Raw genomic sequence first — 144,179 nt, 5'->3', positions numbered from 1 at the left:
GAAGATTTCCCCCTCATGATTCATAAAACAAATGCAATGAGGATATTAATTGATCTATGTTGCAGGCAATTTTTGCTTGTTTCCCCGACAGAAAAAATATATATTGTGCAGGTGAAGAAGCTGTGTATCTGCATGTAAAAAAATATATATTGTGCAGAAAAAATATATATTGTGCAGGTGAAGAAGCTGTGTATCTGCATGTATGAGCACAACATGATAATGGCTCAAGATAAAAGGTGGCTTTGACACTGTAGAATTTATACCCGCTTCTTATATTTATCCAATGTCTTCAGTAGCTATATTGTTTGAGAAAAGTCAAAGGAGGGACAATAACAACCTGTTATTAGCAGAATGACTGGAGGACTGTGTGTGCTTTGCTGGGTTCTCTCCATCTTCCCCTTTGAACTGGCATTACCTTCTAGAGGTGAAAGATCAGATGTGCCCTAAGGCCCATTCTTACTGGTTCTATCAAATGGAAATTATTATGAAATGGAAATTATGCATGTTGATGGCTAAACTCTTGGGCAGCCCATCTACTAAGAATATATAGGATGTCTATCAGCCTTCCCCAACCTGGTTCCCTCCAGATGTACTGGACTGCAAGTCTAATAATTCCCTGGGAATTCTAGGAGATGCAACATATATGGAGAGCACCAGGTTGGGGAAGGCTGATGTTCTGATGTTTGGCCTAACCAGGCCTCAGTGACACCTGTTCCCTCTCCTTCTGGCCCTTTGAACGGCCTATAGGATTTGGTGTGGTTTGATTTATTCGTTTTACCCTGCTTTTCTGTCTGTACCCACACAGCACAGTTTACAAGATTAAAAACAATAAAACATTGTTAAACATTAACAGTGAAACATTAAAAACAATAAGACATTAAAAACATCATCATAAAAACAAGCAGTTTAAGACAACAGCAGATAAAAACCAAACCTGGAACAGCAGCTTAAAGAGCCATGTACAGCAAGTGGTAAAAACATTTTTTTAAAGGCTTGCTGAAATAAAACACTTTTTATTAAATGCCTAAATACTAAAAGAAAAGGTGCCTGATGGATTTCCAATTAGAATAAATTGTATAAGCTTGGTGCCACCACTGAAAATGTCCTGTCATGATTACCTGCCCATCTGATCTCATGTAAGAGTGGGACCATGAATAGAAGTTGCCAATTTTAACTGGCGGGCAGACTCCTACAGGAGTGGATGATCCCAGAGGTAACCAAGCTGCAAGCCACTCAGGACTCAAAAGGTTAGAACCAGTTCTGTACATTGCGCCTAGAAACAAATAGGCAAATGCTATAAGACCAAAATAATATCTGGATCTCTTGAGTTCCATATGGTAATCTGGCCACTTCATTCTGATCCAGTTTCCCAAGAGTGCCACATAGACAGAATTGCAGTTATCCAGTCTGGAAGTGACATGGGCCTTTTCTACATGAGGCTTTTAACCCACCACTTTATCGAAGCTTCTGCTTCCAGATTCTTTGTGGGATTAAGATCGTCTCCTTTAAACATGTTTTTTTTTCCTCTGTGGGTTTCTTTCTCTGTCTTTCTATATATTCCATTACACAACCACTAGGTGGCACTGTGGTATAGCAGAATTGCATGAATACACCAGGGTTCCATGCCACCATTCACAGAAATACTAGACTTCCCTTGTTAGGAAACCCCCCCCCCCCCGCTGTAATGGTTGCAAAGCACAGGAGAGCCCCCCTGGCCTTTGTCTGCTGCTTCTGCTTCCCCAGCAAGCCTCGACCCCCAATGGAAGAGGATATTATGTTAGTAGATGCCATTTCTACTTAAATGGATTCTTGCAGACAGATTCGCCTGTTGCATATGCTTCTAGAGCACTGACATCTACCCAACTGACTTATGTTCATCTGTTTGATAGTGTTTGATTCTGTCTTCTTCTATGGAAAAACAATGGATTGTGGGAAAAGACCACAAACTATCGGGGGCAATTTTCAGAAAATCTCTGCCTGATGTACATCTAAAAAAATCTAAGATTGCTACTAGTACTACTATGTATAGTACATACACCAGACAAAGGCTTAACTGGGTATATGTGCCACAAGCAGGAAGAGCAATTTTTGAGGAATCTGATTTTGCTATATACCTACACACACTTCATGGTGTATGATTTGCCAAATATCAGAACCAAAACTGAAGTCATTTCAAACAGCTACGGCAAAAGACAGAGTTTTGCCAATTCTCAAAAATATTATTTGGGAGGAATGCCTTCACAGAATAAGTGACTTTCAAAGAGATAGCCATGCTTACTGGAACTATAGGGTAGGTTCCAACGGATCCCTTGTGCCAGCGGCCCCAGTAGCGGCGCCCATGATGTACTGCTTCCAGTGGGAAGCGCCAAAACGAGCAGAAATGCTCCTTTCTGGAAGAGGTGCAACCTGTCCCTTCCAGAAACTTCGGTTCCTGGATGTTTGGAGGCTTGCCCCTGGAAGCACAACATCGCGTCGCTGGCAGTAGGGGCTGCATGTGCACTGCCGCCGGCAGGGCCAGTCATGCGCACATCGAGAACAGGGGGTACTGGCCAACATCGTTGGATCCTACTCTGTGAGAGTACTTAAGTATACACCACAGGCTAATTATTCGTTAGAAGCCAGAAGCCAGAAAACATGCAATGCAACCCTATGCATTTCTACTCCAAAGTAAGTCCTATTAAGTTCCGTGGGTATGAAGATAACAGGGATAAAGATGATGACCATGGTCTTTGTGCTGATGGGTGTAGGTGTAGGCAAGCCTGTAGAATTTATCACCTACCAAGCTGAACACAGCCTGACAGCCACGTATTATAGTCCGCCGGATTCTTGCAGACCCCTCCCCTCCCCACCACACGCACACACACGCACGTTTTTGCAGTCCCAAGCAGGCAGCACTACCTGGAGGCCTATGGGACCCTTGGGTCACTCTACTGGCTGTGTTCAGCTGGGTGGGTGGGTCACAAGTTCCATAAGTACCTTAAACCTATGACAACCGGCATATACCGTAATGTTACGTGGAAGCTTCCCTTCCGCCACCTGTCTGGTGCTGACTTTGTGTTCCTGTTCCTGTAGGTTCTATTCAAAGGGTAGTCTCTCTTCTTCTTTTTAAACCTTTTTTCTGCAGGCACTCTTCTTTTGGATGGCCTTATTTGGTTCTGGCCAAGTGTGAAGATCCGATGTGTGTGTGGAGATCCAGCACACCTGCGAAATCATGCAGTAAAGGCACACCAGGCACTGCAGTGGATGAGGAGAGGTGACAGCCAACGTCAGCTGCATTTTGTCAGCTGTGTCTGCTGCCTGGAAGCCAACGGTGCGCAATGTGCACCTGTGCTTGTCCCAGGGCCTCTCTGGTATTAGCAGCCAGCAACAGAACCTGATGTCACCCTACTAACTGCTGTGATGGAGCAAGTAATAAATTAAACACTTTGCTGACAGTATGGAGCACTTCTTCTGCCCAAAGTGTTCTAAGGGCAAATGCTCCTGCAGGTCAAATTCAGGAACGCTGACTCTAGAATGAGAAATGGGCATGGCAGTGTGGGTTTGGTGGAAGAGAATTCCCTCTTCTTCCCTCTCTTCCACGGCACTCCTGCAGTCCGGGGATGGGACTGGCACCACCCAGAGCAGGCGTACACTCTGCTGGTTGCAGGCACTTGGACAGCGCAGATGAAGGACTGAAATAACCACACCTAGAGCTTCTCTGCATTAAGCAAAAAACCCACATCGTTACCGGGGGCTTCTGCCTTCAGTTTCTTTGCGGGATTACAGTGGGCTACTTCACATAGCAGACACATGGTTTGAATCGAGGAAAGTTCTTCCTTGGCAAGTTCTGTATGTTTCTTTGTGTTTCAATTTACAACCACGAGATGGTGCTGTCATCATAGCACTATGCCAGCATTTCATACAGCCAATACATCGGAATAACATCCCTTTTTACATTATCTCCAATCTTTTTGAAAGTGGAATAAACAGGGGAAAGTGTAGGAGACATCCTGGATGTTGATGATGTACGTAAAGGACCCACGTACTTCTGTGGGTGACCACTCACAAGCGTGCAATAAATTGCTCATGTAGCAAAGCTCCTACTCTAGGAGAGTCATTTTAGATTTCAGTTGGGGGTGGGAGGAGATTTGACAGCAACACTCTTGGGACTATTCAAGATGGAATTGCTGAAAAACTACGTGTTATTTTAAAAGTACTTGCTTTGGTTACTTCTTATACTGTAGAATTACTATGACAGCATTATCAACATCACCTTTTTCTAAGGAAAATAGGTTTGCAACTTTGGCACGCACAACTAGTTCTTAGATCCATGTAAATATATATAAATAATTGGCATTCCATGTGTTGCACGAGTAAGCTGGTCAGAGATACAGGAGTTCCTTCAGAGTAATCTTATGTAGTCTGAAACATGAATGAGTAACATAGCAGTAAAGCAGCGATTCAGGCTGATCTGGGGGAGGGGGGAGGTTGCAGTCTCTTCCCCACCCCAAAGATCCTGACCCGATTGCTGCCTCACCACTGCCATTAGCAGCACTAAAGCAGCAATCTAGTCTGATTGCTGCGGTACCACCATAGATCACACTGCAACACTGTGGGTTTTTGGCAGTGTCTGGGGGTCTTAGTGGATTGCCAAAAAGGGCTTGGGGGGCCGCCTGCAGTCCATGGGTCACAGATTGTGCACCCCTGCCTAAAAGTATAAAATCAACTCTGATAAAAAAAGAATCCCATGGTGCTCAAGAACCAAGTGCACAAGAAGCTGCTGTTAAATTGTGTCTATTATCTTTTTCAATTCTAGAATTACACATCAATTGCTAGTTTAAAAGCACAGAAAGGTATCTGGCCTATTACAGGATCTAACCCACCCCCACCCCCAGCAGAATTCATCTTTGATACTCAATAGCCTTTGTATGTGTACAAACATTAAACCATCGGCTTCCCAATCTAATGTAGGAAATCCTTTCATTTAAACGTAAAGGTCAAGCCTGATGCAGCCACCTCACTCTCACTGCAGATTGAATGTACATTGTAAGTAACGTAGCTTTTTTTTCCAGATGGGAGGTTTTGGTAGTGGCAGTGTGTATGTGTGTGTGTGTGAGAGAGGGAGAGAGAGAGAGAGAGCATGCAAGAGAGTGCGCTAACTCACCAAGCCCCAGAGTTTTCAGTATTGCTCTTCAGCCCTGGGATGTGGCGGGAGGGTAAGAGAAATCACACGTCTGAACACGTAGTACTGAGCAGAGTGGTTCTGTCACACCATTTCAGCAACAGGATCTCCAGCAGTCAACAATCCATTCCTCTACCAGATTTGTTTGGCCACTTGTGTATGCACACACACGCGCACTTTCTCCAGTGAAAAACTTACTGTGGTTCAAGGGTGTCCTCCCAAATCAACCAACACTACCAGCTCCAAGGAAGCTGCCTGAGCTCCGGAGCCAGCACCCTGGAGACCAGCAAGAGGCAATTCTGCCTCCTCAGCCCCTTGGCCAGCTGGAAGGGGTGAGCAGCTCCCCATCCTGCCTCAGTCCAAGCCAGTGGGGGCTCACTTACCCTCCAAGGTAGGCCAGCAGCCTACCTGGCTCTCCAATCACTTCCTCTCTCCAGGATCTGCAACTAAACACCTCCCTTGCTAGGAGGAGGTTGTGGCGACAGCAACCTTGCAACTGCCATCAGCCAGGATGGAGAGAGAATCCCACAGGGAGGGAGCAAAGGAGGGAGGTGAGAACCCAACCTGGCTATGGGCAGCTGGCTCTGAGGCTGCCTGTGAGTGTTGGGAGTGTAACAGCAAAGATAAAGACAATATCACTGATCTGGCAAAGCTTGTTGAACAATTAAGTTTTCAATAGGCACCAAAAATGTAGACGGGTGGTGCTTTTCTAATTTCCAGGTTCCAGAAAGTGGTTTCTATTATACTAAAGGCCTTATTCCGAGTCATCATGGACTGGACCTCTAATATCTTAGATGCCACCAGGAGGGGACTTCCATATGAGCGCCACAACCAAACAGGCAGCATCCTGGTCCTGAGTTGTTTAGGCCTTTGTAAACAAGTACCAAAACCTTAAACCTGGCCCAGGAGCATATAGTGATGAATTTGTTATTTCCTTGGAAAGCAACAAGTTCACCTGTTTAACCTCAGACAAGAGTTCTCCGTTAAGTCGAGATCCTGGTCTGTGTATATGAGGTTTTGCACATGCGCAATATCAAACTGCATCCTGGGAACTGTAGTCAGGAATTGCATAACGCATTATGACATAATGCATCACTGCATTATGTACCCCTTCCTGGTTGGTTGTTTCCACATGGCCTTTCTATGTAATGTTTTCTTGCCATCACCAATTGGTATATGGAGGTGTATATGGAAGTGTATACAACTTACATGACTGCTTCTTTGAACATGATGGGTTTATGGGAAGACTTCAGATGCCAACCTTTCCCTAGAGACTTAAACATGACATCATCAGATTTCCTCCTGAAAGAAAAGGATTAAACCAGCCAACTCAGCACATGCTCAGAAATCTGTAGGTTAGATGCAGACTGCACATGCTCTGAAGCTTGCAATCTGTTCCAAAATTAATAATGAATTTGTCAGACAGTGATCCAAGCTCGCGACAAAGGTGAGCATTATGAATGCACAAGTTTCATCCAACGAGCTGACTAATTACAAAGTCTGGCAGCATCACTAGTAGCATATAGGTGTAATACGCTGGTGGTAACTCAACATGGCTGTTGCATTCTGCACTAACTGCAGCTTCCAAACCAATCTTAAGGGCAGCCCCACATAAAGCACATTACAGTAATCTAATTTTGAGGTTGCCAATACATGGACCAGAGTGGTTAAGCCGATCCCTGTCCAGAAATGGCTGTAGCTGCCTTACCAGCCAAAGCTGGTCAAAGGTCCCCCTGTGCCTCCAATGATACTGCTGGATCAAGCAGCACCCCCATAGTACGCAACTGCTTCTCCAGGAGGAGTGCAACCCCAGCCCGAACAGGCAACTGAATCCATTCCCAGTCATCAGCACCACTCACCCACAGAGCCTCCATATTGCCAGTTTATTGAGCCTCATCCACCCCACCGCTGCATCCAGACCCCAGTCCAAGATTTGCACAGCCACCACTGATTCAGACGTTACAGACAAACAGAGCTGGGTGTCATCAGCGTACTGATGGCAACTCACTCTAAATCCCCTAATGACCACTCCAGTCATTTCATGTAGGTGTCAAATAGCACTGGAGGCAACAACAACAACAACAAAGTACCTGCAGCAACCCACAGCCTAAGCTGCTCTCTGAAACCAGCCCTGCAGATAATAACTACTTGCATGGTTTAGGGCTGGCAGTGAAGGAGGGCGGGCCTTTTGTGCCTTTAATAACTGTGTGGGAGGCAGAAATTCAGCAGGTTAAGCCTTGTCTAGTATGGAAACACCATTATGGGAAAAGCTTCACCTACTGATGTTCTGTTTGTCAGACTTCCTATTACTTGTGCGTGGCCCCTGATTGATTCCCCCCCCCCCCGTGAGTCAATGGCATAAAAAAGCATTTCCCACCTGTGCCTTATTCTTACCAAAGCAAAGAGATCCAAACAGGTATAAGGCATACTGCATTTCTGTTTAAATTATTGCAGTTTGCAATACATACATACATTGTTGTTGTTGTTGTTCAGTCGTTCAGTCGTGTCCGACTCTTCGTGACCCCATGGACCATAGCACGTCAGGCCTTCCTGTCCTGCGCTCTCTCCCGGAGTGTGCTCAAGTTCATATTCATTGCATCAGTGATGCAATCTAGCCATCTCATCCTCTGCCGTCCCCTTCTCCTTTTGCCTTCAGTCTTTCCCAGCATCAGGGTCTTTTCCAGAGAGTTTTCTCTTCGCATTAGGTGGCCAAAATATTGGAGCTTCAGCTTCAGTATCTGTCCTTCCAATGAGCACTCAGGGTTGATTTCCTTTAGGATGGACTGATTTGACCTCCTTGCAGTCCAGGGGACTCGTAAGAGTCTTCTCCAGCACCACAGTTCGAAAGCATCAATTCTTCAGTGCTCAGCCTTCCTTATAGTCCAGCTCTCACAGCCATACATTACTACTGGGAAAACCATAGCTTTGATTAGACGGACCTTTGTCGGCAAGGTGATGTCTCTGCTTCTTACTATGCTGTCTAGGTTGGCCATAACTTTCCTCCCAAGGAGCAAGCGTCTTTTAATTTCATGGCTGCAGTCACCGTGTGTGGTGATCTTGGAGCCCAAGAAAGTAAAATCTGTCACTGCTTCCATTTCTTCCCCTTCTATATGCCAGGAAGTGATGGGGCCAGATGCCATGATCTTCGTTTTTTTAATGTTGAGTTTCAAACCAGCTTTTGCACTCTCCTCTTTCACCCTCAACAAGAGGCTCTTGAGATCCTCTTCGCTTTCTGCCATTAGGGTGATATCATCTGCATATCGGAGGTTGTTGATAATTCTCCCAGCAATCTTAATTCCGACCTGTGATTCATCCAACCCGGCATTTCTCATGATGTACTCTGCATATAAGTTAAATAAGCAGGGTGACAATATGCAGCCTTGTCGTACTCCTTTCCCAATTTTGAACCACTCGGTTGTTCCATGTCTGGTTCTGACTGTTGCTTCTTGACCCTCGTACAGGTTTCTCAGGAGACAGGTAAGGTGGTCTGGTACTCCCATCACTTTAAGAATTTGCCAGAGTTTGTTGTGATCCACACAATCAAAGGCTTTAGCGTAGTCAATGAAGCAGAAATAGACGTTTTTCTGGAGTTCTCTTGCTTTCTCCATGATGCAGCGAATGTTGGCGATTTGATCTCTAGTTCCTCTGCCTCTTTGAAACCCAGCTTGTACTTCCGGTAGTTCTCGGTTCACATACTGCTGAAGCCTAGCTTGTAGGATTTTGAGCATCACCTTGCTGGCATGTGAAATGAGCGCAATTGTGCGGTAGTTTGAACACTCTTTGGCGTTGCCCTTCTTTGGAATTGGAATGTAAACTGACCTTTTCCAGTCTTGCGGCCATTGTTGAGTATTCCAAATTTGTTGGCATATTGAATGCAGCACTTTAACAGCATCATCTTTTAGGATTTTAAATAGCTCAGCTGGAATACTGTCATCTCCGCTAGCTTTGTTGTTACTAATGCTTCCTAAGGCCCACTTGACTTCACTGTCTAGGATGTCCGGCTCAAGTTCAGTGACGGCACTATCATGGCTATCAGAGACATAAAGATCTTTCCTGTATAGTTCTTCTGTGTATTCTTTCCACCTCTTCTTAATCTCATCTGCTTCTGTTAGGTCCCTGCCTTCTTTGTCCTTTATCATGCCCGTCTTTGCACAAAACGTTCCCTTGAGATCTCCGATTTTCTTGAAGAGATCTCTAGTCTTTCCCATTCTGTTGTTTTCCTCGATTTCTTTGCATTGTTCATTTAAGAAGGCCTTCTTGTCTCTCCTTGCTATTCTCTGGAGCTCTGCATTCAGTTGGATATATCTTCCCCTTTCTCCCTTGCTTTTCGCTTCCCTTCTTTCCTCAGCTACTTGTAAAGCCTCATCAGACAGCCACTTGGCTTTCTTGCATTTCTTTTTCTTTGGGATGGATTTCGTTGCTGCCTCCTGAACAATGTTACGGACCTCCGTCCATAGTTCCTCAGGCACTCTGTCTATCAGGTCTAATCCCTGAAATCTATTCCTCACCTCCACTGTGTATTCATAAGGGATATACATTAGCATATACAAATGTTATGCAAATCTGGGTTCTCTTTTGTGGATGGGGCAGTGGCCCCCTCCACATACAGCAAATCGTGTTGGCACCGCTGGGTCCAGGAGTGCATGCAACCTACGCAGCAGCATTGCTGAAGCTGTGGACTTGATCTGTAGTCTAGATCGGTAACCCCTGGGAGCCCCATGTAAGAGTTGATTAGAAGTATAGACGTTTAAATTGGTTTATGAAGCCAGGTGGTGTAGCTGCCTTTTTTTATTTATCTTCTGTCCTTTTTCATGTCATCTCTTACAGTTTTATTAGGGGAGATATATAACATTTTATAAACCACCCCGGTATCCTAAGACAAAGGGCAGTGTATAAATATTTTAAATAATGAAATACAATTTAAAAATACATACATATCCACGTATCCCTTATTTGAAATGCACATCCAGAGCTTCGCTTGTTGCTTGCTGCAGCAACGGCTACTGCCAACGGGGCGAGCCTCTTGACCCCCCGCATGTGTCTTCGGCAGCAAAAACGGGCACTGAAGTTCTCACTGGTGCGGAGACGAGCAGGAAAAGTACCTCCTGCCTCTTTCTAATAATTCCACTATTCACAGTATTTGCTTACTGTGCAATGTTTGCTTTCTAGTACTAGTTTGCTTGCTATGCAATGGCAGCTCTCGGATGATGCATATACAGTTTGTCATCAGATATGAGTCCCTCAGGTTCTTCTCCCGACTGCTACATGCCAAGCACGCACTCCCCAGCTTTCTTTGCATCCTGCTTGAAATTAACCTGCCTAATCTATGGCAATGTGCTGCTTTAAATGACAACTTCTGGATACTGATCTGTGGACTATGTCTCAGAGCTTTTCACCAGAAAGGAGCAGGCAACACTTGCTGCTTACAAGGTTGGCGAGATGTTGGCTCCTCTGTGATATATCTTTGGTGGGAAAAGGCTCATTTGTGACCTTATTTCACCAGCCATGCCCTGTTCCAAGTGAATTATTTTATAATCCTGCCTATACCTGCTTTCCAAGCCTCCAAATACCTTTAAAAACCACCAGTGAGAGACCACCAGCTTTCCATTATCCAGCAACTCTCGCTGTGCATTTTTATGGATATTAAGCGATGGCTAAAGGGCTTTTCCCAATGCAGGAAAATGCTTTTCATTCATAGTAGATGTGATCTTCTCTGATCCTTTCTATTTTAAATCTACTTTTTTTATATAGAAACAATACACATCTTATACATGCAAGCTGACAAATTATACATATACAAATATATATATATATATATATATATATATATATATATACACTTCATAATAGAACTGTCCCTGCAGAAATAAAATGTTGCTTCTCCCATGTGTATGATTTTCACTGCATGCATTTATACATACCTGCAAATTGGAAACAAGCACTTTGATATGCTTATGCTGGCACACGGTTAACACCTGTGTTGCACTATGTGGTGCCATAATTAAAAATGAATGGCTGAAATACAGGATAGACTCTCAGTCTCGTTTTCATGACCAAGCTACATGTTGATATACCCAGTGGGCCTGTTCAGTTGAATTTCTGTCTTTGCTCTCTAACACCAGCATTTAGGGTTTTGCTTTGTTTTTAAAAAACTTCCTAAAAAAGTTGATTGCAGATGGAAATGGCGGATTGAAGAGTGTAAGAGAAATATAAGCCAAGCGTTTTTCTTGTACCAAATAGAGTGGCGTTTCCCAAACTTCTGATAGCTGGGGCACACTTTTTTCTGACTTAACGTTGGAGACATGCTTCACACCTGCATCTGCTTCACACCTACATCTGAAAAGACTCACTTTGGGGATGAGTCTAAGCAACCACTGCCACTACTCTCACAGGAACCCACCCCCAAGGTCTCTGTGTAAGTCACCGTTCTCAGTCCAGGGCAGTGATGCTGCAGCAGGGGTGGAGAACCTGTGGCCCTCCAGAAGTTGTTGGACTCCCATCAGCTCCAGCCAGTATGGCCAATCATCAAGGATGATGGAAGTTGTAGTCTAATAACCTCTGGAGAGCCATGGGTTCCCCACCCCTACTCTGTAGGCAGCCTCCTCAAGGACAGGTAATCCTGCTGCATCTCTTCCTCAGGAATAAGTGAAGGGAGATGGTTGCAAGGAGGCCTATCGCCATTAGCCTCACAGGAGCATCTCATTCTTGGAGTGACTGGCTTCTTGCAACACACTGGCAGCTCCCTTGGGACACATTAGTTTGGCGACTGTCAAAGTGGAGAGTTCCAAATCCAAAGGGAGATTTGGAAAAGTGAATTGACAGCACAAGCATATATAAGCAAGATTACTTCCTGCCCCCATCCCCACCTAGGGTGGCCATATGTTGTATTTTACAGAGGACAGTCCTCTGTTTGAAAGTGTCCTCTATTTGAAGGGTTGTCCAGTCCAAGTCCAGTTTAAAGATAAAGAAGGGAGGGGAGCAGGGGCCTTGATGTTTATTATTTATTTATTTATTTATTTACAGTATCTGTATACCGCTCCACATCCAAAGACCTCAGAGGGTGAAAAGAAAACAAGATAAAGAGTAAAAACACCATGTTAAAATAACTTAATTTTTCTAAAAAAAAAAAGAAACAAGGTTCTGATAAAATCAAGCTTGATAAACTGTGGCCAGTCACTTGAGGAAGGCTTCCTGAAATAGTAATGTGTTTCAGGAGGTGCCAAAAGCAACACAGCATTGGCACCTGTCTGATCTCCAAAGGCAGGGAATTCCACATGAAGGGGGCCACCACACTGAAGGCTCTTTTCCTGGTGGACTCCAATCAGGCCATAGGTCCATGTGGAACCACCAGGGACATGCCCTATGATAACCTTTGTGACCGGGCAGGTTGGTAAAGAAGAAAGCGCTGTCTCAGTTCTTTGGGACTTCATACACTAGTACTAATAACTTAAACTTGGCCCAGTAGCAAATAGGCAGCTAGTGCAGTTCCCTCAGCAAAGGAGTTGCACACCGAAAAGGGGCAGCTTCTGACAACAGCTGAGCTGCTGCGTTCTGCACTAGCTCCAGCTTCTGGAGCAGCCTTAAGGGCAGCCCATATAGACCGCATTGCAATAATCCAGTCTTGAGGTTACTAGTGCCTGTACCGCCATGGCCAAGCCATCCCTGTCTAGGAAAGGCCGTAGCTGGCGAGCAAGCCGAATCTGGTAAAAGGCACTCCGAGCCACTGTGGCCACTTGTTTTCCATCAATAGATAGCACTTGGACAGCAGAATTAGCAGATACACAGGTCACCCAGTCTTGGTGACATGTACTGTATTTCTATTTAAGTTATGCTAATAATAAACATTTCTAAATTTTCATCGATGCACATAAATTAACACTTGCAAATCACTGTCCTCTTTTGTCCTCTTTTTTGGCACTGCATAAGTGGCCATCCTACCCCCAGCCCCATACATCTTATTATGCACCGGATGTTCTGCTTGTGAGGGCATAGCTATATGAGAACTTCATCTGCTCCATCATTAATTTTCATTAAAACCCCTCCTTTCCACATTTTTTTAGAAAATGTCCAAGGTGGTTGACAATACAATAAAGCAATTAAAAGAACAATTTAAAAACCAATAAAGCAAGTACAAAGTCTAAAACCAGCAGATAAAACAGATTCAAGATTTAAAATGCCAGGATAATAAGTCTAATACTACAGCAGATCGGATGCTTGCTGGGAAGGAAAGTCTCCACACTGAGATGGGAGGCCATCAAGGAAATCATCCTAGGAAAGGAGATCCACAGCCGAAGAGAAGCCCTCTCTCTCGGCCCAGATGAACAAAGCTTAGAGGTTGGTTGCAAAGGAAAGCGTCACCAGAAGATTTCAGTGAAAGTGCAGGCTTATATGGGAGAAGGTTTTCCTTTAAACATTCCAGTTCCAAGCCATTTATGGCTTTAAAGATCATCATAACTAGCACTTTGAATTGGGCCTAGAAATTAATAGGAAGCTTGTGTTGCCGTTGCAACATGCTCTCAATAGCTGGCTCTGGTCTGCAGTCTGGCCAGAGCATTCTGGACCAGTTAAAGTTTCTAGGCACTTTTCAAAGGCAGCCCCACATAGACACTGGGTTTGCACAACACATTAAACCACAATGGTTAATTTTTCTGAGTTAACCATGATGCCCTAGCATGTTGTCTGCATGCTGTTTTTCCCAACCACTGTGGTTTATTTAGCCAGAATAAGCCACTCTGGGAAGCCATGTTATGGCGTGAGGTTCCTTTTAACCATCATGGCTTAGCATGTCGTCTGGAGCTCCAGCGTGGTGTAAGCACATCGCCTACAGAGTCGCCTAGCAAAAGCAGTCAAAACCTCCGCTGCCACTCTGCTCCTCTTGGGCAATCTGTTTCCAAGATCTGCCTAGCAACAGATTGCACTGTAGTCTCTGCCCTCCCTCACCCCTCCCTCAGCATTGCACTCTGCAAATTTCCAAAGTGTCTCTCGGCCACAGTACAATCCTCACGTTTCCTATGGAGAGGCATAGCTGCGCAGGGTTTTAGTTGTGCATTGGGTGCCTCCCTATGTGGAGAACCTGTGTATGAAATTTTGTCCCAGTCATGCCAACTTTTAAGGGCTTAGAGCCACCAACCCCTGTTTGGTGCACATGGCCGGAGAGAAGGGAAGGGCTTGGAAATCCGGCTTGGGAAGCAGAGAGGCAGTGGGAGGGTGGGCAAGAGCTGGGCAGAAGGCCTTGAAAATCAGCATGACATGGGTTGGGTGGGATGGTGGAAACTGGAGGCAAGTGGCTAAGGATCAATGCCACGTAGAGAACAGCATGGAGCCAGCAGAGACAGGGGACAGCAGAAGATGCCCCTCGCACAAAGCTGGCCAGTCGGAGGGAGGCAGGCGATGTAGCAGTGGTGTAAGGGATGGTGGGATATGGTTTCCACTGTGAAGGAAGCTGGGCTACTTGCCCGGCCAGGTGGGAGGAGGGGCGGGGGGGGGGGAATAAGCTACACACAGTAGCCTAGTTATACAATCGTGTGACCAGCACAGTGGGCTATTTTTAAAATAAGCTCCTGTGAGTAGCTTATAAACCACCATGGCTTAAAGCGACATGTGACCCTGCCCATAGTGTATTGCAGTCATCCAGCTGTAAGGTAACTAAAGCGTGTGTCACCATGGCCAGATCCATCTTTTCTAGAAACGAACAATCTGGTGCATCAACCTAAATTAGATAAGGGCACTCCTGGCCACAGTTGCTATTTGGGCTTCCAGGATCAAGGGCCTCCCCAGTTTGTGAACCTGATGGGGAGTGCTACTTCATGGGCAGGGGTACACCATCTAGGACAGGCTGAATTCCTCTTCCCAGATCGGCGTTTTTACTAACTAAGAGCACCTCTTGTCTTTTCTGGATTTAGCTTCAATTTGTTCATCCCCATCCAGTCCACTGAGTCATAACCTTGACAGCCTCCCAAGAATGCAATGAAAAAGTGAGATTGAGCTGGATGTCAGCCTCGTACTAGTGACACCACACTCCAAATCCCCAGATGACCTCTCCCAACAGTTTCACATAGATGTTAAACAGCATGCAGACAGAATGAAACCCAATGAGACACCATAGGTCAGTGGCCAAGGTACCAAACAGGAGTCTTCCAGCACCACCTTCTGGAACTGCTCCTCCACGAAAGACTGGGCCCAGCACAAAACCATGCCCCCAAGTCCCAGCCTAGCCAGTCGTTCCGGAAGGATACCATGGCATTTAAAGCTGCTGAGAGTTCCAGCAGAACTAAGAGGGATGTACTCTCCCTGCCCAATTCCTGGTGTATATAGTCCACCAGAGTGAAGTCCTACACGAACAGTGAACTCACATGCTCAAGGTTAGAACATACCATATAAGCGCATGTGCACACAAACACACACATTCACGCACACTATGAAACAAGCATTGACCATTTGGCAGCACTACAGGGTATTTTTAAATACCCACCTGCCTATGCTAATTAGCTTTCCCTTCTTATATATCTGAATCATAAGCAGCACAGTGGTCTCTTGTGATAGGATAGGAAACTGCAGTTACTCCTAATAAAATGTATAAAACGAAATATAAACCAAAAATCTCTGAGCAGTCTGAACGAAATGCTCACATAAAAATTATCAGGAAAAATAACACAAACACATAAAATAATAGCACAGGAAATTAGGGGAGGTGGGGAATTGGGAGGGGTCCAAGACACACAGAGGCAATAATTACTGAGCCACACGAGCAGGTCTGTAGTTAAAATGAGTTTCATTTTAATGAGAAGGCACAAAAATTCTGTGGTTTATAACAGCTTTCTCCAACCTGCTGCCCTCCAAATCTGTTGGACTACAAATTCCATCCTTCCCAGAGGGGAAGGATGGAAGTTGTGGTCCAATATATTTCAAGGGCACCCAGTTGGGGAAGGCTGCTTTATAAAGTCGAGAAGATTTGCCCTGTTGCTGTGGAATTTGGTATAGAAGATACAAGCTGGGTTGCAAGATATCCACATTTTAGGGGGAAATGGATGAGTTGCAACAGTTTATAAAAACTAGAGGCAGACAGGGGTTCTGGGTGTTTCCCATCATTTTTCATTGACTGGGAGAACATAGTTTCAAATCATCTGTCTGACGGTGTAAATGTTTTTTAAAACATTTTTTTAAAAATTCAGCCGTGCCACAGAAATCTAAATTTTTGTTTACTTTTTGGAAATATTGTGTGTGTGGTTTTTAATGTTATGTTTTTCAGTTCCTGTGTTATTCAATAGAAAGAGTTTGAAATGGTATTTATATGCCACATAGGCACAGTGGAAGTTGCCACTAGGGTGTACAGTGGGTGGCACCCTATCTTTGCACATCCCTCTCTACATGTTCTGCAGCCAACACCCAATCTTCCTACCTGTGTGTGTAGTAACTTGTATGAATAAAGACAGTCAGGGGCTCTCTGCCTCCGCCGTGGTGGCCATTGCCAGTAGCACTTCCAGGCTGCGCGGGCCAACTTCCCCCTTTGTTTCACCAAACAGCCAGGGCTTAGGGACATCTTGCTTTGAGCAGAGGTGGCTCTGTAGTTAGGATGAATAGGGTGGCGACCCTCTGCCTCTCCCCCACCTACTTGTGGCAGAGAAATACTCCCACAATCAGGCATGTTTGTTCCAGTGCACGGCATGCAGCTGCCGAATGCCACACATGGCCTTCTCCTGCCCTCCTTCGACAATCTCAGTAGAATATGGAGTGCCTGCCCTGCCCCACCAGCCACAATGAGCACCAACCGCCACTAGCTTTGAGTACACTCAGTGTAGCACTGAACGGCAGTGGAGAGACCAGAGCACTGCCAATGGGTGGTGCAGGAGTGGTTGGCTCTCCCAGGCTCCCTTCTCCTATCTCCAGCAGTGGCTACTGGGCATGGCCAGGCAGGCAGGTCTAGTCTGGGCAGTCAGGCCTAGTCTGGGCAGCCTGTGTGAAGGAGGGGGCTTTCGATGAGGAGCAGGGAAAAAGCAGACTTTGCTTCTCTGCTCAATTCTCCTTCCCCACTGCTTCTTTGTATTCTTCAGATAGACGTTTACTACAGCTGCAGAAAACTGGGATTTTAAAGAAAAGCTTTTCCCCCCTGAGATTTCATATCTGACTGCCATACCTGGGAGTCCAAGAAGAATTTGTCTCAACTGAGCATTCTTTTTGTCCAACTTTCATTAGAGGGTTAGTACTATCGGTTCTGTTGTTATTTTGTTTTGTTTGCCTTCTGCTAAAGGACAATTTTTTGAAGACTTATAAAACGGTTAAATTTAGTTGGTAAGTTAATGTTATGTTTCATGTGTTGTCTCTCATTTTCCAGATTTCTCATTTTTGTGGCATGCATGATCAGTTAGAATGGGTTTTCAGGAAGGGTACGTTATGTTCAGATCCATAAATGATTAATCAACACAGTTAATAGGGGGAATAGATAATGCGATGCCTCTTGAGAGTGGCGGGGGCATGTGTTGGTACGTTGAATTTTAAAGATGTGAGAGAGTTGGGGCACATTCCACAGGATGTGTTCACATAGTTAATTAAGTTGTGCAAGAGGTACAACTCACGATCTGTGGTACTAATTAAAAAGACTGGGTCTCTAAAAAGGACCTTCAAAAAGGACAGATGTTGTCACAATCAATGTTCATTTCAGGATTTGCCAGATTTGTTGCTAGTTGTCACACAGCGACCCTGTAAAAATACACACAAAAACAAAGCTAGCCATGCTGGTTCGGGAGAAAAAACAACAACCCCAAAATCCATGGTTGGGCAATACTCTTATTAGGACCATCCAAAATGCTACAAAAAGTGTGCAAGATTTTGAGTTCTCCGGAAGTCTTCATCAGGCTAGATCAACGGTGCAAAAAGTGTGCCCCCCCCAGCTCTGTCTGGTAACCCCACCACCCCCAGAAAAAAAACAGAAAAAAGGAAAAACACTCTTGGAACGGAGTCTATGGTTCCTGGCATAGAAGCCTCATTCCTAGGGCAACCCTGGAGCATCCTAGGAAGCAGGGCTCAAAGGCTCCTGCCTGCTTCCGAGGATGCTTCAGGAACAGGGCATCTATGCCAGGAAACTTAGAGCCTGTTCCTAGAGCATTTTCAATCCCCCTACCCTATTTTTTCTGGAAAAGTTCAAGGTCACAGAGTGTGGAATGTCAGGATCCTTCAGTAAGCGAGTGGCTTAGAGGAGGGAAAAGGGCTGGGAGCCAGGATTCCTGGATGGCTGGGAGGTTTGAGAATGGAGGCTTCTGGGAGGAGTGTTGGTTTTGAGTGAGTGAGTGGCATACTGTATGTGACCTGTACGTGAATGTGATGTGTGGTCATGTGTGTGCATTTATACGCCCCTTGTCATCCCAGGAGACTCCCAATGCAGCCCACAGGGCCAAAAAAGTTATGTACTCCTAAGCTAGATGGTATAAAAAGGGAGGGGAAGAAGTACAAAGATTAGGTCAGATGTGGCCATGGGATCTACAGCTTAGAGCATTTCTACATGAGGCTTTTATTGCACACTTGTGATCGGTCACTCATGGAGGTTTGTGGGTCCTTTACACGATGTTGTCAACCTCCAGAGCATCTCCCGCAAATTCTGACCTTTATCCCAGTTTTTAAAAGAACAGGGATAATGTAATAATAAACATAAATCCACTTTAATGGCCATGTGAAATTGCACAGTTCCGCTATAGTACAGTGCTATCTAATGGTTGTATAATGAAACATGTAGAACTGGCAGACAAAGGAAGTTCTGGGGAAAAAGCCCATGTCAGCCCATGTAAGGAGCTGATTTAAAGAATCTGGAAGCAGAAGCCCCAGTAAATTGCAGGACAGAAAGCCTGGTGTGGAGAAGCCCTTAGACTCGGTCAAGATGGAGATTGCAGACTAAATGAATTAGTCACTGGTAGATGTTACAGGTGTCAGATTACACTTAGCATTCTTTGCACACTCTTTTGTAGCATGTTAGTTGGTCCTAATAAATTGTGGTCCTAATAAATTACAGAATCCAACTGTGGATTCTGTAAAAACAACAACATCAGTATGGATATTCAGTGGAAGCAAGGATAGATTTACAAAGAAAACTGTGTATCATTGTGTTGACTGCAAAACCTACTGCGAATTGGACACTTTTCTTCCTGCTATGTAGTTTGAAGCTCAGAGGTGAATCGTTTGGTGAGAAAGGTTGGTGAGAATAGGTGGGCTTCTAAATACTATGTTAACCTACTACATATTTAATTTCCTATAGTAAAGAGATTCGTATTCAGGTGTTAAAAGAAAACCATGGGAATGATAAAGTATAGCATAAAAATGCATGGCTGTATGGGAATTATATGAAGGTTGGTACTGCTACATGGGGTGTAAATCCACACAAAAATCCACCAGCCAACCAACATGAAAACTGTAGAATGAAAAAAAGGTATTGAGATGCTACAGCGGTATGTTTAATTGTAACAGAATGAGTCAGGTGATGCACACTCAGACTAGGTTTGCGAGAGATACAAGAACAGACTGACAGCAAACTTTGAGCATCTTCACATGGAGCTTTTGTTCTGCCATTGAGATTGCTCACTCTCCAGAGGTTTGCGGGTCCTTTAGATGATGTCATCAACTTCCAGGGCATCTCCTGCACTAAATGACCTTTCTTCCATTTTTAAATAGATCGGCGATAATGAGCTATCAAATTACAGCGCTTGAGTTTTGCTTGAGTTCCCTCATGAAAAGAGGAAAATGGGCATTAAGAGGAGCTAGACCAATGAAACATATGGAAGACTCAGATAAGGGGGGAAGGAAATGTGTGTAAAGGGAGTCCGTCGTGATCCTGCATTTAAAACGGAAGCAGAAATCCCCATTTTAAATGAGGTATTTTAGGGTGGTGTAGAGGTGCTCTCAGTGTAAGATGCTAATGTAAATGCTTTCTGCTGGGTTGGGGAAACTGGGGCATTCAAGAGCTGGGAGGGTATTTACAAAGGAAATAAGTTTAGTGAATATGGGTTATGTAATGACAGACCAGTCTTGGGGGGAACAAGGAGTGGGGAATAGTGTGTATATTTGGATAAAGGGCAACCAGATGCAAAGACAGTATGCATGTGGACAAGGCTCAGGAATCAGCTGGTGGGAGTAGTATGCTTATGGGGGAGGGGGCTACCTATGTAGTCATGGGTTATATATGGGGAAAGGGTTAGAGATGATGAGGGATTTAGGTTCACAAGATTTAGCTGTTCCCAGCTGAGAAAACAGATACAATAGAGGAGGCAGAATAGCAGATAGGGAAGAAATACAGAGTGGAACACAGTGGGATGCTGGGGAGGTAGGTTTGGGGACCATGTAAAAGGATAGGCCTGCTTCCTGTGATCTTCTCCCGCTCCTCCCCATAACATAATTCACACAAAGGCTAATCATTTTAGCTGTTTCTCAGGACATAAGCTTTGGTGAGCTGAAGACCAGGCAGTTCACCAGATGCGAAACTCAAAGCCAATCCCCAATGCTACCTTATTTTGCTCTGTACTGCATTGCTGGTCAGTTTAATCTTTTGAATGAGAGATTTTTTTAAAAAAAGGTTTTAAAACTGTCTAGCAATTAGGGCGTGTTGGATTGCATGTACACCAACATTTCACCTGCCTGCTGTGGATGTACCTTTGCCATTTTGATACCCCTGCCAGCAAGAGAGTGGGTCAATGAATAATGAGGCCCAAGCATCTTTTCCTGTGTGTAGCAGGACAGAATTGAAGATGAAAGAGATGCAGGAACAGATCAAGAAAAAGAAAAGATTGTTCACTTACTAAATCTTAATTCATCCATTGCCTTCCACCCCACCCTCTAATAAAATCATTCTTCTTGGCTTCGTTAAGGAGAATGCATTTCATTTAAGCCTTTCCTTAGAGAGAGTTCTCAGTTATCCCACTTGCACATGATAGTGGTAGAAAAGCAAAAAAATGTGCCCTCCAATGCAAGCCAATAAGTGGTGGGGTGAAAAGAGGGCATGAGAGGTAAATCAATCCTGGAAGTGCTCTTGTTCCACAGCAGCTGGTACTGAGAAGCATCCTGCCTCTGACACTGCAGGTAGCATATAGCTATCAGAACTAGTAGCCATAGATAGCGTTCTCCTCCACGAATTTGTCCAGTCCCCCTTTAAAGCCATCCAAAGTGATGCCCATCACTACATTGTGTGGTAGTGAACTCCATAGTTTAACTAGTTCTTCCTTTTATCTGTCCTGACTTTCCCTGGATTCGCCTCCATTGGATGACCCCCAGTTCTAGTATTGAGGTTGGGGGGACCACTTGTTCCACATCATGCATAATTCTATACACCTCTAACATGTCCTTTCTTATTCACCTTTATTCTAAGCTAAACAGCCCAAACATTATCAATTTCCCAGATAGGAGAGTTGCTCCAGCCCCTTGATCAATTTGATTGCTCTTTTCTGTACATTTTGCAAGCTCTACAGTATCCTTTTTGAGGCAGAGTGTACAGAAGTGTATACAGTATTCCAAGTATGGCCGCACCATAGATTTGTATAAGGACAGTATGATATTGGCACTTTTATTTTCAGTTCCTTTCCTAAGGACCTCCAAAATGGAATTTGTCTGCTGTATACACAGCAGCTGTATACTGGGTTAACGTTTTCATCACTTTACACTTCTGTAACCACATTTGCCATTTAAATACTCACCCACCCACCCACCCCAGTTTGAAGAGATCCTTTTGGAGTTCTTTGCTGTCTCCTTTTTTTTTTAACCACCCTAAATAATGTGGTGTCATCAGCAAAGTTGGCCACCTCACTGACCACCAGATGATTTTGAATTATGATGTTGTTCAGTTGTTAAGTTGTGTCCGACTCTTCGTGACCCCATGGACCATAGCACGCCAGGCCTTCCTGTCCTGCGCTCTCTCCCGGAGCGTGGTCAAGTTCATATTCATTGCATCGGTGATGCTATCTAGCCATCTCATCCTCTGCCGTCCCCTTCTCCTTTTGCCTTCAATCTTTCCCAGCATCGGGGTCTTTTCCAGTGACTTTTCTCTTCACATTAGGTGGCCAAAATATTTGAGCTTTGAATTATGATGACCGTTGTTCAGTTAGAAAAATCTTAGGTCAATTAATCGTATGAGCTTTGATCAATCTATTATATCATTATCAATTTGCATAGAAATAGAATAGATCTTTTAAAGAAGAAGATCCCATACTTGTTTTTAGATTCTCCACATGTGTGTGGTGGCAGAAAAAAGCTCGGAAGAGGCATTTCCTCTGTGCGTGTGAAAAGGCAGAATGCCTCTTCTAAGTAGCTGCCTGCCATACGCATTTTTTTATTATTATTTTTAAAAAGCAGTACTTATATCAGTGCTGTTTTAGAATGATTGCCCGATTAATCGGAACGAGTTTTTAGTCGGGGCGCCTGTGTGCGCGCGCGATTATAGATACGGATATATGAATGAAAGCCGAGGCTGCATACAAAGCGGGGGGGGGGGGGATTGGCGGCACAGCTGTTTCGGAAAACGCTTCCTGTTCCTTTAAAGACGCTCCAGCGCGCGGTTCGCACAAGCTGGAAAGTCTCCGGGCGGTGCGAGGCGGGCCGGCTCCTCGTAACAGGCAGGCGGCACTCCGACTGATCTCGCTAACAGGGGCTTCTGTGTAAACTGAGGCTAAGCAAACACAGATGGGTCTCTCCGCGTGCGTTCTCCAAAAATGCTGGCAATGCGGCAGGGCCCTCAGATGACATTCTGATCGGACTGCTCCCACACTGCCGCTCACCAGTCTGGGCTGGGAAGGGCAGCAGCTGCCGCTCCGCAGAGCCCGCCGCCAAGCAGCAGCAGCAGCGCCGCCGCCGCCGCCAGCGTGCGGGGAGGCTGGCGGAGGCGGCCGCGGCGGGTGGCGGTCCCGTGCGGCGGGCGAGCCTCGCCCGGCGCCTCCAGAGCGCGAGCGAGGGGGAGCGGCGCCCTTCGCGACGGGCGCGCACCATGAAGAGCATGCCGCTGGCGGGAGAGGAGGAGCGCTGGAAGCGCCTGTGCCTCAAGGAGCTGCGCGGCATCGCCAAGCTCCAGCGGGAGAGCGGGGAGCCCGCCAAGCCCCCGCTCGGCGGCTGCGGGAGTTTCCAAGCGGACCTGAAAGCGCGCGCGCGCGTGCGCGGCGGGATGCTGGGGGGCGAGGGGGGCTCGCGGCCAGAAGGCGAGGCGGCCGCCTCCAATGGGGCCGCGGCGGCGGCGGCGGCCCCCGAGCTCGTGGAAAGCAGGGGCGGCGGCGGCGAGGTCCTCGACATGAGGAGGCAGGCTTTCCCGGTGGGGCTCCTCGCAGCCCCCCAGCAGCCCCTGAGGAAAGACACGTGTCTCGTGTCGGTCGGTCTGAGCCGGGCAGAAGGCCAGGCTTTCCCGGCTCCGAGCCTGCAGTCCAGGATTATGGTGTGTCCGCAGCAGCAGCAGCAGCAGCAGCAGCGACAGCTGGAAAGTTCCTACTCTCCAGTTTCCCATGTAATTTACAACAGCAATCCTGATTCCTCTCTATCGCCTAGGAAACGGCCGGGGGAGCCTGCAGGAGCCTCCTCGGAGATCAAAGCCATTCAGCAGACGAGGCGGCTGCTTGCGAATGCCCGCGAGCGGACCAGGGTGCACACCATCAGCGCAGCCTTTGAGGCCCTGAGGAAGCAGGTAAGCCCGCCCACGAGGGAGGCACGCCCGAGCTGCGCCCATCGGTGGCAGTGGCTCTTTCCTGGAGATGCTGCACAGGAAAGGAGCCCCCCCCCCCGCTTCTTCCCATCCCAGGTGTCAGATTTCGGGATGGGAGAGGGGCCGTTTCTGGAATGGGGTGCCGGGGCTCCAGCCTGCCTGGAAATGGTCCACTCTGCTCTGGAAGCTCATCTGTCTCAGGCCCAGATGTGGGTGGTGGGCTCTTGTTATCCATGATGAGAAAATGCATATTCACAGAGGAACTGCCTTCTATAGTCTGCTTTTGCAAATTCCAAGGCTGAGCCTTCCCGTTCCTTAAAACAAGGGTCCAGGGAGGCCTGAAAGGAAAAATTAGAATGACATCCTGTCCCACTAATTCACATGGGACACTATGGGCTGGGCAGTCTTCCTGAGCTAGTCCCACTGAAATGAGCGTCATTGCTCGCTCATTTCAGTGGTTCCCAAGCAGAAGAACTTCCCGATAGACTGTGCCCAATGGATCAGAACTGTCCTCTCCAACTCTGCTGCCTTTATGGCACCCAGAACCTGCCACCTCTGTCAGGATCCATGGTTGAGTCCTGATAAACCCTGACTCAAATTATATCCTGCAGTGAGCACCAAGCTGTTCTCAAGTCAAGCCCCACTCCTAAACTTTTTTCTTTTTTTAAGAGAGAGAGTGAGAATGAAATGCTGATACTCAGCAGCATCAGTTGTCTGAGAAGTCAGCCATCAGTGACCTTTATGCCACGTAACTTCATTGAAAGGCCACTCAGTGTTTTGTGCACAAGATTTTGTTCTTAATTCCCAATCTGATTATCAGGTTACAGGGAAGGGGCTGCTTTGGTTGGGTAGAAAGGCTGAAGGAACATCGGGTTCCCTATAAGGATCATTAAACAATGAATGGTATGTGGCTAATTGCTTGACCCTATATGATTTTGGATGACCTATAATTGCCTTTCCTCACCCTACTGCCAAAAAACTAAACTTGGATGAAACACTGCTTATCAAAAGTTCACACGGGTCTCATGCCAGGTGTAAATTATATCTTCCTGTTAATCAGATACACCTTCCTGTCAGTTACTCAGCTCTTGCTCATAACATTTTTTTCCAAAAGTCATTTTCGTGTGTGTGTGAAGAAAGTTCTGAAATCCAAGTGTATTTGTTTAAAAGCCCCCACCCGCCCCACATGGCACACTGGATTCATGGGCTGTTAAATTCAGGACAAGAAGAGATTGTTTGAGAAGGCCGATTGGCAGACCAATTAATGATGATTGTACATTTTAGTAACCGTGTTTCTGCCTTGTGTAAAATATCATAGTTATTTAAGCTAGCAAAACATTTTTTTTTTCTTCCATCTTTGGCCAAAGCTGCAAGGTATGCCAGATTCAGGATTCAACAGTCTGGTGTTATTTTGAAAGGCTGGTACCACAATAATTTAACCTTTTCTCACAGAACTAAGGCTGCAATCCTAGGGACACTTCTTTAAAGCACATCCTACTGAAAGTAAAGTAAATAGATCTAATAAATAAACAAAACACTATTTCACAAAGTATAGTGGGGGGGCTGTAGCATACTGTTCTCAACAGGTATGTGGGTTAGAATAACTGGTGGAAATTAGGAACATCTCTGTTTTGACCATGTCCCATCAAAATATCTAAATATTTGGCAAACACTGAGCCCATGAGTGAGAATTCATGTCCCTTTCAAGAACAGAGCCTTTGATATTACACTATGGCAGCCTTTCCCAACCTGGTGTTCTCCAGATGAATTAGATGATAACTCTGATCATTGACCAGAGTGGCTGGAGATGATAGGGGTTGTAGTCCAGTACATATGTAGGGCACCAGGATGGGGAAGGCTTTAGTTGTTGTTGTTCAGTCGTTCAGTCGTGTCCGACTCTTCGTGACCCCATGGACCATAGCACGCCAGGTCTTCCTGTCCTGTGCTCTCTCCCGGAGCGTGCTCAAGTTCATATTCATTGCATTGGTGATGCTATCTAGCCATCTCATCCTCTGCCGTCCCCTTCTCCTTTTGCCTTCAATCTTTCCCAGCATCAGGGTCTTTTCCAGTGACTTTTCTCTTCACATTAGGTGGCCAAAATATTTGAGCTTCAGCTTCAGTATCTGTCCTTCCAATGAGCAGTCAGGGTTGATTTCCTTTATGATGGACTGATTTGACCTCCTTGCAGTCCAGGGGACTCATAAGAGTCTTCTCCAGCACCACAGTTTGAAAGCATCAATGCTTCGGCGCTCAGCCTTCCTTATAGTCCAGCTCTCACAGCCATGCATTAGTAAGGCATGCCTATTTATGAGCACCAGTGCTTTATTGTACACATAATTTATTTCTCGGCTCCCATAGGAAGAAGTAGCAGGAAAGTGGCTTGATTGTGTTCAACACTGGGACTTTGCTTAGGTTTTGGAGCACCTGATTCTGAACCACTGTTGAAGCTAAGTGGGCATGGTCCTGCTCTGTGCCTGGATGGGAGATGTCTGGAATGGAAGCTTCATGTAAGCCCTACTTGAGGTTCCACAGAAAGAGAAGGATATGAATAGAAACAATAAATACCTTACTTAAGACTAAACAAGAATTAATAGAACAATTTTACTCACATATAGAGTAAGTTTTTCTGAGGGGAGGAGCATGCCTGCCTGAGAGAGAAGCATGAACCAAAACTAGCATAGGAGGCCATAATGGCTACCAAGGTGTTTTCAAGTTTAACCTGCTCCCAGAACCATGCTTTACAAAAGGCACCCCACTTCCTGTGAGCCTCAAAGCAGAGCAAAGACTTGGGTTCTCGTTGTGTGTGTGTGTGTGTGTGTGTGTGTGAGTGATTCAACAGCATTTGTCTAAAGGCTTCTCCACACAGGGCTTTTATCCTGCGATTGAGATTGGTTACTCATGGAAATTTATGGGTCTTTTACACAATGTCGCCAACGACCAGGGCTTTTCCAGCGCTAAATGACCTTTATCCCATTTTTTAAAAGATCGGAGATAATGAGCTATCACATTACAGCATGTTGAGTTCCTTCATGAAAAGAGGAAATCCTGCAATAAGAGGCGCTAGACCACAGCAACATCTAGTGGCTGTATAATGAAACATATAGAACAATGTAGATAAGGGGGGGAAGTGGGGGGTGGGAGGGAAGTGTATATAAAGGGAGTCTGTCGTGATCCTGCATTTAAAATGGAAGCAGAAAGCCCCAGTAAACTTGCGGGATTTTAGCCTGGTGTAGAAATGCTCTGAAACCAGTGAGCCTTCGCAAAAGTACCTTCGGTTTGGTCATACATTATGCCTATCTCTTTGGCAAATGTGATGCTATATTGGAATGAAAAGAAAGAACTGCCAAGAAGAGTAAATAGTGGTTCATTCTGTCTGCATTCAGTATCTCCTAGAGCATATTGGCTTGACACAGCGGGTTCTTCTTTGGCAGCAACAACCCAGCTTCAGCCTGTTTGCAGTTTGTCTTATATATATTATGTACTTGCAGTTGAATATACAGACACCAACCTTGCCCCTGCCCCCATGTTTTATCTGCTTTTTCTTTATTCTTTCAGAGTTGGGGTCTAAATGTGCCCTCAGACACCTCTCTTGGGACCCACCAGGTTCTCTGCTCCTCCTGATTTTAATTTTATTTCTTCAGATGTTTTTATTTTATTATTTTTAGCTGGGAGGCTGCCATGCTGCAAAGCAAAATGCGCTTCTCCCATTACCATTTTTATGTCAGTTCAAAAAAGTACTTTTGTGTTTTGGAGCTCAGATCCCACCTCTGCCTTACTTTTGGGCAGCTTTCTTTTATTTTAGTCTCACCAGTTTGTCTTCTGGGAAATGAGTGTTTTTGTGACCAGCCATGCACACCATGGCAGCCATTTTATGAATGAGAGCACCCCCAACACTTTCTCAAAATTCCGAATGTGCCCACAAGCCCAAAAAGGTGGGAGGCCCCCTAGACTGATGTATATGCATTTAATTTTTATCTTCTTTAAAAAGTTAATATTTTAAACACATTTCGAATCCTGCTCCAGAATTTTGGTCATATCACTGGGACTAGGCCTTCAGTGCCAACCAGAGCTGGTTTTCCGCCAGTAAGACATTTAGAACTTTTTTCCTCCAGAGTTCACCCCCAGATTGAAAAAGGTACACTGGACTGAGTGCCCTTCCACTCTACAAATACTTCAGTCATCCTCCCCAGTACTGCTTGAAGCCTAACATTTTTTCTTAGGAACAATTGTTTTTTCCAGCAGAAAAATTGTATGTTGTAGATTTCCCATCCATCTTCCTCACCTTTTCAGGCAGTGTGTCAGCACTGGCTCATTAGGTCATCAACTGAGGACATCTCAAAAGTTTTTAAAATAGCAATATGAACCTTCTCTACTTGAGAAATTTTGCTAGTCTTATCAGAATTATTTAACGTCCCTAGAAATGTGTAGAAATGTTTTGCCTAAGCAAAAGCCTCCACCTCAAATGTTGCTTTAGGCAAATTTCAGCAAGAGACAATTACTTGCTCAGTTTTTTTATATGCCCTAAGTGGTTAGTTACTGGCAACCCAAAAATCCCTCTCACCATCTTGCTGCATCTATATTACTGGCTTTCAAAGCACGCTAATATTCATCAAAAGTTGTTGGAGAAATGATGGGGGTCTTTACAAAGCCATGAAGGGCCTCTGGGAGAGGTCTAGCCCACATATTTGTTTCTTTAAAGCCATGCATGGGCCTGTGGCTTTGTTGACGCACTCATGGACTGGGATGAACCATTCCATCTTAGAAAGTACCTGTTTAAACAGTTGCTTATTCGGTCAGTCGCTTCCGACTGTTCGTGACTGAATGGATCAGCCAACGCCAGAGCTTCCTGTCGGCTGTCGCCACCCCCAGCTCCCCCAAGGTCGAGTCTGTCACCTCCAGAATATCATCCATCCATCTTGCCCTTGGTCGGCCCCTCTTCCTTTTGCCTTCCACTTTCCCTAGCATCAGCATCTTCTCCAGGGTATCCTGTCTTCTCATTATGTGGCCAAAGTACTTCAGTTTTGCCTTTAATATCATTCCCTCAAGTGAGCAGTCTGGCTTTATTTCCTGGAGTGTGGACTGGTTTGATCTTCTTGCAGTCCAAGGCACTCTCAGAATTTTCCTCCAGCATCACAGTTCAAAAGCATCTATCTTCCTTCGCTCAGCCTTCCTTATGGTCCAGCTCTCACAGCCATAGGTTACTACAGGGAATACCATTGCTTTAACTATGCGGACCTTTGTTGTCAGTGTGATGTCTCTGCTCTTCACTATTTTATCAAGATTTGTCATTGCTGTCCTCCCAAGAAGTAAACGTGTTCTGATTTCCTGGCTGCAGTCAGCATCTGCAGTAATCTTTGCACCTAGAAAGACAAAGTCTGTCACTGCCTCCACGTTTTCTCCCTCTGTTTGCCAGTTATCAATCAAGCTGGTTGCCATAATCGTGGTTTTTTTGAGGTTTAACTGCAACCCAGCTTTTGCACTTTCTTCTTTCACCTTCGTTGTGAGGTTCCTCAGCTCCTCCTCGCTTTCAGCCATCAAAGTGGTATCATCTGCATATCTGAGATTGTTAATGTTTCTTCCAGCCATTTTAACTCCAGCCTTGGTTTCATCAAGCCCAGCATGTCGCATGATGTGTTCTGCGTACAGGTTGAATAGGTAGGGTGAGAGTATACAACCCTGCCGTACTCCTTTCCCAATCTTAAACCAGTCCGTTGTTCTTCCTTACTGTCTGTTCTTACCATTGCTACTTGGTTGTTATACAGATTCCTCAGGAGGCAGACAAGATGACTTGGTATCCCCATCCCACAGTCAAAGGCTTTAGAATAGTCAATAAAACAGAAATAGATGTTTTTCTGAAACTCCCTGGCTTTCTCCATTATCCAGCGGATATTGGCAATTTGGTCTCTAGTTCTTCTGCCTTTTCTAAACCCAGCTTGTACATCTGGCAATTCTCGTTCCATGAATTGCTGGAGTCTACCTTGCAAGATTTTGAGCATTACCTTACTGTTTCAACAGTAGCTATTAGCATTTCTATACATTTAAACTTGTTCTCCCTAGGTTAAGGGTGTTTCCAGGTGAGGCTTTTATTGTGCAATCACTCTGACTACGAGTTTTATGAGCGGTCCAGATGACATCTTCCATTTGTATCCCTCCAGTGTTTCCCTTCCACATCTTCCATCTTTTTCTCTTACCATAAAATATCCGTTAAATCTGTTAAATACAGGTGGATTAGCAGCACAATGCCTTTTGCTTGGTAGCGCTATAACTGTGCTGGCTTCCCCATGGGAACTGTAGTTTGGTGAGGATGTTGAGAATGCCATAAGAAATCCTAGCCTCCCCCATTCACAGAATTAAACTTCCCAGGACCCCCTGAAGAGAGAATGTTATTATTAAATTGCACTATAAGTCCATAGTGTATTTATGCCCAATACAGCAGAAAAACAAGCAAGCACCAAGAAATTAACACTGTGGTTGCACACATTCTCAGCACTGCTTGTCTGGACTGACTGTTCAACTAACACCTATCGAACTGACATGCAGATCTTCTCTAGAGCAGGAACCCCTCCTCATTCAAAGGACCAGATATTTAGTGAATTCAGTATTGCTTCCCTCTTCTCAGCTTGCATCATCTGAAGTCTTCGTCTACACTGAATTTTTGACTGTATATGTCAAAGGGAGTCTCATGTGTTCTGTCTTCAACAGCATTATTTGCATGGTACAGAAGCCGTCCAGCATACTGTCATGCAGCCATATCACAATGAAGTACCACAGCATCTCCTTGGTTTTTATTTTTTCAGTAAGTTTTTTGAGTAATTTATTTTAGAAAATTGATTAAATCATAATTGCAAGTCATGTGGGAAAGGCTTAAATAAGAGTGAAATCAATCCAATCACTTTGAGAGAGTCAGTTAGGTGAAATACTTTCAATTTGTCTCAATTTAGTAGGAGTCTTTTAAGGTCTCCAATGGGGTCAAAAGGGACTGGCACATCTTACCGCAGTTAATCCTTGTTATCTGCTAGAACTTATATACAGCCTCCAGTTTACTTGTTGGTCTTCTACCATTCCCTCTTTGTCATCATATAACAAGTCTCTTGAACAGCTGGGAGTCTTTCCCTGAAGCACTGAAACCAATAGCCTCCTTACAAGCCAGCTGGTCAGGAAGTAAAGGAGCATCACACTTGCAGTGCAGTCCTATGCATGTCTACTTAGAAGTTAGGCCTACTGAGCTCAGTGGCATTTACTCACAGGTAAGTGTGTATAGGGATTGCAGGCTTAGACACTGTACTCAAACATCCTCCTCCTCCTCAGGAAAGCAGCAGGAGAAACAGAATCAAAGATGAGACAGAGTTACCTAGAGTTGCTGCCTTTTGACCTGGGAAAATATGGGTGGTATGGCTGTTCATTGGAACAAAGCAACTACAGTATCCACAGCCCAATAATGCATATCTGACAAAATTATTTTATTTAATGCCAAGTTGGAAAATGGGTCATGGATGCCTTCCCTGACAGGGCTGACAAACAAAACAACAACACTATACATTATAATTCTGCGTAATGTAATGTTTGTCCTTGCTGCTGCTCTTTGCTGCCTGCTCAAGCCCTTCCTTGATATTAAAAAAAAAAAAAAAAAGCTGGAGTAGTCATGATTGAAATGTCTTCAGGCATATTATTTTGCTTTGCCATGAAATAAGGAAAAACATTGTGATAGATTTTCTACAGAGCTCCCAAATTATGAACAGAAATTCTAGTCATGAAGATTTGGGCTGCAATGAGATATAGAGCTAGCCACACTTTAAGACAATCCATTAATTTCAGTTAATTAGTTAGGCCTAATTGTTACATGATGTGTTGTTACATTAACACAATGTACTTGAGCCCTGGAGGTAGCCTAGGTCCTGGATATATACATATAAATAGTACGCAGTTTGCACATACTTTGTCCAAATAGCATATTTCTTACTGATATGACAGGTTACCCCTATAAACCAGAGAATGACATAATTCGCTTAGAATTTGTAGTTCCTTCCTTTTCTCCACCAGGTGAGCCTGATGGCCACCACTTTATTTTTTCATCTCCTGTGAGCTCACACAGCTTGCATGAGAAGTAAATTACCTTCTTGTGGTGGGGGCAGGATCCCGCAGAGTAAGGGTGCCACAGGAACTTGTGTCAGATCATGCATTGAGCAAAGCACCAGTACTGAAGTGCCTTAAAAGGGAATTCACTGGAAAAATGTTCCTCTTTTACATCTTAAGATGAAGAAACAATTCAAGGAGGCAGGACAAAGATAAAAATGTGTGAGTTAAACTGCTCTTGGATTGACTGGGCAAACTGATATTCATGTTTCCACAAAAATACAACATTTCTGGGTATGATAAGTGATTGTTCCTTAGACCAATTAGCCACGGAAAGTGACCATTTACTTAACACTGAGCACAGTGCCCAAGATCTGGTTAGAGAACACTGGCAAACAGTGACCACAAAACTATCAAATTAAACATATACATGGCTGGAAAACAGGCTGTAAACGCCAACACAGTCATATCTCATTTCAGAGCTTCGGCTATTGGGCGGTATAGAAATGAAATAAATAAAATAAATAAATAAAAGAAGAATGAATTTTGAAAAAATGAGAGGATTAGCTAAAAAGAAACTGAAATCCCTTCAGGAAGCTTGGAGATTATTAAAACCACTATAAACGAGACTTGGATAAAATGAATACCACAGACTAGAAAAGGTATGAACAATTCCAAGAGGATGCCAACATGGTTAAATAGCAGAGCTGAGGAAAGGCTTGTTTAAAAGCATAAGCATTTTGCATAAATAGGGAAAGCTCTAAAAATAGCACAAACTCTGGCAAGACAGATGTAATTTGATGATAACGTAAGTGAAGAAGGAATTTGAGGAGGGTTGAGGCAGCAGTAAGACCTTTACTGGGGGAAAAAAATCTCCCTTAACCCCATATGTTGGATAATTTCTAGTCAGTCTCCCGTATTCCATTCTTGGGTAAGGTACTCAAGTGTGCAGTAGCTTCTCAAGTCCAGGTTTAACTAGAATGAAGTGGATCTTGATAATTCACCTAATCAAGCTTCAGCCCAGCTATAGAATGGTCACTGTTTCCAATTGGTTCAACAACATTTATGTTTAATACTAGGTCTTGGAACACAGGATTAAATACAGGGTCACCTCCCCTCTGGTTGGTTCCATGACCAGTTGTTCTAGGATACAGCCATTTAGGGCATTGAGAAATTTAACCTCTTTGCCATGGCTGGAACATGCATTTATCCAGTCAATATAGGCATAATTGAAGTCACCCATTATTACAACACTTCCTCTTTTTGAGGCTTTCCTGATTTCGTTTTCCATCTCAAGGTCACCCTGAGCATTCTGATCTGGGGACGATAGCACGTTTCTAGCACTAGATTAGTTTTGGAGCCTGGTATTGTCACCCATAGCACTTCTGTGGAAGAGCCTGCCCCTTTCAGGTGGTTCTAGTCTGCTCAACACTATGCCCTCTTTGATGTACAGAGCAAAACCTCTCCCAGTACACCCTTCCCTGCCCTCCATATAGAGTTCATATCCAGAGATGACTGTATCCCACTGGTTCTACCAGGTTTCCATAATTCCCACTATATCCAGGTTCTCCTTTAAAACCAGGCACTCCAACTCTCACATTTTGGCTTGGAGGCTTCTGGCATTTGCATAGAAACACTTAGATACAGTGTCCCTCCCCAGATGTCTTTGGCATGTGCATCTTTTGCTATGGCACTTAAGCTTCTTTGATTGGCTATCATGCTCCACCATATACTCATGGCTTATTTCTTCCCCTTCTACATTAGGGCAATTGAAAACATTTTCATTTTCATCTCCTAGGGATGATTTAACCCGAACCGGATGCTTCTCAGCTCCTGTGGCTTTCCCCCAGCATTAGTTTAAAAGCAACTTTGGCACCTTTTTTATGTTAAGCGCCAACAGTCTGGTTCCATTTTGGTTCAAGCAGAGCCGATATCTGCAATCTTCTCACCAGGCGGGCAGTTTCCATGTAGTCTATATGCCTATCACAAACCCAACTGTCTATGTGTCTAATGATTGAATCTCCCACTACTACAAGCCCCCCTCCCCCTGGAGGCACATCCTCAGTGTGAGAGGATATTTGCTCATCTTCCAAGGAATGGGTCCATTCTAAGGGATCATTTCCCTCTTCCTCAGAATGATGGACTCCTTCCCCAAGAGCCCCCATTCTCTGTGACCGCAGAGGAGCTGTCATCCAGGGAGTGGGACACCAGTATTAGGCCCCTGAAGATCTCATCCACCACCCTCTGCCTCTCTTAGTTTTTCCAGGTCAGCCGCCTTGACTTCAAGGGAACGAACTTGCTCCCTGAGAGGCAGGGGTTCATTACACTGAGCACGCATCCACAACTTCTGTCCAGCAGGGAGATAGTCATACATGTGGCATTCAGTGCAATACACTGGATAGCCCCTGCCCCCCTTGCTGGCTTTCTACCTTCATAACATTTTTCCTGTTGTTGTTGTTGCTGCTGTTGTTGTTATTGGGTTTGTTTACCTGGAAAACTTAGTTGTTACTTGGAGAAGGTGGGGAATTTATAGTTATTTATTTACAGTTACTTACTGTGAGTAGGGAGGGAAGAGTTGACTGTCCTGGTTTCCTGACCCTGTTGCTAAACTCACACAGGTGCTTAACTTGCTTGTGTGCTGATGCTTTGTCACTGGGTCTGAGGCACTTTGTCACTGGGGCTCCTTACATTCGGCGAGCTGGCTCCCTCGCAAGCCTGCCTCCTTATGTAGATAGGCCCAACTGCTGCTGCAGCCAATCTGATTGGAGGGACCCCTTTGAAAAGCAAGGGAGGCTGTATGTGAACTACTGGTCTGCATAGGGATGTCAGAGAATTCCGCCACGGATCTTGGGGAGGCCGAATGCCAGCGCATTCAGCCCCCCGAAATCGTTGGCGGAACGGTCTGCCCCCTCACCCCCACCCCGGGACGGGACTTAACTTGGGCGGATCTTCCTGGCGGCGGCGGCGGTGCAGTGGCAGTGCGCCGCCGCCATTTCAAGTTAAAAAACAAACAAAACAAAACAAAAAAATGTGATAGGCTACGTAAAGATTTACGTAGCCTATCATGGCTAAATTTTAAAAAAACACCATGATAGGCTACATAAATGTTTACGTAGCCTATCACGGCTGATTTAAAAAAACAACAACAACGCGCGTATGCAAATGGCGGCGCCCATGGGCGCCGCCATTTGCATTCCTTATTTTGGCACGTCTTAGTCTACGTAAATGTTTACGTAGACTAAGACATGCCAAAATAAGGAACGCAAATAGTGGCGCCCATGGGCGCCGCCATTTGCATACGCGCGTTTTTTTTTTCTTTTAAATCAGCCGTGATAGGCTACGTAAATGTTTACGTAGCCTATCACGGCTGACTGCAGGGACGCAAACAGCGGCAGCTACGGCTGCCGCTTTTTGCGTCCCTGTTAGCCAGCGGCCGGATGTCCGGCCGCTGGCAGAGCCGGCCGGCGGCTCCGCAGAATCCCTGCGGAGTGGAGCCGGCCGGCCAGGATTCGGGGGGGGAGGGACGGAGCGCCTCCCCCCCCAGCCAGAATTTCAGGGGGAAGGACGGAGCGCCTCCTCCCCGGCCAGAATTTCGGGGGGAGGGAGCGCCTTCCCCCCCCCACGAATGTCACCCTTCAAAAAGGTAAGTGACTTTCGTACATCCCTAGTCTGCACTAGCTTCTAGTAGGTGGGAATGTAGGTCAGTTTTGGACTTCAGCTCCCATTAGCCCTTGCCATCATCGTCCGTTGTCAGGAATGTTGGGAGTTGTGATCCCAAACATCTGGAGGGCACTAGGTTAGATAAGGCTGCCTTAGCTTGTATTTACTAGCTATCTAGTTGGCTATAAGGCTTTAATTCTAAATTAATTTAATTTAATTTATAATTCAATTATAAGGCAAGGGTGACTCATCACATTGAGTGGATGCACTGAAAAAGAGAGCAGCTCGATCATCTTGTTCATACTTAATACACACATTAACACACACACCATCGACACATTCTCTTTTTTAATAAAAACTATATTTTCTACAATCATGTTACACCATAAAGACAGAGCAGCCAGTAATTCTCTTGTTAATTCTCTGTATTGTTCACCCGTCTCACAAATTATGACACATTTGTTAAGAACATCAGATGACCCATGCTGGATCAGACCAAGGGTTCATCTAGTCCAGCATTCTGTTCACACAGTAGCCAACCAGCTGCCCACAGAAAGGACATGAGCACAGAGCACCCTGCTTATTATTCCAAGCTGGGTAGTTTAACACCTATACCCAGGATATACAGTCAGGGCCAGAAATATTGGAACAAGGATAACGTTTTGGCAGTTGGCCTCTGTACACCAGCACATTGAAGTTGAAAGGAAACACACCCAGATGGGAGCGAAGTCAGGACTTCCAGCTGTAGTTCAAGGGGCTTGACAAAAGTGGGGCACTAACCATTCAGGAAGTACAGCCAGTGGCATACACACACACCCTTCGTTGGTGGCGCATAAGTAATGGAACGAATGGCTGACAAGCAGCTGCATGGCCAGGTGTGGCCTGTTTCCTGGGTACCCCATGACCAGTCAAGCAGATAAAAGGCCTGGAAGTGGTTCTGAGTGTTACATTTGCATTTGGTAGCTGTTCAGTGGAACTCCCAACACGAGGTCCAAAGAGGTGTCCATGCGAGTGAAGGAGGCCAACATTAGGCTGAGGAAACAAAATTAGCCCATCAGAGAGATAGCAAAAACAGTGGGAGTGGCCAACACAACAGTTTGGAACTTCCTGAAAAAGAAGGAATTAACTGGCAAGCTCAGCAACAGCAAAAGGCCTGGAAGACCACGGAAGACAACTCAAGTGGATGACCGCAGAATTCTGCTCATGGTGAAGAGGAACCCTTTCACAACATCTAGCCAGGTCAAGAACGCTCTTGCGGAGGTAGGCATGTCATTGTCAACATCTACAGTCAAGATATGGCTTTCTGAATGTAAATACAGGGGCTTCACAACAAGGTGCAAACCACTGGTAACGCTCAAGAACAGACAGGCCAGATTAGCCTTTGCCAGCAAACACCTAAAAAAGCCTGCCCAGTTCTGGAATAAGATTCTTTGGACTGATGAGACCAAGATTAACTTGTACCAGAATGATGGGAAGAGAAAAGTATGGAGAAGGAAAGGAACAGCTCATGATGCAAAGCATACCACATCATCTGTCAAACATGGTGGAGACAGTGTTATGGCATGGGCATGTATGGCTGCCAATGGAACCGGGTCACTGGAGTTTATTGATGACCTGACTGCTGATAAAAGCAGCAGGATGAATTCCGAAGCGTATAGGGCTATACTTTCTGGTCAGATTCAGCTGAATGCTGCCAAACTGATAGGATGCCGCTTCATGTTGCAGATGGATAATGACCCCAAACATACAGCAAAAGCTACCCAAGAGTTTCTCAAGGCAAAGAAGTGCGATCTTCTTCACTGGCCAAGTCAGTCACCTGATCTCAACCCAATAGAGCATGCTTTTCACTTACTGAAGACAAGACTGAAGGCAGAAAGACAAGCAAGCAGCAGCTGAAGGCAGCTGCAGTAAAGGCCTGGCAAAGTATCTCGAGGGAGGAAACTCAGCATTTGGTCATGTCCATGGGTTCCAGACTTCAGGCAGTCATTGACTGCAAAGGATTTTCATCCAGGTATTAAAGGCGATCCTTAAGTTTGAAATGACGTTGGTTTGTTCCATTACATATGAGCCACCAACGATGGGGGGGGGGGTGTGCCACTGGCTGCACTTCCTGTCCATCATCTGTTTTCTGCCTTTCTATTACACCTAGTTGTTTTAGCTACACATATCTATTCATCCCACTGTCTGGCTTATACAGACTAATAGATTTTATAGGATGGGGTGGCAGGGAGCAAGAACAGAAGTAGTGAATTTCTTTCCCTGAACTTACAAGGGACATACACATATCACTCACATCATGCGCCAAATACATCTTAATGAAATGGCACCAAATGTTTCCATAATCACTGCATGACTGACGCAAACGCTGGTTCAGAGATAATGCTAAACCATGGCTTAGCATTACGAGAACTTGCCTAGGCACACCTTGGGCTCCCACACTCCTCTCTCCCCTACTGCAGCACCAAGAAGTTCAGAAGTTTTTGTTTCTATTTTAATTAACCACTGTTTGTCAGATTCGGATAGCATGGCAAGCTAGTTTACTATGGTTTGTTGAAACAATACATCTTGAAACCATAGTCTAAGAAGATTAACCAGAGTTTAGGATTCAGACGTAATACTGAAGTGTGACTAATGTAAAACAGAAGTTGAGGCTTTCGCTCTCCCTCTTCTGGCTCTGCACACACAGCTCATCCTACCAGTGCTAGACCATAGTTTACCATTACATATGAATCCTCTTAGTGACTTGGCCTGCATGTCATAGTACGCCACTGTGGGTTACTACACCTGTGGGGCTCTGAGACATAAGCCGCTCTGAGACATAACCATTTTTAATATGCAAGCCATGGCAGGGAGGAGTGGGTATGCCCCCACCACAGCTTGCATATTCAAAATGGCAGCCTGTGCATGTCTCAGAGCCCCGTGGGTAAATTAAGTCATGGGTTAATTCACCCACGGGGGCTTACTGTGACTTGCAAACTGGCTCAGTGTCTCTGAGCTCCAGATGAACTTAAATATAACAATAGTAATGGACAATACAAAGGACCTAACTAGGTGTACACGTGGATGCACAGCTGGCACCCATGTTTTCCCCAGGCTATGATTAATAAAAAGCAATATATGACATGTCAACATCTCATCCAGTGTTTCCCTCTACACCACTCACTGACTGCTGCTTGCAGGGGAAAGGGACATTTTTGTATACAATGGCATCATGTAATGTATTTCTCGTATTAAACATAAAGTATACATATGGGGGAGATATGGGTTGGCTGCAGTCACACAGCTTCCATAATGTCTACTTGGACCTAAAATTAATCCTATTTTGTAAAAATTGAAATACATTTTATTCATTGCTGTGTGATACAACAGATTTGTGCACTCAGTCATAGCAAATATTGAGGCTTTATTGCATAAGCTGAAGAAAAGTTCAGCACAGCTATGCTATTTATTATGTATTATTTCACTCAGGCAAAGTGATGCTGTCATATTTTTAATCCCACCAAGGACTTTTTAACAATCTATTAATAAATTTGTGATATAATCAAGAACAATGAGATAAAGAGAGATCTTGGCTCATTAGAAGAATATCCTACTGGCTAAAGTACAGCATTTGATGTGCTAAATAGTATGTGGTTTGGCTATCATTTTTGAAGTGTTTGCACGTATAAATAGTTCTGTTGTATCTGCAGTTAAGCACAAGTAACCTTTCCTTACAGACTGATGAAGTGGCTTCTGCAGCTTGAAAGCTTGCACATTCTTTTAGCTGCACAAGTTGGTGTGATTAAATATGCCTTTTACTTATTTGGATCCTGCAAAAGCAATTAGGGATTGTTTGGAGCTAGAGAAATACTGCCGAAAGAGAAGGAGTGTCTCATAGGATTCTGCTGCTGTGGTTGATTTGAAACTGCGACAGTTTAGTGCTTTCTGTTTATCTTCATCTCATGCTTCAAATTTACTTCAAGTAGCACAAGGCTAAAAGATATGACACTGGAAGATGAGCCCCTCAGGTCGGAAGGTGTCCAATATACTACTGGGGAACAGTAGAGGGTATTTCCAAGTAGCGCCAGAAAGAGTGAAGCGGCTGGGCCAAAGCCGAAAGGACACTCAGCTGTGGATGTGTCTGGTGGTGAAAAGAAAATCCGATGCTGTAAAGAACAATATTGTTTAGGAACCTGGAATGTAAGATCAATGAATCAAGGTAAGCTGGAGGTGGTCAAACATGAGATGGCAAGATTGAACATCGACATCTTGGGAATCAGCGAACTAAAATGGACAAGCATGGGCGAATTTAATTCAGGTGACCATCATATCTACTACTGTGGGCAAGAATCCCTTAGAAGAAATGGAGTAGCACTCGTAGTCAACAAAAGGGTGGGAAAAGCAGTACTGGGGTACAATCTCAAAAATGACAGAATGTTCTCAGTACGAATCCAAGGCAAACCATTCAACATCACAGTAATTCAAGTCTGTGCCCCAACCACTGGTGCCGAAGAAGCTGAAGTTGATCGGTTCTATGAAGACCTACAACACCTTCTAGAACTAACACCAAAAAAAGATGTCCTCTTCATCATAGGGGATTGGAATGCTAAAGTAGGAAGTCAAGAAATCACCAGGATAACAGGCAAGCATGGCCTTGGTGTACAGAATGAAGCAGGACAAGGGCTAATAGAGTTTTGCCAAGAGAACACGCTAATCATAGCAAACATGCTTTTCCAGCAGCACAAGAAATGTGGCTCAGATCATGAGCTTCTTGTTGCAAAATTTCGGCTTAAATTGAAGAAAGTAGGGAAAACCACTAAACCTTTCAGGTATGACCTAAATCATATCCCTTATGAATATACAGTGGAGGTGAGGAATAGATTTAAGGGATTAGACCTGATAGACAGAGTGCCTGAGGAACTATGGACAGAGGTCCGTAACATTGTTCAGGAGGCAGCAACGAAATCCATCCCAAAGAAAAAGAAATGCAAGAAAGCAAAGTGGCTGTCTGGTGAGGCTTTACAAGTAGCTGAGGAAAGAAGGGAAGCGAAAAGCAAGGGAGAAAGGGGAAGATATATCCAACTGAATGCAGAGTTCCAGAGAATAGCAAGGAGAGACAAGAAGGCCTTCTTAATGAACAATGCAAAGAAATCGAGGAAAACAACAGAATGGGAAAGACTAGAGATCTTTTCAAGAAAATCGGAGATCTCAAGGGAACGTTTTGTGCAAAGATGAGCATGATAAAGGATAAAGAAGGCAGGGACCTAACAGAAGCAGATGAGATTAAGAAGAGGTGGAAAGAATACACAGAAGAACTATACAGGAAAGATCTGAATGTCCCTGATAGCCATGATAGTGCCGTCACTGAACTTGAGAGAACATCCTCGAGAGTGAAGTCAAGTGGGCCTTAGGAAGCATTACTAACAACAAAGCTAGCAGAGATGACAGTATTCCAGCTGAGCTATTTAAAATCCTAAAACATGATGCTACTAAAGTGCTGCACTCAATATGCCAATGAATTTGGAACACTCAACAGTGGCCACAAGACTGGAAAAGGTCAGTTTACATTCCAGTTCCAAAGAAGGGCAATGCCAAAGAGTGTTCAAACTACCGTACAATCGCGCTCATTTCACATGCCAGCAAGGTGATGCTCAAAATCCTACAAGCTAGGCTTCAGCAGTATGTGAACCGAGAACTACTGGAAGTACAAGCTGGGTTTTGAAGAGGCAGAGGAACTACAGATCAAATCACCAGCATTCGCTGGATCATGGAGAAAGCAAGAGAATTCCAGAAAAACGTCTATTTCTGCTTCATTGACTACGCTAAAGCCTTTGATTGTGTGGATCACAACAAACTCTGGCAAATTCTTAAAGAGATGGGAGTTCCAGACCACCTTACTTGTCTCCTGAGAAACCTGTACGAGGGTCAAGAAGCAACAGTAAGAACCAGACATGGAACAACCAAGTGGTTCAAAATTGGGAAAGGAGTACGACAAGGCTGCATATTGTTGCCCTGCTTATTTAACTTATATGCAGAGTACATCATGAGAAACGCGGGCTTGGATGAATCACAGGTCGGAATTAAGATTGCTAGGAGAATTATCAATAACCTCAGATACGCAGACGATACCACCCTAATGGCAGAAAGCGAAGAGGATCTAAAGAGCTTGTTGTTGAGGGTGACAGTGGAGAGTGCAAAAGCTGGTTTGAAACTCAACATTAAAAAAAACTAAGATCATGGCATCTGGCCCCATCACTTCCTGGCATATGGAAGGGGAAGAAATGGAAGCAGTGACAGATTTTACTTTCTTGGGCTCCAGGATCACCACGGACAGTGACTGTAGCCATGAAATTAAAAGACGCTTGCTCCTTGGGAGGAAAGCTGTGGCAAACCTAGACAGCACAGTAAGAAGCAGAGACATCACCTTGCCGACAAAGGTCCGTCTAATCAAAGCTATGTTTTTCCCAGTAGTAATGTGAGAGTTGGACTATACTGTGAGAGTTGGACTATAAGGAAGGCTGAGCGCCGAAGAATTGATGCTTTCGAACTGTGGTGCTGGAGAAGACTCTTACGAGTCCCCTGGACTGCAAGGAGGTCAAATCAGTCCATCCTAAAGGAAATCAACCCTGAGTGCTCATTGGAAGGACAGATACTGAAGCTGAAGCTGAAATATTTTGGCCACCTAATGCGAAGAGAAAACTCTCTGGAAAAGACCCTGATGCTGGGAAAGACTGAAGGCAAAAGGAGAAGGGGACGGCAGAGGATGAGATGGCTAGATAGCATCACCGATGTAATGCATATGGACTTGAGCACACTCCGAGAGAGAGCGGAGGACAGGAAGGCCTGGCGTGCTATGGTCCATGGGGTCACGAAGAGTCGGACACGACTTAATGACTGAACAACAACAAGTAGTAGTAGTAGTAGCAGCAGCAGCAGCAGCAGTAGCAGTTATGTTCTGTGGACTACAGACATACAGAATAAAAAGTATAAAATACATACTGAAAAATAAAGTACATAAAAATTTAAGAGTAGAATCATGAAAAAATCATAGAGGGTCTGCTCTGGATAGCGACATTAAAAAATGTGCCAACTTGCTCTGTAATTGAGATGTTAGAACCCTCAGGTAACATAATCAATGAGGACTCTAAGGATCATCCAGGACAGGATTGCATAATAGGGTAAATAAAAGTTTCTCTAGGCCCTTGATAAAAACTACAGTTGAAGAAGACGTGCTGAACAGACGCCACCTCTCCATTCTTGCAAGGGCAATGTCTGTTGTTAACTGAAATGTTATATATACCATCTAGAAGTTTAGAGGGTAGAACATTGCACTGAGCCAGAAAAAAATGCTCTCCTATATTTGGGAATAGATAACCAGTTTAAATAAGACATCCCATTTTAAAAAATTTGGGCCAGGCAAATGCAAAGACCAAGGAGAGCATGGACCCGGTGCCACTCTGTAGGGGTCTTGAAAATCAATATCCATTAGCCTCTGTCTAACAATACATTTGGATCTCACAAATAAAACAGATTCTTGTAACATTGCCACAAGACTCTCACCCTGCCTCCTCAGTCATACCTGCTGAGTTCTCTCTACAACCCTTAGCAGGAGAAGGAAAATTCTGTATAGTTTGAAAAGATCTTGAAGCTCTAGGCTGGAAAGATGCTGTGTTAGATTGTTGTTCTGTAAAGTATGACTATTTGTTATGAGCATATGCTTCTCTCTTCAGTTATTTTCAGTATACCTACCTCCTTGGCACCTTACAATTGCTTTAAACATGATGAATTTCCTACATAGATAGCACATCCATGTAGGGAAAAGGGTGCAAACCATGTGTTTTACATGGAAAATCTGACAGAGTAAGCTTCAAAGATTTAAACTTCTCTCCAAGGGAGGAAATTCTGATAGCTGAACTAGATGATATACATGCAGATGTGTAACTCAACCTAAAAGCACCTTTTCCACCTGAAAAAAGCCATTTGGGGGTAGGGGCACAATATGAAGCAGAGAAGCTGTGCAGGGAGGAGAGAGTTGATCCTTCCCTTCCCGGCCACTTTCCTGCTGCAAACGATCTTACCCAAGCCACTTCTTCCCCCACAAAGTTGTGCAAAATCTTTTGCCAATGAGAAATATCATCCCTCTTGCATTTTCTGGGATCAGCACGAACACAATTCTCTACATCAGACTGGATACTCAAGGAAGCCAGTAACAGTAAATATGAAGCAAAAGGAGTTTGTTTAACACAAAAGGCAAGAAAATAAATAGAAAAGTAGCTATTCTGTCATGACTGATATCTCTGAGACAGAGAAATGCACAGTCATACAGAAACAAATCAAAATAGATTTTCCCTGCTGGGAATATTTTAGAACAACACGTTCCTTGCAGTAAAACTTTCTGAAAATTGTAATATTTGGAATAAGTTCTTAAACTTGTCAAGGGTGTGGTCAAGGCTTAATTCAAGGCAGGGCTCACCAGACCTCAATCCATAATTTGATTTTGCTACCATAGCTCATAGCTCCCATGTTATTTATTGTCTGTATTTATTTTTCTACATTCTCAGCCTGGCTGGAAAAGCTTTGCAGAGTCTTCTATACTTTCTGCAAAGCAATTTTTCCTCCTAACTGAATAACCATAGCCAATTCCTCACACGTAGGATTAAATGGGCCTTTTAGGTAAGGGCAAAACTGTACATCTCTTTTGCTCTATGTGTTATTTATAATTACAGTAATAATAAGAAACAGTGTACAAAAAATGTTCAAACACAGAGCCATGCTCAAAGGATTACAATCTAGGTTACGTTTTATATTTATCTTTCCCTCTTTCCTCATGGGGTCATGTGCAAAAAAAGATTGCTTGACAGTAAGAACTTCAGATTTCTTTTAGTTCTATTAAGAATAATTAGTATTTATGTATATTGGTTTTCCCAAGTGCTTCATATATTATGTCTGTGACCACTGTAGAGGCCTACCTACACTTTATGTGGGATGAATGACGGCTCCTGCCCTGCATCGCCCCAGTAACATTTATTAAAACAAGAGTCCAGAGGCATTCTGGGGAAGGGAAAGGAAAGGATGATGCCGTGCAGTGCAGCTGGAGGCCAGTGCTTCACCTTGAAGCTGAAGGGGTGAGGGAAAGGGCCCCCTGTGTGTGTGAGTGTGCATGAGAGAGAGAGAGAGAGAGAGAGAGAGAGAGAGAGAATTGAGGAGGAGGATCCTGAAATATTTGATTTACTGAAATGTATATGGTTGCCCATCAACAAGTATTTTCTGTGCAGGTTACAGACCAAAGCAAAATAAAATGTTAAAAATACAAAATCCAATAATTAAAAATAATAATCAATAAAAATGCAGCATTAAAAACATTCCTTCTAATTGAAACAGCATAAAATGATTAGCAGCTGAGATTTAAAAACATACTAAAACTGATAGCCCAATGAATGTTTAAAAGTCTTGGGTGAATAAAAACGTCTTCTCCGTGTCGTCGTCGTCCCCTCCCCCCCGCACACACAAAAGAGCACAAAGCAGATGCCTGCTGAGTTCTCTAGAGAGGCTATTCAACAGCTGGAGTGTCACTACCGAGAAGACCTTCACCAAAGTAGCCACCCGCCACAATTCATTTGGCAGGTGTACATGGAGCAGGGCCTCCAAAGAGGATTTTAAGGTTTAGGTAGTTATATGTGAGAAGGTGCCCCTTCATGGATCACTACCTTGTTGTGGCGAAGGGGCTTGCATAACTGAGTGAAGCCATAAGCTATGCCGTGCAGGGCCACCCAAGACGGACAGGTCATGGTGGATAGTTCTGACAAAATGTGGTCCACTGGAGAAGGAAATGGCAACCCACTCCAGTATTCTTGCCAAGAAAACCCCATGGAACGTATCACAAGGCTAAAAGATATGACGCCGGAAGATGAGCCCCTCAGGTCAGAAGGTATCCAATATACTACTGGGGAAGAGCAGAGGGTATTTCCAAGTAGCGCCAGAAAGAGTGAAGCGGCTGGGCCAAAGCCGAAAGGACACTCAGCTGTGGATGTGTCTGGTGGTGAAAAGAAAATCCGATGCTGTAAAGAACAATATTGTTTAGGAACCTGGAATGTAAGATCAATGAATCAAGGTAAGCTGGAGGTGGTCAAACATGAGATGGCAAGATTGAACATCGACATCTTGGGAATCAGCGAACTAAAATGGACAAGCATGGGCGAATTTAATTCAGGTGACCATCATATCTACTACTGTGGGCAAGAATCCCTTAGAAGAAATGGAGTAGCACTCGCAGTCAATAAAAGGGTGGGAAAAGCAGTACTGGGGTACAATCCCAAAAACGATAGAATGATCTCAGTACGAATCCAAGGAAAACCATTCAACATCACAGTAATTCAAGTCTATGCCCCCTTCACTGAGGCCGAAGAAGCTGAGGTTGATCGGTTCTATGAAGACCTACAACACCTTCTAGAACTAACACCAAAAAAATATTTCCTCTTCATCATAGGGGATTGGAATGCTAAAGGAGGAAGTCAAGAAATCACCGGGATAACAGGCAAGCATGGCCTTGGTGTACAAAATGAAGCAGGACAAAGGCTAATAGAGTTTTGCCAAGAGAACACACTGATCATAGCAAACACTCGTTTCCAACAGCACAAGAGGTGACTCTACACATGGACATCACCAGATGGTCAATATCGAAATCAGATTGATTATGTCCTTTGCAGCCAAAGATGGAGAAGCCCTATACAGTCAGTAAAAACAAGACCTGTAGCTGACTGTGGTTCAGATTATGAGCTGCTGCTTGCAAAATTTCGGCTTAAATTGAAGAACGCAGGGAAAATCACTAAACCATTCAGGTATGACCTAAATCATATTCCTTATGAATATACAGTGGAGGTGAGGAATAGATTTAAGGGATTAGATCTGATAGACAGAGTGCCTGAGGAACTATGGACGGAGGTCCGTAACATTGTTCAGGAGGCAGCAAAGAAAAAGCTAGGCTTCAGCAGTATGTGAACCGAGAACTACCGGAAGTACAAGCTGGGTTTCGAAGAGGCAGAGGAACTAGAGATCAAACTGCCAACATTTGCTGGATCTTACGAGTCCCCTGGACTGCAAGGAGGTCAAATCAGTCCATCCTAAAGGAAATCAACCCTGAGTGCTCATTGGAAGGACAGATACTGAAGCTGAAGCTGAAATATTTTGGCCACCTAATGCGAAGAGAAAACTCTCTGGAAAAGACCCGGATGCTGGGAAAGACTGAAGGCAAAAGGAGAAGGGGACGGCAGAGGATGAGATGGCTAGATAGCATCACCGATGCAATGAATATGGACTTGAGCACACTCCGGGAGAGAGCGCAGGACAGGAAGGCCTGGCGTGCTATGGTCCATGGGGTCACGAAGAGTCGGACACGACTTAACGACTGAACAACAACAACATGCGAGAAGGTAACCTTTTCAGTAACCTGGTCCTTATCTGTTTCAGACTTTATAGATTAAAACCAACACTTTACGTTGGTCTCAGAAACAAACTGAGAGCCAATGCAGCTGGTAAAGCACTGGCATAATATGATCAAAATGCCCAATCCCTTTCTCAGTTAATAATTTTGCTCTGTTTTGAACCAACTGCCTTTTCTAGATTGCTTTTAAAAGCAGCCCCACATACAACACATTGCAACAATGTGAACAAAGGTTACCAGAGCATGGGTAACTGTGGCCAAGTTAGTTCCATTCAGAAAGAGAAAGAGAGGAGGAGGAGGAGGCAGCGGCGGCAAGAGTTTAGTGATCTGGTGGGTGGGCATGTGTGTGTGTGTGTTTGTGTACGGAGGTGAGAGAGGAACCTGGGAGAGGAGGGCCGTGAGTTTGCTGGCAGAGGGAAGAATGGACTGAGGCATAATTGAGCAGTTTGAGGAAAATGGATTTGGGTGTCATCTCTCTATTAATCTGGGGAAATAAATTAAATTTAGATAAGTTTATTTAGAGGTAATTTGGCAAAATTAATTGGTTTCCCATTTGTGAAATGAGTGTTCTTTTGGAACTAAGATGTGGCTCAGAACATGGCCAGATTAACCATTGGCCTAGGTGGGCTACAGGCCCTGGCCCACCATCTCAGGGGGCCCATCAGCTAGCCCAGATTCCCAGCTTTAAAATAAAAAATGTGATGTCTCCATCATTTTGTGACAAATGAGCCTGCTTTCAGTATGTTTAGCCAATGAATGAAGTCACATGACACTATGATTGGCACGTGACACAGAGATACATGTAGAGTGTCAACTTGTATGCAGAAAGGACTTCCTGGTTCATTTTGAACCCTTTGTTGTTGTTGGCTAACCTTGTGGAGTAGTGATAGCAGCCCTAGAAAACAACTGTGGAATCTGGTACATGTGGTTGTACAGCAGCATATCCAGCCCAAAGCAATAGGTAGCGGGAAAAACAGAAGTTCATGCTCTTTCTAGCTCAGGTCTTATCTTATTTCATGCCAATTTTTTTTAAATTGCATTTGTAAACATTTTAAAAATCACCCTGCAAATGCAAATAACATCTGCTATTATACTCATAGTGTGCATCTGTGTGTGTGTGTGGTACTGTGACTAAGAATAGGTTACTGAAGCCCTTCAAAGGCATTCATTGTTGTTATGCCCACATTGCTGGAAGGGGCAGTAATGTATGACATCACTGAATTGTAGTCCAGTGTTGTTATCTAGTCTGCTGTGGGTTGCAGGTTTTTTTAAGGGAAGCGCTGACAGGGCAGGGGGCTCTGAAGTTAAGGGTTAGGAGAATGTTTGCATAAGGTTTATTAACAGTGTAATCCTCTACATATCTACTCAAATAATTAAATCCTATTGAGCTAAATGGGCATTAGTCCCAGGTAAAAAGGTGCATGACATATCCTCTTATGACTTCTCTGAGGACATGAAGAAACTGGTCTCTTTTTACTGCCTTTTTGTTCCCTGTGAGCTTACCTCCTCCCATTACTGACAATATTGCTCTATTGACTTTAACAGAGGTAAAGAAAAGGATCCCCTGCCAACAAATGGCTGGAGGGAGGGAAGAAACCCACTCACCACTAAGGACTCTGGGACCCTATGGGTCCTTGGTGGAGGGGAGGGGGCTTTCACCCCTCAATCTGTTTCTCAGTAGGGCACCCTTTTCTCCACCAATGAAGCAATACCATTCCATTGACTTTAATAGAGGTGGGGCAAAGGGCATATCACACTGGGGGCTTTTGGTGGGTGCCAGCACATTTTTATCCTCACAGCAGTCCTGTGAGGTAGGTTAGGCTGAGAAGTAGTGGTCATGGTCATCCAGTAAGGAATGGAAGGCATTTGCTGATCCTCCTCAGGCATCAAAATATCCTGGACCAACCCTCTCTCTCTCTCTCCCTCTCCAGTCATGTTGGCTGTCCTGTCTGAATGAGGCAGTGTATCAGTCTGTTTCTCATTCTTGAGTGTGCGTGCGTGCATGTGTGCATATTTGTGAGATAATTTCTATGTGTTTTTATGTTTCCTGTGTGCTGTATGCTGTGAAAGGGGAAGCTTGTGTTTGAGTTCAGTACCACAGACATGGTAGTAATTTTTTGCTTTCAGGAAAGCATGGAACATTGTTTTCCACTAAAATACGCTGTTTAAAAGGTTTTGCATTGCTGTACATAAAATAGCTGTCTTTGACTGTGTATGTGTTTGCATGGACAAATGGCATGCATGGGTTCAATATTGAGGGCAGAGTAGGGGCCCCGCTACAGTACAGACTGTACACCTGAGAGCCCATCATTGCCTTGATCCAGCCTTACCTCAGATGCAAGTTCTGGCTGTATGCGGGTTCTTGGGCAAGCTTGCCTTCTGTGAAATGGGTGTCTTGTAACAGCCATGTTGGAAATAGGCGTGCACTCCCCATGGCAACCATTTTGTGATGGCACCCATAACAATATGTTGTCAAAATTCCAAATATGCCCACCAGCCCCCAAAAGAGCACCTCCTCCCATATCATCCTGCCTGCATATTAAGACTTTCAGAGAAAGCCCTTCTCTGAGTACCATCAGTGAGAGAAATACATTTTGCGCTTACAAACGGTTTCCAGTGCCCTAACTTTGAAAAGCCTTCCTGAGGGTGATACAATTTGTACCAGCCTTGAGTGCCAAATCAAAACATTCCATTTTGCCCAGGCAGTTACAATGTTTTTAAATTCACTGATTTGTTAGTTGAATCATTTTTATGCCTCATATTTTTACATTTTAGTTTTATAAAATTATAAATATGGTATTTGTACTTTTATAACACTGTGTTCACCATGCTAGGATACCTTGTGGATGAAAGGCTGTTTATACATACATACATACATACATACATACATACGAAAGAAAGAAAGAAAGAAAGAGAGAGAGAGAGAGAGAGAGAGAGAGAGAGAAAGAAAGAAAGAAAGAAAGAAAGAAAGAAAGAAAGATTGATTGGGGACTCCTGTCCTAACATTTTTATCCCTTGTAAATTTCCAGAGGGGTAGCCAGACCATGATAAATTTGATGATCTTTAATGTGCCACAAGACACTTATTTTTATTCTTCCACCCAAAGAATTCACAGTAGACCAGTGACAGAGATGGGCAACCTTTTTTGCCCCTCAGGGGTGCAGGTAGCAGTGGATGGCAGGTTAGGGCTGCATGCTAGCAATGGGTGAGGCCTGGGCTCCCCCTCCTCATCTTCTGCAGCTAGAGAGAAAGAGAGAGACTCCCCCCCCCCCACTGCCAACTCAATGCCTCATATACAGACGCCTCCCCTGCCTGTCACTGTCACTCTCTCACTTTTTCTGTTTCACTCACACACAGAGACTCCGCCCACCCAAGTTCCTTCTCACCTCCCCCTGCCGGGGTGTGTGTGGACTTCATCAGGATCTTGGAGGATAAGGGTCCCACTCCTTCGCTTTCCTCTCCCTACTCAAAGAGTAGAGGTGGCTGCTCTAGCCCACCTTACTCCATGGTTTCTCTCTCAAGAAAGATTTTTGCCGGAGAAACCACAGAGTGGAGAGGGCTAGAGCATCTTTTGCCACTCTAGATGGTAGTATTCCATGGTTTCTCTCTCATGAATAACATGGAGTACAGCAGCTTAGAGCAGCAGAAGATGCTGTAGCCCTCCATGGTTTAACTCCCTACTCAGCCACGAAACTCACTAAGTGACATGTTCAAATTGCTGTCTCTCAACTTAACCCCATGTAGTTCCTCACAGAAAGGGTGGGATACAAATGTGGTACCCAAAATAAAGTTCCCAAATAACTGCCTTAAGTGCCATTTTTTGATGGAAAAGCAGGGATAGTATTTGTATGGTGGAGAACTATGCTCATTAGCAGTAATAGAGAAGTACTAATCAATAACTCCAGAAAATGAAGTAACGACAGGAGTAGGATGCACACACTTCCCATAAAATATTTGCATTAACCCTCAAATAGATACCTGAAAGTTGGGGTGGCAGGAGGGAAGAGTAAGACTTGTCTCATCAGTTCAGCTATTACAAAACCAAAAGCTTTAAACTCTGTATATTTACCCACATCTTCTGGAATTGTTTTGGCACACATTACAGTACAAAACAATGAGATATTTAAGTTTCAATGTTTGTTCTAAAAAGACTCATTGGCATGCCAGCCAACTAATTTCCCAGTGGGGCTTTAAAATACTTTAAACTTCCAGCACAAAAAATAAATCAGGTTCCTTAGAAGATAGGGAAATTGAGCAGTGTATTCAGGCCCATTGCAAAGGTGGTCTTGTTCTGCCTTTCAAATTCTACCAATAAGTTCTAATTTAATTCACATCAAATATTCAGGACAGGACATAAAACACTTAACACATGAAATGCTGATGGAGTGTTGTTGTCAGTGTCAAAAAGAGCATATTTTGGTAAGCTGCGGTTTATTACATATTCATACTGCTAAACTAGCAGTAAAGAGTCAGGCAAGAAGTTTAGCCAGGCATGGTAGAAGTCAGCAGATCAACATAGAGCCTATCTTTAAAATGTATGTTTCAAATTCTGGGATTCCTCAGAGCTGTCTTATACAAAAACAGACCATTGCTTATTTCCTCTCTTTAAATCATTTGTTATATTGAGGCATCATTCATATCACTACAACTATTATCTGTAATATTGTAAGTGTCTTATACACATCCACACATAACCTGTGTTCAGAAATAGGACACAAAGGTTTGGAAGTGGCCAACATGCCATCAAAGGCTCCTTCACACTGAGCTTTTATCCTGCAATTGAGATTGCTCCTTCACGGAAGTTTGTAGGCTGTTTACATGATGCAGTGATCATTCAGGGCATCTCCTGCACTAAATGCCCTTTGTTCCATTTTTAAATAGATCGCAGATAATGAGCTATCAAATTACCCCATTGTGTTCTGCTTCAGTTTCCTCCATGAAAAAAGTAAAAGCGGCAAGAAGAGGAGCGAGATCAATGAAAGATAATGGAAGACTCAGATATGGGAAGAAGGAGGGGGAGGGGTGGGGGGGATTGGAAGCACGTGAAAAAGGGAGGAGTCGTGATCCTGCATTTAAAACGGACGCAGAAAGCCCCATTTTAAATGCAGGATTTTAGGCTGGTGCCCCAAGTCAACTCCAGTCAGGAGAGTTCACATTATTTACCTTCTCTGACCACATGAAATACAGCACAACCTATTCAGAAGTAAGTTCCACTGCATTTACTTAACTCCCAACCAGTTAAGTGTACATAGAATTGCAGCGTTAGACCACAATTTACCACAAGCAGAAAACAAGCATATCACATGTGTGATCACGTTAATTCAAGACCAAACTCCAAGCCTCTAAAGGTGCGATACATATGCACTAGCTCATTTTTAGGTCTCTCTCTCTCTCTCTCTCTCTCTCTCTCTCTCTCTCATTGGCAAGGGTTAATTAACTTTTTGCCATTTTCATACTTCTTATTTAAATTGTTTAATCAATAGGCCAGTTTCAACGTTCCCAGCCTAAAAAAGCATGAATTCAAATTTGAACTAAGAGGCCTTGGATGCCTCTCTTAATAAACTGGAGAGTTTTCACTTTCAGTTTCCCATTTTTTATTAAAACGGAAGCAGTAAAATGGCAGGAACTCAGCCAAGATGGGAGGCATTCTTGGGAAACAGTAACTAGAACTATGAATTAAAGAACAACCACCAAACAACAACAACCTTACCTCATCATTATCCCATTACTGTTGTCCTTGAGAAACTGAAATTTACCTGTGTGAATTTCAAGAGTATCTTTTGTTCCCAGGATGTTGTTTCCTTTTGCATTAACAGAATTTGCACATAAACTACACCATGTGATGATTTGTTGGTTTTGAAGTTGCAGGTTTACTGGCCTGGATCCAAACAACTGTGAAAGTTGTTCCATGAGTCCAAGTGTGTTTTAGAGTTGTTTTTCCTCCAACAAACAACAGTTCCACCCACCATTCTGTGCTGTATGTAAAGAGTTTCAGAAACAGTTCAGAAGCAGTTTTAACACTAGATCCCCATGCCATATCAAAAAGAAAAAGAGGGGAAAAACAACAGTTGGTTAGTGTAATGTTTCTCAAGTTAGAAGCAACAACCTATTCAAGAGTACACAAGAACATAAGAAGAGCCATGCTGGATCAGACCAAGGGTCCATCTAGTCCAGCATTTTGTTCACACAGTGGCCGACCAGCTGTCAACTAGGAAACCACAAGCAGGACGTGACTGCAACAGCATCCTTCCTCCATGTTCCCCAGCAACTGATGTACATAGGCATACCACCTCTGGTACTGGAGGCAGCACATAGCCCTCAAGCCTAGTAACCATTGATAGACTTCTCCTCCAGGAATTTGGCCCCCTTTTAGAGCTATCCAAATTGGTGGCCATCACTACATCTTGTGGTAGTGAATTTCATACTTTAACTAGGTGCTGTGTGAAGAAGTACCTCCTTTTATCTGTCCTGAATCTCCCACCAATCAGCTTCATGGGATGACTCCAGGTTCTAGTATTTTGAGAGAGGGAGAAAAAATTCTGTGAGTGAGTGGCTCTGTCAGACTAAGCATCTTAAATATTTGTTTTTAAAACATTACTGAAACAATTACAAACAGGGAAGTAACAGCACAATCCTATACATGTCTTCTCAGATGTAAGTCTCATTGGGCTTTTCTATACTTTATCGAGGCTTCTGCTTCCGGATTCTTTGCAGGATTAAGATCTGCTCTTTTACACATGTTTTTTTTCAGGATGTTTTCTTTCTCTGCCTTTCTATATGTTCCATTACACAGCCACTAGGTGGTGCTGTGGTGTAGCAGAATTACACAAATACATGAGTGTCTCATGCCGCCATTCACATAAATACCAGATTTTCCTCATTAGGAAATCACACACACACACTCTGATGGTTGCAAAGTATGGGAGAGGCCCTGGAGGATGATAACGTTGTGTAAAGCACCCACAAACTACTGTGATTGAGGACTCATGAGTGTACAATAAATGCCTTGTGTAGAAAAGCTCTCTGAATTCAGTGGTGTTTACTCCCAGGTAAGTGTGTATAGGATTTCTGCCTAGGGGAAGAAAAAAGAGATCTTGTTCACTGCATTAAGAGCTCATCTAGAGATTTGATTTTCTGGCTTTATCATGGAGGTATCTCTTCTGTGAGCTGCTGATGTGCATGGAAAAGATTGTTCACAGTCTCATCTCTGAGCAAGATGCATGAGTAACATACTCCAATAAGAAATTTCACATAACATGCACCACTGGAATCAGTCCAAAGGCCACCCAGCAGATGCACCCACAATTCACATTTGAATTAGTTCATAGAATCATAGAATAGTAGGGTTGGAAGGGGCCTACAAGGCCGTCAACTCCTTTCAAGTACTTGAAGAGCACTATCATATCTCCCCTCAGTCTTCTCAAGGCTAAACATGCCCAGGTCTTTCAGTCTCTCTTCATAGGGCTTTGTTTCCAGTCCCCGATCATCTTTTTTGCCCTCCTCTGAACCCTCGCCAGTTTGTCTGCATCCTTCTTCAAGTGTGGTGCCCAGAACTGGACACAGTACTCCAGATGAGGCCTAACCAGTGCTGAGTAGAGGGGAACTAGTACTTCCTGGGATTTGGAAGCTATGCTTCTATTAATGCAGCCCAAAATAGCATTTGCCTTTTTTGCAGCCATATCACATTGTTGGCTCATCTTCAGCTTGTGATCGACAACAATTCCAAGATCCTTCTCACTTGTAGTGCTGTTGAGCCACGTATCCCCCATCTTGTAACTGTGCATTTGGTTTCTTTTTCCTAGGTGCAGAACTTGCCATTTATCCCTATTAAATGTCATTCTGTTGTTTTCTGCCCAGCGCTCTAGTCTATCAAGATCCTTTTGAATTTTGTTTCTGTCTTCCAAAGTATTAGCTATCCTGCCCAGTTTTGTGTCATCTGCAAATCTGATCAGCATTCCCTGATCAAATTTGCAGATGACACAAAAAAAAGTTATTTGTAGTGTAAAATAGTTTAATCGTTGAGAAATCCTTCATTCTACTTGTTGTAGACCCCCCCTCTTTGCACTGCTGTTGGGCAATCAGTACAACTATGTAGGTAAATCCATTACATTGCACTTAACAACATAAAAATCATACAACGACACATTTGCAGAAATATTTTAAAAACATACAGATGCAGGCTCCTTCCCCAAGTACAGAGTATTCAAACTTCCTACAAGTGTATCATATAGTTGCCACTAATGTAGCTGTTTAATGGCTTTTCTCAGCTGACAGTCTAAATGAACAGTGGGCAAAATTCAGGCTTGCGGGATGTATTTTGTTTTTTAACTGGAACCCTGAGATCCACCAACTGGAGCCTCGTGCCAAGACATACGCTTGGAATTAAAGATTTCTGAGCCCAGGAATTTGTTTTGAGGACCGGAAATGAACAGAGATCACAGTCCTTCCACTAAAAAATCCACTTCTGGTTACCCCAAGTGTTCTTAATTTAAGCAGTAAAATGGGGGGGGGGGATTTATTTATTTATTTATTTATTTCTATACCGCCCAATAGCTGAAGCTCTCTGGGCGGTTCACAAAAACTTTTTTTTTTTTGTAATTTTGTTGCTGCTATTTTGTAATTTTGTTGCTGCTATTGTTAAACAATTGAGAGTCAGAAATCCTACTTGCAAATCTCCCAGAGATCTACCAGTCGATCCAGATCAACTTCTGCCCACCCCTGAATCCAACAGAACTTGTAATCCTTGATTATTTATCCCTAAGCAACCCCTGCCCCCACCCCAGTTTACAAAGAATTGACTCATGGGTAATCCTATCAAGCATTGACTTCAGGAATGTTAAGCACAACTCCGCAAGTAAAGGAGAGAACACAATGCAATCAATAAGATATTGGAACAGATTCGACTGTACATATACAAATAGATGTATTGGTGCATAAAGAAAAATAGGCTAGACACAAACAGTTTTTAAGAGAGCTGAAAGTGGTTTGAGAGAGGTTTTGCTTCCCACACATTTTTTTGTCTCATCATCCCCTTTGGTCAAACAGGTTGTGTTTCAGACTTCTGAAACACCATAAGAACTTGCAAAACTAGTTTATTGGAGGTGAAAGTAGAATGAATGTAGGCACCATGAGCAGTGATCCCTCTTTCACTGCCTTCAGTGACCATATGGTTGAAGGCTTCTGCCGCCTTTATTCTCACAATGGTATCAACTCATCTAGAGATGTGGTGGCTTCTGCAGCAGTCAGCAGATGTATGCAGCTGCAGGCTAGGAGTGAAGGTCAGTCTGTGGTTTCTGCAGCAGGCTGCCTTGAGCTTTAAACAACATAGACAATAGCTAGAGTTCATAAACTGGGCAGGATATGCAGAGCCTCTGACTATTCATATATCGAGCATTTATCCTACATACTCAGTGATAGTTTTTGATCATCTCTTAAGCAAAATAAAAGCAGCAGGATTGTTGTCTTTTTGCCAATAAAACAACTGAGACATTTGGATCTTTACCATCAGGTTTATGTTGTGTAGGTAAGAGCACATCCAAGTTATCGTAACTGTGATCTTTGGGAAAGCTACAAGTTTCACCTGCAGTTAATACTCCCCAGCATTTCACAAGTTAAAACAGGGACACTTTTGTGTACTTGTGACACCCTTCTTCTCTACAGAGGATCGCTGCTTCAGCACCACCACTATGCCACTTGGCCATACACCACTTGCTGCTCTAGGTTGTATTAATTTGCTCTGCAATAGCTTTTCCTGCACTGATTTTGAAGTGAAGAGGGTTCTTGAAATTAAAAGTGCATTTAGAAATATATAATTACCCTAAGTTATGAACAGTTCAAAATAAAGGCTCACCACCTTCTTCTTAAGAGATGGCAGGCTGTACTCTATAGGGTGTTCTAGCATTCAGGTGCATGAATTTATATACATGTGCTCTATAGACGAGACAAACCTCCTCTTCCACCTCAGGGACCTAACTTCTAGGGAAGAGGCAGAAGCCTAAAGTACAGGACCTCTAGATACTCACATTAACACAGTTTTAAGTGTTTGTCCGGACCAAATAGGGCCCCATTTGAGCAAATGTTATTTATTAGTGAAAAAATGAAAATGTGACAGGGGATGTTAGAAGGTGTCTCACAGGTCCAACTGAGCTCCTTACTTCAGGCTGGGCAGCTCACTACAGGCCCTGCCCATAGCCCCAGCCACAGGGCCTCTAAGGGCAATGTTCTAGCTCCAGCCTCTGAATAAACCCACACCTGTCTCTCTGAGCAGCCAGTACAGATGCAGCGGTGTCTACTGCTCATGTCTGGTGTCTCTAGAGAAGCCATTGCTAGGAATGGGACTGAACCTCGAGACTGAATCCTTAAGGAACATCTCCTCCCATACCAACCTGCCCAAAGTGCCTGTGCATTAAGATAATTGGATGAGGCATTGGTAAGAGAAGGGCATTATGAAGGCATGACAGGGCCTTTTCTGCAGTGACACCCTGACTCTGGATTGCCCTCCCAAAGGATATTCACCTGGCACCAATTTTGTATTTTTTTAAGCAACAATTTAAAATGTTTTTTATCTGCCTGAGCATTTTAATGGTGTGTGTTTTTTAAAACACTGTAGGACGGTTTTAGTTGACTGATGATTTGTTGTTTTTATCCCTCTCATTTTTTGAGTGATTGTTTGTTTTACTTTAATGTGCTATCTTATCTTTGTACACTGCTCTTTGTACACTCACTTTTATGGGTGAAGAATGGTATAGGAAAATTTAAAAATAAATAAACAAACAAACAAACATAGATCCTCCCCAGGAAAGCTGAAGTTACTATAGAGAAGAATGAAGATGGAAAATACACACAGAGGGAAAATGAGAAGGGAAGGCAGGAATATGAGGGAAGGAATGGCATTGAAAAACAGACGCGCAATGCCAAGGTTTCACCACATATTCTGAGTGTTGAAGACTTTTACCAAAAGATTCATGAATGGGGTTACTCATAGATGAATTATTGTTGCAGCACATGCATTCCCTATGAAGTCCCATTGCTGCTGGGACTTTCAATATGGAAAGGGGTTCATGTGACTTTCAGGCCAGTTCATTCTTATGGAAGAAACTATTAAGCAAATCTGTTCACTGTTAGATTTTAGTTGCCCTTTCGAGGACTAAGGTTTTACTCTTATTGCCCTTTCTAGGTTCCCTGCTATTCCTATGGACAGAAGTTATCCAAACTGGCCATCCTGAGGATAGCATGTAACTATATCCTCTCCTTGGCTAGACTAGCTGACCTGGATTACAGCGCTGACCACAGTAACATGAGCTTCTCGGAATGTGTGGAGCAGTGCACTAGGACCTTGCAAGCTGAAGGAAGGTCTAAAAAAAGGAAGGTATGTTTCAGATGAGAGGGGAAAACAGTCAGTTATAAATTAATGGGCAACTCCTTTAGTTCCTCACTTTATGAAGATCCGCTGTTTCTTTTTGTTGTTTGTTTCTTATGTTCAGGGCATTCTATAGTCTAAGGCTTTATTTCTTTCACATTTTCTTTAGTTTCACACAGAGGTTTGTTTTCTTTCCTTGTTTTAATTCCATTCCTTTTTATGTTTAAGTATAAGAATAATCTTGATGCAGTTATGCTGTAGTTAAAATTTAAAACAACCATATCTAGGCCATTTTACATATCATAAAACACTGTCACTCAATTATATTTTCTGTTTTGTTTAATTGCTCATCTCGGAGCGGGGGGGGGACAGCATAAAACACAAGACGGGCACCCCATATCTCAACTACTTCTCACTACCAGTGGTGATATCTGGAGCTGGTGGAGCTGCAATTTTTAACACCACCCCATTCTCCATACTGGTACTTGTACACATGTCTGGCTCCAGAGAGTGGCAAGGGTGGGCATTTGCCAGGGTGCCAAGACCATCAAAGAGATCACCACTCCAGCAGCACCGCTGCTCTCATTTTACATGGGGCACCTAAGTAAGCTAGAGGCAATGAAAGGGATGTCTTAGTTGGTGTGTTCTGCCTCTTGTAGATTAAGGGGCTCCATTGTGGATGCCTTCTCCTCTATCCTCAGGATGGCCAGTTTGGATAACTTCTGCCTGTAGGAATTGCAGGGAACTAGAAAGGGCAATTAGAGTACATTAGCCTGGAATCACCAAGACTCTGTGCTTGTACGACAAAACTAAAGTTTTATGGTGACTGAAGCTGGCACTGCTTGTAGGGCACTAATAGAGGAAAGAGCACCTTTAGCCAGGGTCAGTGGGCTCAGATACCTCTGTTGAGAAACATCAACTGTTTTCTTCACATCCATGGTCAGAAGGAATGAGTTCCATGCATGAGAACATGAGCATGACTTCCGCATCCACACTAGGTGTTTACTTTGGAAATAGCCACATTGTGTTCACTGACTTTTTTATGGGGCACCTCCATGGCCTAGTCTTCAGATTGTTGCCCTCCTATGTTTTCCCCAGAGTTCTTCCACCCTTGCTCAGACTACAGGAAAACCATTTTACGCCAAGAGCAATTAGAAGAGCAGCACAAAACTGTCTAGTGTTTTGTGCTGCTCTTCTAATTGCTCTTGACATAAAATGGTTTTCCTGTAGTCTGAGAAAGGGTGGGAGAACTCTGGGGTTCTTCGATGGCCTTGTAGGCCCCTTCCAACCCTACTATTCTATACTATTCTATGACTAGTGTGGACACCGAGGCACAGTGGAGGCTTGTCAGGGTACTTCCTCTTTAACTAGTGGCTTGCCTCCCAGCACTGACATGTTGGCCTTTTAATTAATGAACTGAAACCTTCCACTAGCAAGGGTCCCCCTACTTCTTTCAGCAATACTCAAAAGGCTGAGCACTCTTCACCCCCAACATTTTATACCTCCCTAGCATTGGGCAGTATCTCTTGCCCAATGCCAGGGTATGTCTTGTGGGTGGGGGGAGAATGGAAAGAATCCCTCTCCCATTTTTGCCTCTCCACCCACCAGAGTCTGCCCTTCCCACTTTCCAAACCCCTGGAAACACTGAATGGGCTGGGTTTGCCTGAGGTAGGGCTGCAGCTGGCACTGCTGCATGTTAGACCTTCACCCTCACCTGCTGGTTAGCCCATCTTAAAGCCACTGCAGGCAAAAAATCCCATCCCCTAACACCAGGGCCCAGTCTACATGGAAACAGAATGAGAAGCACTTTCTGGTTATATCCAGATTTTCATGAAATCGCTTTGGTCCATCGGCGGAACACAAAGCAAGAAAAGCAGGGTACACACCACCTAAAACCCTGTTTTCACGGGTCACACAACACTTGAAACCCCCATACTTTGGGGTTGGGCAGGCGGAGTAGAACTGAATATCATCAGCCCTGTAGGTGCTGCTCAGTTAATGAGAGAGGCTTGTTCCCCATTCCTGTCCATGCTCCCCTGCTCAGGGGAAGTTTACTGGAAGCGCTGAATTAAGCCCCTGTAGTTTACCCCACACTTCTCCCCTCTCATCCACCACTGGATATTCTGGAAGATTAAAAGATACTGCTCTACTGTGAATGGGAAAAACAGGCTGCATACTGTGAGTGGGTAAAGCAGCTACTGTGCTAGGCTACATATTGTGAACAGGAAAACAGCACTGCTGCGATATAGTGAAAAGATGAAACAGCGCAAAGTAGTGCCAAGTAGGAAAGAAAGCCTGTGTCCAAAAGCACCCTACTGCAAACGGGGGAAAAGCAGGAATGGGGAGGAGAGGTAGCCCCACCCCTTGGCCACATCACTGCCAGGTCACAGCCAGGTTACAGAGGCATGCCCATGATTTAATGTAGGGGGACGGAACCACGTGGGAGCCACTTTTAAGGAAAAAAGATGCACTAAAAGGACTTTGCGAAAATGTGCCTTTTCCAGAGGGAAGCTGCAGGGTTGCTGCAGATTGGTGACACCGTCATCTGTTCTGAACGACCCTGATGTGCTCTCGCTCCACACTAAATTGGCCATGTAGATTGGGGCCAGGCAGCCTACAGCTACAGTTCCCCACCTGCCAACAGCTTTCTTTCCAATCTAGTAGCTGAGAACAACGAGATGATCTGATGAACCAAGGGGGATCTCAAAGACACAGCAGTCAAATTAATAATGCACTGCATTCCTTTAGGTTACTTAAACCTACAGGCAATTAGCTGAAATCATCACCAAGCTGTGCTAAAGAGGAAACCAAGCATTCTGCCAGTTTTCCTCCAGGAAAGTGACATGGGTAAATTAGAAGAGAGATTGATGCCTGTGCTCAGAGTTTTATGACAAAAAGAGATCTGTAAACTTCAAGTGAACTTCCCGTCTGCAGTCAGGACCCAGCTGTCATGCAGGGTAATAAATCAGCTGGATTATAATGGACAACTGGATAGCTAAACCAAGGAATACCTATGTCTTCACTCTACCAAGAATGACCTGTTCTGCCCAACAATGTTCGTTCTCTTTATTCCAGAAAATAATTTTTAGTAAAATCTGGTTTATTTACAAATAACAAATTACAAATACGCTCCCCTTCTTCTCTGTCAGGAGCTCACTGGTAGATAAGTGGTGTAACTGGATCAGGGCACTGAGGAAGCGAATTTGTATAGGATCAGGACCAGAAAATCAGTTCTGTCCACTTGCAGCAGAAGCAAGCTGTGTGCACTGGCTAATTGGCTAACCCCTGTGACATCAAGGAGCAGTGTCCTAGTGTTAAAAAACTGAATAATAACAACAGTAACAATAATAATACTGATAATAATGGAACAGAAGTTCCCTTAGTTGAATAAATGTACATACTTAAGAACATTAAAAGTCAGGCAGCATACCTGAAACATAGAGTGATGAGCAACGCTGATGGTAGTATCAGCATTAGATTTGCTTTTCCCAGCAAGATCAGGAGGAAGATGGGTTTACCCCATGGAAAAAAAAGTCCCATGATGAGCCCTGTCTTAAGATACGTTTGTACATGCCCTTAGATAAGATACATTTTTTAAATGAAAGGGTGGGAAGGGGTGTGTAACAGCCAGTGTATAATTCAAAGCAGTTTTCTTTGCTTCATATCCTGTTATATCTGTTTCAATATTAAATGTAAAGCCTTGTAAATTAAAGAGACGGGATGTGTATCCATTTTATCTTTGCACACGACGCAACAGCATGTCTGTACCAGGAGGGAGATTTAGAATGAGAGTTTGAATATTTGAACAAAACCATAATCTCCCACCTTGTAACTGACAAGTTTTCTGTGTTTTGTGTTTTGAAACTGCTGTTCGCTAATGTCGTCCCAGGAAATTATCGGCTGAGGGTTTTTCTTCTGTACTCTTGAAAGATTCAGTGAACCAAGATAATCAGTCACCACCAAGCCAACCCGACTTCAGAATGTAGCCCAGCAGTCTCTACTCCTCCCCCTCCCTTCCTCTGTCTCTTTCAAACTTGTTCTAGTTTTCCATGGCATGGCAAGTTTTTCACACTTCCCAAAAGTAGCTGGTTAGAGCTTGTTCTGGCAGGCAGAGGCTCCAGATGTTACTTTTACTGGCTTGTGCATAACCTTTGGTTTTGTTTTTGATGCTCAGCTATCTGCTATTCCTGACATGGGAAGACTTTTTTCCATTTTGCTATTACAATAGGAAAACATGGAGAAGCGTTGTGCTCCCCTCCCCTGTTTCTTCCAATGCCAAAGTGCTGAATTGTATCACAATCTGAGTGGATGTTTGACAGAGTGCCAGAGGTAGTCAGGGAATGATAAATGAAATACAATAAAGAGTTAATAAGCCACAAAAAATGAACTATGTCTATTTTTAAAATGCTTTTCATTGTTAGTGGGCCACCTTTTAGCCAGCTTTGATGAGCGTGGTTCTGTCTGAATAGAAAAAATGGTGCTGCCCTCCCCCAACCCACAACAAAATGAACATTATGAAAGCAACATTAGCCAACACACCCTATGTTCCTGAACTAAAATCTGAGGCACACCTCATCCTTGTGATCAGAAAAAAAAAACACCTTTGCATGTGTAAAAGTGAGAATTGCCTGCTCTTAGAGAAAAGATACTGTTCTTGGTAGGTCTCCTGACTGGAAGGAGGCAAGCCCAGGTCAATTACTTATGCAGATGCATGACACCTGAGGTCAGGGAAATTCTGCTGCTTCTCTATTAAATAATTCACTCATACCTCAGGCAAAGATGTGGCAGAATTACCCACTCCCAGTAGAGGCTGATTGGAAGGAGATAAGGCAAGGCAAGGCAAGGCAAGGCAAGGCAAGGCAAGGCAAGGCAAGGCTGGGGCAGTGAGTCATGCAGAGATGCAATGGGCTGTCTCCTCTGTGGGTAGGCTCTTTGGGCTTATGGTAGCCTTTGGTTTTTCACTGAGTTTGTTTCTCATGACACACATGAGTAGTTCTCTTGCAGCAGTTGTTTCAGGGATGATTGTGTTAAGAGACGGCCCCAGAAGATACAGAACATTGGTACAGTAGATAAACAAGAGACCGGTTAAATATATAAGTAAATTTAGCATTGACACAGCAAGCTGCTTATACTGAGCCAGACCCTTGGTCCATTTAGCTCAGGATTGTCTGCACTGACTGACAGTGGCTCTCCAAGGTCTGAGACGGAAGTCTTTCCCACCTCTACCTGGTGATGTCAGAAAGTGAACCTGGGGCCATCTGCATGCAGATCAGGTGCTCTTCCACTCTGCTACTTCCACACCTCCTGACTAACAGCACAACTACATTTTCTGGAATTATTCATTAACAACAATTTTCCTCACACCTCTCATTCCCTTGGGAACCTCAGGGCAGCTTACAATTCAGGTATAAAACAATAAAAAGGCTAAAAACAATTAAAACAACTTGGTCACCAGCAGCAATAACCAGAAAGCCCAAAACACCAGCCAGAGCAATAAACCCAGGCAGTCAAAGTTTGTCTGTCTCTTTATTCCATCGGCCCAATCCATTTAGACTGCAATCCTATGCAGGTTTAGACAGAAAAAAATCCTTGCAGTCAGCTAGCATGGCTGACTGGGGAATGCTGGGAGTTGTAGGACTTTTTCTGTCTAAACATGCATAGGATTGCACCATTAGGACTTTAAAATGTAGGTCCCCTCCGACCATACTATTCCACTATTCTATGAAATGGAAGAAACGGTACCTTCTATTGAGGTTGGAAACAAAATGGGATACAATACAATGGGTGTGATAGTGGTGTGATCTGTGCTGAGACAACTGGGCTCCTGTCAACAGTCTAGCTGCTGCAGTTGCACCAACTGCAGTTTCCACTCACGTTTCAAGGGCAGCCCCATGCAGAGCACATCACAGTAGCCCAGACTGGAAGTAACCAGAGCACACGTAACTGTAGCAAGATTAACCAGAGAATTAACCCTTAGGGTGATGAGTGCTCGGCCTAAGTATTTTAGAACAATATTATTTGAACCCTGGAGTTGCACTCGGGGAGGAGGTGGTTTATGGAAGCAAGGAGAATACTTAATTTGCATAAGGTTATGGACTTCTGGTTATAATCTTGTCTCACCCAAACCTTTTAGATAATTTAGGCTAGTTAACAAACTAAATTATGGCCCCGCTGCATAAAACATAGGATGTTAGTTTTATATATTCACCTCCAGCAGTACAGCTGGAAGCACAGATATAACTTCAGGAAAAACTCTGTACTTGCAGCTGCCGCCCTCCAATGGATAACTGTAGTTCTAAAACGCTGCCCACAAAGCCGTCTCTTCTCCTTGCAGCACTGGGGTAAAGGACCTGATGCCCCTAAACTGGTTGGAATATTTCTGGGGGGCCCATCCTGCTTTGATTGCTTACTCTGCCTGAGTGTATGTACTTTCAAGTACATACACAGAATTTTTCACAGTTTAATGCAGGGACAGGGACATGCCTTCAGGATGTTACACATAAGGATCCTGCAAGAAATACTGATGTTACTCTGATGTTTTCCACAGCAAACATGTAACATGTGAATAGAATAAATTCATATACATCGCTACCCATTTTAGAGAGGTCTGGGAATCTTAACTGGACCAGGGTATCCAGGGGTGTGTTTCCACACTATTGGCTTCACCTGGCTTGCAACTTTGTTGTGATGTTTCCCCAATCGCATCTGCTCCTTTTCCAGTTTCCACAGTGCTTAAAGTCCCAGCTTATCATCACAGCAGCCTGGGGCTCTGTGCTGTTTCCACTGAGCTCTAATTGAATTATTTTCTTGATGGCTGGGTGGAGTCTGGGTTGGGTCTGATTACCTCATCTGTGTTCCTGCCTCCTCCTCTTGTTGAGTCCCCCCTCCCTCTCCCCCTTCGCTGACGGAAACATACTACTGGGTGAGGGGACTGAAAGTGAATGTCATCAGACTGGCAGGGGCTGCTGAACCAATCAGAGAGGCTCCCCCCTCCAGGCTCTACTCCGCTTAATGGCAATCTCGGGAACAAGCCTCATTGAGCACTACAGGAGTTACTTCTGAATAGACTTCCCAGACGTATGCCCGATTCTGCCCATTTTTTTCCTTTCCCTCTAAATAGCAGGCTACCACATTAGGAAGCACCCCTAAGGCTACCACATTAGAAGGCACATGCTAAGTCGCTATCTCAGTATCACACTATTGTGCAAGTCTTCCATCAATATGCATACCCTCCACATCAGTATGTTGCTATGACTCTATCACTCAATTGCGAAATAGCACTAAGATGCATTTACGTTATCGCATGATCACGCTATTGCACAATAGCTAGGGATGTACGAAAGTCACTTACCTTTTCGAAGGGTGACATTAGTGGGGGGGAGGCGCTCCGCCCCCCCCCCGAAATTCTGTCTGGCCGGCTCCGCGCCGCGGAGATTCCACGGAGCCGCCGGCCAGGGCCGCCCACAGCCGGACATCCAGCCACTGGGCAGCCTGCAGGGACGCAAATGGTGGCTGCCGTAACCGCCGCCATTTGCGTTCCCTTTTTTTTCCGCCGCAATAGCCTACGTAAATATTTACGTAGGCTAAAATGGCAAAAAAAAGGGGACGCAAATGGTGGCCGCTGTAGCCACTGCCATTTGCGTCCGCTGTTTGTTTGTTTTTTGCCTCCTCCTCCTCCGCAAATGGCGTCCCTGCGTTAGCCATGATAGGCTATGTAATTATTTACGTAGCCTATTACGGCTATAATGAGGAAGCGAATGGCAGCTGCAGACGCGGCCGCCATTCGCAAGTCAGCGCGGACGGCAGCAGGTAAGTGCTCCATTTTGCGCGCCTTTCGTGGGGTGGGGTGGTGGGGGGCTTCCTTCCGCCACGGATTTCGGGGGGCCGAATGCAGTGGCATTCGGCCTCACCGAGATCCATGGCAGAATTCTCTGACATCCCTAACAATAGCACATTAGTCCAGTGGTGCCTGCTGACACCTGTTGAGGTCAAGGATTGTTCTGGAAAATGAACTATCGTGTGATAGCACAAATGCATGTTAGTGCTATTTCATGATTGAGTGATAGAGTCACAGGAAGATACTGACATAGAGGGTGTGCGTATTGATCAAAGACCTGCGCAATACTGTGATAATGAGATAGCGACTTAGCGTGTAATATGAAAACTGGACTATGATGCTTGCGGCATTGTTTCCTGGTCCAAACAACACAAAGAAATATTAGCCGTGGATCGTCCCCACGTGTAGTTCTGGGGAAGCCACCTGAGATAAACCTTATTTTCAGGCTGTACTGACAGTACTTCCTTGCCCGCGATAGCAGGCTTCATAGAATCATAGAACAGTAGGGTTGGAAGGGGCCTATAAGACCATCAAGTCCAACCCCCTGCTCAATGCAGGAATCCAAGTCAGAGCATCCCTGACAGATGGCTGTCCAGCCTCATCTTGAATGCCTCCAGTGTGGGAGCCCACTGCCTCCCTAGGTCATTGGTTCCATTGTTGTATTGCTCTAACAGTCAGGAAGTTTTTCCTGATGTTCAGCTGGACTCTGGCTTCCTGTAACTTGAGCCCATTATTCCGTGTCCTGCACTCTGGGATGATCGAGAAGAGATCCTGGCCTTCCTCTCTGTGGCAACCTTTCAAGTACTCAAAGAGCGCTATCATATCTCCCCTCAGTCTTCTCTTCTCAAGGCTAAACATGCCCAGGTCTTTCAGTCTCTCTTAATAGGGCTTTGTTTCCAGTCCCCTGATCATCTTCGTTGCCCTCCTCTGAACCCTCTCCAGCTTGTCTACATCCTTCTTAAAGTGCGGTGCCCAGAACTGGACACAGTACTCCAGATGAGGCCTAAGCAGTGCTGAGTAGAGGGGAACTAGTACTTCCCGGGAGTTGGAAGTTACGCTTCTATTAATGCAGCCCAAAATAGCATTTACCTTTTTTGCAGCCACATCACATTGTTGGCTCATCTTCAGCTTGTGATCGACAACAATTCCAAGATCCTTCTCGCTTGTAGTGTTGTTGAGCCAAGTATCCCGCATCTTGTAACTGTGCATTTGGTTTCTTTTTCCTAGGTGCAGAACTTGGCATTTATCCCTATTAAATTTCATTCTGTTGTTTTCTGCCCAGCGCTTCAGTCTATCAAGATCACTTTGAATTTTGTTTCTGTCTTCCAAGGTGTTAGCTATCCCGCCCAGTTTTGTGTCATCTGCAAATGTGATAAGCATTCCCTGCACCTCCTCCTCCAAGTCATTAATAAAAATGTTGAAGAGCACTGGGGCCAGGACTGAGCCCTGTGGTACCCCGCTCGTTACCTCTCCCCAGTTGGAGAAGATCCCATTGATAAGCACTCTTTGAGTCCGATTCTGTAGCTAACTGTGGATCCACCTCATGGTTGTTTCGTCTAACCCACTTTGAGCTAGTTTGCTCATCAGGATATCATGGGGCACTTTGTCAAAAACTTTCCTGAGGTCGTGGTATATTATGTCCACAGCATTCCCACAGTCCACAAGGGAGGTTACCTGATCAATAAATGAGATCAGATTCATCTGGCAGGATTTGTTCTTGACAAATCCATGTTGGCTTCAAGTAATCATTGCATTGTTTTCAAAGTGCTTACAGATGGATTGCTGTATCATCTGCTCCAGAATTTTCCCAGGGATTGATGTCAGACTGACTGGCCTGTAGTTCCCAGGTTTCTCCTTTTTACCCTTTTTGAAGATAGGGACAACATTAGCTTATACACACTAGTGTTCTGGCACTTATTTTCAATGATGTTTTAAACATTCGTCCCTTGGCATCCTGCTCCAAAACAGTGATGAAACTTCTGGAAAACAGGGAGGGAAAGGGTTGGGTCACTGAGGTCACGAGTGGCACACCCATAAAGGTCAGGCTACATGCCCCAGACTATAATACCAAACCCAGTGCAGTTGTGGAAACAGGTCAGTAGGGGAGTCGAAATAAGCAGGAGAAGTTGGATTATAAGCAGTCTCAGAAGAAGCGGTTTTTCTGCGATAAAATGCAGGGCTGGTGCTGAATGGCCATGATGTCATAGAAACACAGAGACCTCACTGCGCAGCCAGGTTGGAGTAAATAGCTGGTGGAAACACCGCCCTGATGTGTGTACATAGATGTTTAAAAATGCATGGACAGATACTTTAATGTCCACACGTCTTGTGCTTGCTTCAGGGAACACCGTTTCCTATCGCAGTCATGATGTGTGAAGCCTACTGCTCAGATATTTACCCTAGAGCAAGGGCTATAATCTTTCTCTGTGGTACTTTCAGAATATGTTCATCCTTCCCTGATTCTCAGACATTTGCCCTATAAGGGGCCAGGGGCTTTCTCTGAGACTTAGGTGACATGATTGCTAATCTAGCTTTGACTCGTTGTTTCAAGCCTTTCATCGGACCATCAGGAGTGTCACAGCTTAACTTACACACAACAAAGCACAGATCATAACAGCTACTAGGATAGTTTCACCTTGAAACTGTACGGTTGAGCACTGTATGGTTTATATCACCTTTGAAGCACCAGGAGCATAATAGGTATTGCCTTGGCCTTCCTTTAAAAAAACTGTGCAATATAGGAGCAGAATGTGACCCTTAGAAAGTATCCCATGTAAGTTACAATCATTCATCCATCTGCTGGGAAAATACCTTTAGAAGCACACAGAGAACTGGAGTTTTCTTGGCTGTCCTTCTCTTCCTCCACACCACCCAGCCACTCTGACTCCAGTATTTGAAAGATAATATTGCTTGCTTCATTAGTTTTCTGAACATAACAGGGACTAGCAGTTGGGGGAGGCTGCTGACCTGCAGCTGGTTAGCTTGCAAGGTTCTGTGTGTGTGTGTGTGTGTGTGTGTGTGTACACACATGCACATGAGCGTTCCTTTTTGGTTTTGATTAGTTGTTCTGCTAGTGAGTAACATTGTTGAGTAGATGGAAGCCGAGTTGAAGCAGGGAGGGTTTTCCTCCCCCCAAGCCCTCCCCCCGCCTCTCTTGCTCTCCTGGCAGTCGCAGACTCCAGATGTTCAGAGTGCTAGTTGGGAAGTCCTGCTGGCGCCACTCAGGGCAGAGGGCAGGGGAAAGGCACGCGAGCTGGAACCCAAAGCACTCAGTCACTGCAGGATTTGGCACATCCCCAGCTTTCTGCTGGCACATTCCCCAGCACTCTCCTAGCCATCTGTTCCAAAAAAACACTTTCAGAACCTCATCATCACTCAGGATACAACATTGAGAGCAGCTGTTAGGGAGGCAGGAGGGGGAAAACCCTGCAAAAGGTCCCTTTGTGAGAGAGGAAGCTGGCTTATAAATAACAGCAGAGCAGTTGCGGCTCAATAAAAGGTTTCTGCTAGAATTTGTGTCTGTTTTTTAATTATGCACACACACATTTGTAGAGAATTAGAAATAAAAGGATTCGACTGCAAAATAATGGTTGTTATTCAACATTGGTAAATCATTACTTTCTTGCTCTTCTTGAGAAATCAGATTGAAAGAAAATAAAGCATAAAGAATACAATTATTGTAAATGTTTCAATCAGAGTTTCCACAGTGCTCTCTTTTAAGGATGCAAACATGTATTTTGATAATGCAAAAGGAGGGCATGAGCAACACGAAATAACTGTTTTATGGCAATGGAATTGTCTGTACAGAGATGCATATTCTAAATTCTGTTGTGGTTGGTTGAACTTACGATTTTATCATTGTTTTCACAAAGCCCAGAAATAGCCCCCCAACCCTCATGTGTTGAAGCAATGGTCATGCAGCCTGCCCATGTGCATATTTACTTGGAAGTAAGTCCCAGTGAGGCCAGATCTACATCTCATGTCATACTGATACGATTCCATCGTGGTAACCATATATCCCTCTTGTGCATTTATACCTCATAGCACACACAATGACATCTGTTGCGGTATCTTGGATAATACAGAACAAGAAGCAGGAAATAACACTAGAAAAGTGATATGTACAATGTGCCCCAACAGCTATCAGTGCATTTCAATACCAATAAAAGCACTAGTGTACATCTAGCCTGAGTTTAATGGGGTTTATCCCCAAATTACTTTGTGTAAGACTGCAGCCTTAAGTGCTAAGGAAGGTTTGGGAGACTTTAGAATTGAATAGTACAATCCTATACATGCCTACTCAGAAGCAAGCCCTATTGACTTCAGTGGGACTTATTCCTAAATAGGTGTGTATACTATACTATACACTGCATATAAATTCTCAAGTCTATGAGCACTTTTTTTTTGTTAAATTACAACTAATAACCACTGCCTTGTCTGTACACTGCAGGCTTTGGAATTACAGCTTGTTTGTGTAGGTTGGTTGTTTAGGTATGTGACAGTGCCACAAGAACCACACAATTAACTGTTAGATCAGGGATAGGAAACCTTTTCAGACCTGTGGGCACACTTGTCTTTTTTTTCAGGGCACATTTGTCCCACGGTTATTCCAGCCAACACACACTTATTTTCGGATTCGCTTTTCTTCCCCCTTCCAGGATTCCCTCTTTTCTTGAGCCTTTCTTCTTCCTTCCCCTCCCCCTGGCTCGAGGTTCCCTTCCTCCACTACCCAAGTCGTTCCACCATCCTTACCTCCACCTTTGCCACTTATGTCTCCTGCTGCACTCACCTCAGCAGCCAGGAAGCAGGAAGTTGGCAGGTTGGGAGAGAAGTGTTGGTAACTGCGTTAGATACCATGTGATAATCACTATGTCCATAGCATATTTACACGTGGATCCCAAAAATGTAGAATGATAATTTTCAGTGGGTGCTATTTATACATAATGTGAACAATCCAGCAAACATTCGTTGGGAATAGTTCCCACCAAAATCAATGGAGTATGCAGCATAATCCTTTGCATGTTTACTCAGAAGTATGCCCCAATTTGTTCAATAGGGTTTACTCCCAAGTAAGTATGCACAGGGTTGTAGCCTTACAGCATAATCTCTATGTGTCTACTAAGTAGGGATGGTGGAGAATTCCACCACGGATTTCAATGAGGCCAAATGCACTGGCATTTGGCCCCCCGAAGTCCGTGGCAGAACGGCCTGCCACCCCACCCCCTGCGGATTCCCCCCAGGACGAGACTTACCTGGGGCGGATGTTCCGGATGGTGGTGGCTCCAGCGGTGGCTTTGGCGGCGGTGGCTGATCTTTCGACTGGCTGCCGCAGCCTCCATTTGCATTCTGGTCTTTGCCGTGATAGGCTACGTAAGTCTTTACATAGCCTATCACGGCATGCCCCCCCCAAAAAACGGCATACGCAAATGGCGGCGGCTATGGCGGCCGCCATTTGCGTTCCCTATTTTTCGCCGTTCTAGCCTACGTAAATATTTACGTAGGCAATTACGGTGAAAAAAAGGGGACCGCAAATTCTTTTTTTTCCGCCGTTTTATCTTACGTAAATATTTACGTAGGCTTTTACGGTGAAAAAAAAAGAAACACAAATAGCGCCCACTACGCTATTTGCGGTCCCCTTTTTTTCGCCGTAATTGCCTACGTAAATATTTAAAATAATATTTTAAAATAATTAAAATATTTACGTAGGCTAGAACGGTGAAAAATAGGGAACGCAAATGGCGGCCGCTGTAGCCACCGCCATTTGCGTACGTCGTTTTTGGGGGGGCATGCCGTGATAGGCTACGTAAAGACTTACGTAGCCTATCACGGCAGCCTGAAAGGACGCAAATGGCAGCTGCTACGGCAGCCACCATTTGCGTCCACAGCATCCCATCCGCGGCCGGAAGTCCGGCTGCGGACAGCCCTGACCGGCTGCTCCGCAGAGCCGCTGCAGAGCAGAGCTGGCCAGGCAGGATTCCAGGGTTAAGTCCTGCCCTGTACTTCTGCACTCCAAATTACTTCATCCCAAAGTAAAGTTTTAAAAGATTTTCTCTTTTAAAATGATGTTGGGAGTCTCCATAGGATTGGGCTGATCATATTTCCTTGAGACAAAAACGGGATATTGGGATGACAAAAATGGGACGGGGTTATGTAATATTCCATATTCATGAAAAAGTAAGACAATAACAAAAATTGTATTACATGAACATATTGAGCTAACAATTATTCTTCAGTGACAGAACTCATACAAAAATTTAGGTAGACATAGAGGGGGGCTGTATTTCACCACCATCGTACCATGAATATTTCTCCGATGAAGTAATCTTACGCAGCAAATTTTGGTCTTTCAACACCTTATCATAGACTTTAAGCTTTAAAAAATAAGACTTAACAATGATATGAGTAGAATGTGGGACTCCAATCGTAGTAAGCAGCGAGAACGCGTTTGCTCCATCTCTTACTAGTGATGTTTTCTCTCTGGGCAAGAAGCCTGACCCTACAATATATAAAGGAAACTGCGCTAAGGTAAAAAAATAAATAAAACCACAATATAACAAAACAACTGCAGCTCCCTTTGTGGTCTCACAGGCTATAAGAGACCTAAAAAAAAACCTAAACTCACTGCAAAAGAACATGGAAAGGGGCGCAAATGAATAACACTAATTTATTGCATATACACACAAAAAACACTCATAAATATACATATATAAAATACTTATAAAATATCACATGGGCAGTAAACAAATCTGTATGGCATACCACACTGAACACTCTAATGCAGGATTGCAGTGGCCAGACTGCAAAAAATCATAAACATACACCAAAAAGAAAAAAGAAAAGGAATGAACACCCCGACTGCTATCACAAGCCGGTATATGCTAATGTCCCACCAGAGAGTTCCGCTGTAATAAAAAAAATAGCTAACAGCCTGTTGAACTGAAATATGAGTCTGAAAAGTCCGAATCAAACTGAATGTAGGGCAGAAAGAATCTCTATGGGCGGAATGATGGTAGAAATAACAGTAAGACTCACCCTCCTGGCTCCCACACGCTGAATGGGGCTTAGTGACAGCCTCTTGAGTTCCGCGCCACTGCAGACAAGCCAGGGGGTGGCGTCTGATCATCGCTAGCTCAAGAAGCCTGGCCTGGCCGGATAAAGGAAATGGAACATCCTCTTTCGTCACACTAGTAGTTTTACTGCACGCATTGATTAGCATAGAGCCTTATGATAAACGCGTTCAGTTTTTTTACAAAAAATTAAAAACGGGCCAAAATTGACATTTATATTAAAACGACGGGACAGTCAGGAAAAACGTTCCCCTTATTTTCGCCGTCTTAGTCTACGTAAATGTTTACGTAGACTAAGACGTGCCAAAATAAGGAACGCAAATGGCGGCGGCCATGGGCAACGCCATTTGCATATGCGCGTTTGTTTTTTAAGTCAGCCGTGATAGGCTACGTAAACATTTACATAGCCTATCACGGTGTTTTTTTAAAATCTAGCCGTGATAGGCTACGTAAATCTTTACGTAGCCTATCACGTTTTTTTGTTTTTGTTTAAACCTGGAAATGACGCAGCCGCCGCCGCCGAACCGCCGCCGCAGCTGCCGCCGCCAGAAAGATCCGCCCCAGGTAAGTCCCGTCCCGGGGGGGGCAGGGGGGGCGGGCCTCCCCGAGATCCGTGGCAGAACTTTCGTACATCCCTAATCATTAATGAGACAGAGAATTCAGGAAATAGACAGAACCAGTTGGCAAAAGCTAACCATGTTTGTTCACCTTTAGTTCACTAGCTGACATTTTCTAATATGTTTCAAAGCACTCGGTATTTACAGAATTTGACTATCTTAAAGTACCATATGGCTTTCACATTAGCTAAGTTTAGTGAGATGTGATCCCAATTGTTAGAAGATTCATATGGAGGAATACCCAGCGCATTAACACTCTGCCCTTGAGATTCTGGGGATACTGAAACATTGATATATACATGGTTTTACTGTAATTTTTATCAGGCACCCAGAGTAAAATTGATTCAGCCAATTTTGCCATCCTATCCTAGTCATTCATATGTGGTGCTACTTCTATTATGTCTGGAGGGCATAAGGTCAACGTAATCCAGAAGGCTGCAATGTTTTTAAATACAGTTTTAAAAATTATACCTAAGATGCTTGCAAATGCTGATCCTTGATTCTGCTCATTTAACATTAAGTGTATGCAATTGCTGTCCCTATACTGTTACTAACAGTATTTTTGTTTGCATGTGCATTTTCCTTTTATTTGTAAAAAAACAAAAAATATAAATGGTCTGTGGACTAATTTTAAATAAATGTATAAATACACAAAGGGGTGGTGATCCAGCTGAATTCCACAAGAGCTTTGGCTTAGTGAAGCATTTCATGTGAAGCCCTCCCTGCTGTTGCCAATTCGCCAAGTTTATTAGAGCAGCTGTCAACTTCAGAAATTATACATTTCACCAATATTTTATAAAATCTCTGCTATCTGAAAGAAAATCAATGCCAGGGCTGGCCCAATGCATATTGCTGCCTGAGGCAAAAGACAAGATGGCACCTACCTCCATTCCACATACGGAAGCCGAACTGGCTGGCACTTGAATCTTATTTCAACACTGGTGACAGGACAGTGCCCTCCACTGTACCTGAGAGCATCAAGGTAGTTGGGAAGGGGGATGCAGCGCAGGTTATGTAGCACACACATACCCTATCCATTTCCTGCCCCTCAGCATCTGAAGCGGCCACCTCTCTGTCAAATGGTCAGGGAAGGCCTGGTAAGCACTCGGTAGCAGCAAGAACAGGAAAGAAGGAATGAAACAACAACAACATACGAATGAACCTATCTCCTTCTCGCAATCTCACATTCACTTGAGCAGGCCTACATAACTTGTGACCCACAAAACCAAATACAGTCCAACGGCAGCCGTGTATAGTGGCCCAACACATACAATGAGATGTGATCCTGAGGGCAAGGGATTTCCTTCTTTCATTTTAAAACTCCAAATGAACTTTTTCATGTAACAAAATCACACAATCTGGATAACTTCACTGTTTTGCTGTACAGGATTCATGTCAGAAACCTGAGGGGACATTCTAGCAGGATAGTCTCTTGCTGCACTATTTATTTAAGCAAACTTGGGAGAGAAAATGCTGGACCCTGCTAGACCCCAACTCCCAGGAAGAAGTCAAGAAGCATTCTGGGGAATGAGGGGAGATGCCCCTCCTCCTCTAGTTTAAATTTGGAAACTGCCTTCCTGGCCCTGGAGGTGGGACCTTGGCCAATTTCACCTGCCCACCTCTCCTTGAGGGAAGGAATGTCACAGACCTACATTTTATGACCTTGTGGGACCCACTGTTTACAATTTTGTTTTTGTTTACAAGTTCCCCACTTGCATCTGATGAGGTAGGCTCCAGTCAAAGAAAGGTAGGCTCAATTATGAGGTAGGCTCCTGCCGCAATAAATCTGTTAGTCTTTGAAGTGCCTCAAGACTCCTTGCTGTTTCTGATGGGAAATACTTTATTACTCAAGAAGTTGTGAATTTCAGAAAATATAAGACACAACATCCATGGGTAACACAGAACAGATGATGGTGATAATTGATGATGGGAAAATTAGTGGACTCTCCTCCTGGGGGTTCCAGTTACCCATAGCTCAGAGAGCTGCTTGGCTTCCAGGACCATCTGTGTGTAAGAGCCAAAACATGAAGCCTGATTCTGCCACAATCAACTTCTTTTTTTAATCTCTCTTGGGACAATGTAAAAAGCAGTTTGGTTAGGATTTTGTCTCCCCTTTCCAGTGGCAATCTCTTGTGCCTCTCATACAGCGGTCCCCCTTAAGGTGCAAGCATCTGCTGTCACCAAGAAAAATAGGCCCCACAGTCTCGTGCAAGTGTGAAGCATTCTGCTTATACCTCCAGGTCTTGCTGGATCTCAGCCAATTATTCCAAACTGGGAACAGACCTCACTGGGTGAAACTGTGACACACTAAAGTAGGAAACAAACAAAGAATTTTACAGCCTCTCTTTTCTACTCTGTATTGGCTGAATTTGTGTTGAAATGTATACATATTTGTTTCTTATTTATATCAAGTCATCATAATCTTGTGGCTGCAAGTTTGTTAGTACATGGCTGTTTCTGGGGCAGTTCATGAGGTAATGATAGGATCATACCAGGGTTGGACAACTTGCTGGCTAGGGCTGATGGGAGTTGTAGACCCAAACATCTGGAGGGCTACAAGTTGCCCACTCCTGGATTAGAGGCTCAGCCAGTTGCATATAGCAATGAATATGGACTTGAGCACGCTCCGAGAGAGAGCGCAGGACAGGAAGGCCTGGCGTGCTATGGTCCATGGGGTCACGAAGAGTCGGACATGACTGAACGACTGAACAACAGTTGCATATAACTGTCACAATCCAAAAGACCATTTACTGCTGGGTAAATTGGAGGCAACCATCTGTGGGACTAAGCAAGCCCCTGAAGGTCTAGTCTAGAAGATAACCAAGTACCTTAACAAATTAACAGCACACACATTAATTTGCTAGCAACGTTCATCACATTATAATGAATGAGGTATGTGCAAAGGGATAGTATGACTATTGCATGGGTCCCTAAGTGCATCAGTCCCATGCATGGTTCCTGAGGGCTGGGCCACCCACTGTTAGGGGGAAAGCAGGATTGTGCCTCCATTGTGGCATTGTTCCTAAGTACAGCACTTACATTTACTGATAGAAAAGAATGGCGCCAGTTCACTTATATGGTGTACCATTGGGTTGAAAACAATTTATTGATTTATTTACTGTACTTTTAAACCACTCTCCTATCTCTTTAAATGTTGACAGCATCTTCAGGGGAAGATCATGATTGGGGCTGTAGCACTTGAGGTGGGGGGTTAAACCTTTCCCCCTTGTCATTTTTCCACTTAAAATTACACAATATACACACCTGCTGTTTGCCCCATTAGGGAAAACATACACGTACACAGACAGTTTCCCTAATAAGGCAAATACCAGCTTGAGAGGGGGTGATTTTCATCAGGAAAATGGGAGGGAAGGATTAAAGCCCCTTCCCCAGCACTGTGGTCCCAATCTGTATCGCCTGCCACCTCCATCCCATGGCTATCATTTACCAAAATGTAAAGAGACAGAAGATCTTATCACAGCTTTCTTGCCTAGCTTGGTACCTAGATTGTAGAACTTGCCCTTGAGAGACATTCCTCTGGCCTACACAGACAGCATCTTAAAACGTTTATTTTTGGTAAGGATTTTGGAGAGGTAAGTGGATAACTGATATTCTTGCTTCTTCTTACTAGTTTTACTATTTTGTTGTTATTCTGTGTTGTGTGTTATGCTAGTTTTAAGGTAGATTTTATTTTGGTAAAACACACCATATAGATCATTTGATGGAAAGGTGACATACAAATCTCTGAAATCCTCCATCCTAGATAACTGTTTCTGGCATGTTTCCAAATTTTCTTTTTAGGTGGGAAAGTTGCTCAGGCAGAGGCATGTGATGGTGGCTCAACTCCAGATTTTCTTTTCTTAAAAAAAAGAAAAAAAGAAAAAGCAAAAAACAAATACAAATACATTACAGTATAATACAATACAGAAGAAAATAGAAAAAACATTATCATTGTTTTTTATCATTATCATTAAAAGTGTGTGGGTAGAAATGCATTATTAAATAGAAATGTTTACCATAAAACAATACTAAAAGGTTTTCTTCACGAAGCCGTTAATTGTTGCAGTTTTGCACTTTCGGTTTTGTCGCAGAATTAAAATCGGAGTTCTACCCAAAGAGCATTGCCTTTCCTGATTTTCTGCTACATTATCTCTTGGTGACTATAGATATAACAGAATATAACTATAACAGACTGTCACAATTACATGTGTAGGAAAATACCTTTTCTTTCACTTTCAGAAATAATACTGACATTTTCAGCACTGTAAATAAACTGGGAAAGTGCCCTTAAAAAACAGAAGCAAAACTGGAGGATCACAATGTTGTCTAAAGAACCTGTAAACAACCATGGGTAAGGAATCACAGGTGCGCAGTAAATGCCTTGTGTAGAAAAAGTTCTAAGCTTGCAACCCTATACCTACTTCTCTGGGAGTAAACGCCACTGAACTCAATGCAGCTTACTTTTGAGTAGACACATTGAGTTCAGTGACATGTGTTCCCAGGTAAGTGGATATAGGCTGCAATCCCATATAGACTGACCCGGGTGTAAGTCTCATTGAATTCCATTTGGATTTGCATCCCACTAGCTATGCATGGGATTGCATTCTATAATACATTTACAATGGAGTTCAACAGTTCCATTTTGTCTCCCATGCTATTTAAGACCTACACGAAATTGCCAAGAGAGGTTGTCCAGAGATTTAGAGCATGGTGTCATCAATGTGGTGATGACATCCAGCTCGATTTCTCTTTTCCATCAGATTCCAAGAGGCCGTGATGGGTGGTATGTAGGCTAGCAAGCTGAGAGTTCATCGAGAAAAGGAAGAAGTGATTTTGTTCGGTAGGAAATCCAATCCAGGTTTGGGTATTCAGCTTGTCTTGAATGGGGCTGCACAATCCCTGAAATATCAGGTACTCTGCTTGGGTGTGCTTCTGGATCTGGCTTTGTTCCTGGATCACTAGCTTGTGGTTGCAACAGGAGCACCTTTGGTTATGCACTGGCTGTGATTTTTTTCTGGAGAAGACAGCTCCGGTTACTATCACGCCTGCCTTAGTCTCATCCAGGTTAGACTATTGCAATACATTCTACTTGTGGCTGCCTGTGAAAGTGTTCAGAAACTGCAGTTGGTTCAGGATGCTGCTGGCAGAGGGGGCCTTATTTGGAACAAGCTACTACTTATTATTCATTCTGCAATGGCTGTTGGGTTTTTTCCAAGTCCAAGTCACAGATTGCTAGTTACCATGTTTAAAGCCCTAAATGATTTGGGACCAGGGCATATAAAGGCAAATGCAAGTCTTTCCAGATTTTAGTACTCAAATTAACATAATATTTTTTTTTAGGAAACTTTGAATTAATTGGGACATTCACAAAGTATATGTTCAAGTTCTGAGAGAGAGAGAAATGAGCACTTGCTTTGTTATTTCATTCGGGGGGCTCTACATTAATTCCAGTCCAGAAATCTTGGGGATGGAGAATGGAGAGGCCTGGGAAATTATTTACTTTAAGTATTGATGTCAGTATTTTGTCTGTACAAGGACAATGTTTTGACTGCATGAATTCTCCTGACTCCTCATATTTGCATTGTAGGGATATATCATTGGTTTTCTTTTCGAGGAAAGTATATGTGTGTATTGACAAGAACTGAAATAATTTATCTGATGGCTGAATGTAGGCAGAACTGAACTAAAATATTTCTTGTCATTATGAATTAACACACATATTTCCTATGACCAGTCACAATTATTGGACTATTGAGATGATAAAGGGACACAGAACTCTATTGCCAGTTCCAGATTCCCCTCAGAGCTCTAACATAAGTTAAAGTAAAGGCATCCTGGCCTTTTTATAGTTTTCCACCACAAATTATTAATCGCATTAATTGTAGTTCAATTGAGTGTACCTACTTTACTTTATTTCCCATAGCTCTTACACACTTCCCTACCCTCTACTACACATCATTAGCTGACAGTGACAAAGAAATGCTTACCACAACAGCCCTATTTGGGCATTTGGTTCCCCCCACATGATTAAAATTGTGGGACATACCAGCTGGCACCACCCTCTTCCTTACATTCCCATACCTGGCCCTGCTGTCCACCACACACTGCAGGGAGAAGCTCTATAGCAGGGAGCCTGCTGGACCTGTGTAGGCTCCCCAGACAATTTAGTGGGATGTGATGAGCACAGGGCTGTGTTTCCACCAGCGAATTACTCCAGCCTGGCTGCGCAGTGATGTCTCTGTGTTTCCATGACATCGTGGCCATTCAGCACCAGCCCCTCATTTTATCGTGGAAAAACCGCTTCTTCTGCGACCGGTTATAGTCCAACTTTTCCAGCTTGCTTCGGCTCCATTACTGACCTGTTTCCACAAGCGCACTGGGTTCGGTATCATAGTCTTGCCCATGGGGCATGTAGCCCGGCCCTTGTGGGTGTGTCGCTCACCTGCCCGTGACCTCACCAGAAGCAGCGTGTGAAGCAGAGGGGGAGATGATCCTGGAGGGAGCAGTCAGGCAGAGATGAAGAGATGCACACAGAAGCACCCCTGGCATACCAGTGCAGTGTCCGCCCACCCTGTTAAGTCATTAAGTCGTTAAGGTGCCTTCCCGGTTTAGGGGAAGAAAGGGTTTAAAGGGGGGAGCAAGCTGGGTCTAATGAAGAAGGTGTCTCTGTGAAGCGGTTGCCTGGGGGGGGGCTAGGGATGGGGATGCTGCACACACGACTTTGCTTTTTCGCTCCTTCATTAAAGTGAAATTGTGCTCTAAGTTCCGTTTTAATAGGGGACGGGTTTAAAAGGGGGGGGATGCTGCACATGACTTTGCTTAAAGGAAAAAACAAAAGGGCTCAGAAGGCAAGGAGGAGACTGGACAGAGTGGGAAAATGGAGCAGAGCAGAACCAAGCAAGGGAGAGGGTAATTGGCAAGAGGAGGAGGCGGGAACACTGGTGAGGTAATCAGGCCCAACCCAGACTCCACTCAGACTCCACCCAGCCATCAAGAAAATAATTCGATTAGAGCTCAGTGGAAACAGCACAGAGCCCCAGGCTGCAGCAATGATAAGCCAGGTCTTTCAGGGCTGTGGAAACTGGAAAAGGAGAAGATGCGGTTGGGGAAAGATCACAACAAAGTTGCAAACAAAGTGAAGAAAAGAGCATGGAAACACACCCCAGGACTAGTGATTGCATCTCTGTTCCCCCCTCACACAATTCTAATTGCATGGGGGGATTTGAACACCTAAATAGGGCTAAATGGGATAAGTTGTGGTACACATTACAGAGAGGAAGGACTCACATGGGACAGCAATTTTCTGCAAAAACCCTCTGCTGCTTATAATTTGTTCTTCTACCCTAAGTCTCATTGATTACAAGTAAGTATGCAAAAAGTGTGACAGTAATAATTTTTACTTTTCTTCCTGAGTCACTATAATGCTCATGTTCCTTGGATACCTGGCCAGAAACCATTAAAGATTTTGGAGTGCTGACTTTGATTACTGTATATGCAGGCACACTTTCTACTTAGAAAATATAATCCTTCCAGTCACTAGAAGAAACAGAATGATTCTTATCAAAGATTCTAATAAAATGTCATTTATTTCCAGGAGTGATAACCAAACAGGATGGATTCAGCGGCAGCCCTGTCCCAGTGTTCCATCCCATGTTGTCAAAGTCTGTATTGTCCAGTTGAAATCAGTAAGCAGCTTTTGGAAGACATCTTTCTCTAAATTTGAGACTGGCAATGGGAACTTTCTGGATGTGAGAAATCCCTCTGAGAAGATGAAGATGTTTTCTTCTTATATTGTTTTCTTTTTACGCCAACCACACTTTAGTATGTGCAATGTATTGAGCACTTTTCCCCTTTGCTTCCATAGGAAATATTACCCTCAGCTCATAGTATACTACAGTGTCATTGTTAATGCCAAAGATCTGACAGAGTTTCTACACTGTCACCCAGTCTAGAGAATATGATCTACATGTATCAGGAGCCGCCAGCATTAATCAGATGTGCACATTTGCAAATACACTTTTCAGTGTGGACATCATGGGTTACTTTCAGTAGGATACACATTAAAATGTGCGTGCGTTCTATAGTTGAAGGAGAATGGAGATGCACATTCCATTGAAAGTAATACAGTGTGGTTAAATTACTGAATTTGGATCCACATTTGAGTTATATTTGTGGTTCCTAATACTTGTGCAGAGACTTGCTTTGGATGAGGGCATCAGTGTCTTATTTTTGCCTTAAATGTCACCATTCTAGAGTAGAGAATCCCACAATATTCTTTTAAACTTAGTACGGCTAACAGTCAGAAATCAGAACTTCTGATCTTTCTGTAAATCTTTTTCTAATAGTTTTTCCCATTTCTACGGATCTGCCTGAAGCACCAAAACCAGGACTCAAAGGAGGACTTTGCCAAGACATACCAACATTTGTTCCACAATTACTTACTTTTTTTACCTTCAGCGAGTCTGTTGTTCTGCTTCTTTTCACACACACAGGACCAGATTTTTCACACACACAGGGTAAAAATAGTGAGAAAAAGTGGGAACTGCTACAGCATAAGCTTTTCCCCATCTTTAGCATACCATTTAATCCGATTAATTAAACTTGAGCTCAAAAAAAGGAAATAAAGAACAAATAGACAGAGCGTAAAGTAGCAGAACTATTCCAAAACTGTTTGTAAAATCACATTTTGGAATTTAGACATGCTAAGAACCCACATAATGCAAAGGCATTTGAATTCTATGTTGTATCTTTCACTTCAAATTGAAGTTAAAAAAGGTATGGAAAGACTCACTTGGAGTAAGCAGGCTTTATAAATAATGTGTGTCATATGTAAGACATCTGCTAGTAATGAAGAATATAATTCAGTGTTACAGTAAAGTAATATGGCCTTTTGAAGAAAAGAGATTACCATATTTCAGTCAAACGGCAAGTATAATGGCTATACACTGTAGTTAAATTTGGCTCTGTTTCAATATAAATTAGATATATTCATGCTTGATTTACATAAGTGTAATAGATTTGAATCCAGCCCTTTGTGCCTCTCTAGTTGGGAGACATCACAAATCTGTAAGTCTTATCATATGTTTTGGGACAGCAAAACCACATCCTTCTAAATTTTAAGCTGAAGCCTATATACAGAATTCTGGACTCTTCAGTTAACATCCACTGCTTTTGCTGCACTGAAGGGCTCCTACATGGCTTTACGTTTCCCTCTAGCATAATAATGGTAGGTTAGTAACATAACATCCTTCCTAAAGAACTTCCAAATAAATGAGAGGTAATTAACAATTTCCATTTCTGAAATGAAATAAAATTGAACTCTAAACACACATGATGGTTTGGAGGCATTGTCCAATGGTAGTTAAACAGCCAATGCCAATCCCTTTTCCCAAGAAAACATAAATTTTTCAGGCAGAAGTTTAAAAAGGTGGGGAATCGCCCCCCAAATACTTTAGCATTCTGTGTATAACAGCACCTTCTGGAGACAACCATAAACATTTGTGTACTTTTTGGTCCATGTCAGGAAGAAAGTTCCAAATGCATGATTCTCTTCACAACACACCAAATATGAAATGGAGAAATGGAGAGAGAAAACCTACTCACGTGTTCAGAGTTATGGATATTTTATCACTGTGAACTAAATAAAAGCCTTAAATTTGCAGGTTGTAAATAGGGAAGAATTCAGCCTGTTCTGCTGTGCCATTAGATTGAACCTACTTACCATAGTAGCTGGTCTTGTGCAAGCTTTTTGCAAAGAAGTCACATGATCAGTCGTGTATCAAAAGCTGGCTCATGCTGCATTCAGCATTAGGTGTCAGCTTCATGCAACCAGGTCTCTGGCACAGAGATTTTCCTGCAGCAGCTACCACACACACAGAGCTGGTTCATGGATATATATTCATCACTTCATGACTGCAACATCAAATGATGACTTGTGTGAATGGTCCAACACAGATATTTATCTCATTTTGCCCCAAAACATGCTTCTCAATGAAGGCAGTTCACACATTCAGCGGCCAGTCGTTAAGGATTGAGTATGTGTGAACCAGCCTGGTGCATCAATTCAGAGCGCGGGTACTCCACTGAAGTTCAGCACACCTTTCCTAATAGGAAAGAGGCTCATCCCAATCCAGGGCAAAAATATGTTGGATCTGGGGGCAAGAACCATATCTCATTAAAATTCATCTCCTGAGTATTTTGTACATGGGTGGATGTAGCACAAGAAATGAGAGGTAACTAAGAGAGGTAACAAAACAACCCCTTGTCTTTTCTAAGAGCTAGAGAGAGAAGGAACCAGGGACTAAACTCTAACTGCCCTCAACTTGTTACTACATAGCTACTGGAAGCAAAGTTAGAGACAAGCAGTTTAACTTTTTATTCCTCTGCTCCCCGGGTTCTTGGTTAGCACTATTTTTCAACTGTTTGTGCACATTGACAGAAAATAGCAGCAAAGGACTAAAGTGAAGGGAAGCTTGGCAAGTCACAGGGTGGTTTATAGAATGGCCAGTAACATGTACACCCATAAGACAAGTCAACAGGAGAGGAATTTAAGTGTCAGGAACAAAGCATTCTGTCTTAGGCTGCACAGTGCAATTAGGAGGTGAGGGAAAGTCTTTGTATTATCATACAGATAACTTTTTTAAAGGGAGAAGATGTATTTTGTATACACCCTCAGCACACCTATCTTGGCTCACAACTTTGCACTATATTCAGACAAGCAGATAAATTCTAACCACCATCTGTAGATGATCTAGGTCAAAGAGAGGGGTTTGGGGACCCCAAAACCTTATAAAACAAACTTAAACAGTTGCTACCACATTGAACATTAACTCAGTCTCAGATGAAAACCTCATTGAAAGAGCCCTCCAAAAATTATGAGGGACCCCAAGCTTCTTATAAAAGGATTTCCCGATTTAGCATCTACCAAGATGTGGCATGGGTGGGTAAGTAAAAATGAACCTCAGGATTATAAAAATTAAAAGTAAAACTGAGTTTACATGGCATTAAAAGGATAAAAGGTGTAAAAATGAATAAAGGTTGTTCTGTTTCAGTCTTTCTGCAAGATGGAAAATTCCTTTAATAATTGGTTGGACAGAATGGGTTCTAGTCGGTGAGTATCGACAAACTGTCCCAATGGGGAGAGAAAATTAAATTACCAATCACAGATGGGCATGCAAATATTTTTGCTAATATATGATCTCATGTGTGGACATGCTTGTGAATCCACATTGAGCTCACTGGAAGGAGACAATTTATCTCAAAGACTACAAAATGTCATTAGCACCACAAGATAAGAAGAGGGAAAAGTGGTGGGTAGTCTGCTGCTATTACGCAGGCTGGCCTCAGGTACGGATGGAGCTGGACAAATTAGTTGACCAAACTTTAAAAATTCAAACAATGTCCTTCACACCATACTGAGCCACTTACTGAACTCATGCTACTGTAGGAAGACCAGTTCACACAAACCTTTTCTTGTGCCAACCTTGAATTGGTCTCTACAGAAGCTAGCCATGATGGAGCAAAGGTTGTCTCATTACCAATTCTCCATAAGGCTGGATCAAGGCATGTTGGCATGATTGCAACAGGATTCTCAGAAAGAAATGGGAAAGAGACAGGATAGTCGATTCATATGTTCCCTTCCTCCTTAGCACTAACAGTTTGTCTCAGCTCTGTGTGGCCAACGTGTACTAATGTTGCCTTCTCAGGTTCCATCTCTCCATCTGTTTTGCCTGCTGCTGTATCGTGCTGTGCACATTCCTTCCTTCTCACAAACGGCACATTATGATATCTCCATGATGAAAAGGCATGCACAAACATGGTAGTTTGGAATTAGTAGTACGAAAGCAAATACTTTGGTCGCTGACAGTTTGTCTACAGGGATTCAGAGGGAAAAGATTTTGCACATCTACTCATGTAAGCTGTGGTTTTACAAAGAGCAGCAGGAAAGATTCCTCGCTTTCTGCTAGCCACTCAGTCCTAGCCCAAAGATGCCAGCACCGAGCAAACTACAAGCATCCCATCTAAAGGCAATTCCACTGCAACAGACGGTAAAACCTCTGCTGGCAGGGGCCTTTTCCAATACGATATTTTGGCATTATTTCTGTGCAATCAAAAGGCTTAATATGGAATTGGCCATCCAACTGGATCAGCAAGAACGCACAACAATCTGGTATCCTTTTCATGAACCTCTCTTGAAAAGTCCACCTGGACTGCATTAGAATATGTTGAACATGTGCAATGGTTATCATGCAATTACATTGAAATACACATAAAATCTAGTTTCACTGGAATTATTGATCAGACAAGAAGTGGGTTAGTCAAGGGTGTGCCATCTAGAAACACAGTTTGGTAGATTGTGTGAGGGCATGTGACATTTTGAAAATGTAATGTGCGCTATTGGTCTCCTCCAGTACCATTGAGACTGCAGTAAGGATAGTCTAATTTAGAGGTAGCTGAAATCACTGCCCCTTCACACTACACCCAACCATCAGGAACTATGGATCATTTCTTACATTTCAACACTGTAATGGGAAGTTTCAAAATGAAAAGACCTTCCAGTTCTGCTTCTGTGTCTAATTAGCACTTTCTGCGAGTTTTTTTAGAGCAGGGAAAATGCCGCATTTAATTGTGAAAGCGAAAGAAACCACTTTTTCACTTGTGTATTTGCATTATTACACTGTACCACAGTGCCACCTAGAGGTTGCGTAGTGGAAATACAGGAAAAGAAATGCTCTTAGTGTAGTGCTTGGATCTCAATTCTGTGACAAAACCAAAAGTAGATTCAGAGGATTAACAGCCTCTTGCAGAAAAGCTCCTAGAACAGTATTTCTGATTGACTAGGAGTAAGGAAGCTGCCTGCCCTGCCATTTCTTACCTAGAAAGGAGTAAGAATTTAATGGGTGGTCCCTTACTGAGACCATGGCCTTCATCAACATCTGAAACGATGAAAAAGTGCAAAAGGGACTTGGGTAGCAGTATACAAATATGAAACTGTCATCAGACAGAATGTGTAAGCATAGGACATAGAGGAATGCCACACATGCCAAGGATTTCAAAAGGGGACATAAAGTTGGCAATATCAAATCTAGTCAAGCCCCCTCAAATATTCCCACATTGTGAAGTGCTTGGCCAGTTCTTATCCATATCTGTTTGGGGGAATTTTCTTTGGCAAGTGGCTCATGTGTCACAAAAAGAATGCACAAGGGGGAGGGAAATAAGTGAAAAGAAACTTCCTGTGGGATAATCCAATTCAGCGTACAGTCCCTGCCATCGTTGGAGCTAGCTGCAGCTTTACCTGGATGGAGATAGCTTGGCCAATCACTCTGGTAACCTCCTGTGTAAACTGCTGCAATACGTTGCACACAGAGCTTGCCTTTAAAAATGGTGTGGCACTTCAGTTAGTTCAAAACTGAGCATTAAAATTATTAATTGAGAGTAGACATTTCAGTCATATTGCGCCAGTGCTTTACTAGGTACCTGTCTCTGTCAGTCTGTCTCTGGGCCCAATTTAAAGTGCTGGTCTTAACCTATAAAGCCCTTAATGGCTTGGAATTAGGTTACCTGAAATATTGCACTCCACTAATACACCTACCCAAATGGTAAGAACCTCTTTGGAGGCAAATGTGCCCCTGCCGAGTGAAGTGAGGTGAGTGGCTACTAAGGAGGGGGACTTCTTGGTGATGGTATCCTAGTTATGGAATATCGTCCCCAACCTCAACTGTGTCACAAACACAAAGTATTATGTATTAAAGGTACATAACTCAAGCAGGTGTACCCTGCCACAGACTACATGTCCAGTCATCCAAATAGTACACATACTGCAATATGTGTATAAGGAGCTAAGCATTTGGAAAGACATTCCAAAGCCATTCATCCATTTTACATATGGGAAACTTTGACTGAGTTCACACATAATGACAAAATATGGTTTAATTAACCATGGTGTTGAATCATGGATTTGTATTGCACACAAACTCAGAACTATGAGTTAAGTATGAGATGTTAGCCATGAACAATCGATGAGGAGTACCCGTTGTTTGTGGTGTTGTGAACTGTGGGTTGTTTAAGCCATGTGTTGTCGTTACATGCAAACAGAATTGTGGGTTGTTCATGGGTTGTTTTTCCAGGCTACAGATGCAGCAAGCAAGAGCGATCAAAACCTCCAGCCTCTTTATATGCTGGTATCGCAGTGTCACAAAGCCATTTGTGATACAGGGAGGAAGTGGGTGATGGAAGAGAGAAACAAACAACCCAGAGAATGAGAAAACGAACCAAGGTTTGTTCGATCATCTGCCAGACAAAACCTTGGTAGGACAACAAACCATGCTTTTAAATGAACCATGGATTACTGCTACATGTGAACTCATGGAAGTAAGGCAATAGCGACAGATTATAGTTGTTTCCTTCATCCAGATGTACATATGAGTCACACATAAATATCTTTTTATGAAAGCTCAAAGAGCCACTTCTGGAGTCTGATAGCAGACACAGAGCAAAGGGGTTAGGGTGGGCAGGGGGCCAGGCTTCTTCTGTCATCCTTGACACAAACAGCCCTATGAGCAGCTGGTCTAATCTGATCCAAGTTGAAAGTGATCCATCTTCTGCTGCCTCCTCCTCCGCCTCCTCCTCCCAGTCCTTACCACCACTAACTGGAACATGACAGCATCATCAGAGCCAGCCAGCTAACCAGACTTCCCCAGTTGCTGCCTGCCACTATGCCTGAGACCAGGAAGAAGGTGCAGCAGAGGTGGCCATTTTAAATTGCATACATACCGTGTCCAAGCCTCTTGCCTGCCCACAGTGCCTAGTATAGTGCATTACACATGCATCTACAAACCAATAAAAAGTTAAATATTGTAAATAAGTAATAAATGGGAAAAAGAAAGCTGCCCACCCTTTTTCGGATGCCCCCAAACTGGCAAGGCTGGAATCGTTTCCAGCTAGTTGACAGCTTTAAGTCCCAGTAGAGACCAGCCTCTGCTGACAGAAATCCATTGGCAGGAAGGTGGCAAGGAGTAGGCATTTCCACTTCTTCCCCTCCAGAGAGTCATGGCTACCACTTGCCAACCAAAGGCTGGTTTCTCAGGAGAGCTTTTCATCTGTTTTCAGAAAGGAAGCTACTCTGTATTTTTTATAGGTCTTCCCAAACAAAAATTCACATTTTGGAGCCTAATGGGAAAGACTTTTGATAGGGGGTGTTTTGTCAATCCAATTAATCACAAGGCATATGGCAACATTCAGCTTTAATTCTGATGTAACTATTCCCAGTCCAGTTCTGTGCCAGCTCCTGGGCCTGGCCTTCTGTGCCCTAGAAGCCTCCACATAAGGCCCAGCCCCTAGCTGGTGCTGGACACGTTAAGCTTATTTTCTAGGAGGATGGGCAAACTATACTATACTCACATACATAGGGTCACCAGTTTCCACGGAACACTAAATGGTTCTCTTTCTTGGAAAATACAATATTTTGAAACTACAGTTCAGTCCTGTGAGTGTGCAAAGAAAGGAAACACTCATCTTGAAGATTTACTGCATGCCTGTTACTGTGCGGCCTGCTTTGACTCTGTTGTATAGCAGAGGCCAGCAAACCGCGCACTACTGGAATCCAGTCAAAGTTTTACAGTCCTTCAAATTGAGGTTGGAGCCGGAGAGGAAATACTAAAACCCTGTATATACAACTTCTGTCTGTGAGAGGGAGAGAAATTCCATGAAAATTAAGAAGTCAGTGGTGGAGAAAGTTATAGCCCATTTAAAGGCTGGGGGATTGTTTCATCCTTGGTGGAAGAAACAACTGAACTCTTATGCAAGAAAATTTGGGACCATGAAATAATATAGAAGCCTGAGCTAGATACAGGGTTTCTTTAAAGACAAATATTTAATAGGCACATAAACCATTGTTTATGAAGGCCACTCAAATGAGGGGGTGGAGTTTGCTCACAAGGATAAAATTCACCCACTTTTAGATGACACATGCTATACATGTTCAGTTAAAATTTTGAAACCGACATCCAGGCTATTACCTTACTTTTATTTTTAAAAATCACATGTACTCCAGCTGTTGGGAAAAACTGTCATATCTAAAAATTACTCCAATTGGTTCAGAGGTGCAGAAAAGAGCCGTAGAAGAGCAATTTGTATGGACAGTGGGTTGAATGGGAAGCCATTACCAGAGGTTTTATTATGCCAGTTTCTGTAGACATATATCCTAAAGTTCTCTGGAGAGACAGCTAGAGGGTGCTCAGTTTCACCAGCAGAACCCCAAACAGAGATAGTAGATGATATTTGATTCCCCATGTGAGGGCACATTATAATGTTTGGGTGATGCTAAGTGAATAGAAGCTGGATGCAGCTGAAAAAATTATCCAATTTCCCTGACTGTCAGAACACTCATTCCCATAACACACTTGCTGCTGTATGATGTGCTAATGTCAGTGTTAGCAATGCTCATAGCTAGGGCTGGTTCACATATGCATTTTTTAAAAATTCTCATCATTTGATCACTTCTAGCCAAATTAGCTGTCTCCATTAAAACGTATTTTGTGCAGCATCATGCAATATGAATGTTTTATCTGGTACTGATTAATCTGTGACGCCTCCTTCACACACACAAGGCAACAAGTGATGGTGTATTTGTGAAATGGCCCTTAGCTGTTTTTCTCCACCACTGTTAAATGAAATGCAAGATTACTACAGTGCGGACTTGTTCTTTACCAGAAAGTACTATTTCTGTATAATTTCCAGAGCAGTAGTTGTTGTGTTAGTCTGTTGAGCAAAACTAAGAAAGAGTCTTGTGGCACCTGAAAGACCAACAAACGTACTGCTACGCAAGCTTTCATGGACTAATTTCATCAGATGCATGACGTGTTATCCTCAGTCGGCAGGTATAAAGTAGACTCTTGTCCACAAAAGTTTATGTCATTTGCTAGACATTAAGGGGCCACAAGACTTTATTATTTCTGCACAGATTTTCCAAACCTAAAGTATTAGATCACTTCTTTCTTAACAAACTCAGGGCTCATCTACATTTTATGACTGGCATTCTGGAATCCATTTGAAGCAGCCTCAATGAAGCAGCTACTTCATATGGGACTGGAACAGAGAGATCCATGTTGCCAATTGTTCCACATATTATGTCCTTTGTAGGGATCCATGCAGAAGCTGTTTCAAGCTCTTGCCAAGGAAGCTCAGGTGGAACACCTGAAGCACAATGATAAAAGGTTCCTTTTCGGTAACTTGTGCTAAAACTTCACACTGTTTTCAGTTATGAGGCATTAAAATCTCAACTTCTACTTGTCTTCCATGGAAAATCTGTATTCCTCCAAATTAATATACTGTAACTGGAGTGATGGTTGAAGACATATGATGACATGAGTAGCTGCACTGATGTTACAACATTAGCAGCACCTGTATATTCCTTTTGCTCTTCTGATTAGTGTAGCTCCATTACAAAGACCTTTACGTGAAAGAGGCTTATGGACTGGCTCCCCATATAGTATTTGAAGCTGAAGCACTGCAGTCATTTCAGCAGCTGTGGGACCTGAGCTAGTAGAGAGAGTGGATTCTCAGCTGGATCATTGACACCTTTCAAGAACTGGCAGTTTCATCTAGTAAAATAAGTTCTTATATTAAAACTAAATACACATTGTGGATTATTGATCCACATGTCACCATGTTTGTAGTCCATACAGTTTCTACCATGTTTTTGCATACATGTTATACATATATGTATATACATATTTGTTGCCACTTCTTATCAATGTCATTCAGGATTTCTGTCGTCTTAAACATTTGTTAAAGCAAGGGTGTGCAGAAGGTGGATCAGGATCTACTAATAGATCTCCAAATGATCTGCTGTAGATCAGCAAAAGTTTCTGACTCCCAATTGTCCAACAAAAGCAACAACTAAAAGGCTTTTCCCGCCTAAATTAAGTTGCTGAAAAAGAATACCTGGGAAAACCACGAGTGGATTTCTGTGTGACAGTACTTGCAAGCTGGGTTCTAGTACTGCCTACAAATTCCTGGGCTGAGCGTGTGCTCAGTGGTGCCCTGTCTCTTAATTCTTAGTGTATGTTCATCCGCCTGAGACACTGTTTTACATCAGGAAAGATCTGTTTGCTTATATGATGTATTACAGTGCCACCTTGTGGTCGCTGCTAAATATAACTAAACCTGCTCTTGAAAAATGGAATCTTCATTTGAATTTGAAAGAACTCAACAAGCAACGTGAGACTCTAGGGCATTCGTGAGTAATCCTAGAATCAATTTATGGCTGCCTCACACATTAGTGCCAATTTATTGCCATAAATTAAGATAACCCCAGTGTAGGAAAAATTGTAATTCCATCTATTCTTCATGCCACCATTTAGGGCACAATCCTATGCATGTTTAGACAGAAAAAGTCCTTCAACTCCCAGAATTCCCCAGCCAGCCATTATATTTGTGCCATTATATTCATTCTCTGCAGCAGTGACAACTATGATGGTCCCAGAGCATGGTCTGAAGACACATGACCCAATTGTGTTGAAATTGAGCAGGTGTACATCTGGTAGGTACCTGGATGGGAGATTGTCAGGGAAGCGTATGTATGCTGCCTTGAGTTTCATGATGGAAGAAAGGCAGTTCCAAAATAAATATTGTAATATAAAGCTTAAATGAAGGTTTTCCCCCTTAACTGTGGCTACTGTGCCAACACATCCTCTCAAGTTGTCAATGTGCAGCAGAAAGAGAAGTAAAATTTCTGCCAGGCTCCTGATTTGTTCTTTAAATGTAGAGGAGCCCTTTTTTGCCACTGCAATTCCCCTCCCACCCTGCATCTGACTCCAGAGACTCTGGAAAAAATGTTGATCCAGACGATCTGCCCTTCAGGGAGGTTGAACCTTTTGAGGCCTTCCTCATTGATGCTGTCTTGAAACATGATCATTCTGATGGGGTACAGGAATTCTGCTAGAAAATCATTGACAACCCAGAAGCTAGGTGTCAAAGAGTAGATTAGACTGTCCCTAAAATAATAACCGAGGGTGAGAGAAATAGTAGCAGTTTCAGAGAGCTGAAGGCAATTTCAAATAAGGATCATTGTTTATGGCATGTACTTAATCCATTTTCACCTTTTGCAGGTTTTGAACACCTTGTGCAATCAGTTTGACTAAAGACACCAGTGGCACAAAATAAAAAGCCTCTCTCAAACCACTTCAAACTCACTTAAAACTATTCTCAGTCTCCAGCGTAATTCCATCCTATCTAGTAATCCCCAAACATGAAGGGCCGCCCCCATACCTTTCTAGTATTAAATATGCTCGTTTTAGCTAGATGTATTTATAATCTATACATTCTCTAAATTGTACATTTGTGGCTCATTTATTATTACATTTTTAAATTCCATGGATCTTTTTTCTAGACAAACTCACCATGGTGGAAGAGGAGAGACATAGAAGCTTAATTTGTGAGGACAGTGCAGATCCAATATATAACTTGAGGTATATTTGTCTGCCCCTCCCCAATCCATTTTATCACCATTTGTCTGCTCCTAATATGTAGAAAACATCCCCCCTTTCTGAGGTTCTTTAACAATATCTTTGTTCAGAAAGCCAAAAGCCCGAGTAGAGGGTATGATACCTGGAGTGCAGCATGTCTCAGTTTCTTCCACCTCAGAGGATGAACTCCTCTGGGGGAACTGTGTGGTTACTAAAAATCCAGGTGTAATGATGGTTTTATAGCAACACAGAGAAATGGCAGGATTACACTTCAACAAAGGTGGCTGGGGGGAAAGGGAAGGGGTCCATAATTTGGACTATTGGAACTTTCTGCACTAGTCTTGCTTGCCATTGCATTTATCCAGATGGGGGTTTTATTTATTCAGTTACTTGGTTACAAAAGGTGAGATATGACCCAGCAGCGTTGGCCCTGAAGGTTGCCTAACTTTTTAATTGCACTCACTGGAGAAAAGCTAATGGATAACAATACATGTATTAGAACTACAACACAATTTTTTTAAAAGCTGCTTTGGAGAGGGAGACTGGGAGCAGAGAGGTGGTAGGAAGAGGAGGGGTGCCAGCTTGTCCCTGGTCATCATTTCCCTGCTCCAACTACACAATGGTACTTTCCCTGCAGGATTTTAAATGTATGTTTATGCATAACATGTAGTTTGCCTCTTGTAGATGTCAGTCTTTGGGACAGAGACAAGGGAGATAGATTTGAAGAGAGAAGGTTGTGGCTTTTTATTTTATTTTATTTTATTTTATTACATTTATATCCCACCTTTCGTCCATCATGGAACTCAAGGTGGCTCCATGTGGGTCCCAGGTGGTCTCCCCTCCAAGCACTGACCAGACCCAAACCTGCTTAGCTTCAACAAGGTGGCTGTCTCAAGTGCCTTCAGACTATTCCCTGGCTTCCTGAGTACTAACCAGTGGGTCAACTATTTCCTGAGTAAGAAAAGTAACAGCCTTGCCATTGTCATCTTCAGACAAGGATAATTAAGGGTGTGATCCTATGGAGGTCATTGGCAGGCTCTGAAGTTGGAGGCTGCCCAGTATCCAAAGCAGAGCAGCCGGAGCACAGAGCTGATGCTTGCCTCTGTGCTCCAGCTGCTCAGCACTTTTGCTAGATGGGAGATTTTGCCCGTCTAGTTGCAGGGTTTCCAAGCAGGAGGGAAGGAGGCTGGAGCAAGCATAGGAAGCTGCATAATGCAGCTTCCCCAGTCTCCTTCCCACCCCACACCCAAGAACGCCCCCTTTTCCTGTTTCCGTGCTCCATTTCCAAGCTCAGATATGTAGCCAGAACCACTCTGGCTACAAGGGGGAGGGGAGAGTGCAGAGAGCGCTGGGCTCCAACCTCAGATCCCAGAAACCGAACAATCCTATGTCCCCCAGACATCCTATGTCGCCTAGGGGGCATAGGATTGCTCTCTCCAGGTGGGGTGTTACATGGGAGGTGATCAAAGGGGCTTCCCCACGTCTTCTGAGGTGCCTTCTTAGGAGGCATCATGCCTCTATCTAGTATGTGAGATATACTGTATGCCCTATCCTTTGCCTAGTTTGTCTTTTACATTTTTTAAATCACTTTAATGCTGCTTTTATTACAACTTTATTATTGTTGGTATCTTTTTTTGAGAGAGAGAGGGAGAGAGAGAATGTGTGTGTGTGTATATATTCCCCAGTGATCCAAGCTGGGGGGGGAGATGTACTACTCATTTCCTTATTATACCCAAGGGACCCACCCTGACAGCCTTGATCTCACAAGTCAGTTAAAGGCCATAGATCTGACTGACCAGCCACACCACCACCTTCAGTATTTATGGCTTTACAGTCTCACCACCTTCACTCTTCATGGTGTGTTTTCCAAACCACCTGCTAAATGGCTGTGAGAGGCATCCCCTTTGCCTGTTGCCCCATGCCACTTCCTATAAACCGCATGTACCCAGTCTGAGAGCCAGTGTGCCTATCCCCCAACCTGCTTCCTGGCTTTGCCTTGCACTGAGTTATCGCAGGAAAAGCAGACACTTAAATGAGCGCTATTTATTTATTTATTTCTATACTGCCCAATAGCCAAAGCTTTCGGGGCAGTTCATGCCTTCTGCATTCATCCCTAGCTGGTTTCCATAGTTTCATTGGCACAGCCCCATTCACCTGCCCAGTCTTCCCTATAAGACTGGGGCAAAGTCACCAACCCATCACATGTGGGGGAGTGATATTTCCTGTCCATGGTTAATGGTCTTTCCTCGCAATGTGAAGCTATAAGAGAGTGTTGGGGTTGACTCTCACTTCATACAGGTTAATGGTGAGGCCCAGCAGAAGCGGCTGCCACCCCAAATACACCCTAGGGATCTTAGCAACATGCAGGGGTTCTATGACATATATGCAGGTGTTCAACATAGACAATGTGTTGCAGAAAGGGTTCCCTGAAAATAAATAATAGGAAAATCAGAGCTTTAGACTGTCAAACTTGTCACTATAAAACTAGGGTAGCTTAGTGGCTATGAAGATGTGCTGTAATCTCCCTGGTTCAAATCTTACCTCAGCCATGAACTCACTAGGCAGGCTTAGGCAAGCTGCTACCCCCTATCTTAGTTCCCTACCCCACCCTGTCCTAACAGGGCCATCATTCATTCATTAATTCCTTCTATTTCCATACTGCCTAATAGCCAAAGCTTTTGGGGCAGTTTACAAAACAAAACAGGGTGGGAGCCTGTGGTGGCCAGAAGTGGATTTCCCTCTGTGTGAGAGACAGGGGGGAAGTGTTTGTAACACTCCAGGTGAGACACTGAGTGTGTATGAACCAGCAGAAGTAGCTGTGAATGGCTGGGAGATAGCTTATTTTCTATGCTGCTGGTGGCTTGACAAGCCTGATGATTGACCAGCAGCTGGTTATACCACAAGTTATCATCTGTGATTGTGTCAGGTTGGTTGAGGGTGATTAATTGGATGAATGGAGTATGTGAGTTTTCAATGGTTGAGGGTATGTTTGAGTTGTGAATAGGCGTTGAGAGTGTTTGGGAAGTTCTGGTGTGGTAAAGATGTGCTTAGAAAATACAGGGATCCATGGAGATGGTGCCTCTATCCCAGTGATTTGGGGCAGAAGGAGATATGGTAGGAGGAGGGAGTCAGAACATTAGAGTAGAATGGGTCATAGATGTTTATACATCTGTGACCCATTATACTGTTTCCTTTCTACCCCCCTCCTCTAGCTCTCATGTACCTGGTAGCTCATCCATTGAGCCCTCCTGTTTTGTGGCGCAGTTATTTAATGCCAGGTCGGTCTGCAATAAGACTGTAGTCATCCACGACCTAATCATGGATGAGAAGGCTGATCAGTGTGTATTACTGAGACTTGGGAGGGTGAGCTGGGTGGGATTGACCTGATCCAGCTCTGCCCAATTAGGTACTTGGTGCAGCACCAACATAGGCAGGAGGGCTTGGGGAGGGGGAGTTGCAGTGGTTTACAGAACTTCCATCTTTCTCATCAGGAAACCACTCCACCTTGGAGCAGGCCTTGAGGGGCTGCACCTGGTGTTGGACCATAGAGACCGATTGGGGATGCTGCTGGTGTACCGCTCACCCTGATGCCCAGCATCCTCCCTGACCGAGCTGGTAGAGGTGGTCTCAAGTGTGATGTTGGGAGGAACCTACGATGGTGGTTCTGGGTGACTTCAACTTCCATGCTGAGGCTTCCTCTGGAGTTCCAATTCGGGACTTAATGTCTTCCATGACAACCATCCATGGGTTAGGCACTGGGGGCACTGTGTTACAGTGGTTCCGGTTTTACCTGCAGGGCCGATTTCAGAAAGTAACATTGGATTACCATTCCTTAGCCCCTTGGCAATTGGGGTTCCACAGGGTTCCATCCTGTCCCCAGTGTTATTTAACATCTATATGAAGCCACTGGGAGCGGTCATTAAGGGATTTGGAGCCAAGTGCCATCAGTATGTTGATGACACACAGCTCTATCTCCCTATGTCATCTGAATCAGGAGAGGCTGTGCAAGTCCTGGATCAGTGCCTAGACCCAGTGATGGGCTGGATGAGGGCCAATAAACAGAAGCTGAATCCTGGCAAGACGGAAGCCCTGTGGGTGGGTGGTTTCCAGGTCTGGGAGATAGTGTTAGTGCCTGTTCTGGATGGGGTTGCACTCCCTCTGAAAAGGTTCATAGCCTGGGGGTACTCTAGATCCCAGGCTGGAGGTCCAAGTGGCCATAGCAGCTCAGAGTGCCTTTTACCAGCTTTGGCTGGTTCATCAGCTATGGCCTCTCCTGGACAGGGATAGCTTGGCCACAGTGGTACAGGCATTAGTAACCTCAAGGCTGGATTACTGCATGCATTCTATGTGGGGCTGCCCGTCATGCTGCTCCAGAAGCTGGAGCTAGCACAGAACTGAGGTCCTCAGTGGTTCCACATGGACCTATAGCCTGACTGGAGTCCACCTGGAGAAGAGCCTTCGGTGTGGTGGCCCCCATCCTATGGAACTCCCTGCCTCTGGAGGTCAGGCAGGTGCCAACATTGTGTTGTTTTCAGCGCCTTCTGAAAATATCTCTTTTCCACAAAGCCTTCCTTGGTTGACCAGCCACAATTTTATTGGCACTGTGTTTTTTTAAAAAAGAATAATGTTAATATTGTGTTCCATTCTTTTTATCTTTTTATCATTTTATCTCTCGTTGTTCACTGCTTTGGAATCTGTTTACATGTGGAGCGGTATACAAGTGTTGCAAATAAATAACATTTAAAACCATAAAATGCAATAGCACAATAAAACATAATATAAAAACCTTAAATTTAAAACAGAATAAAACCAAAGTAAAAACCAGAGGAAAAGCCAGTAGCAAAGATCTAAAAATGCACTACCACAATATTAAAAATCGAAGGACTAAATAGCCTGGGAAAATAAAGAAGATATTCACCTGGTACTGAAAAGATCATAATATAGGGGCCAGGCAAGCCTCTCTATGGAGAGAATTCCACAACCGGGGTGCCACCACTGAAAAGGCCCACTCTTTAGTAGCCACCCACCTCACCTCATTCAGCAGGGGCACCTGGAGGAGCATCTCTTAGTCCCCTATCTTACTGTAAAGTAGTATATAAATATTTAGGATTACAGAATATGAACCTTGAAAAAGCTCATATGATGTTATGCAAAATGTGCTTACAGAGAACTTGCATTACTGGAAAAAAATTGCACAGGATATCTTTGACAGTACCATTCAGCAGGTTTCAACTAAGTGTCTTTTCTTTGTTTAAAACAACAACCAAGAGGAGTCCTACATAACTTTTACTTTAAAACAGGATACACCAAGGGAAGTTAATATCAACATCTTTCATCAACAGTTTTTGTCAAATGAAAGCCTCCTTGGTTGAGTGCTGTGGGATGGGAAATGCAATGGTGAAAATCGACAGACATGTGTTTGTAGACCAGTAGTAGTTCTGACTATTTCCAGTTAAATCCAGTTCTCTGTGGTTTACCCATGTGCCCAGTGTGGTCAAACACATGATCTATTCAAGGACATATGACAAGAGAGTGAATTACATTTGTGCTGTAAGTATATACAGTACAGCTGCTTAAAGTAAAGCAAAAATTAAAAACAAATTCTGTGACAGAATTACTAATTTCAGGACTAAAATGATTTCACACTATCTGGTATAACAGGAGCTCAGCATTTGGGGATGGTGCATATTGGCCAATTACATTTATACTGTTCTCATTTTGGCTGAATTTAAAGGTATTTGGACTATGACAATAGGTATAGATCTGGAAGGTTCCCTTGGTGCCTATATAGAAACAAAATGCTCTTTGGGGCGAAAGCTGTACTTACCTGTATTCTTCTGCATACTTTTAATTTTCTGCAAAATGTTTTTGAAGCTTTTACTGATAGACACTGGAAGGATAAGATATGAGGCTATTTAAAGGGCATGCAGTGCTGTGGTTTGGGCTTTGAGCAAATAAAACAGACGTAACAGTTGCCTAAAACATCCCAGCCAATACTTATGAAAATAATCTCTATTTTATTTTAACATGGGGCAACATCGTTTAGGCTAGGATAACAAATATTGTTTTGGCTGATTCTCTCATTGGATGTCAGGAAATTGTAATTATTGATGGCTTCCACAAATATAATTATACATTTCCAGATTTAATAAGGTCCCCCATAAAACTGCTGGGCCCCATCTCACAACTGCTGAGGGCAATGATGCTGGAGACCTGGCAACTCTGAAGATGTTTTGGATTGTGATGAACCAAACACAGGGTGCATATTTTGTGAGCATTTTTCCAAGTGCAAAACATGCCTTAGGCCTTAGCCGTTTTTTGCAACCCTTAAAAAAAATGTACAAAACTGTTCACAAGAACAGGGTGAGCATCAGGAGAAAAATGGAACTCATCCCTATTACTGAGGCAATCAGACGGACCCTTCCTCCAATCCAGTCACGCTGATGAGGGTTGCTCTTCCCTGTTGGCCCTGTTCTCTGGAATCACCACGCCTGGTTCACTCACTTTTTACAGAGAAACCAGACTATGTTGTTGTCGGATTGTTGCCCCTATGTTTTTTCAGACATAATTTGTGATTTTATTTTTGCCCATAAAATGCCAGTGTAGCACCAGCCTGTCCAGTAGCCCAGATAAACTGCTGTTGAGGGTATTTTCAGGGCTCTTGCCCCTGTATTTAAGTGTCCTGTACAGGTCCTGCTTATTTGATTGCTTCCTATTGGGTGCAGCTGAGGGATTAGGGATGAACAGCCAACTAATTGTCCCTTTAATAGTTTCTTTTAATCGTCTCATTGTCAGTTTCTGTTCCAGCAGGGGCTTAAATTTCTTGATTCCTTGCATTATTTTTTCCCCCATTTTTAAATGGTGAAATAGCCACCCAGCAAACACTTTTACCTGTTTGCAGTCCACCACCCCCAACCCCTACCCCCAAATTGTCAAGACTGGAGGTGATTTTCACACAGAATCAAAATGTTAATGAAAAGCCTCGGTTCCCTTGTTTTGCTCAGCCTTAGTTTTCCCCTGCTATTTCAGGAACACCTTTTCCCATGGTTTTAAAGTCCCATCTCTTTTTGCTACAATTTTTCTCAGGGGTTGTAGAACCTGATCTCTCTAGCAGGCCTAAACACATTTTTAAATAATCTCTTACTATCTTGACTTGTCGTCTTTCCTACAGAGTAGGATCCTATTTCCCAAGCCTTTGATGGCTGCTGCAGTTTATTTCTTGATTAAATTTGTGGGCACAGTCACTCTAAAGAGCTATATAGGTGTTTCTTGAGCAGCTTTCAAAACAGGAAGACATCCTCTTTGAAAACATGGGGTATTCCTCCCAACTTTCCCTTTGATCAGCATTCAGGGATGGCATTGTGCTCTCTGGGCAACGGTGGTGCTTCTGGGGTTCATCCACACCTGTTAGGCAAAGCTGTGTCAGGAAATCCTGGCACCTCTTGGCTCCCTCCGTCAGGGTGATATTGCTGCCAATATATTGGCAGGGGAGGTGTCAGTGCCACATGCAGGGTGAGGTGTCTCTACTCTGAGGGGCGTAGAGTGGTGGATGCATCTAACATGACTTAGTTTGTCAAGACACACTTCAAGCCTTCTCATGGCAGAGTTTGGGAATTTGTGTGTGAAGGGAGCAAGGGAGCAAGGAAGTGCTCCCTTCACACAGAATCCCTCAAAGCACATAGCCCTAATCCTACACATGTGGCGGGTAGGGTGCCCTAACCTCCCCCTTAGGAGGAGGGGGGATCCTCAGCAGCTTGGAGCTGTTCTTCATGGTGCCATTTAAAATTATCTCCTGGGCTGCAGGGGGTGGGGGAACGCCTCAGGCGGTTCAGGCTGGTCCTCCAGGCCGCTGCCACTACTATGGTCAATGTGGATGAGGAGCTACAAGTGACAATTTCTCCAAGCTCTTCCTGCCCCAACCTCTTCTTTTCAGTGCTCCCTGCTCTGACAGGAGCCTTTTGGCCTCTCTCTTTCAAAGGGGGGAAAGAGTTTGGGCAACCTGCACATAGATACCTGCAACCACAAGGCCTTTCTGGCCACCTATGTAAATAGCTCCCTGGGTGAACTGGGCTGCAGGGAAGCTCAACATGGCATTCTTAAATAAGATGAATAAATTTCCTAAGGTAGTGATCATTTCAGGGCCTTGGTGGTGCTCTTAACCCACTTTTGCTCCGAACTCTGTCTTAACAGCAGTTTTTTGTACAAACAGTAGCTGTGCAAAAGAGTTGACCTGTGGTGTTTCAGGGGGGTGTATCTAATCTCTGTCATGTCTGCTTTAAGCAAACTGGTCTCTAAAACCACTTGACACACCTCAATTTGGCACGATTGTATGTTTCATTCCTCTGGTTGGAATGGAAGCAGCAGAAAATAAATAGCAAAGCCTTTTCCATTTGAGCCCAACTTAGCAGGAAATGGAAACAGGAGCCCTCCTATAGTAGCACCATGGCTTTGCGTGTGACTTTCAAAACTACACATTGGGATGCACACCCCCCTCCCTTTCTCCATTCTACTTACAATAAGCTAGGGATGGGCAACTTGTGCCCCTCCTGATGCTGTTGGACTGCAACTCCCTTCCTAGCAGATGGGAGTTGTAGTCTAAGAATATCTGGAGGGCCACAGGTGGCCTGGCCTTGCAATGAGCCATAGATAGAAGGTTCTGGATCACTCTTCTGTATTCACTAAGTTGATCTAAAGAGGTTTCAAATACCACTAACTAGAGATCATTGTTTTCTCCTTGTGTGAGACAGTTTGCTATATTCTGTCCTCAACTGCAAATTGTGAGCACCACTTCGCGGGTCTCAGAAATTCGTGGAATTCATTTTGGTTCAGCATATTAAACTCTAGATAAAGATGTTAGAATTTGGTTTAACATTAATATATCTTAACTGTTCTTTTCATATTGCTGTTTCATGTTGGCTTTTCATTCTTGGGTTTTTTTTAGTTGTTTACATCAGGAATTCCCAACCTTTTGGGACCCTTGGGCACATTTGGGAATTTGAGAAACTGCTGTGAGCACCACCACAAAATGGCTCCCATGGAAGATGTAGCTAGTCATATGATGGCTGCCATGGGGGCCTGGCTAGTTGAAAGAAGTGGGGAGGACAGAAATAGTGAGGCTAGAGGCTGGGAGAGAGGGAAAAATAGCATGGCAAAGAGCTAGAGGAGAAAATGTGAGGCTAGGAGTGGGGAGAAACAGCAAGATAAAGGGGTGAGTGGGAGAGAAAGAACAAGGCTGGGGGGGCTAGGAATAGAGAAAAAGAAGGGTAGGGATGAGGAAAGGAGAGAAATAGCAAGGAAAGGGGTTGGGTGGACAGATAGAGAGAACAAAGGGGAAAGGTCTGTGTGCATGGAAGAAGACTGGGTGGGGCCAGGAAGCAACTCTTTCCTTCCCTTCCTGCCCACTGAACAGTTGATCAGTGGCAGGTAGGAAAGAGAACATGGCGCCCTAACATGTTTCTTCGACTTTTTTTAAAAAAATAAAAATAAGTTTTCGAGGGGGGCAGAGAGTGGGCAGCTTTGTGGGCAATGTTGGTGGTCCCCACTGGCGCAGTGTTGGGGACTCCTGGTTTACACTATGTAAAATTCAGTGCTGAGCCATTTATAGATCCAAAACAATAAATGCCCAATATGAACACACTTAGAAGGAGAAAACTACTCAAAACAAGCAAGAAATCACAGGGAATGATTTACAAAAGAAACAAAACCCCTTTCCAGCACAACTGAATTAAGGGGCTGGGGGGTACACCCAATAATCACAACACAAATGAAGAAAGAGTCTGGCAATACAAGAAAATAATTTTATTTGTAAATTATCCTAAAAATGCCCCATGTATGCATTTCGAGCAGTGCTTTTCAGAAAATGGGGGTCTAGACCACATTATAGTACATTCTCGAATTACCTTCTGGAACTTCAAGTCCAGGCAGACTAGAGTCATGTCCTTTGCAAACAACAAGGTGAAAAGATCGTCTGAACAACTCTAGTTAATAAATAGTGTCCAGGAGCAAAACAGCTTACTTCTTCTCAAGAAATACAATGAAAACACAGTTTCTGTAATCACATTTGAGGTTTGCTCATGTGAATTGAGATAACACTTTAGGGTGCAATCCTATGCATGTTTAGACAGAAAAAAAGTCCTACAACTCTCAGCATTCCCTAGTCAGCATGGCTGGCTGGGGAATGCTGGGAGTTGTAGGACTTTTTTCTGTCTAAACATGCATAGGACTGCACCCTTAGTCTCTTGGATTTCTTTATTTACATGATTATGAACAAGGCTCTGTAATTTTAGAAGCATACATGCATGCATATACATATACACAACCTTACGATGCATGAAAATAGAAAAGGATATAGATGTTTCCTATACATTTTCTCAAACTATCTCTAGTATGGGGAGTTTTCATGAATGCCATTGTTTGCTGAGAACAGGACAGACTGGAGAATTCATGGCAGAGCATCAACAAGACCATACTGCACCAAACACTGGACTAATTTGTCCATCCGTAACATTGAACTCTACTGATTCATTATGGTTCAAGTCTTTGGCAGCTGAAGAGGCATTTATCATTCTCATGATGACCAGCCAGTGACCCCATAGCATTCTTTACTGAGGAATGGGCATGCTTATAATCGGCATAGCTCAGTGGTAGAACACATGCTTTGCAATGGTCTAGCTCAGGATAAAGCATGTCATATATTCATTTATATGACTTTTGCAGGAATTCAGATACAAGATTGAAAACATATGCTTTAGGAAACAGGTGGAGAAGCCCTGTGACTTAAAGAAACAAACAAAAACCATGACAATCATGGCCCCTTAAAGTCTTCAGGATAAAACAAAAGCAAGTATGTTACCCATACTGTGTGGTGCATCTTGGGCTTTTTTAATTTAGTATATTTATATCCCAGCTTTATTCCAAGGAGCTCAAGGCAGCACACATGGCTCTCCTTCTCCACCCCCCATTTTATCCTCATGACAGCCTTGTGAGGTGGGTCAGGCTAAGAGATGACGACTGGCCCAAAGCCAGCCAGTGAGCTTCATGGCTGAATGGAGATTTGAACCTGGGTCTCCCCAGCTCTAGTCTGACACTCTAATCCAGCCTTCCCCAACCTGACCCCCCCAGATATGTTAGACTAAAATTCCCAGTTGCTGGGAATTGTAGCCCAACACATTTGGAGGGCACTAGGTTGGGGGATGCTGCTCTTATTACTACACCATGTTGTCTCCAGGCACAGGTTCACAGGGTGAGGGCCAAATCATGTTCATAATACCAAACCACAAGAGGATCTAGTTTATGTTTCTGAAAATAGTATTTATTGATGTTATTTAAAGTGCTATCATTTTTCTCTTTTTATTACATAAACACAAACAATAAAATGGGCATATTACAAACAATTTGAGAACAATGGGTTGATCAAGACTAAGTTACACTTGGTCCCACTGAAAGCAATGGGACTTAGGTTACATATGACTCACTTTTCACAATGATTTCAAGGACACCCAAGTTCAACTAACTTAGTCTGAATCTAACCCAATATATCCCTACCCTCCCAGTCATACTCTATCCCCAGTCCCCCCCCACACACACTCATCCACGCATCACATAACACCTTTCCTACCCAACCCTCAGTTTACCCCCTTATCCTCTCCTCAATGAAGAAAAATAAAGAGAAGAAAAGGAGGGGAACTGTCAGGTGGTATCATCAGGCCACTATACGCTCATTATTAAATTACTAAATAGAGGAACTCCCCCTCCCCATACTTTCAAATTTTAAAGATTCCATCTCATATGTCACCCTTTCTGTGGCTGCCTGATTTATCAGATAATTCACCCAGTGCTCAATGTCTAGAAGAAATTTAGATTTCCAATATTGCAAGAGCAGACACTTAGCTATCAGTACCACTCTCGAGAACCAAGCTTTGTTCACAGCTGGCATATCCCATACCAGAGGAACATATCTGATTACCACATGGATAGGGCTGAGATGTTCTAAACCCCTAAAGAGGGGTTTAGAATAAAACAAGTGCTTTTATATATATTTCATTGACTCCAGAAGTATTGCCAAAGTGCCCCCCCTTATCCTGAGGACTGCATTATATTGGTCTTAGGCAAGCAACTCTCCCATCCCCACCCCCTCTATACCCCCCCTCCAAAAACAAGAGAAAAAGCTGCCTTTTCTGTATCACAGCTCATGTGTTATACCTCGATGTCTACTCTCCCCATTAATAAATGGAGGGAGCAATCCTATGACCACTAGATACTGTCTAGAGGGCCATAAGATTGTTTGGCTTCCCAGAAACCACGCACCCTGACCCCTTGTAGCAGGTGCCTCTCTCCGCACCAGCTACGCCTCCGCACATGAAAATGGAGTGCGGAGATGGGGGCGGTCCTGGAGGTGGGGAAGGGAGGAGACCGCAGAAACTGCTTTACGCAGCTTCCCGCTGGGTCTCCAGGCCCCTCCCCTCCCCTCCCCTCCCCCTCCACAAAATTGCCCATCTAGGCAAGAATGCAGGGCAGCCGGAGCACAGAGGTGAGGATCCCCTCACTGCTCCAGCTGCCCTACATAGGCTAATCGGCAGCCTCCAATTTTGGAGGCTGGCGACTATCCAGATAGGATTGCAGCCCCAATTCATTTAGAACTTGCTGTAGTCCACTTGTCTGAAGGACGGGATAATTGTCTCCAACTACACACACCATGATATCAGTAACACACATCCTCTCTTAAATTATCAGATTAATGCTGTTACACATTAGGTATGTATTGCTCACACAAAACAGCTGTCTAAAACTTAGAAGAAACATTTAGAATTACTGAATCTGGAGTCCTCCCACATGGTCTGGGGTTTTTCATGTTACCTCAATGGTGTAGGAAGGAGCATCACTACTGTGGGTCCCATATTTCTATGGTAACACAGAAACCAAATCTTAATAAACATCATTTTTCATAAACTCCAATAGCTAATATTTCGTTATATAGCAACCAGTAATGCTTTACTACTTTCCTCTCTAACTGTAATTACTATTCCATTTGTAATTTCTACACACAACACCATTCTTTAGAGTAGACCAAACTCCGAAATTATAAACACTGAACATTTGCACACAATATTTGTTTTACAATTCAACATTGGTTATCTTTCATCATTCTTTACATGGCAAAGGAGCAAACAGGAATGCTCATTACCTAGCAAGTCAAATTGATTTCCCAGAAATCAGCTAATTATATTTTAATTGTTAATTTATTATCCTGGTTTCTGATGAGTAATTATTTTTCTCCCTTCTCCCCACACTTCAAAATTTATTTATTTTTCTCCCCTCCAAGCACTGACCAGACCTGGACCTGCTTAGCTTCAGCAAGGTAGCTGCCTCATGTGCCTTCAGAACATCAAAATGCATTTATAATATTAAACAATATCCAAATAGCAGCAGCAGCCAAAGAAGCAAGGCCAAATGAAAGGAGACCTTTCACACTTGATCACCAATCTGCAATCGCCCAAGCAAACATTTGTGGGAAGTGAGGCAAAGCTTATTTGCACTTAGTCAATACTTTATATTTCAACATGTTTTCATAGTTCTAGGCTAAGTGAATTTGGGAATCACAAGTGAGACCTGCATGAAAAGTGTCTGCACTCTCTGGAGAAGGAGAAGAGGGGGACGTTCCTGCCCACCCCCTCATCCTGGCCTTCCCCTGCTGCTCTATACAACACCAGAGGGATCAGTTTGGGGCCTAGCTGCCAGTCCTAAACCTGAGCATTTCATCATTATTGCTATTTTATTGTTATAACATTCTGTTTTCCTTGGTGTTTAAGAAAAGCTAATGTTGGCATTTTAACTATTCTATTCGAATGGACTGTTGCTATTATACTTTGTTATGCTTTATTCTATTTTATTGTACTTTTATTGCTTCTTACTTCTTTGTTAACTGCCCTGGGAACATAAATCTGTGTTGAAGGTATGGGATATAAAATACATAATATACGTAAATAAATAAATATAATAGGGAGTGTGTCTCTGGAGAGTAAAGAAGGGCAAAAGTGTCCTTTTCTGTTTCCTTCTTCCTCAAACTTCCCCATATAATACAGGGAGGGGAGGGTTTTTTTGGTTTTTTTTAACCTCATGGCATATATTCCTACGACATAACCCCCACCCCATTCCAAGAGACTCGCTGTAAGACACACCTGTTTTCGCTGGCCTATCCTTAAATCTGGTTTTTATTGGTAAGTTTTGTTTTTATTGATTTTAATTGGCAATCTCTGTTTTTTACTGAAACATGTTTTTATGGTTTTTATTGTATCCACTTTGTGTAGTTTATCTTGTATAGCTATAAATAATGTTAGATAGATATAAGCTGTCAGGGGCTTGATTAGGCCATTTTCTTCTTCCTCAGTCCTCCATTTCCCTTTTCTCTCCCTCCTTACAACCTGACATTCCACTCTCAACCTGCTCTCCCCCTTTTTTCAACTGACACTATAACATTCTATTTCTCAGCTGATCTCACACACCCTCTGCCAAACATCTGGTTCCTTTTGACCCCCAGAGAGGAAGTAAGAGCTCCTTATAGAAAAAAATGGAGAAACCCAGGATTTCAGTGTAGCTGTGATTGGGGAGGACAGGCTACTGCCCGAACAAAAAGTAGCAGTAGAGTCAGGAGTTCCTGTTTTTGGCATTCAATGTGAATCTGAAAATTCTCTCTCCACACAATGAGATTTTTTTTTACATTTTTGCCCTCAACCCTGGAAGCTCAGAGGTCCTTGTTGGGCCATTTGAGGTTGTCTAAAAATAATCTTTTACAAATGGCAATATTTCTTATACCGTAATCATGCAGAAACCATTCCCTTATTTTGTTGCAGCCCAAACTAATAGGCACTTGACCACCCAAATGATACAAAATTATTCATTAGTTGTTTTCAAAACATACATATTTTTAACAGCCCCTCATAATATGTATTAAGAAAGCTTAACATTTTCTTGATCAATTTATCTCACTTAATGGAAAAAATGATTTAACTGCTGCTCCTGACAAGACTGAAGGCCAAATAGACATGACAGAGCAGCTATTCCACTGCTTTAAGCAATTTCCCTTCAGTCCAGCTCCAATACCAGAAACAAGCAAGGCCGTGAGAAAAATGCTTAAAGAAAGAGTGCAGTGTGAAAGGAAGGGGGATGAGAGAGGGTATTTTCCCCCCTCCCCTGAGCACTCCTCTTTATGCAAAGAGTAGACCACCCCCACTTATATATGAACAGGGCAAGCAAGTGCATAAAATATATGTGGCTGTCCTGACATGTCTAGTTTAGCCGTAAGAGAAATGTTTTGTTTAATTAACTGTGGCACAGACCCAAAGCGCTACTTAGGCTCATGCAAAGGGTTTGGTTTAGTCCACTGGAACTTTTGACTCTTAGAACAACAGACCCCTATGTCATATAAAAAACCACTTTAGAAAGTTCTCTGAGTTTCAAAACTTGTTTGAATTTTGCTAACTGGCATGATTGGGGAGACTATTCTAAAGTTGCTTTGGGTTCTCAAAACTACTTTCAGGGTACTTTGGATCCTGGCTTTTATAATTCCTTCTCATAGCACATCCTGCTGATAGCAAATTCAGGTTGTTGAGTGTGACGGCATTGGAGCCAGAAGAGGGCCACTGAGAAATAAGAGGGAGGCATCAATATGCTTAGGTGAACCCTGAAATATGCATATATACAAACCTTTTTAAAAAACTAAAGGGGGCGCCCCCTTCCCCACAAAACATTCCAAAAAGGTCTGGTCATGGCCTCCAGGAGCCTTGGAATGTTATCAGCTAGAAAAGGGGTGGGTTAAATTGGCCAGCTTGAGCACGGTTTAGCTTATTGTATCCTTAAGGAAGGCATGGCTGGCTGGAACTCTGAACAGGAGAACTCCTGTTGGAGGTGAGAATATACTGTAATGTTTTATTGCAGGCCCCACATGTATCTACTAATCACTCTCCTGTTGATGCAACCACCCAGTTACTTTCCACTGTGAAGGCTGTAGGCCTAGGAACCATAAGCAACTCATGTCTCCATGATTCTTTGCAACATCCAAAGTGGAACTTTCATATCTCCACCCCATAGCAAGATGCTCAAGCGCCCCCTACAGATTATGTATTTGACAAGGAGGTGGAGAGGAGCTGTGCTTCAGATGCTAAAAATGGTAGAGAGAATAAGAAGAATGAGTCACTTGCATTTCGTTTACCCCTGTTAAGAAATGCCACTCAAGTCGGGAAAGAGAAATATTTTAAAATAATAAAGTGTATTGAAAGAAACATTAAAATGACCAGATGGAGGAGAATGCTTTCCAATTGCGGGGTGGGGTGGGGGTGTTTCACTTTAATGCTAATCATTAACAGTAGGATTAGGCCCCACTGCATCCTCATAGTAAGGCAGATCTTGGATTCAGCAAGGGCCATGCTTGACAATTATTAAAGGCCTTGGCCTCAAAACTGGGAACGGGTTGCGCTTCCCAGTCATATCAATGAACTGGTGTTTTGTGATCCTTTCGCTGTGCTACAAAACAGGTTCACTCACGAAGGAAGGAAATAAAACAAGTGAAAAATTAGGTTTATGGAAGAGTATGCAAGTGATCGCTTTTCTCACAGCCACTTAAATAACTCATTTGTCATATTCTCAAGCCAAAAGCATTGGAATGAACCACCATTATAAAAGATTTTCTTTCATTAGGTTAAAGAACACACACCTAAGTATAATAGCCTAAAAATAAAGGTTCTGGGTCACTTTCCAAACATCAAATACATATTCACAAAATGTCGATTACCCTCAAAATTCTTGTGGAAAGCGAAATGTTACTTTCAAGTATGTAAAAAACACTATAAACTGAATGTGAAATTAAAAATTAAAGCAGCTTAAAGCAGTTCTCAAGGGCAGCTGGCATGGTGGAAACACTGAGGGGGCCTCTTTCAAAGCAGAGGGCCTACATGAACATGCAGAATCCAGTCTTTGGGCTGAGTTACAATCATTAGCTTGTTTTTCTGCAGAAGCCGCAATATATTCCTCCACTGAGGTCTCTCACAACTCCCTCTTTTATCAGCTTTTGAAGAAATTTTGTTTCTGTAGTCACATTGTGCATTGTTTGCTCATTCATTGCAGCCATGCAAATATTGTCATAATAATGCAATGCTGTGTTAGGTTGACTAAGATCATATCCAAACCCAGCTAAACTCACTTCATCACATAAATGCGTAGCCATAACAACTGCCATCACTCCAATTGTAGGTACATTCTAAAGGGGACAAAAATGACATTTCCAAATTAGAATATGCTTATTTCTTTTATGATAATGCCACATACTGGATTACATACTACAGCACTGTGCTGAAAATCAACTAGTTACTAACAAATATCCATAGAACCAGAGAGTGTTAGGAAGGAATTAATGGAACATCTTATCCAAACTCTTCCTATCACAGGATTATATAGACTTAATCCATACCTGGCATTCCTTGCCAGGTTTTTTATAATTAAAAAAGTGGAGAATGAGCTTCTAATTATGGTACAGTATCAGGGGATACAGTATCCCAGGAAACTGCCACACTAGCAAGTGGTATTCATATTGCGCAAGAGTTGGTTTACACCAGTGCAACCTCAATAATGCTAGTGCACAGATGCCACTGCATTCTTCCCAAGGACTGGAATAGAAGGAAGAGGGATTCAAAAGGAATCTGCAGACGGCACAGAAGACATGAGCATCCTGGGGTATTTCAAAACATCTAATGCATGGATTACTATAGATGTATAGACTTTCAGTGAACTACAAAATTTTCTTTGCCCAGATTTGATCTAGAAGCAAATGAAATAGGTTCCATATGATTCTTGTTCAATTGCAGAAACATTTGATTTCTGATGCTAGAAACAGCAAGTATTGACTATCACGTCAGAACATAAATAAAGGAGAATCAACATTACTCCCAAAATAGATTTCCAGGAGCATGTCATTTTATATTTTTAAAAATCGGAATCATTTCATAAAATGTAATAGTATTTTATAGTGACTGTTCAGTAGTAGAAAGAACATTACAGCATCTTCCTTCATCCACAGAAGATACACACACCTTATCCCATCCCCAGAACTTTGATCGAGGTTCAGGATACTCCAGAATATCCAAAGCAGTCTCTTTAATGATTAGTGGGTTCAAGATACGAAATTGTTTAGGCATCACAGGTATTTTCTCAGCCACCTGTTTCCAAAAAAACAGTCGCATCCAGAGAGGCTAAAGGAAAAACATATCCAAATAATTACAGAGTTTGGAACCCCTTGTAAACACTGCCATTACATACTGCCTAGGGCAGGGGTGAGGAATGTGTGGCCCTCAGGATGTTGTTGGACTGCAACTCCCATCAGCCCTAACCAGCAGAGCCAGTTAGGAACTGCAGTTCAGCAACATCTGGGCGGTTACATGCTCCCCATCCCTGGCCTAGGGTCATAATTTCATAACAATGCAACCTTTTTTAACCTATTATGAATCACCAATAGGACAAAATTGGAGAAAGATCACTTTGTTTGTTCTGCACAGGAACCTGAACATCTCTTATTTCTATTGAAGACCCTCTTCGTAAGATTACTTGACTACACCATTTAATAAAGGGGGGGTTGATAGTGTTTACAATAATTGCCAGGGTGATAGATAATACTTACTAAATATTGTCAATGGATGCTAATACTTGGGATTGTTAAACTCTCATGCCAGGAGAGGGTATGCAAACTGGCGACATTTTAAGGTGACCAACTTTGAGAGAAACAGAAAAAGCTCAAAGCTGGTTTCCACCCTTTGTTTAACAAAACATTGCAATACCAGCTTGCAAATACTTGCGAGCCAGCAAAAAGAAGAGTTGGTGTCATGTCCCCTCTTGTAGTCCTCATGTACCTTAAAAGCGAACGTACTTTAACATTAGCTTGAACAAATCCGTTGTAACCAAGGGGACTGAGCCAGATGAAGAAGCTTGTAGTTTACAACTGTACTTTGTAAATACAGTACCATCAAGGTGAACCTGAATTCTTACAGAAACATTTGTTGGCATTCTACAGAACCAATAGCCTAGAACCCTACATACCTCTACCTTTTGCCACCAATATAATTCACAATCCTTTAGACAGAAAAATGTCCTACAACTCCCAGCATTCCTAGACAGCATGGCTGGCAGGGGAATGCTGGGAATTGTAGGACATTTTTCTGTCTACACACGCATAGGATTGTATCCTAAGTATCCACCATGAGAATATAATCTAAAAAATGAAAAACCCAAAGCCATTCTTCCATAAATTGTCATTATAATTCACTTTTTGTCTATTATTTTATTAACAAGTAAATTTATTTATAATGCACATGTATTTGTATATGTAATTTAAAAAATTACATGTTATTAATGGAAAATTAATATATTTTACTAACATGCATTCTACACGTCTATAAGCTTTTCAGAACTGACCCAAAGGAGAAAAACAAAAAACTTCATTTTTTTTTTAATATGACATAAAAACAAGACACTGGGAAAAATCAGTTTCAACTGAAGACTTTCTGTGTGAGATTTCCATAGTTTTTACAGTCTTCCTCCCTTCCCCTTAGGCTATGGGCATGTCTTGGGATCATGCAACCTTGTGCCTTTTCCTTTAATCTGCCTGGACCTATGATGTCAAGTTGCTTTCATTTTATCTTAGGGTGATTTCTCATAAAACATGGAGTGTTGGATACAGATATTTAAAAACAGATGTGGGCTGTGTCAATTAATGTACAAGTCACTGCTCATCCCTTTAAACATACTGAAACAAGGTCCTAATCCTTTCCTAGATGCCACTTGCTTATATTTTAAAGAGAGAAAGTAGTGATTTATGTAAATGAGAACTGTCGCAATAGACATGTAATATATTTTGTATCCAAGTACAAAATGTAGCATTGGAAGCTGTCTTTAGAAAGAGTAAAACTTTCTGGATTTAGGTGGTTTGCTAAGATAAAGCATGCAAATCCCTTCTGTAACAAAGTTATTTGAATATTCCCATTCTTGAATAAAGCTTCTTTGTATAAGACAGTCAGAGAAAAAGACACTTTGTAATTTGAAAGGCACTCAGTTCATCATGAAATGCTGACATTTTAACTCTGCAGTAATCAAACAGTATGTTCCTACTGAAGCATCACACAATTTAGTGACTGAACTTGGTTAGCACTCATGCGATTCATTTTCTAACATGGTTCCCCTCCAAGAATTCCCAACTCTACCTTGGAACATGCCTCTTAATCAAACTGTAAAATACCTACAATGAAACTGGATAGACATTCTGAGATTTGTTATGCAGAGTGCCAAGAACTGAGAACTATATGCATGATAATTAGACTGATTTTAGTAACCTTGATAGCTAAAACTTTTAAAGGGCTAGATGAATACCAAACAGAAATTGTCTGTGGTAAATACACACATAATAAAATTATCTGGAGCCTAGGCATCATTTACCTAAGTAATATAAAACCAACATTTTGATAAAGTGTTTACTGTCATTACTTACCAGAGTTTCATTTTTCACCATTGCTTGAATCCAATCAAAATCAACACTTTTAAATAAAACAGCAACAAACAAACCATTTGGACAATATTCATGTCGAGATAAGGGGGCACCTTCTGGATAGGTCATCCTTAGGGTAGTTTTATTACCAACATCATCCGTATATCCCTGAACTGGTGCATTATTTAATCTATAAAGTAAGCAAATCAAATGAATGAGTGCATGTCTTAATGAGTTTCATAAGAAAAACTAAAGTACCTCAGTAGTTCTCACCTGTTAGCCCCCTGTTTTAGATTTACCTTGAAACAGAAAATTAAAGTCACAAACAATAGGAAAACAAATTTTAAATGGTCCTAACTGGAAAACTATCTGCCACACACTGAACAGAGTACACACAGTTCCACACAGGGATCACAGGGACCCCTCAGAGAACAAGACTCTTCACCTAAGTTTCTGGATTACTTCCAAGCACTGGGTTTAGTTTAGAATGTCAGATAGAAAAACAATATATACCTTATAACAATGTCAAACTGATTCAGGGCATAACCCAACTCCAATCCATGAAGTATCCCGCTGCTCCCAACAACAACACAACGCTTACAAGGCTTTGACTGCAAGCTTTCTGGTAAATCATACTCAGGCAAAAGTTCCAATAGGTCCTGAAGTTTTTCTGAAAAAGTGTGAAATCCAAACGGTGGTTCATATTTGAAGACAGCTTGTTGTGTATTTATATCTTTCCTTATAAAAGGAGATGCATCCATACTATACTTCTGCATAAATAACCTGCCCATCTCTTTCTTCACAAATGATGGTCGACACTCGGCTTGCAGAACTTGCTCAGCATACTTCTGTGCTTTCTAGAACAACAAGGCACCAGCATGAAGATGCACATTAGCATGCTCTAGTAGTACAATTGCATAAGAAGCCACCTTCAGACCCAGGACGCCCCTTCAATCCTGACATGCAACATGAGACTCACTTTCAACTTTTTATCCACTCTGTTTTCAACTTTCTACATTCCTCAGCATTCTCTATTTTTCTCCTTCTCCTCCTCCTCCTCCTCTAAAAAAAGCCTCAGTCAAAGGGTGGTAGCACTGCTGGTGCGGCCTATATTAGGTTAGGGTACAATCTGCTTGTGGGTCCCAAACCACCAGTTCATGGACAACATTTTAAAGGACCAATTCAAGTAAAGTAGTTAGTCTACCACAGCCTGGCAGGGGCAACCTAAGGAAACGAACACGTCCTTCCAAACAAGCCATGTGTCAGTCACACCAATCAAGCCACCCTCTGCCATATCTGCATGTGAGGGCAGAGAGGTGGGTACATTTTTTATACTTATCTACCAGGCTGATCTACAGGACACCTGCCTGAAGTGTGGTCTTCAGCACATGACCCCTTCACATTTGTATTTCATACACATTTGGGGCTAGTTCACTTCACACATGACCCCTTCACATGAGATCTAAATGCAGTGAGGTACAAGTGTGAGCTCCACCCTGTCTGGTCAGGCAATCTGTCTATCCCTTTTTCAGGGGTATTGATTATGTGGGCAGGGCTTATGAGTAAGGACTCTGTGACCAATATTGACCTGGTTTGCTGGACATGCCAGGCTCCTCATGATGAGCCATGGCATGTGCCAGGTGCGTGCGGCCACTATTATGAATATGTAACTCCTGATGGGGTTGCAGTGTGTCATCCAAACCTGGCCACCATGGATTATTCTAGGGTTAAACAACCATCGTATAACCCTCGGTTTGTAGTAGGGTTATTTAACCGTAGAATAACCCACAGTGGTTGGCTTTGGACGACATGACGCAACCCCATTGGGGGTTGCATATTCTTAATGGCACCTGCACATGACCAGCACACACCATGGCTAATCCAGGGTGAGCCCAGTGAGTCATGTGAACTGGCCCATTATGTCTGTTGGGCACTTGCTCTCATGTCTCAGTGGCATAGGGCTTTGATACTAGGGCTAATCAGCCCATTACAAGAGATTATAACAGGAAAGTAAGTTAAATTCTACTGTGATCCCATTCTAATAGGGGTTTTTTTTAATATGCCTGTTCTGCTTGGGATCAGTGGCCAGAAAGAGCCTAACCCAAAAAACTTACAAAATCCACACTGAGGTACAACATAAATTTGACCTTTCTCTACTTCACATGGCAAAAGGAGAACTACCATGACTGTACATACGGCCAAACTTAGAAAACCATCAATTTGTGCCAACAGAAGCTTTTCTTCTAATGCAAATAGCAGATACAAAGGCCCCGATCTGGATCAGGACCATGGCAGGAGGGCAAAGGGTTAATATCTCCTATTCCCTTACACTGAAGTATCAATCTGAACCAGACCCCCATACACCTGCTATTTCTTTTTAAAAGGCATTTATGCAATTGCTAATTGTGTGAATGGCATTTCATCTATTCTGACCCTTAGTTATACTTGTCCCACTGAAAACTATGGGAGTAACTCAAATTAGTTCCAACTAACTTGCCTCATTAATTTCAAAAGGATGTTTAATAGGATGCAAGAACAACTTCTTCTCTGTGGTGGTGCCCTGACTTTGGAATGTCCTCTCCACAGGAATACAACTGGCATTAATATTACAATCTTTTTGGTGCCAGGTCAAAACTTTTTATTTGCCTAGGCATTTTACAGTAGGTATATTGTTTAGTCTCCTTTGCTTGTTTTTAGTGCCTCTAAATTGTTTTATGAAGGTCTTGTTTTACTATTCTATTGGGTTGGATCCAACGGTGTCCCTCCACGGCAGCCCAGGCCCACCATCGGTGGCACATGTGTGGACCCTACCATTGGCAACCACAATGTAGCACTTCTGGGACCAAGCCCCAAGACAAGTGGAAATGTTCAGTTCTGGAAGGAGCAGGTTGTGTCCCTTCCAGAAATGAGCATTCCCACTCATCTCAGCACTTGTTACATTGTGGTAGCTAGTGGCAGAGGGCGCCGGTGGGCCTGGGCCAGCTGCGGAAGGACACCATTGGATCTGAGCCATTGTATTGTATTTTGGTATGATTAGTTTTATGCATGCCCATTGTGTATTATGAGGATGAAGAGTGCCATGTCTAAAAATACTTTTAATAAATAAACTAACTTTAGTTGGATCGGATCAAAACTATTCAGTAAGAGAACAGATCTCATCAAATAATAGCTTTAGATTAAAAATAATGAATGCATGGAAAAACTGTAACAAAACTTTCTACATAATATATTATGCCATAGCAACATTTGTTAAAATGATATACGTAACCAACCTTGACATACTCGGGCTTCACATAATGAATTTTTGTCATGTCACATTCCTCAGAATCAAAGTTTAACTTGACCTTGTAAAGGATGCAGAGGAGAATCACAACTAGGACAACGTGTCTAAAAACAAGAAAGTACCATTTATTACCTCTCTAGAAGTAAAACTTCTATTATGTAAGTATCAGCTTATAGGAAAAATGTCCCATATATTAACATATATTCACAATTCAGCAAATAAAATTTTTGATTGATTTACTAGTATGTGTATTTTTAGTTTTTATGTCATTTTCTGCAACTGAAAATTAAATATTTTTGGCTCTACTAATGTACTCATTTTGATAGACTTAAAAAAAACCTGGACCATGTTGTGTTTCTCTGCCAACTTTCTCACCTCTGTAATTTCTGTTGCCCTTTATAGTTTTATATGTATGAGATTGAACAACTCTCATAGATGCCTTGAGGCACTTAGTCACATAGGAAATTCTTGGTCTCCAATATGCTGCTGTTAGATCTCAGAACCAATGACATTTGTGCACCCAGTGCCAAGTTGAAGATTCATCCCCTTCCCCGCTTTCAAACTAGTTCCTGCAATCATTGTTGTACTGGAGTTCTGCATGCTTTCCCATAGCATCCCAAGACTCAAAATAACTGCAAGAAATTGGATTTGGGTAAGTATCTGTAAAGTAGAGAGGACACACAAAAAGGACAGGTGGCAATGGATACCACAGTTAAGATTAATCACAGTTTGCCAGGTTTGGACAACACAGTTAGCACTGCAGTAGTTCCAACTGTGGAAGGAAATGCTTCCAAACTGTTGCTCAAGGCTGTGCAGGGGGAGGGTAGGCACTTTTGTTTCTCACTAAATTACTGTTTCGTGTAAAGTCTGGATACAGCCATTCACTGGGTGTGTGTTCCAATCACAATAAAGAGACAAAATTCTAGATAGCAAACGGTGTCTTAGGGTGCAATCCTATAAATATTTAGACAGAAAAAGTCCTTCACCTCCCAGCATTCCCCAAGCCAAGAAGTCCTACAACTCCCAGCATTCCCCAGCCAGCCATGTTGGCTGGGGAATGCTGGGAGCTGTAGGACATTTTTCTGTCTAAACATGTATATGATTGCGGCCTTAGAGCAGCTAAGTCATGGAGCCATGTGGAGGGGATTTAAACTTTAAAAAGGTGCATAGGATCTGGTTCAAGATATAATATCAGAAACATATCAGAAGCAGGAAACCAGCTATAGAGGCAGTCAGACCATTAAGACAAAAAAAATTAGTGAAAGAGAAATTGCAGAAAGGGTATCGATCTTCACTGTAGAAGATTTTGGATGTCTGAACTTTGGGGGGGAGGGGTGGAATGGTGTATAAATTTAACAGAGGTAAACAAGAGATGAAACTCCAGGTTAACTGACAAACTAAAAATTAAAATAAATCAGACAATCTAGATGGCAAACACACCAGAGTTCTTAAAGAACTCAGATGTGAAGTTGCTATCTTCTAAACTAAATATGCATCACTAAAATCAGCCTCCTTTCAAGACAACTGGAAAGTAACAGAGGCCACATTTGGAGACAATGGCAAGTCAGAATTCTGGGACTACAGCATGCAGGGAAGGGACGTTCAATTGTTTGTTCTCCAGCTGCAATCCTGATGAAAATCACTTCCCCGCCTCTATTAGCTTTAAGAAAAAGGCTTCCATTCACACTAATAGGAGCTTTTTTCCCAAGGCTAAGCAGCATAACGGGGAGTCATTTTTATTGGGACCACAGCAGGAGAGGGAAGGGTTAAACCTTCCCTTCCTTGCATACTGTGGCCAAAATGAAAACCACCTTGTGCCTCCTAAAAAAAAAAAATTAAAACCCTGATGTGCTTCTAAATGACACATTTAGTGTCATGTGTAGTTTGGCCCTAGAATGAAACTTGCTGCAATTCCCAAACAACATAAAAAGCACTTGTTCTGTTAACATTTTCACTTAACAACATTTTCACTTTCAGTTTACAACCACTGTGACATTCCAAGATTTAGTGGTAAATATCGCATTTAAAACAAAGCCAACAATTAGGCTTTTACGCCCTGCCCATAACAAGCAGTACTACACTACAATTTTAACGGGAATTTATGCCTGACAGAGACACTTACTTGAAAGTACCCTTTAAGAATCCACTTGGCCTTTTCATCTTCATGTGCAACTAGCTTAGCGCACAGCAGAGAAGACAAGCATTTCTTCTTCAGGTATATAGAGCTGTCATCACTCAGCATTGCTGCAAAGGGAAACACTTTCTGTTAAAAAGGTATTTATTTTTCACTTAAAAAGAAGACATCCACATTCAGTAATTGTTCACTTCCCACAAAGGCATCTCTTTCTTGCTCATTTTTTTTTAAAAGCCCATTTCTCTTGGTAATAACATGGTGAAGGAATAATTACAATTTTTGATTAGAAGGTGCCCTTCCCTCTGAATTATGTTGACAGGAAACATGCACACCTTCAGGGAAGGACCACAGCTCAATGGTAGAGCACCTGCTTTGCATGCAGATGTTCTCTGGCACAGCCAGATAGGGTGGTGAAAGAAACCCTGGAGAGTTGGTGCCTGTCAGTGTAGACATCGCTGAGCTAAATGGACCAATGGTATGTCTCCATATACGGGAAACTTCCTATTAAGAGTTTAATGCCAACACCTACTGAACACAGCAGAATAAATTTGCCTACATAAGAAGAATGAGGCAAAGAGATACTGGATTAACCCCCTGAAATAGCAGACCATGACAATGAATGCAAAAACTGTACCACCAAAACACATTCAATAAAATGCTTATTGTTCAGTAAGCATGAATTCTTGCTTCTTATTCTTTTAATTAATGGCGACAGATGTATGTGGCCACACTCACAACTCCCACAACCCAAGACAGCATTAAAGAAGAAGACAAACCAGGTTTTCCAAAGTATTTCTAGTGAGTTTGGGGAGAAACTATGCTAACCATAACAGATTTTGGGCACAATGCTATGCATGTTTATATAGAAAAAAGTCCTACAACTCCCAGCATCCCTCCAGCCAGCCATGCACTCTTATGCTATTTTAACTTACATACAGAATGATCTGGAGGCAGAGGTAACATTTTCTAACTAACATTTTCAGAGGTTTGGAGCACTTTCTCTACAAGGATAGTCTAAAATATTTGGAACGCTTTAGTTTAGGGGGAAAAGGTATGAAGAGGGAAGGTCATATGATCGAGGATTATGAAATTCATACTGTAGCATATAGTATTAACTTACAGAAATCACTGCTACAAGATGATGAGATGGCCACGAGCTAGGATTCTGTAGATCAGCCTTCCCCAACCTGCTTGCCTTCCAGGTATGTTGGACTGCAGCTCCCATCATTCCCAGCCAACTTGGTCATTGGTGGTTGGGGCTAATGGGACTTGCCATCGAACACAACTGAAGGGCACCAGGTTGGGGAGAGCTGTCCTATGTAAACCATCAACAGATGTGCTCTGCTATGGCAGGGTGCAGGATACTCAATACAAGGCCCAGGACATGCAGCAGCTGAGTGCCCCTTAACCAGGAACCTGGCCACAGCAACCCTCCCAATGTCTGTATTAGGTCCATCCAACAGCAGCTCCATCATCCCTGTCCACCTTGCTCACGAAGACTGGCAACCAGATTCACAGAATGTCTGTCTATATTTATAATTATCACACAGCTATCATCTTAAATTATCAGGGCACAGATAATGGCTGTTCATTAAAAGCCATTTATTTATGTATTTATGTAAGTATGTATGCATTGCTTTTCTGCCTATCAGGGTCTTCAAAGCAATGTACAATAAAATCACAACATAAAAGCAAAGCAAAACAAAACAAAAAAACCCAGAATACTCTTTAAAAGCAGCCCAAACACAATTTTAAAAGCCAAAGGCCTGGTGAAACAATACAGTTTAAGGCATGGATCACCGTGGCCAGATCCACCTGACCAGGCAAGTGTGGAGCATTCAGAGCAATGGCTATCAGTAATAAAGACTGAACATTTGTGCGGCTCTCCCTCAAGAGCGCAGGAGAGAAACTTTGGTTGCTTATTAAAAAAGGGGAGAAGCTTCAAGAATAGGGATGCTCACCTGACACACTCCATACATATATTCAATGTGGAGGAGGCAGCAGGACCTCATAAGCTAGCAATGCCCCCTCCACACCAGCACGTACAAGTGTTTGCACATAGGCACACCAGGGAGCATGGTCAGGACGCATGCCGGTGTAGAGGGGTATGGCTCTCCTACTCAATCCTACCATTCCTTTCTGGAGTTGGGGGCTGTCTTCGTGACTCTTAGGGCCAATTCCATGTCATGTTGAAGTTCTCTAAGTGGAACCCACATTGTAATGTTCTTCTTCAAAAAAGCTGGGGGCGGGAGGAATTTGGATTGGTGCCATGGCATGGGGAGGGTCCAACCCTTTCTTCCCTATGCTGCAGTCCCCACTGAAATTATCTTCTGGAGCTGCTATTTGTTGCAAAAGGGAAACATACAAGCAAGTTGTGCCAGCATGCTTTTCCCTCTGCAGCTAATAGCAGCTTCAGAGGAGCAATTTAAACCAGGAAATCAGCACTGGGGCAAAGAGTTAAGACCCTTCCCTGCTTCTAATTCTACCTGCCCGACCCCCAGCTACTTGCTGAAACAGAAAATAATGTGGGAACCACAATGTGAAATGTAGTTTGAGCTTTAAACATGACACTGATTTATTTAGTGGAGCAGTTAAGCCTAAAATTGTGCATTTTGGATTAAAAATATGAAACCTGGCACACTTATACACTGATCCATATGAGAGAGAGAGAGAGAGAGAGAGAGAATCTTACTGAAGCTTAAAAGAGTACAACTAATGGTAAATATTTTCACAGTGTTTCCATCTTTACTGGGTATATTCATGTAAGAAAAAAGATACATAACCCCAGGATCAGGTCTGGTGGTTATACGGTTCCTGGATGGTCACCTTGGCTCTTAAACTTTGTAATAATCTCTCCAGAGGTGCAATTGTGAGTCCAGACATCTCCATCCATTGATCTTGACATTTGTAAAGGAAAAAAAGTCTTGCTAAACCAAATAAAATGTGGCAGGCCTGGTTGTTCTTTTGCTATGTTCGGTTGGATTAGTCCAGAAATGGAGAACCTAGAGCCTGGGGACCAAATCTGGCCCGTCTGGGGTTCACCACTTCCTTTGGCCCCACCCCCTTTCTCCCCAACCATTGATCATTTGGTGGTTTCCCGACTTCTGTGCAGTTTTTTCCTCATTCTAAAGGGCTGAAATGTCTCTCCTAAGGCTTAGTGACTGGCCATAAGAGTTTGAAGCTACAATAGGCTGGTGTTTGGGGTATTTGGGCCTGTCCCCTTTTGCCTTGGGCCTGGTCCCCTTTTGACTTCAGCTCTGTCCACCACTGGAATGTGGCCCCCGAAAGCTCCTCTGAAATTGAATTTGGCCTCAGGCTGAAAGAGGTTCCCCACCCCTGGATCAGTCCATTTCTCTGCCAGAGCTATATAACATTCTTTCTCGTACCAAACATCCATGGGCGCTATGGCCTTGCAAGTACTAATCTGGCTGCTACAATTAAGAAAATAATCAAGTCCTTCTGGAGTACATTCACGTTATCCTCTTCAAAGATTCCCATTAAGGCCACCTTAGGATCTTTTGTTATCTGTTATGCCGTGATTAGCGAGATTCACCTAAAAAAACCATTCCAGAAAGCTTCTGCTAGCGGGGCACAGTCACATGGGTCTATGCTTCTACCACACCTCCAATATATAGGAGGATGTGTGTGTGAGAGAGTTGGGACATTTTGAGGGGAGTGCCATACCACCTGTGCACCATTTTAAATGAGTCGTCTCTTATGTGCACTGAGACTGAGCGTTGTGCTTTCTGCGCCCAGATGGCTGCCCATTTTTCCTCGTAAATCATTCACTGATATCCTCTTTCCGTACTAATTTTAGGCCTCCCAGTGAGCTGGTAGAGCCCTGTATCAGTATTCGGTATATGCTTGACACTAGCCTTATGTGGTCTTGTGCCACTCTTGACTATGAGGTCTTCAGAAGGGGTACGTTGTCTAGCCCCCTATTCTCTGACAGTCCTACTGGATGTAAAATACATGATCTGCCACATCTGAAACCAGTATGTTGATGGGGAGGGGGGATCATTTTTCCCTGAGTGAAGCCTCTGATTGTGGCCACTTATGTTAACATAAAAATCTCTACTGGTCTATAAAAGCCTTCTGAATTCCCAGTCGGCAACAGTGGCATGCTGTGAAGCTTGAGCAATCTGCTCAGCTATTGCTGACTACATCTGGGACCGTTACCCCTGCATCATCAACAGCTAAGTACTGTGCTTTAATATTCCAGGAGTACCTACTATATAAGTGCCTGTCACCCATGGAGGTAGTTTACTTGTTGGCATATAAGCGTCCCCTGCCCCTTTAAGTATTACACTTCCTAGCAGAACAGATGAGAGTCACACACACCCCACAGAAGCAATCCCACCCTACAATATGTATGTATCTTGCTTCGTTTACTATCCCGTCCATGACTTGCTTGGCCACCTTCCATACAGGTGAAGCCTATAAGACTTTCCTGCCAACATCCTATATAAACCAAATAGTGCCTGCCCACCATAGTAGTACCTAATCAAGGTATCTAAACTATGTAAGCCAAATAAAAAAATTATTGGAACTGGAAACCAGCATCAGATACTTGATTTGCGTTGTACCACACTCACTCACATCCATGCATCCATCCATCCCATCAGGCATCTATCAGCGCGGGGGGGCGGGGGCAGGGGAGACAGGCAGTGATGAGGCACTTCTCTGGCAGACGCAGCAAGCCAAGCCCCGCACTGACTGAGATGAAAGCACAAGTAAAATCTTAACAAAAGAAGTTTGGTTTTACTCTTCATGCTCAGAAAAGTCTACGCAGGTAGTTATCGGACTGTGGGCAGGGGTAAGAGAGGAGGCGGAAAAGTTTTCCTCTGGAGCCGGCAAAGAACGGAACAGGGAGGAGTGGGGAGCAGAGGATGGAGGGTGGAGAAGGAGGGTGAAGAAAAGCCACTTCTCTGGCAGGCGCAGCAAGTCCTGCGTTGAACCAGATCGAAGCACCAGTAAAACCTTAAGCCCCCCTCCATGGTTTTACTCAGGAAGTATTTGCAGGCAGCAACTGGGAGGGTGTGGGTGGCAGGGGCGGCATTAGCAGAGAGCCCACTTGGGCACAGGCCCTGGATCTTTTGAGCTGTCCTAATTGCCATTTTTTTACATTTTCCCATTGACTTGCATTGGAAAATAGAAATGGCCATAACTTATTTAGTTTGTATGAGGAATACATGAAAATTGGAGACCTGGTAGCCCTCATGGAGCTGACTGAACCTGCCAAATGTCAAGCAGTTAGGTGCAGTGGTGTTAATTTTTTTTTTGTTCTTCCACAAAAGTGCATGGAATTTGGGGACCTGGCAGCCCCTATTGAGCTGACTGAGCTTGCCAAAGTTCAAGACAGGTCCAGTGACTTCTGTGATAGCCATGAATAAAGTTTCTTTTTCTCAAAGACTAAAATAAAAAGTAGAAACTGTCAAGCCACACAGGGGATTAGAGATCCTAATCAGAAGGTGTTTAAGGTGAACATTAGGAGGTCACTTTCCCTAATCTCTGGTGTAGGGTGTTTTTGAGGTGCAAAAAACCTCTTTCCCTCTACTTCTCTGCTCTTACATGCCCACTGTTGGGAGCTTGCTTGCAATGAAATTTTGAAGAGGGAGAAGGAAGGGAAGAAAGAGCTCCATGTAAAACTGGTATTTCACACAGCATCTGATTTCACTGCCCCAAACTGGAAACTTTGGCTTCTGCAGAAGTTCAGTAGCTTCAGTACAGCAAAGGATCCAATCAGCCTCCACAAACTTCTTTCTCCCCCTCCGCTTTAATTTCTCCGAAATAGCTGAAGGACTCAAATTATTCCAAAAGGAGGCTTAGGACTATGTGGTGTCATAAATCGAGGAACTGCTGAGGCTTTTAAATAGGTTTTAGAGTTTAAAAAAAAGCTAGAAAACACTCTCAGCCACCGCATCTCATAAAATTAATGCAAGTACATGCAATCCTTACAAACCCTCCACAGCCTCCTAAATTCCTCTGAAGTACTACCTCTTGGAAAGGAGCCACTTGGCTTGAGGAATTCTCTCTACCCCCACCCCACATTTCCAATCACCATTCTTCTTTTCTTCTTCCCTCCCCTATCCTGTTCTTTCATTCTCTTCTTTATTCCACCCAGAGCATATCTTGGGGAATTCTTAAAGAGAATTCTCTTTGGTGGGCAAGAGAAGTTCTGAACTGTATTTGACTTTATACAAACAGACAAGAGGGTTGGGTTTTCTCCTCACTCAAGCGTTTGAAAAAAGTGGGTTCACATAGTTGCAGAGAAACAAATCTGGGGCTGTTTTGTTTGTCAGTTGCCATTATCCAGCAATAGGAAGGGCTGCAGCTCAGTGGCAGAGCACACGCTTGGCAGGCAGAAGGTCCCAGGTTCAATCCCCAGCATCTCTAGGTAGGGCCAGGAAAGAATCCTGCCTGAAACCCTGGAGAGCCGCTGCTGCCAGTCAGTGTCGACAATACTGGGCTAGATGGACCCAGGGTTTGACTAAGAATAAGGCAGCTTCCTGTGTTCCTTTGAACAGAAAGCTTTAATAAAAAATTGGAGGTTTTGGTTTGTTTTTTAAGTGGAGGGGAGATAAATACTGCTCATTTATTAGGGATGGGCAGATTACTTACCCTGTTCCAGGTGGGGGTGTCCGCTGGGGGGGAAGCGATCCGCAGCAAGTCCGCAGAGCCATTGGCCGGGCCTGCCCGCAGCCAGACTTCTGTCCGCTGCCAGACTGCGGCCGCAAATGGCGTCCAGTGTAGTGGGTGCCATTTGCGTCCCTGCGTTAGCTGTGATAGGCTACGTATATATTTACGTAGCCTATCACAACAAAGAGCAGGGAGGCAAATGGCAGCCGCAGACCAGGGCAGCCATTCGCGGCTGCAGACCGGGGCAGAAGATGGACCGGACTGGCCAACGCTAGGCAGGATCTGGCCCGGGAAAATTTTGCGGGGTGGCGGGGGGGAGCGCTCCATTCCGCCACAGACTCCGGGGGGCTGGATTCTAAAGAATCCGGCCTCATTGGAGTCCGTGGCGGAATTCACTAACATCCCTATCATTTATACAAGCCTATGTATGCCTACTCAGAAGCCCCATTATGTTTAGTGAGACTTATCCTCAGGAAAGTGTGCATAGGATTCCAGCCAAAGTTACTTTTGCAGGGAAGTTTGCACCTTGATGTTCTGCATGTTTACTCAGAAATAAGTCCTAAGTTCTGAACATGGTACTGCATGTTAATACAGTGCCTACCCAGTTCTGGCTAATGAATTGACTACCCTTTCAGCTCAGTCCTATGCATGTTCTGTCATTTGTGGGTGGGATGGGTGGTTTTGCATGAACTCTAGTTTCAGTCGTGAGGGAAAGGCACTTAGTGCATGCTCAGAGTTTCTCCATAACTGAGCCCTAGTTTTGAAAACAGACTCATTGGCTGAATCCTGGTGAAGTCTTGGCACAAATGAAGTTATGGGGAGGAAGATACAATGAGAGCTTGTGCATAAAAAGGAGGAGGTAGAGAGCAGTTGCACAAAACAAGACATCTGTTCTTATGAAGAGTTGCTGGAGGATGGTAGGATGAGGAGGGATGGTTGCATGGAAGAGAATAGGACTGGTAGGGGGAGAATGTAAGTGCTCAGTGGTGAAAGAAAAGCCTTCTGCATATGCTCAGAGCCACTCTCTATTTAAGAACATAAGAAGAGCCATGCTGCATCAGACCAAGGTCCATCCAGTCCAGCATTCTGTTCACACAGTGGCCAACCAGAAGCCCACAGGAAACTCACAAGTAGGACATGAGTGCAACAGCACTTTCTCACCCATGTTCCCCTGCTGCTAACATTGGTGAAATGTAAATAAATTCTAGTAATTCCAAATTTGCAGGCATGTATATGGTTCAGAAACTATGCAGGTTTCTTGCCTGGGGGACACCACTAACGACCTGTGCATTTTCATATAAATCTACCCAAAAACTATTGGGGAAGGCAAAGCAAATCACTCCCTCCTCCAAATTGAAAAACTCCCCTTCCACATGAACTGCTGCACCTATCCTTTTGAAACTTCGCTGGTTTCGTACTTAGGGACACCTCTAGACGATCTGTAATTTTCAGAACAATGGTCCACAAGGAACATAGAGAGAGAAATATGTCCTCTTTTGGAGACCTCAAAATGCCAAGGCCACCCTTGCACAAAAACTCTTATACCTATCATTCTGGAATTTGGTGGGCATCATCTCCTCTGATGGGGCAATGAATCTTGAAACTTTTATCTAATTCTTCCAAGGAATTAAAGTGTTATTGGCAGTTCCCTTTGAAAGAAAATCAAAATACAAACACTGCACTTATTTTTTTCTGACATTAGGCAGGTGTAATCCCCTTCTAGGGGGCTACTATGCCTCAAATTACCATCCAGTTCTGACCAAGAGAAAAAAGTTAGTTTGTTTTTTCTAATTTCACATGGTAGTCAACAGGAAGCATACTCATTTTCCCAAACCTTGACTCAGGTCTGGTGCTGAGCTGAAGTGGACTGACTACAACTGGCCCGAGCCAAAGTGGGATGTTTTCCAAAATGCTGAATCAGGGTCTGGGTTGAAGAGGGGTGAGGGGTCAGTCCACACTTCTTATGTATATATGTAATCGATGGACACACATAAGCACACCACATGCACACCACACACACATATTAGCGGTCCACTTAGACTCAACGATTTTATATAAATAAATAAATAAATAAATACGCACACGCGCGTGCAAATTTGTGTTTTGGGCCTGTGCCCTGGATCTTTGGAGAACCTAGCAATGCCCCTGGCAGGTGGGAAGTGGTGGAAAAGTTTCCCTCTGGAGCCAGCTAAGGCAAAACATGCCCAGCACACACAGCAGACCAATAGTAAAAAGGCTGCTGAAGTAGGAAGCTGCAAAGGCTCCCAGGGTATGAGCTGTGCCACAAAGGTCCCTGATGTGTGCTGGCAGCAGGCGTGAGATGAAGCAGGAAAAAAACCACGGCAAGTTGAGGAGAGCCTGATTGTCGGCTGCATCATGGGTTAGCACTCAATTAAACAACCCACCGCAGCTTGTTTTCAGTGTGGCTTATTGTGACATGCAAACGGGCCATTATTTGCATGTTTAACCTTTTCTTGAAAATCCCCCTTCCCACATGAAAGAGATGATTCCAGGACAACTTGATCTACTAAACTATGTTTGAAAAATAATCCCCAAAATATTTAACCACCTCACTACATCTATCCTAAATCATTAGAGTGAACCATCTTCAGATGTTCTGATTTTTAAAATATTTTGTATTTTATTATGTTTGTAATGGTAAACTGCTCTGGTACAAAAGCAGAAGAATGAGATTAAAAAATCATTTTTAAATATTCAGTTCTCTCTGTATTCTTTTATATAACAGAATTAGATTAGGCAGGCCTTTAGCCCACATTACCAAGCAGTTATCCCTACATATCCCACAAAAGACGACATGTTAGGTGTGATTGGAGATTAATATGTAAAACTTCAACAGAAGAATGTTTGAGACGTTTGGGTTCTAATTCCCTGCAATTAGCCTCATCTCAAATACAAGTATTAATCTGACAGGAATCTAGGAGAAGACTGCCACTTACAAAGGAAGAAAGTAGAAGCATGGAAAAAATATAGCAAACTCAAGTGAAAGCATGTAATTTAACAAGTGCTCAAATCTACAGCCATAACAGACAACAACATCTGAAACATAACAGAAAATAGGGAGTGAGAATGCTGCCAAATAAAATATTTTTTAAAAAGCAGATATTCTCAGTTTTTCAGACCAAATATTTTTTTTTTTTTACACTGCAATCCTATACATATCTACTCAGAAATAGGTATTTATTTAGTCATCCAGCCTGTAACTGGAACAACATCCATTCTAAAATCCACACCATTTAGTCAACTGAAGAGTACTAGGGCACTTATGTATAAGGGAGAGGGGAGTGAGTTAGTTACTCTGCCAGCTTCCAATCTCAAACCACCTGACTCTCGCAAAGGGTTCTCTTCTCAGTAACTTGGCTGAGAGTTCAAAGGAATTAACATGGGATGAGATAAGATTAGGAGTCTGCTCAGATAATAAGACATAGATTTATTTAACCAAGAAGTTGGGTTTGCTATAAAATATAAACATCGCACTGCAGTCATGGAAATAGAACAATTTTAATGCTTTTAATCTCCAGATACTTACCCTAGCAGATATATTAGGCAGGCACACTTTCTTGTATGTGGCTACTGACATTCCTTAGCAAAAGGCAGTCATTTTGAGTCAGAAATCAAAGTCCCACTTTGCTGTTTGGACAGAAGCTGCACAGAAAGCATAGCTACTGCTAGCGCCGGTCAGATGATCCCTAACTAAAAACTTGGCTACGTAGTTATAGTAAACTTGGCTGTGAATCTGATATGAGGGCATAGTCTCATGTCGGAATGGTTCCCTTGTATAGGATTTGCCATAGGCCAGGTCAACTCTGCACTTGTTCTAACCCACACAGAATCAGTGTCTGAGATGGGATAAAGGTCAACAAAGTCAGGTTGCTTACCTGTAACTGGAGTTCTTCGAGAGGCCATCTGTGCATTCACACATATGGGCTCTGCGCCTACGCAGAGCCTCGATTTGGGAAACTTCTATAGCTGAGGAGTTTTGGCAGGAACCCTTGCCCCACCATCCCACTGTGCATATTCCAGCGGGTTCCCGCTCAAACCCTCAGTTCCAAGAAGACCACCAATTGTGCCCCCGCCCCAAGACCAAGGAACCCTGATACCAACACCAAGCATGACACTGACACCGAAGTGGGAATGGTGGGTGGGTTGTGTCAATGCACAGGTGACCACTCGAAGAACTCCAGTTACAGGTAAGCAACCTGACTTTCTTCTTCATGGTCTCTGTGCATCACACATGTGGGCAAATAACAAGCTTACGTACCAGGAGGTGGGTTGGTGTCATCATCGAAGAATTTCGGACAATACCATCCGGCCAAATGAGCAGTCTCTCCTGGCTTGAATGTCTAGACAATAATGCTTGACGAAGGTGGAAGGGACAGACCAGGTTGCAGCCTGACAGACATCCAGTATTGACACCCCTCTTTCAAACGCCACCAATGTCGCTATTGCTCTGGTTGAGTGTGCCTTCACCAAACCAGACAACTCCAAGCCTGGTAGTTTATAAGACAGCTTAATAACTTGAACTATCCAAGACACTAAGCACTGGGAGGAGGCGGCGAGTCCTTTCTTAGATCCCCCGAAACAGATGAACAAGTGCTGGGATCAACTAAATGATTCCATCCTAGCTTTATAGAATGCCAAAGCCCTGCAAACATCCAAGAATAATATCCTGACCCAAATGAAAACTCAAAACCATCTTAGGCAGGAAAGCAATGTCCAGACGAAGTACAACGTTGTCCCTATGAAAGTATAAGTATGGATCGTCCACTCAAAGGGCACATAACACTCCAGAGTGTCGTGCCGACGTGATGGCAACTAAAAACACTACTTTCAGCAAAAGAAGATAAAACCCATTGTAGCAAGTGGCTCAAATGGTTTTTTGGTAAGCGCATGCAGCACTACAGACATGCTCCATGACAGTACCAGAGGTTTTACTGGAGGAGCAAGATTTCTAACTCTCCTCAAAAACTGATGGACCAGAGGATGTGAGGAAACCGAGGAAACATTGTTAGCAAGATGGGAAGCTGAGATGGCTGCTATGTAAACTCTCAGAGAAGAACTTCTAAGTCCTTGCTCATGAAGCAAGAATAAAAACTTCAGAATATCCTGTATAGTACAATCGATAGGATCGAAGTCATTGTCTCGAGCGAAGAGAGTAAAATGTGTCCATTTACTTGATAAGATTTTCTGGTAGCAGGTTTCTTAGCTGCCTCAAGAACAGCCTGGAGAGAAGTAGGTACGTCTATCCGGTCTACTGCTGGATCCTCCATGCCGTGAGACATAAGGTTAGTAAGTCTGGATGTTTCACCTTGCCCCTGTCCTTGGACAACAGTAGTGGTGTCAACGGGAGCCGAAGATAGTCCCCTTGGAACCAAAGCAGGAGTTTGGCAAACCAAGGCTGCCTGGGCCACCACGGTGCAATCAGGATGCCTTCCACTTTGTCCTTCTCTATCTTTGCAATCACTCAGGTGAGAAGAGGAAATGATGGAAAAATGTAGAGGAAACATCCCCTCCAATTCCTGGCAAAGGCATCTCCAAGAGCCCTCGAACCTCTGCCCACTTGCCTGCAGAAACGGCAGCATGCTGCATTGTTGTCCGATGCAAAGAGGTCCAAGGAGGGGTGACCCCACCAGCGAAACAGGTGGTTGTGGACACTCGGATTGAGCTCCCATTTGTGGGAGACTGGAAAGGAGCAGCTCAAATGGTCGGCCAAGATGTTGTCTTCGCCCACGATATGAACTGCTGTAAAGATGATGTCACATGCGATGCACCACTCGAAGATTTGAATTGTCAGCTGAATTAATAACATCATGAGTCTCCCCTTGTTAGTTGAGGTGGAATACCACTGTCATGTTGCTGGAAGCAATTTGGATGCGGCGACCACAAAGGATGACTTCGAAAGCCTTCAAGGCTTTGTCAACTGCAAGCAGCTCTACGCCATTGATGAGGCTGTTTGCCTCTGCCTTTGACTGTAGCCCTTGTACTCTGAGGTGTCCGCAGTGAGCTCCCCAACCTAGCATCAAGGCATCTGTCGTGACTGTCAATGCTGGTGTGGGAAGTTGGAAAGGCAGGCCTTGCAGGTTTGACGCCACAGTCCACCATGGAAGTGAAGCCCAGACCGCAGAAGAGAACCATAGCCTGACTCTCCATGAGTCTTGCCACAGGTCCAATGCCTTGATAAACCAGTTCTGCAATGGTTTATCCCCATGTGAAGGTGAGCATACGGGACCACTGCAGTTGTAGCCACCATCAGCCCTAGTGGTTTCTGTACCGTGTAGGCTCTACGGTATGGCAGACTAGAACACCGGACGCAAGCTGTATTAACACTTGTGCTCAATCTCGAGGAAGAAAGCCCAAACTTCCTGGGAATTTATGGAGGCTCCAATGAACTGGACAACTTGGGATGGCACTAAGAACAATTTCTCCATGTTTACATACAAGCCAAGGCCTTTCAGCAATTCCAGTGTAAGTTGAACACTTTTCTGTAAATGGTTCTTTGAGCAACTAGGAGCCAATCGTCAATGTAAGGATAGCTCTGGACCCCTCAAAGCCTGAGATGGGCACACACCATGGCCATGCATTTTGTGAAGACCTGTGGAGCTGTAGCGAGCCTGAACAGCAGCACCCTGAACTGGTAGGCAAGACTGAGAAGTGGAGAAAATGCTGGCTGAACTCCTCTATTGCAATATGAAAGTATGCGTCTTTCAGGCTGATGGTTGCAAACCAATCTCCCATCTGCAGCAAGGGTAGGATTGAAGCCAATGTGGACATTCTGAACTTTCTGAGTAGAATGAACAGATTGACCCCTCTGAGATCCAGAATTGAGTGAAGCCCGCCATCCTTTTGGGGCACCGCAAAATAGCAGGAATAGAAGCCCTCGTGCAACTCCATTGGAGGTACCAGTTTGATCATTCCCTTCAAAAGAAACTTGTCCACTTCCTCTAGGAGTAGTGGAGATGAAGTCAACTCCGCAATGCCTGAAACGGGTGGAAGAGCGTTGAACTCGATTTTGTAACCTCTGAACGATAGTAAGGACCCAGGAGTCTGTCATTATTTGCTGCCAAGCTGGAAAAAAGGCCACGAGACAGGAACCAAAGCGAGGGGAGTGGTCCAGGAGATGAGGTATGGGAAACAGGCAGTCAAAGGCATTGTTTCTTCATATAGTCCATTCTCTTGTGAGAAGACTGAAAGCGTGACAAGGCAAATTTATGTTTTTGTTGAGAGGCTGGCTGCTGGCATGTCTGCTGATCTGGTTGAGGCCGAGGCCGGATGAAAGTCGATTGACGGTACCAGCGGCATTGTCGAAATGCTGGTTGAGACTGTGACAATCCCATTTTCTGTGCCACGGTCTTCGCCTTCTGGATAGTATCCATGGCCTTATCGGTCCTGGAATAACCTTCGCCATCGAACAGAAGGTCTTCAATTCAGGAGCGTGCCTCTTGTGTGAGACCTGCTGATCGCAGCCACACGTGCCGTCACAGTGCAAGAGCTCCCACCATTGCCTTGGCATCACAAGTGGCTTGGTGCCAAGCAATGTTAATCTGTTGCCTCGCAAGCTTAGTCACCTCAGACTGGAAAACTAACTCACGCTGATAATCTGGGGGATAGTCACACAAGGAGCCAATCTTCCCCCCACAAAGAGTTGGTACCTTGCCATGGCCTCTTGGTAGTCTGTAACTCTCAAACCAAGGGAGGTGGAAGAATATATATGCCTGCCCATTAAGTCCAATCTCCTACCCTCCTTGTCTACTGGAGAACAATGGACTTGATTAGATCTTCCTTGCGATGACTCTATGATAACCGAGTTAGGAGGAGTAAATAAAAATCCCACATCCTTTTCCTGAATCCTATACATGGTCTCCAGTCTTTCAGAAGTCAGAGTCATGGAGGAGGGTGCTTTCCAGGAAAGCTGTACCATCTGGAGTAAGGTCAGCAAAAAGGAAATCACCACCAGAGGGCTAGAGTCAGTATGAAGGACATCAAATACCGGATCTTTGACTCTCTCTACCGGTTGTTGAGTCTCAAGGCCTAGCAATTGGGCCATTCTGGAAACTTGTTCAGAAAAATGCCCCATGTCTTCTGAAGGAGATGGGTCCTGAGAACCCACCACACCGACAGGCGATGAAAGTGATAACGGAATGGAGGAAACCGACGCAGAGTCTGGTTGGTAGTCCTACCTTGGGGAACAAGAGGAGTCCCTCCAAACCTGTCTCCCATCATCCCTAGAAGTCCCTCCTTGAGGAAGCAGAAAAGCTACTTTGAGCTCACCCATTCTGTGAATCTCAGATGTCCTGTGAGCTGATGATTGAGGAAGTAGTGGAGGAAACTGAGGAGCAGGCAGCTGCAATACAGGAGGAGGCATCCTCACCACAGACGGAGGAGGCGGTGATGGCATAAAAACTTCTGCACTCGATGGTCAGTTGGAGAAGAGTACTCCTAGAGATGTCGTGCCACTCCTTGGTAGGGATAGTGACCATATGGATGGTGATGGTAACGATAGTAGTTCCAATCATCCCATTCATGGCCATGTCTTGGGGGATAGGACCAATCCGATTCTCGATCCCAGTCAGAATGAGATCATGATCTCTCTCTAACATACATCCGTCTAAGGGCAGGCGCCCCTTCACCTTCACGAGAATAAGCCGAGCAGACTGATTGCAGGGATAGCCACCAGTTCCACTCCCATAATGGAGCCCACTCAACGTCCCCTCCATCCCGAGTCAATGTCGAGTCTCTTATCTCACCTTCCAAAACAGAAGCCATTGGCACTGGTACCAATGTCGGTACCGAAGGTGCTGAAACCATTGGAATTGGCAAATCCACCAGTGGAAGAGGAGCCAGCAGGCGAACTGGCGACTTAGGCAGAGATGCAACTTTTTTAGACGCTTTCCTCTTTTTCTTTTGGGCTTCCAAAGAATGGGAGGATCTCATCTTTTTTTATCTTTTCTTTGCAAGAGAGGCTGTCAAAGACTGGCCCAGGGTTGGCGGGTCAGGAGGCCCATGATTAGAGCCGGAGCTGACTGAGAAGGTGAAGTTGCCAACTTCTCAACAGTCTCCGCCCAAGGAGGCTTATCCACTGTCTTTGTCATGGTTACTGAGCGATCCGTCCCCAATGCCATAGGGTTCTTAGGGGCGTCCACTGCTTTTAAGACCTTCTCCCAAAGAATCACCCTGAGCCTGTCAACATGGTTTTTTATAGCCTCCTGGAATATGTGCAGTGGGATGGTGGGGGAAGGGTTCCCGTCAATATTCTTCAGCTATACAAGTTTCCCGAATCGAGGCTCCATGCAGGCGCAGAGCCCATACGTGTGATGCATAGAGACCATGAAGAAGAAATGGTAGCTACATACAAACTTTCAGTATAGCCCAGTCATATATAAACTTATAAAGGGTTATATGAAGGATTGCCAGGCCACTGACATCCCAAAGCCTGAGACTCATGAGGTAAGCAATGGATAGTAATGCAGAGGGCTGGGGGCTCATGATCTCATGGGCCTTGTTGTTGTTCAGTCATAAAAATCAGATACTTAGAAAGGGTCCAGGGATGTGATCTAGTGGTAAAAGGGTTAAACTAGAGAAGTGAAGACCTAAAAACATTGAAGGAAATCAGGACATTTTTGTTTTTGATAAGGGACAGGAGAATTGTCATCAAGAATACACCTTTTTCCTGCAGCTGTCACATTAAAAAGTAAACTACTGTAGAGCATGAGTGCCATATGTTGTTGTTGTTCAGTTGTTAAGTCATGTCTGACTCTTCGTGACCCCATGGACCATAGCACGCCAGGCCTTCCTGTCCTGCGCTCTCTCCCAGAGTGTGCTCAAGTTCATATTCATTGCATTGGTGATGCTATCTAGCCATCTCATCCTCTGACGCCCCCTTCTCCTTTTGCCTTCAATCTTTCCCAGCATCAGGGTCTTTTCCAGGGACTCTTCTCTTCGCATTAGGTGATCAAAATATTTGAGCTTCAGGATCTGTCCTTCCAATGAGCACTCAGGGTTGATTTCCTTTAGGATGGACTGATTTGACCTCCTTGCAGTCCAGGGGACTCATAAGAGTCTTCTCCAGCACCACAATTCCAAAGCATCCATTCTTCAGCGCTCAGCCTTCCTTATAGTCCAGCTCTCACAGCCATACGTTACTACTGGGAAAACCATAGCTTTGATTATACGAACCTTTGTCGGCAAGGTGATGTCTCTGCTTCTTACTATGCTGTCTAGGTTTGCCATAGCTTTCCTCCCAAGGAGCAAGCGTCTTTTAATTTCATGGCTACAGTCACCATCTGCGGTGATCTTGGAGCCCAAGAAAATAAAATCTGTCACTGCTTCCATTTCTTCCCCTTCTATATGCCAGGAAGTAATGGGGCCAGATGCCATGATCTTAGTTTTTTTAATGTTGAGTTTCAAACCAGCTTTTGCACTCTCCACTTTCACCCTCAACAAGAGGCTCTTTAGATCCTCTTCGCTTTCTGCCATTAGGGTGGTATCGTCTACGTATCTGAGGTTGTTGATAATTCTCCCGGCAATCTTAATTAAGATTAAATAAGTTAAATTTAACTTTTAATTCAAGTATTTCTTACATACATATTGGTGACATGGTTGATTATATTATTTGCAGAGTACTTCTAACTATTATTTGAACTTGAATGAATACTTGCAATGTCATATATCTGTGACTTTACTTAGATACCTTCCAGTCTTTTAAATTTCTAACTCTAGATGCAATAAATGCATTTATGATGCTTGTTTACCTGTTAAAACTTTTCCAGAGCTTGAAAACAAATGGCATCAGGAAGACAGTGATATATTAAGGATGGAAAAGAAGCATTGGTAACTTCCTGCTTGGATGCCTACCTCTGAAGTGGAAATTATTTGTTAACCCATTTGGTCTGTGTGAGTATTTTATACTTTTCTATCTATTTTTAAAGTATGCCTCAAGCCAATGCTACATTATAAAAGGCACATAAAATGCATATTTCCACCCCAGGATGCCTGGTAGAATTTCTAAAGTCTTGACACTGTGGCTGTAGCAAAGAAAGAAAAAAAGATGCTGGCAAAGGAAAAAAACAAAAGTGATGGTCAATGCTTTGAGTGCTTATGTTTTTTTCTTCACTTCATAACGGCTTCTTGCCAAACCTTGGTCAAGTGCAGCATATGTACACTGTAATAGTAACAGTAACAACAATGGAAAACATGGATGACTGGCAGTTCATTCAATGCAGCAACTGCTCTAGGCCTCCACGTCTAAGGTTATACGAACACTGCTTCGTTCTGCGGTTGGAGAAGCCTCATCTAACCCAACCTTCCCCAACCTGGTGCCATTCAGATGTTTTGGACTTCAGCTCCCATTAGCATGGGCCAGCATGGCCAATAGTTAGGATTGCTGGAAGTTGTAGTCCAAAAAATCTGAAGTGCACCAGGTTGGGAAAGGTTGCTCTAACCCAGAACATAAGAAGAAACATGCTGGATCAGACCAAGGGTCCATCTAATCCAGCATTCTGTTCACACAGTGGCCAACCAGCTGTCCACTGGGAACCCACAAGCAGGACATGAGCGCAACAGCACCTTCCCACCCATGTTTCCCAGCAACTGGTGTACATAGGCTCACAGCCTCTGGTACTGGAGGTAGCACATAGCCATCAAGACTAGTAGCCACCGATAGCCTTTTCCTTGAGGAATTTGTCTAACCCCTGTTTAAAGCCATCCAAATTGGTGGCCATCAAAACATCCTGTGGTAGCAAATTCCATATTTTAACTATGCGCTGTGTGAAGAAGTCCGTCCTTGTATCTGTCCTGAATCTCCCACCAGCTTCATAGGATGACCCCAGGTTCTAGTGTTTTGAGAGAGGGAGAAAAATGTCCTCCTATTCACATTCTCCACACCATGCATAATTCTGTAGGCCTCTATCATGTCTCCCCTTACCCTCCTTTTTTTCAAGCTAAACAATCCCAGCTGTGGTAACCTCTCATAGGGGAGATGCTCTTGCCCCTTGATCATTTTAGTTGCCCTTTTCTGCCCTTTTTCCAGCTCTACAATATCTTTTTTTAGGTGTGGTGACCAGAATTGTACACAGTATACCAAGTGTGGTTGCACCATAGATTTATATAAGGGCAGTATGATATTGGCAATTCATTTTCTAATTATGCCTAACAAGGAGTTTGCCTTTTTTATAGCAGCCACATACTGGGTTGACATTTTCAATGAGCTGTCCACCACAAGATCTCTTTCTTGGTTGGTCACTGCTAGCTCAGATCCTATCAGGTTACACTTGAAGTTGGGATTTTTTGCTCCAACGTGCATCACTTGACACTTGTTTACATTGAACTGCATTTGCCATTTGGATGCCCATTCTCCCAGTTTGGAGAGATCCTTTTGGAGCTCCTCACAATCCCTTTTTGTTTTAACCACCCCAAATAATATGATGTCATCCGCAAACCTGGCCACTTCACTGCTCACTCCTAATTCCAGATCATTTATGAATAGGATGAAAAGTACTGGTTGTAATACAGATCCCTGTGGGACCCCACTATTTGCTTCCCTGCATTGGGAGAATTTACCATTTATTCCTACTCTCTGCTTTCTGTTCTTTAACCAGTTACTGATCCATAAGAGGACCTGTCCTCTTATTCCATAACTGCTAAGTTCGGTCAGGAGACTTTGGTGAGGGACTTTGTCAAAAGCCTTTTGGAAGTCCAAGTAAACAATGTCTACAGGATCACCCCTGTCTACATGTTTACTGACACTCTCAAAGAACTCTAAAAGGTTAGTGAGACAAGACTTACCTTTGCGGAAGCTGTGTTGATTCTTTTTCAGCAGGGTTTGTCCTTCTATATGCTTACTAATTTTATCTTTAATAATGCCTTCAACCAATTTACCTGGAACAGATGTTAAGCTAACCGGCCTGTAATTTCCCAGATCCCCCCCGAGATGCCTTTTTGAAAACTGGGATTATATTGGCCATTCCAGTCCTCTGGTATAGAGGCTGATCTTGCATATTTTAGTTAGAAGAACAGCAATTTTATATTTGAGTTCTTTGAGAACTCTAGGATGGATACCATCTAGGCCCAGTGATTTATGTGCTTTCAATTTATCAGTAAGGTTGAGAACTTCATCTTTTCTCACCACTATTTGCCTCAGTTCCTCAAACTCCCTTCCTGAAAACATCAGTTCAGGCACAGGTATCAGTGCTATATCTTCTGCAGTGAAAACAGATGGAAATAAATCATTCAGCTTCTCTGAAATCTCCTTATCATCCTTCAGTACTCCTTTAACTCCATTGTCATCCAATGGTCCAACTCCATTGTCATCCAGAGATAACAATCTCTGCACTGCATGGAAAAGTAACAAACCTGCTCCAAAAACTCCATGGGTGGGTTCGCACATCACGCTTAGCCATCCTGAGAATAACCCACGGTGGGTTGGTGGTGGTTTTGATGGTCCTTCACAAGTGCATAAGTGCGCACTAACAGCTGTCTGATGCCTACAGTCTTCCTGGTAGATTTCCTTTTATGTTTCAGCTGTCAAACGCAGCTGCCAAGTGGAGTAGGGAATATACAACTAAATGGAGCAGATGAGGCTGCACCAGCCCTTAAATCTAAGCAAATTTACTCTCCATTTACTTCCCAACCTTTAAATGTGCGTAAGTATTCCCGACAGTTAAAAAAAACCCTTAGAGGGTGAGTGAATGGGAAGGAGCAAATGGGATGCCCACACCAGCAGTACTTACACTTGCCCCCTCCCCCCATGGAGTCCCATTCACTCTGTCCCATGCAGCTGCCTTCTCAGGTTTTTTTGTTTTTAACTATCAGGTGGATTTGCACACATCTGCTGAAGCACAGTAACTGCTCTGAAAAGGAGCAGCAAAAAGGGGAAGAGTAAATATCTCACCTTTCTGGAGTAGATGGAGACGCAGGAAAGTGTTGAAAAGGTGGAGGACGCTGAGAAGTGCCAGTTTGACACATAAAAGCAAGGGGATCACATTGCCAAGGGGGAGATATTGTGTGCCCTCCCCTGCAAACTTTTGGTGCACTTATTCCATTAATCTTTTTTCCTCATTTTTGGTGCTTCTGAACTGCACTACCGCGTCCCTCCTTTCTACTATTATTTCTTCCCTGGTCCTTTGTGTGCAAATTAGCCTATATGCAGCCTCGTCTTTTCAGTTTCCTTGAATGTTATCTACTCCGCTGTTCCCTTTGACAGCTGAAACAAATAAAGAAATTGATCAGATAAGACTGTACATATTGGACATCCATAAGTTTGCACTTGCAAAAGACTGACAAAAAATACTAATAAAAATATTACGACCCCATCTGCAGAATTTTGAGGCACCAGTTTTTTTTAATGTGATGGCCCTTCCAAAGTGCCATTTTGGCATCAGTGGAAGGGCAGTCACTGGTGGAGTCTGGAGATGGTACTGGTGAGATCACGAAGAGCGGCATGGGGTTTTTTTGCTGCTCTTGCCAAGCAGCTCTGTAGCCAGTCCCAGCAACCCATGATGAAATCGCTCTCCTGGGTTCAGACAACCCACCATGGGCACTATCAACCCTACGATAAGTCACCCAGCGGGAAAAGTGCTGGGTTAGGATAACACGACAACCCACCATAGCTGGCTGCCTTGTGGTAGGCTGTTGTGTCATGTGAACCCAGTCAATGCTACCCATGCTCTGAAAGTTACTGAGCTACCAAGAGGTAAGCCCTGACAAATCTGGAAAATATTACTATCCCTACACATTAGTAGCAAATTCTCAAGGTGATCTTCTAACTGAAGTACCTGTACACACTAAAAATGATCTAACAAGGTAACCCTAAATGTACAAGCATAGCTACTCCTTGCTGACTATGATAGCCGTGCAATCAGCAAGAGCCATGCAAGACTGGGTTAGTCAGTTTCAAGATTGATCTTCACAGCCAGTTCTGGTTTTGGTTGTAGTCATGATCAAATTCACCATGAGTTTTGGATGCAGCTACTATCCATTTCTGTTTCAGCTATCTACCAGTGCCTTAATGGGTACAAACTTCAATTGCCTTTGAAACATTTTCCCCAAAACACAAACTCTTTTAGATCACACGTGCACTTCTTTACAACGAATGCAAGAACATTGTTCTAAGAGAAAGGAGGTCTACTTTTTAAATAAATGAATCCACACACTGTGTCCATTTAATTGCAGTTTTTATTCAAACCTAATAATGTACAATACGGTCACACACAAAAAGACAGCTGGAAAGACTGGAACATTCCCAATGCATTTCAAATATACCTTTATCAAGGGAAAATCTGTCATATTTATTCCTTCACGAAAATGCATTGGGACTCTACCAGTCTTGACAGCTGTCGTTTTTGTGTTATGACTGAACTGCAGTTATTTTCAGAGCTGTGTTTGATTGCCTTTTCTTGCTGGTATAATAAAGTCATTCTACACTGCTATCTTGGCAACTTACTTCAAAAGTTAGGCTTTGTAAAAAAAAAAAAAAAAAGCCTTTCATAATGCAAGATAAGGTACTGAACGCTTTAAAGAACAGATGCTAGAAGATGTTTTATTAAAAGTATAGGTAATTCTTATGTCATTACACAACTAGTATTTCTGTAAGAGTGCTGTTGCATTTACTTGCCCACTTAATGTCTAGAACTACAACATCAATGCAAAATAAAATGAAACTGCACATTTTGTTTATTCAGATGTAGATACAGAACAGCAAGTATATATTAAAACAATATCAGCTCCAACCAGAAAGTTCACAATTTATGGCCTCGCAGGCAGCCGTCCTAGAATTACAAACAATCTTGCCATTGTTCTGGAGCTTGTTCAATGGATTCCCTCTGAGGGCAGCATTTTAAAATATTCTCTTACAGTTGTGTGAATAAAGATTCCTCCCACATGCATTTAAAGGACACTCCTTTCAACATTTCATTCACATTTTGAATGTACAAGATCAAGGAGATTCATAACTAAATTAGTAAACTAGCTCACACACCTTGTGAGCTAGCAAAGGAACAATTCAGCTGGGGCATTTTTATGTACCCTCCAATGCCTTTATCCTATGTTAAAGAAAATCGAATGGATTCCTTACTGGGTCAAATTTATCTTTTATCCTCTTTGATACAAACAAAAGGACTCTACCTTGCTGCTTATTTTATTATGTCACTTGCACTTGTATGTGTGTATATATACGCAATACTTTACCATCATCTCATTTATCATCACCATCCTAGCGTCCCAGAGCAATAATGCCGTAATAATGGATTATGAATATGAATAAAAACAGAGTTATCGAAGGATGAAAGGAAGGTGAGCAGGTAAGATAAGTAATGGGTGTAAACGGAGGCCGCTGATTAAGGGTGACTCCATCAAGGAGCAAGAAACATCTGCGCACTATTAAGGAAAACAAGAGGATTAAAGGAGAAGAGAGCTGACCTACATCATGGGAGAAAACGAAGCACCGAGAAGTTCTCCTGAGCAGAAAACAACCGAATGACATTTAATAGGGATAAATGCCAAGTTCTGCACCTAGGAAAAAGAAACCAAATGCACAGTTACAAGATGGGGGATACGTGGCTCAACAGCACTACAAGCGAGAAGGATCTTGGAATCGTTGTTGATCACAAGCTGAAGATGAGCCAACAATGTGATGTGGCTGCAAAAAAGGCAAATGCTATTTTGCGCTGCATTAATAGAAGCATAGCTTCCAAATCCCGGGAAGTACTCGTTCCCCTCTACTCAGCACTGGTTAGGCCTCATCTGGAGTGCTGTGTCCAGTTCTGGGCACCACACTTGAAGAAGGATGCAGACAAACTGGAGAGGATTCAGAGGAGGGCAACAAAGATGATCAGGGGACTGGAAACAAGGCCCTATGAAGAGAGACTGAAAGAACTGGGCATGTTTAGCGTTGAGGAGAGAAGACTGAGGGGAGATATGATAGCACTCTTCAAGTACTTGAAAGGTTGTCACAGAGAGGAAGGCCAGGATCTCCTCTCGATCATCCCACAGTGCAGGACACGGAATAATGGGCTCAAGTTCCAGGAAGCCAGATTCCGGCTGAACATCAGGAAAAACCTCCTGACTGTAAGAGCAATACGACAATGGAACCAATTACCTGGGGAGGTGGCGGGCTCCCCCACACTGGAGGCCTTCAGGACGAGGCTGGACAGCCATCTGTCAGGGATGCTCTGACTTGGATTCCTGCACTGAGCAGGGGGTTGGACTCGATGGCCTTGTAGGCCCCTTCCAGCCCTACTATTCTATGATTCTAACCCCGCTCAAGATCATCCAAGGGGACGTCAACGGGGCGTGCGCGGGAGAAACCCCCCCCCCCCCCGGAGGGTCTGCCCTGCGGAGATTCAGCCTGTCCGGGACCAGGGAAACCTCCCCACCCGCGGCCTGCTCAATACGCCCCCCAGAGCACTCACCCTGTCCCGCCCCCGCCGCAGCTCAGCGACCGTACGGCCCACCTCCGGACCCACCACCAATCACCACCGTCGGTGCCGGCGCCAGCCTGCCCGCCCGCCTTCGCTCCCCCGACCCGTTTCCGCACCCCCCCCCCCGCTTCAGCCAGGCCGCGTCCTACCTGCGGGGAGCCTCGCGCCGTGCACGTCGGGCTGCGGACGGGCAGCAAGCGCCGAGGGCGGCGAGGCCGCGGGGACGCGGCTCCGCGTCGGCAGCGCCCGCAACGGGGCACGTGACTCGGGCCCAGCCAGTAGCAGGTGGCCGAAGGCAGCCCTTTGCCCCGGCTGCCATCTTGCCCGCAGAGCGAGGAAAGGACGGAGAGGCGCTCACCTTGACCTTCCCGAAGGAAGGCTGCGCCGCGATTGGCCATCCTTCGCTATGGGCGCCGTGCGGGGTGGGGGGAGAGGACGCAAAGAAGCTGCGGCTGGAGCGCTGGCCGGTCTCTCTTCCGCCCAGGAGCTAAGCATTACTAGAAAGGACCAAGCCGACGGGGCTCCCTTGCTTACAAAGGACCAACTGACGGATCAGTCCCCTCTAGGAAGCAGAACTCCGTAGGCTTAACCCCTTTTAGCAAAATTCAGTTCGCCCGGCTGCAAAAATCAAGGCAGCAAGGGCATATTTGGTGGATACTTCCGGGGTGATTTGACTGGAAATTGAATTGGGCTGATCTCTAGCGAAGGTATTAATTCCGGGAAATACACTGAAGGCCCAGGATTTAATTATTTTATTTACTCTAAATAAATAGGTTGAAGGCATAGGATCTGGGTGGATGATGATTTGGGGGGGAGGGGAAACGGACTTGGGGGGTTCTGTAGGTAGAATAGGAATTGCGGG

At 43.6% G+C, this 144,179-nt stretch overlaps 2 protein-coding genes across 10 annotated transcripts; one reads left to right on the top strand and one right to left on the bottom strand.

The window, feature by feature from the left end:
- Nucleotides 1-22,894: 22,894 nt before the first annotated feature.
- Nucleotides 22,895-84,867, top strand: ATOH8 (atonal bHLH transcription factor 8). The gene is made up of 3 exons (XM_084841845.1): nucleotides 22,895-23,795; nucleotides 58,142-58,333; nucleotides 81,440-84,867. The coding sequence occupies exons 1-3, from the start codon at nucleotides 23,112-23,114 to the stop codon at nucleotides 81,443-81,445; spliced, it is 882 nt and encodes a 293-aa protein (XP_084697971.1). The 5' UTR covers nucleotides 22,895-23,111; the 3' UTR covers nucleotides 81,446-84,867.
- A 19,733-nt stretch (nucleotides 84,868-104,600) lies between these two features.
- On the bottom strand, nucleotides 104,601-143,877 carry ST3GAL5 (ST3 beta-galactoside alpha-2,3-sialyltransferase 5). Of its 9 annotated transcripts, none has more exons than XM_084844968.1 (9): nucleotides 143,676-143,826; nucleotides 142,321-142,409; nucleotides 139,792-140,103; nucleotides 119,238-119,359; nucleotides 117,105-117,219; nucleotides 114,346-114,689; nucleotides 113,836-114,022; nucleotides 111,392-111,550; nucleotides 107,208-110,562 (listed from the first exon to the last, which is right to left on the bottom strand). In XM_084844968.1, the coding sequence occupies exons 4-9, from the start codon at nucleotides 119,279-119,281 to the stop codon at nucleotides 110,299-110,301; spliced, it is 1,113 nt and encodes a 370-aa protein (XP_084701094.1). In that variant the 5' UTR covers nucleotides 119,282-119,359; nucleotides 139,792-140,103; nucleotides 142,321-142,409; nucleotides 143,676-143,826; the 3' UTR covers nucleotides 107,208-110,298. The 9 variants fall into 9 exon arrangements, with proteins under 9 accessions (XP_084701095.1, XP_084701094.1, XP_084701091.1 ...); XM_084844965.1 differs by lacking the exon at nucleotides 143,676-143,826 and adding an exon at nucleotides 143,467-143,558; XM_084844969.1 differs by lacking the exon at nucleotides 139,792-140,103 and having other exon boundaries at nucleotides 104,601-110,562.
- Between the last annotated feature and the right edge of the window lie 302 nt (nucleotides 143,878-144,179).

Source organism: Heloderma suspectum, chromosome 3 (assembly GCF_057233095.1).
Source record: "Heloderma suspectum isolate Gila_16-S chromosome 3, 16-S_ref, whole genome shotgun sequence".
NCBI lineage: Eukaryota > Metazoa > Chordata > Lepidosauria > Squamata > Helodermatidae > Heloderma > Heloderma suspectum.
Note: the sequence above shows the minus strand (reverse complement) of the source record. Positions and strands in the feature narration are given on the sequence as shown.

Coding starts and splice junctions, on each gene's coding strand:
- ATOH8 (XM_084841845.1), top strand. CDS start 23,112: ATGAAGAGCATGCCGCTGGCGGGAGAGGAGGAGCGCTGGAAGCGCCTG. Junction 23,796..58,141: donor TTGAGGCCCTGAGGAAGCAG/GTAAGCCCGCCC, acceptor TGCCCTTTCTAG/GTTCCCTGCTATTCCTATGG.
- ST3GAL5 (XM_084844971.1), bottom strand. CDS start 143,715: ATGGCCAATCGCGGCGCAGCCTTCCTTCGGGAAGGTCAAG. Junction 114,023..114,345: donor CAGTTTGACATTGTTATAAG/GTATATATTGTT, acceptor CTTACTTTATAG/ATTAAATAATGCACCAGTTC. Junction 111,551..113,835: donor TGGTGAAAAATGAAACTCTG/GTAAGTAATGAC, acceptor TTTTTCCTTTAG/CCTCTCTGGATGCGACTGTT.